Source organism: Dasypus novemcinctus, chromosome 19, assembly GCF_030445035.2.
Source record: "Dasypus novemcinctus isolate mDasNov1 chromosome 19, mDasNov1.1.hap2, whole genome shotgun sequence".
NCBI lineage: Eukaryota > Metazoa > Chordata > Mammalia > Cingulata > Dasypodidae > Dasypus > Dasypus novemcinctus.
In genome coordinates this window covers 84,439,204-84,583,382 of record NC_080691.1, presented here as the reverse complement: position 1 = coordinate 84,583,382, position 144,179 = coordinate 84,439,204, and the positions used below count along the sequence as shown (strand labels likewise).

Here is a 144,179-nt window from a genome sequence, read left to right as displayed (position 1 = left end):
AGTCATTTTGTTTATCGCATGGCACGGTAAGCATTAATTCTCATCCTCACCAGCTGGGGGCTGGCTTGGGTAAGTTGTTCTAAGAAGCGGTGTGACTTTGGGTCTTCTCGGGTCGCTTGCCTCAGCAGAAGGTGTGGGCCAGCTGAGGGGGCTCTGATGCAACTGTCTCCGTTCTGGGGCTGAGGCTGAAGGGACAGCAGCCACCCTGGGGGAGTTTCCTCCTGTTGGATCACTTGAGGACTAGAGGGAAGCCAATTGCACAGGCGCGTTTCAAGGTTTCTCCCAGAACATTTACTCACATCCCATTGGCTGGAGCAAGTCACATGGCCCAACAGGAAGGAGAAAATAACTATAGCCTCCCCAATGTCCATAAATGAAAAGCTGATCTTCAAATTTATATGGAACCGTAAGGGGCCTGAATAGCTAAACCTATTTTGAAAATTAAGGACAAAGTTGGGGGAAGCAGACTTGGCGCAGTAGTTAGGGCGTCTGTCTACCACTTGGGAGGTCCGCGGTTCAAACCCCGGGCCTCCTTGACCCGTGTGCAGCTGGCCCATGCGCAGTGCTGATGTGCGCAAGGAGTGCCCTGCCACGCAGGGGTGTCCCCCACGTAGGGGAGCCCCACACGCAAGGAGTGCGCCCGTAAGGAGAGCCGCCCAGCACGAAAGAAAGTGCAGCCTGCCCAGGAATGGCTCCACCCACACTTCCTGTGCCGCTGACGAGGACAGAAGCGGACAAAGAAACAAGACGCAGCAAATAGACACAGAGAACAGACAACCGGAGGAGGGGGGGAATTAAATAAATAAATAAATCTTTAAACAAACAAACAAACAAAAACACCCCGGGCCTCCTTGACCCGTGTGGAGCTGGCCCATGCACAATACTGCATGCAAAGAGTGCCCTGCCACGCAAGGGTGTCCCCCGCGTAGGGGAGGCCCACACGTAAGGAGCATGCCCCATAAGGAGAGCCACCCAGCGCGAACGAAAGTGCAGCCTGCCCAGGAATGGCGCCGCACACACGGAGAGCTGACACAGCAAGATGATGCAACATAAAGAAACAGATTCCTGGTGCCACTGACAAAACAGAAGTGGACACAGAACAGCACACAGCAAATGGACAGAGAGAGCAGACAACTGGGGGCAGTGGAGGCAGGGGAAGGGGAGAGAAATAAAAATCTAAGAAAAAGCTAAATCAGGTTTATTAAAAAAATAAAAGGATGAAGTTGGAGGACTTACACTTCCCAATTTGAAATTATACTAGAAAACTACAGTAATCAAAACAGTATTACTGTAGCTGACATAAAGTTAGACAAATAGATAAATGGAATGGATTTGAAAGTTCAGAAATAGGACTTCCGGCAAGATGGTGGCTGAGTGAGCTTGCCTTGCCGTCTCTCCTGGGAAGAGGCAGCTGGGCGCCGCTGGAGGTTCTCCAGGACCAGGCTTTTTCGGGATTTTTGCAGGGCAGGAAGTGTCTGGACATCAATTTGGTGGGAAGGTAATGGAGAGGATTGGTCTATAAGATATAATTTGGGTTCTATTGCCCGGAGGTGAGACCTGCACACGGGTTGCTCCCTCCTTGGGGATGGGTGGAGCCGCGGAACCCACACTGCGGCCGCGCTTTTTGGTGGCTCTGTGGTGCAGGGGAATTCAAGAGTACTGGGCGGGCTGTTGGGGGGTTGATGGGACGGGACGCCTTTGCGGATCAATTTGGGGAGACAGACGGTGTTTTGTTGTGAAGCGGGGGAATTTTTGATTGCGGACACAAATAATAACGCTTCCGCCTGGAGCCCCGCCCCCACAGGCCTGGCTGCCGATCTGCAACGGAATTAGATAGCTGAACTGACGAAATATCCACATAAATAAACCCTAGTGAGTAAGTGAATTGCAGGGTTCAGACATAATATAGAGTTTGCGGATCTGACTTCCCCCATAGGGCTGGCACCCAGCTGCGGGGATCCTGAGGGCTGTGTTACACTGTGGGGCTCCCAGGCTTCCTGTTGACCAGATTTGAGGTGGCCAGGTCTGAGTCCCCTAAACTCTGGTGGCCCACTCCCCAGACTCACACCTCTTGAGTCTTCAATATCTCAGACTTTCCACCCCTGAATCCATCACGCCCTGAGGTCCATCTGAGGTCCTTGAATGCCCTAACTTCAATGTTTGCATTTTTTCTTAACTGTTTCATTTTGTTTTGTTTCTATTTTCATTTTATCTTATTTTTTACTTTTTTTAATGTCCTGATTGCTAATATTGCATTATCCCCTAGTCTTTTCTCCCAGCGTTTCCCCAAAGTCTTTTTTTTTATTGAGTTATTTCGGGTTTTTTGTTGTTGTTGTTGTTGTTGTTGGTGTTGTTGTAGTTGGTGTTGCAATTGTGGTTCGTGTATATCTGTTTTTTTCTTTCCCCTACCTGTTCCCCACCCTTTGCCCACCCCCCTTTTTCTTTTTTCCTTTCTTCTCTTCTTTCTTTTTTTTTTTCTCTTCATTTTTTGTTTTTTCTTTTTCTGTTTTCACTCTCCCTCTTGTTCCTCATTTTCTACTTATTTTATTTTAACTCAATTATACAATAGGTGCTGCAGGGAACACCTCACATTTGCTGGGTTTTCTCATCCTCCACTGCCTCATTTCTGTGTGAACTGATTTAGGCTACCTACACTATCCCCTACATCTTGATATCCACCATCATCTACTGTCTCTCTTATATTCCACCTCCCATCTCCCTTTCTTTGATCCACAAAGTATCTAACTCTTAATTCCTAATACCCTTGCTTTGTTTTCTGTCTGTTATCCACTCTTGAAACTATTACCTTTCTTTTCTCTTTCCCTCTCTCACGAAAGCAATAGCTTTTTAGCTCATACCATATTCCTCCCATATTCAGTCAGGTACCTCATAATAGGTACTCTACCTACTGCTATAACTCTACACAATTTTACACGAATCTAACCTCCATCCTCCCAGATCTCATATTCTTGCTTTGTTAACATATATCACCAATACTACTTTACACTTTTACCTTGCTTACACAATTACCTTTCCCCGGCACTAATACTTTCCTTTAAAGTGAACTTAACCAGCAACAAGAAATTAGAATAAGAAGAACAAAGTGACAAAGAGAAGATATAACACTTACGCAAAAACAACAGCTAATTAATCTCCAAGAGTAGACAAAGAAGCTAAGGAACTGATTAAACCCGTCAAGATAAAATGACCAGACAGCAACAAAAACCTATAAACCAAACCAGCAATCAGGAAAACATGGCTGAATCCAATCAACAAACTAAAAATCAGGAAGGGGAACAGAACTTCGCTCAAGCAATGAAAGATTTCAGAATATTTATCACCGACAAATTTGATGAAGTAATGAAAGAGGTTAACAACATGAAGACAACACTCAGAGGGGAAATTGCAGACATACACAAAAAGATAACAGATAGATGGGAATGAACACCACAGTTCAACAAATCAAAAATACACTTGCAGCAAATATCAGCAGACTAGAAGAGGCAGAGCAGAGAATTAGTGGTGTGGAAGACAGTACATCAGAAATCAAACAGATAGTAGAAGGGGTCGATAAAAAGATAGGAAAAATCCAGCTAGGACTTAGGGACCTGAATGACAATGCAAAACGCTCAAACATACGTTCTATAGGCATTCCAGAAGGAGAAGAGAAGGGAAAGGGGTCAGAAGGAGTGTTGCAGGAAATAATGGCTGAAAACTTCCCAAATCTACTGAAAGAGACAGATGTACATATCCAAGAAGCCCAGCGCAGTCCACTAGTCATAAACCCCAACAGACCCACCCCAAGACACATACTTGTCAAATTATCCAATGCTCAAGACAAAGAGAAAATCCTAAAAGCAGCAAGAGAAAAGAAAACCATCACATACAAGGGAAGCTCCATAAGATTAAGTGCTGATTTCCAACCAAGAATACTCTATCCAGCTAAACTAGCATTCAAACATGATGGAGAGTTCAAAATATTCAGGATAAAGAGAAACTGAAAGAGTATACCAACAAGAAACCTCCCCTTCAAGAAATTCTAAAGGGAGTTCTGCAGGAAGAAAGGAAAAAACAGGACAGGCAGAGTTGGAGGAGAGTATAAGAGCAACAAAAAAAGACAAAAATAGAAGGGGAAAAAAATACAAACAAAATATGACAAACACAAATCCAATCAAAATATGGTTAACACAAATAATTCCTTGAAAGTAATAACACTGAATGTCAACGGATTAAACTCACCTATCAAAAGATTCAGACTGGGTCATTGGATAAGGAAATATGACCCATCCGTATGCTGTCTACAAGAGACACATCTTAGACCCAGAGACACATGGAGATTGAAAGTGAATGGCTGGAAAACAATCATACAAGCAAACAGTAACCAAAAAAAGGCAGGAGTAGCTATATTAATATCAGACAAAATAGACTTTAAAGGTGAAACAATTGTGAGAGACAAAGAAGGACACTACATTTTAGTGAAAGGGAAAATCTGTCAAGAAGATCGAACAATCATAAATATTTATGCTCCTAACAAGGGTGCCTCTAAATATGTGAGGAAAATGCTGGATAAACTAAGTGAAACAATAGATGCATCTACAATTATAGTGGGGGATTTTAATACACCACTATCTACCTTGGACAGAACATCACAAAAGAGAATCACTAAAGAAACAAAACATTTGAACAGTATATTAGAGGAGCTGGATCTAATAGACATATATAGATCATTACACCCAAACACAGCAGGATATACATTTTTCTCAAGTGCACATGGATCATTCTCCAAGACAGACCATATGCTAGGCCACAAAGAAATCTTAATGAATTCAGAAAGATTGAAATCATACAAAACAATATCTCTGACCACAGTGGAGTGAAGCTGGAAATTTGCAAGGGACAGAGGCCCAGGTTTCACACCAAGATGTGGAAATTAAACAGCACAATCTTAGAAAAACAGTGGGTCAAAGAGGAAATCTCAAAAGAAATCAATGACTACCTTGAAACAAATGATAATGATAGCACAACATACCAAAATTTATGGGATGCAGCGAAAGCAGTACTGAGAGGGAAATTTATAGCCATAAATTCATATATCAAAAAATAAGAAAGAGCAAAAATTGAAGAACTAACTGCACATTTGAAGGAATTAGAAAAACAACAACGAAGTAACCCAACAGGAAGAAGAAGGAAGGAAATAACAAAGATAAGAGCAGAACTAAATGAAATAGAAAATAAGAAAGCACTTGAAAAGATAAACAAGACCAAGAGCTGGTTTTTTGAGAAGATCAACAAAATTGACAAACCTTTAGCGAGACTAACAAAGAAAAAAAGAGAGAAGATGCAAATACACAAAATAAGAAATGAGAAAGGCGATATCACCACCGACCCCACAGAAATAAAGACTATCATAAGAGGATACTTTGAAAAACTATATTCCAACAAAAATGACAATTTAGAGGAAATGGAGCAATTCCTAGAAACACATAAGCAACCCATATTGACGAAAGAAGAAAGTGATGATCTTAACAAACCAATCACAAGCAAAGAGATAGAATCAGTCATTAAAAATCTCCCAACTAAGAAGAGCCCAGGGCCAGACGGCTTCACAGGTGAATTCTACAAAACATTCCGGAAAGAACTAACACCAATCCTGCGGAAACTATTCCAAAAAATTGAAACAGAAGGAACATTGCTGAACTCCTTCTATGACACCAACATTACCCTAGTACCAAAGCCAAACAAAGACACCACAAGAAAGGAAAATTACAGACCAATTTCTCTAATGAACCTAGACGCAAAAATACTTAACAAAATACTTGCTAATCGTATCCAACAACACATTAAACGAATTATACACCACGATCAAGTGGGATTTATTCCAGGTATGCAACGATGGTTCAACATAAGAAAATCAATCAACGTGATACACCTATATAAACAGATTGAAGGAAAAAAATCACATGATTATATCTATAGATGCAGAAAAAGCATTTGACAAGATACAGCACCCTTTCTTGATAAAAACACTCCAAAAGATTGGAATACAAGGAAATTTTTTGAACATGATAAAGAGTGTACACGAAAAACCTAAAGCCAACATTGTTTACAATGGAGAAATCCTAAAATCCTTCCCTCTAAACTCAGGAACAAGACAAGGATGCCCATTGTCTCCGCTCCTATTTAACATTGTCTTAGAAGTACTTGCTCGAGCACTGAGGCAAGAACCAGATATAAAAGGCATTCAAATCGGAAAGGAAGAAGCCAAAATTTCACTATTTGCAGATGACATGATCCTATACATAGAAAACCCTGAGAGATCTACAACAAAGCTTCTAGAACTGATAAATGAGTTTAGTAAAGTCGCAGGTTATAAGATCAATGCGCAAAAATCAGTAGCATTTCTGTACACCAATAATGAGCAAGATCAGGAGAAAATCAAGAAACAAATACCATTCACAATAGTAAATTAAAAAATCAAATACTTAGGAATAAATTTAACTAAAGAGGTAAAAAACTTATACACCGAGAACTATACAAGACTGTTCAAGGAAATCAAAGAAGACCTAAATAAATGGAAGAATATTCCTTGTTCATGGATAGGAAGACTGAATATTATTAAGATGTCTATCCTACCAAAATTGATCTACACATTCAATGCAATCCCAATAAAAATCAACACAGCCTTCTTTAAGGAATTAGAGAAACTAACTATGAAATTTATTTGGAAAGGAAAGAGACCCCGAATAGCCAAAGACATACTGAAAAAGAAAAACGAAATTGGAGGAATCACACTACCTGACTTCAAAACATACTACAAAGCTACAGTAGTGAAAACAGCATGGTATTGGCATAAGGAGAGACACACAGACCAATGGAATCGAATTGAAAGCTCAGATATAGAACCTCACATATATAGCCATATAATATTCGATAAAGCCATCAAACCCTCTCAACTGGGAGAGAGTGGCCTATTCAACAAATGGTGCCTGGAGAACTGGATAGCCATATGTAGAAGAATGAAAGGATTACCACCTCACACCTTATACAAAGATCAACTCAAGATGGATCAAAGACCTAAATATAAGAGCCAAGACCATAAAAACCTTGGAAAGCAGTGTAGGGAAACATCTGCAGGACCTTGTAATAGGAAATGGATTCATGAATATCACACCAAAAGCACGAGCAGCAAAATAACTAATAGATAAATGGGACTTGCTCAAAATTTAATCCTTCTGCACCTCAAAGGAGTTTGTCAAGAAAGTAAAAAGGGAGCCAACACAGTGGGAGAAAATATTTGGCAACCATATATCTGATAAGAAACTTATGGGAAACAGACTTTGGCCCAGTGGTTAGGGCGTCCGTCTACCATATGGGAGGTCCGCGGTTCAAACCACGGGCCTCCTTGACCCGTGTGGAGCTGGCCATGTGCAGTGCTGATGCGCGCAAGGAGTGCCTTGCCACGCAAGGGTGTCCCCCGCGTGGGGGAGCCCCACGCGCAAGGAGTGCGCCCGTGAGGAAAGCCGCCCAGTGTGAAAAGAAAGTGCAGCCTGCCCAGGAATGGCGCCGCCCACACTTCCGGTGCCGCTGACGACAACAGAAGCGGACAAAGAAACAAGACGCAGCAAATAGACACCAAGAACAGACAACCAGGGGGAGGGGGGGGGATTAAATAAATAAATAAATCTTTAAAAAAAAAAAAAAGAAACTTATAACTTGCATTTATAAAGAACTCACATATCTTGAAAATAAAGATACACAACCCATTTAAAAAATGGGAAAAAGATTTAAACAGACACTTCTCCAAAGAAGAAATACAAATGGCTAAAAAGCACATGAAAAAATACTCCAAATCTCTAGCTACCAGGGAAATGCAAATCAAAACTACAATGAGATACCATCTTACTCCCATAAGATTGGCAGCCATGAAAAAAACAGAAGAATACAAATGCTGGAGAGGATGTGAAGGAAGGGGAACACTCATCCACTGCTGGTGGGAATGCAGAAGGATCCAACCGTTCTGGAGGACAGTTTGGCGGTTTCTCAAAAAACTAACCATAGATTTGCCATATGACCCAGCAATACCACTGCTGGGTATATACCCCGCAGAACTGAAAACAAGGACACAAACCGATATATGTACACCAATGTTCATAGCAGCATTGTTCACTATCGCCAAAAGTTGGAATCAACCCAAATGCCCATCAACAGATGAGTGGATCAACAAAATGTGGTATATACACACAATGGAATACTACTCAGCTGTAAGAACAAATACACTACAAACACACATGATAACATGGATGAATCTTGAGAACCTTATGTTGAGTGAAGCAACCCAGGCATTGAAGGACAAATACTACATGAACTCAATGATATGAAATAAGAAAGCTGCCTCAGAGAGCTAGAGACTGAACGATAGGCTTACAGGAAATCGGGGGGTGGAGGAAGGATGTGAGCCGACGTCTGCAGGGATGGAATTTATGATGAGCTGGCGGTAAGTTTGAACACAAAGAAGAGATAAAATGGGGTAAAGGTTGCCTTTGGATGGGGCTTTGCGGGTTTGAGGGGGCCTGGGGATGGGCGGATGGGTAATATTGCCCAAAAAGTGGGGGGCGGGAAGGGTAGCATACGAACATAGGAGAGTGTCAGGTGTTGGTCGAGAGTAAAATGCTGAGAAAATCATATCAAAATATAATTAAGAGGGTTACCTGTTTAGGATGCTCGGAGGGGATGGTCGGATGCGGGACGGGCTCCTGGGGAATGTCTGAATGCTCATTTTGCCAGAGTGGGTGGTACCATTGGGTAGAGACCCAAGTAATGAGAGTGGGGGTGGACCCACATCCTGGGGAGGACTAATGCCATTAGATAGAGGGAACTGTATCTCTTGAGAGAAAGGGTGGCTCCCAGGGCATTGGGGTAATTGAGCAAGTTAGGCCCTGAACAATGTTGCAAGTGTCTCTGGACGGGGCTCCTCGGGAAACGGAGGCTGGCTGTCACTGTGGGCACCAAGGGGATTGGAAAATGGATGTTAAATATGTGGAACCAAAGTAAATGTGGGGTAAGAGAGGAGATTCACAAGAGTACACAAGAATGGATATAAAACATGTAATATTACACCATAAACATATAGGGGACGACAGACTAATAAAGTAAACCATAATGTAAAACATAGGATAACTAAAAATTTAGAAAACTGTATATCCTAAAGTATGGAACACAATGTAAGCACAAATGTCACCTTGTTTGAAAGCTATTGTCTCAGAGTCTATACATCACTTTAAGTAAATATGATATGAATAAGTTATAGGAATATCGTTGTGGAAGGGAAAAGGTTTAATGGTAGATGTGGGGGAGTACTGTATATTGTATATATGAATTACTGTGGTCTAGGGCTCTTGTGAAGAGAAGTTCAATAAATAGGGGGAAAAAAAAAGATGCAGAATTTTTCCAAGTCAACACGTATTCTATATCTAACCTTTAAACCCATCGCTATATGCCATTTTACTAGTAAGGGACCCTGACATTACACTGGACTTCAATTTTCAGGAAGTTTTGGATCACAGAGTGGTTCAACAATGACAGCAGAGGAATACTGGTATAAGATACTATTGACAGGTGATATATGGCTGACAGCGAGCTGTAAAGGGCATATGCCCAGGGTGCATGGTAATGTTTGGATATACTCATAGTGGCAACAATTAAAAACTACAGCTGGGGGAGTACTGAGTTCCTGGCCGGAGGTGCTCTGTCGTGGTCCCCAGGGGAACAGCGGCAGTCCCCCAGGTGCAACGGTAAGGACCAGGAAGGAATGAGGTTCCAACAGTGAGAGCATGATACTAATGACTATGCTTGTGAGCCTATAAGCCTCAAATAAGAACAAGGCCTAGAGCAGCACTGTGCCTGGGAATTTCCTCCTGACAGCCTTCATGTTACTCAAATGTGGCCAGTCTCAAAGCCAAACTCAGCATGTAGATGCAGTGCATTTCCCCCAGCGTGGGACATGACACCTGGGGATGAGCCTCCCTGGCACCGAGGGATCACTACCAAATATCAGCTGAAGATGAAACTAGAAAATGACCTTGAATTAAAGGTTCAATGCGGATCAGCAGAATATCCCTGTCTACATATAATAACATGACTTTAAAATGCTGTTTGACCTAATGTAAGGAGGAAATGGAAAGCAGAAATGAGTTTATATGGCTACGAGTCTCTAAAAAAGAGTCTGGAGGCTGTCAGAAGGATTGCCTTTATGCACAACTGAGCAGAGTCTAAGAGACACATAAAGTAGATACAATCCCCAGGTATTGGTTCCTTTGAGGGCTAAAGAGACCCACGGGTTCTATGGTCATGGCAGACAGGGTTCACTGCCATGTCAGATGGCCCTTCTTTGGAGCTGGTGTTTCTGCGTGATGGAACTGGACTCAGATGGGATCTCTTTTCATAAGACTTTCATCCTACTTTACTGGAATTGTAGTTGGTGTTGGGGTTTAAGATATATTTAGGGGATTTGAATCCCTGGACTGACAATATGATAGCCAGGCCCTGAGCATCAACAGACTCCAGCTCCTACAATCTGATTTATTGGACTCACCTCACTCAGCTAAGATGGAGTTGAAGAAGGACAACCACCACACCATGGAGCCTAGAGTGCCTACAACTGAAAGCAGGAGGATTGCATCCAGTATCCATGTGGAATCTGAGCCTCCTCCTGACATAGAGGTGCAACGGACACAACCAATCCAAGGCCCACAGAGAAAAGGTGGCATTGGAGTGGGAAAAGTGGACATGGTGGCTGATGGATATGGGGAGTGGCAGGAAGAGATGAGATGTGGAGGCGCCTTTGGGATTTGGAGTTGCCCTGGATGGTGCTTCAGGGGCAATCACCGGACATTGTAAATCCTCCCAGGGCCCACTGGATGGAATGTGGGAGAGTATGGGCCATGATGTAGACCATTGACCATGAGGTGCAGAGATGCCCAGAGATGTACTTGCCGGGTGCAATGGATGTGTCATGATGAGGGGAGTGAGTGTTGCTGGGGGGGGAGTGGTAGGGTGGGGATGGGGGGGCTGAATGGGACCTCATATATATATATATATATATATTTTAATGTAACATTTTTACAAAATCAATTAAAAATAAATAAATAAATAAATAAATAAATAAATAAATAAATAAATAAAAGAAAGTTCAGAAATAGATCCACACATCTATGGCCAATTCACTTTCACTAAGGCTGCTAACTACTTGCAATAGAGAAACAATGGTCTCTTTAACAAATGGTATTGGGAAATCTGGATATCCACATGCAAAAAGAATGTTAGACCCCTATCTCACACCATATACAAAGGTAACTCAAAATAGCTCATGAACTTAAATATGAGTTAAACTGTAAATCTTATAAGATCCACTGGGGCAAACCCTCATGACTTGGAATTCAGCAGTGGATCCCTAGATATATTGAAAGCAGGAGCAACAAAATAATAATTTCCACTTAATCAAAATTTAAAACTTTGTGCATCAAAAGACATTATCAAGAAAGTGAAAAGACAACCTATAGATTGTGAGAAAATATGCAAACCATATTTTGGATAAATTAGGCTTAGCAACCAGAATATATAAATACCTTTTATGCTGCAACAACAAAAACAACCAATCACATTAAAAATGGACCAAGGACTTGAATAGACATTTCTCCAAAGAACATACATAAATGCCTGATAAACATGAAAAGATACTCAACACCTTTAGCTGTTAGGGAACTGCAAATCCAAACCACAATGATTTCACACACTCACAAAACTGGATATTATAAATAAAAAAAGAACAAGGGTTGCAGAGGAGGTGGAGAATTTGAAACTCCAGTGCATTGTTGGCGGGAATGTAAAATCGTGCAGCCACTGTGAAAAGCGATATGGTGGTCCCTCAAAAAGTTAAATACAGAATTACCGTAAGACCCAGCAATTCCACTTCTAGGTATATACCCAAAAAATATGAAAATAACATCTCAACAGATACCTGTACACTAATGATCATAGCATCATTATTCACAGTAGCCAAAAGGTGGAAACAAGCCAAATGTCTCAAAAAATGAATGGACAAATGTGGTACATACATACAATGGAATATTATTTGGCCACAAGAAAGAATGAAGTCCTGAGAAATGCTGCAACATGGAAGAATCTTAAAAACGTTATGTTTAGGGAAATAAGCCAGGTACAGAGGGGTAGATATTATATGTTGCTTGTAAGAGATGTGTAGTAATAACAGATTTGCAGAGACAGAAATGTAGACAAGAGGTTTATAAGGGATGGGGAGAAGGGGATGTGTTTAGTGGGTATAGAGTGTAAATAAAAATCATGAAAAAGATGAATCCATGAAGCAGAAAAAACGATAAAGAGAATCATTGGTGGCAGAAGGAGAAGCTGAGATAAGGAGGGACACTGGTTGCCTGTTAAGGAGGGGACAGAAATAATGAGTCATTATCATGTGTGCTAAATTCTCTTCTAGCTCTTCTTGAGGTCTGATTTTTTTGAACAGAGGTCCGTTACCCTTAAGGCTGCTTGTTAGCTGCTGGACTTTTTTTCTGTTTTCCCTCCTTCCTTACCTTCCTTATTTTCCCTTGGTGTCCTGACCAGTATCTCCTGTGAACTGGGATGCCGTACGCACTTGACTAAATGAAATCCCCTAAGCCTATTTATGATCCTTAGAATCCGAAAGAATTTAATAATGAAATCACCAAGCAGGAAGAAAGGAAGGAGGGAGGGAGGGAGAGAGGAAAGGAGGTGGGAAAGAGGAAGGCTTCACAGAGGGAGGCAAGTAAAAAGGAAGGAAGAGAAAAAGCAAGAGACAAGCTAGCATATGCATTCTTATTAAGTGACGGCAAACTTCCTGCCTCCAATTGCTGTCCTTTCTCAGGATGTGTTTTCCTCCCCTTCCCCACTGCTTTATATCCTGTACACCTTTCTCTCTCAACCCCCAACTGAAATGCTTTCCTCCATTTCTCCTTTACTTATTTCCAGAATGGTGATGTACAGATGCTCATCAGGCTACTCAATACTTATGAAAATTTGACCTTAAGCAAATTACTACATAAGGCACATAATAAAATTTTAGGTTTGAAATATTAATATAACTGAATAAAACTACCATCCACCAGAAACTCCATAACCAATTTAAGGAGCTACGTGTAAACCAAATAATTATTTCCAGCATATATGGCAGATAAATGGTTAAGATTTAGAAACAAAAAATATCTTTCATTTCTAAGAACTATCACAAACAGTTGGGAAATCATAATTATATAATTATATATAATTAATTGCTAAAATTAGTTTAATGGAGGATATAAAATTCTCAGTGGAATTTAAAAAATAACTTTCATTGATGATATCAAAGCAGACTAAAAGAGTAGAATGATGGAGAATATTCTTAGAAAGGAGGTACCCGGTATTTACCATATCAGTTCTTATCAAATATGTCAATAGTTGTAATTGAATTTCATTAAATCTCCAATTTAGGTTTTTCTGATACTACTTCTAAAATTTACATAGTAGAAATAGTTCCCCCAAATAGCCAAAATTTTCTCCAAAACAGGGTGGAAGATTCTTCTCTTCTCACCCAAATAATTTCTTGTAGATTTAAACACGAAGGATGAAACTAGAACACTTTCAGATGAAATTCCAGGCAGGTGTTTTTTTTATGTCAGTGTAAGGAGCATTTTGTTATATAAGAACAAAACAGTAAGATACAAAGGAAAAGACTGACAAATTTCAATTCTATTAAAATTGAAAGTTAGAATAATTGGCCATGATAAACCATGATCTGGGAGAAAATATTCGCTGCACTAAAGTGAAAAAGATGAGTGCCCTGAGTATGCAGAAAAATTGTAAGAACCAACACAAATGCAAATGAATGAAAAGTAAGGAAATGACCAAAAATTATTTCATAGAAGACTAAAGGTTATGTATGAAAAATGCTCAACCTCATTGGCAATTAGTAAAGAACAGTATAAAATCACATGGCAATCCTGTTTCACACACACTAGATAGGCAAATATAAATAAACTTTAAAATTCCAATGTGCTCCATCTTTTTTTTTTTCACATCCAAATGTTTATTTAGTTTATCACCTCCACAACACACTGGTTTTTCTTATGTAAAATAAAAAAGAAAACATTTGGAAATGACCTGAAAGTTCAGGACATATATATGTAACAAATATAAAACCCAAATAAGACCAACACGTCAATAAGAAATATTTGAAGTTTTCCTAATATATCTACTTAATTTATGTTCATGGTTCATGAAATGTTTCTTATTTTCTACTGTAACTTTGGGCTTTGTGGCACGTATGTAATAAGCCAAAAAGTTTTTAAGCTCTGAACACAAAATAATTTTTTATGAATGTGTTGTGCTTCATGTTTTATTTACCTTGCTCAGGATAAACAGGAAGTGTGGCCGTGTCCAGATTCATCACAGGGCTGATACTCAGGAAGCTTTGATCATCATTTTTCGGTTGTGCAGAATGAAAAAATGGACACAGTAGCTATGTAGCAGAAGTGTTGGTGATGTAAATATATGGGGTCTCTCTAGCGTCACAAAAGGAAGTGTTTCCAAGATCCACATCGAGGAAACCCCCTCCTCGGTGTAAGGAATCAAAGGTGTAGCGCTGGCGGAATAGAAATCTCCATTTCCTAAGCCCACAGTCCACAAGCCACGTTCTGAAGAGAGGAGAATGTCCTCCTGTCGATGAGCAGACCCTATGCGAACACCATGATGCCATTCTTCGCTTGTTCCCATGTCTGCCTCCCAGTAATAGTGGCCAGAGGTGAACACAGGGTGCCCAGGACCCAATTTAGAAGAATGTCCCAGCACACTCTTCTGGAGTCTGTTCTAAACATCTACACAGGGAAACGGACTTGGCCCAGTGGTTAGGGCGTCCGCCTACCACATGGGAGGTCCGTGGTTCAAACCCCGGGCCTCCTTGACCTGTGTGGAGCTGGCCCATGCGCAGTGCTGATGCGAGCAAGGAGTGCCCTGCCACGCAGGGGTGTCCCCTGCATAGGGGAGCCCCACACACAAGGAGTGCGCCCGTAAGGAGAGCCGCCCAGCGCGAAAGAAAGTGCAGCCTGCCCAGGAATGGCACCACACACAGAGAGCTGACACAGCAAGATGACACAACAAAAAAGAAACAGATACCTGGTGTCGCTGATAAAGATAGAAGCGGTCACAGAAGAACACACAGCGAATGGACACAGAGCAGACAACTGGGGGGAGGGGGACAGAAGGGGAGACAAATAAATAAAAAATAAATCTTAAAAAACACACACACACACACACCTACATAGAATGTTCCACAGGTCATCAGAAATGATGAGGAATAGATTCACCGTGTCGATATCCAAAGTCATACCCACTTGAAACTTCGGCATCCTTGGATTCATCTGTAGACTCTCTCTCAGCTTTTTTGATCAGGTTCTCTCTCTCCAGTTCTTTGATCTTGGAACCTAGATTCCCTAGCTAACCCTTGGGCCTGATACCATTCTTCTGAGAGACCAGAATAGAAGGGCCCAATAAGCCTTCCCCATAGGGGTTCTTCTTCAGTGAACTGATGCAGTACATCTCAGCACATGGGTTTTTCAAGGTAATCCATGCAGATGGGACATGTACTTGCTCCTTTAACATGTTCAACTAGGGAAGCTGACGTGGCCCAACTGATAGAGGGTCTGCCTACTATACAGAGGGTCCAGGGTTCGATCCCCGGGGCCTCTTGACCCATGTGGTGAACTGGCCCACTTGCAGTGCTGCCACACACAAGGAGTGCCCTGCCATGCAGGGGCACCCCTGCAAAGGGATGCCGCATGCGCAAGGAGTGCGCCCCGCAAGGAGAGCCGCCCCACGTGAAAAAAGCACAGCCTGCCCAAGAGTGGCGCCGCACACAAGGAGAGCTGACGCAGCAAGATGACACAACAAAAAAGAGATGCGGCTTCCCAGTACTGCCAGATAATGCAAGTGGACACAGAAGAACACACAATGAATGGACACAGAGTAGACAATGGGTGGGTGGGGGAAGGGGAGAGAAATAAATTAAAAATAAAGTGTTAGACCGTGGTCAGGGTCTCTCCTGTCCATGGGTTCTCTTCTGGTTTCTGAAGGCTACACTGGTATCCCAGTTCTGATGTGAAATGCAAAAACATCTGATCTTTTATTGGACAGTTTCTCTTCTCTCTCCTTGTTCACACCCTGCTATACCTCTTTTATTTCAAACTTTATTTCAGATGCAAAAAGTAACAGACAAAAGGCAGCTCAATACGTTTTGGAAGCATTACTCCAAAATTCATTACTCCAGACATTTCTGTCTAAGCACTTTTATCTCATCTGATTCTAAAAATAAGTTCAATTGTTCCTCAAGTGTTGAGGAAGATACACAGATGAGCACAGATTTGTTAAATGATATGATCAAGGTCTCCTTGTTAATGAAGAAAAGAGAAAAAAATGCTTAATCATATTAATATCTCTATGGCAGTTTGAGATTATTTATGAATTCCAAAAAGATATTGTTTGTAAACTGGCCTGTTCCTCTGGGCTTGATCCCCTTTGATTGTATTAGATTCAGCTGAGATGTCTTTGACTAAATGATGTTAAGATTAGGGTTTTGGGGAAGTGGACTTGGCCCAGTGGTTAGGGCGTCTGCCTACCACACGGGAGGTCCATGGTTCAAACCCAGGGCCTCCTTGACCCGTGTGGAGCTGGCCCATGCGCAGTGCTGATGCACACAAGGAGTGCTGTGCCATGCAGGGTGTCCCCCATGTAGGGGGGCCCCACGCACAATGAGTGTGCCCCATATGAGCCGCCCAGTGCGAAAGAAAGTGCAGCCTGCCCAGGAGTGGTGACTGCACACACGGAGAGCTGACGCAGCAAGATGATGCAACAAAAAGAAACACAGATTCCCAGTGCCACCGACAAGGATAGAAGCGGTCACAGAAGAACGCACAGTGAATGGACGCAGAGAACAGTCAGCTGGGGCGGGGAAGGGGAGAGAAATAAATAATCTTTAAAAAAAAAAAGATTAGGGATTTGATTTGACAACATCACTAGAGTGCAACTCAGCATTGAGTCCCTGCCCCCTTGGTAGGCTGATAAAACAGACCTCAAACAGAAGTACACACAGGAGAAGAACATAGAGGAATAGGGACAGCTTCATAGACACAGCAGAAAAGAGATGAGCCCCCAGCTGAGCCCAGAGAGAAATGAGCTCTGGGGAGAGAAACAAGCCTTAGGCCAGCCTACAGCTGAGAGATAGGAAGAAGCTGGGACCAAAGAGCCTTAAGAGGAAGAGGAGGGAAGCGGACGTGGTTCAACTGACAGAGCATCCATCTACTGTATGAAGGGTACGGGGTTCCATCCCCAGGGCCTCCTGAGCCGTGTGGTGAGCTGACCCATGTGCAGTGCTGCTACGCGCAAGGAGTGCCATGCCCTGCAGGGGTGCTCCTGCATAGGGGTGCCCCACGCACAAGGGGTGCGCCCCGCAAGGAGAGCCGCCCAGGAGTGGTGCCACACACATGGAGAGCGGACACAGCAAGGTGACGCAACAGAAAGGAGATGCAGTTTCCCAGTGCCGCCGGATAATGCAAGTGGACACAGAAGAACACACAGTGAATGGACACAGAGAGCAGACAACGGGGGTGGGGGTGGGGAGAGAAATAAATAAAATAACTCTTTAAGAAAAAAAGGAAGAGGAAGGCTGAACCCTCGCAGAGGCCAGCAGCCATCTTGCTTCAACATGTGGCAACAGACTTTGGTGAGGGAAGTAACATCCTTTATGGCCTGTGACTGCAAGCTTCTACCCCAAATAAATACCATTTGTAAAAGCCAACAGATTCTGGTGCCTTGCATCAGCACCCCCTTCTGGCTGATACAGCTATATTTTCCCCGTGTATCACCATATTCTTAACACCTTGTAGTAGAACATTCTTGTATTTATATTATTAACCACAATCCTCATCTAGTGCAAAAATCACTGTTATGCATTCCCTATATTACCCTCCAACCAACATCAGTCCCTAGAGTTAGCCGTCTTCCAGCCAACATTAACTCCCTGGACTACCCATTGCAGCCACAAGCACATCCATAAGTAAACTTTGCTCATTACACTCATTATAATGTGCTACCACCAACTCCGTTCATTACCACATACTTACAATTGACTTTTTTAAACGTTCTACATACATCCAGAATTAGCTCCCCCTTCTCAACCCACGATCTGTCTCCCATCAACTTGCACTCCATGGTCCAACTCCGTAAGTCTTCTCATCTTATTTCGTTCATATGAGTGAGACCATACAATATATGTTCTTTTGTGCCTGGCTTATTTCACTCAGCGTAATATCCCCAAAGTTCCTCCAGGTTCCATGTGCTTTCCTAATTTCTTCTCACAACTCAGTAGTATCCCCTTGTATATATATACCACATTTTGTTTATCCATTCATTGGTTGATGGACATTTAGGTTTCCATCTTTTAGCAATTGTGAATAATGCTGCTATGAACATCTGTGTGCAAATATCTGCTTCCTTGCTTTCGGCTCTTCTGAAAATATTCCTAATAGATTGCAAGATCATACAGCAGTTCTATATTTAGCTTCCTGAGGACCCATCAAACCATCTTCCACGGAGGCTGCACCGTTTTATATTCCCACCAACAGTGAAGGAGTGCTTCTATTTCTGCACATCTTTTCAAGCACTTGTTTTTTTTTTAATAATGGCCATTCTGTATGGTGTGAAGTGCTATCTCATTGTAGTTTTGATCTGCATTTCTTTAATAGTGATTTGTGCATCCTTTCATGTGCCTTTTGGCCATTTGTGTTTCCTCTTTGGAAAAATGTCTATCCAAGTCTTTCGCCCATTTTTAAATTGGATTGCTTGTCATTTTATTCTTACAATGTGTGTCTTCTTTATATAACATGCAAATTAAATGCTTGTCAGGTATGTGGTTTCTGAAGAATTTTTCCCCATTGACTTGGCTGTCTTTTCACCTTAACAAAATTGTTTGAAACACCAAAGTGATTAATCTTGAGGAAGTCTCATTTATCTATTTTTTCTTTCATTGCCCATGCTGTGGGTGTAAGGTCCAAGAAACTACCACCTGTACAAGATCTTGAAGATGGTTCCCTACATTTCCTTCTAGGAGTTTCATGGCTCTAGTTTTTTATTTATGTCCTGGATCCATTTTGAGTTAGTTTTTGTATAAGGTGTGAGATAGGGGTCCTATTTCTTCCTTTAAATATGTTTATCCAGTTTCCCCAGCACCTTTTGTTGAATAGGCTGTTCTGACACAGCTGAGTAGGCTTGACCGCCTTGTCAGAGTTCCCGTGACCATAGATGTGAAAGTCTATTTCTGAACTCTCAGTTCCTTTGGTCACTGTCTATATGCCAGTACCATTTTGTTTTTACCACTGTAGCTAGATAATATGCTTTCTATTTTTTTAATATTTATTTTTTATTTCTCTCCCCTTCACCGCACCCCCCCCCCCAGTTGTTTGCTCTGTGTCATTCATTGTGTGTTCTTGTGTCCACTTGTGTTCTTGTTGGCGGCACCGGGAATTTGTCTCTTTTTGTTGTTGTTGTTGTTGTGTCATCTTCTTGCGTCAGCTCTCCCTGTGTGCGGCGCCACTCCTGGGCAGGCTGCACTTTTTTCGTGCAGGGCGGCTCTCCTTATGGGCGCACTCCTTGCGCGTGGGGCTCCCCTTCGCGGGGGACACCCCTGCATGGCAGGGCACTCCTTGTGCACATCAGCACTGCGCATGGGCCAGCTCCACAAGGGTCAAGGAGGCCCGGGGTTTGAACCGTGGACCTCCCATGTGGTAGGCAGACGCTCTATCAGTGGAGCCAAATCCACTTCCCGATAATATGCTTTAAAGCTGGGAAGTAAGAGTCCTCCAACTTCATTCTTTTAAAAGATATTTTTGGTTAATTGGGGGCACTTACCCTTCCAGATAAATTTGATAATTGGATGTTCCAAGTCTACAAAGAAGGCTATTGGAATTTTTATTGGGATTCCATTAAATGTGTATATCAGTTTGGGTAGATTTGATATCTTAATGATATTTAGTCTTTCAACCCATGAACACAAAACATCCTTCCACTTATTTAGATCATCTTTGGTTTCTTTTAGCAATGTTTTAGTTTTCTAAATACAGGTCCTTTATGTCCTTGGTTAAGATTATTCCTAAATATTTGATTCTTTTAGTCGCTATTTTAAGTGGAATTTTTTTCTGATGGATTCCTCAGATTGCTCATTAGTAGTGTATAGAAATGCTATTTATTTGTTTTTATTTATGTTTTTGTTTTTTTGCTATTGACTTTTGCATATTAATCTTAATTTCTGGCACTTTGGTGAAATTATCTATTAGTTCTAGTAGTTTTGTTGTGGATTTTTCAGGATTTTCTAAGTATAGAATCATACTGTTAGGCCTCGATGCAGGGCCTCTATGGATAACCAGAGATGGCATGAAGAAAACTTCAACACGAGAATTAGGCAAACTCACATTTATTACATCTGCAGAGGTGAGGAGCCAAGGCCAGTCCACAGTGACCCAGACCCGGCTCCCCGTGCTGCAGTTCCACTCTCGTTTAGATACCCAAGTTACTCCTTAGCATTTGCTTTGGTTATGCATTAGAGCTCATCGACATGGAGGAACACACATGGCTGGTTATAATTGTATGATGAGTATGTTCAGGAAATCACACTTGCACAGACATTGCATGATCAAGAAAGGGGCAGATAACTGCGCCCCTGGGTGGGAATTTTACCATGTTAATTAAGCAAGTTGAAGAGAGGACAGCAAGGGGCTGCTTCTGTGCAGGTCCAGCCAACTGGTTGAAGCTGGTTTTCATACTTCATTGCTTCAACAGGATATTCTTGACCACCAAAAGCGGAATTTGGTCCAAAGAAAGGGTTGCATTTTATTACCTTCTGATTTACATACAATTCATGCAACAGGGAGAGAAACAAGTTACTTTCAGGTATTCGGTCATCCTACATCCATCAATACCATCAGTAATAGCGATGATTTTACATCTTCCTTTCTTATTTGGGTAAAATTTTTCTTTTTCTTGCCTAATTGCTCTAGATAAAACTTCTAGCACAATATTGCATAACAGTGGAGAGAGTGGGTATTTTTGTCTTGTTCCAGATCTCAGTGAAATAGCTTTCAATCTTTCTCCATTGAGTGCAGTGTAACTGGGTTTTTCATGTATGCACTTTATCATGTTGAGAAAATTTCCTTCTATTCCTATCTTTTGGAATGTTTTTAATTAAGAAAAGATGTTCCATTTTGTCAGATACCTATTCTTCATCTGTTGAGATGATCATGTGATTTTTCATTTTTTTTTATTTATTTTTTCTTCTTCAGTTTGTTAATGTGGTGTATTATACTGATTGATTTTCTAGTGTTGAACCACCCTTGCATACCTGGTGTAAAGCCCATTTGATTATGATGTATATAATACTTTTAAAAATGTGTTTTTGAATTCTAAGGTAAGCAAGTATTTTGTTGAGGATTTTGCATCTATATTGTGTATTTTGAGATTATTTTATGAATCCCCAAAAGAAAAAGATTGTTTGTAAACTGATCTAATCCTCTGGGTGTGATACCCTTTGATTGCATTAACTTCAGCTAAGTGGCCTGTGATTAGATTACTTGATAAGATTGCTTTGGGCTTTTGATTGGACTACATCAGTGGACCTGACTCAGGCTCAGTCCCCACCTTCTTACTGGGTCTGATATAAACAGACACTCCCTGAGACAGACACAGGAAGGGAGAGCTCTTTCGTTTTTCATCCTGCCTTGTGACAGTAAGAGAAAGCTCAAACAGCTGAGGCGGGGTGGGTGGATGGGGGAAGATAAGCCATTCGCCTGATAGCTTACAGCTGAGAGTGGGAAGAGAGCCCCACACTGAGACTGACGTAGGCGGTTGGGAAAGAGACAAGCCCTATGCCAGGAGAGAAGACTACAGGGTCGCTTAACACAAAGCCTGAAGAGCCTGGGCCCGTGGAGCTCCAGAGGAGAGGGTGAGCCCAGAGGGGAGGGCAGAGACCAGCCCGAGATCGCCGCCATCTTGCTTCAACACGGGGCAACTGGTGTCAGTGAGAAATCACCTCTTGTGGCGCCTTGAGTTGGACTTTATAAAAAAGATTTATTTATTTATTTCTACCCCCTTCCCCCCCACCTTGGCTGTCTGTTCTCTGTGTCTATTTGCTGTGTCTTCTTTGTCCGCTTCTGTTGTTGTCAGTGGCACGGGAATCTGTGTCTCTTTTCTTGTTGCGTCATCTTGCTGTGTCAGCTCTCCGTGTGTGCGGCACCATTCCTGGGCAGCCTGCACTTTCTTTCGCGCTGGGCGGCTCTCCTTACAGGGCACACTTCTTGTACGTGGGGCTCCCTTATGCGGGGGACACCCCTGTGTGGCAGGGCTCTCCTTGCACGCATCAGCATCTGCACATGGGCCAGCTCCGCACGGGTCAGGGAGGCCCGGGGTTTGAACCGCGGACCTCCCATGTGGTAGACGGACGCCCTAACCACTGGGCCAAGTCTGCCACCAGAGTTGGACTTTTTTATAGCCTTGAAACTGTAAGCTTTTACACCCCAAATAAATCCCCTTTATAAAAGTCAACAGATTTCTGGTACTTTGCATCAGCACACCTTTGGCAGACCAATAGAATTCATTAGGGAAATTGGTCTGCAATTTTATTTTTTCGTAATATCTTTATTTGACTTTGATATTAGGATGATGTTGGCTTCATAGAATGTGTTTGGGAGCATTCTTTCCTGTTCAGATTTTTGGAAAACTTTGTTTTAAGATTGGTATTAAATCTTGAAATAATTGGTAGACTTTAGCTGTGAAGCCATATGGTCCTGGACTTTTCATTTTGGGGAGGATTTGGTGACTGTTTCAATTTCTTTACTTTTCGTTTCTTCTTGGTGAATGCCCCTTTTATTAATATATATTTACTTTATTCATCTCTTATAACAGCTTTGCATTTAATATCTATCTTATCCAATATTAGTATTTCTACCTCAGCTCTTTTTAAATTACTATTTGTGTGGAATATCTTTTTCCAACAGTTCACTTGCAGCCAGATTGTGTCCTTGCATCTAAGGTGAGTCTCTTGTAGACAACAAATAGACGGCTCAAGTTTTTTAATCCATTCTATCAGTCTATGGCTTTTTTTTTTTTAAAGGAGGTACTGGGGATTGAACCCAGGACCTCGAACATAGGAAACAGGTGCTCAACCACTTGAGCTCTTCTGCTCCCAATCTATGTTTTTTCATGGGGAGTTCAGTCTGTTAACACTCAGCGTTACTACTGTAAAGGCATTACTTTATCCATTTTATCCCTTGGCTTTTGTAGCAGTTTGATATGGTTATGAATTCCAAAAATAGATATTGGATTATGTTTATAATCTCATCTGTACCTGGGCATGATTGAGTTATGATTAGGGCTTTGATTGGGCCACATCATTAGGGCATTGAGTCCCTGCCCTTTGGTGGGTGGGGACTCACAGATGAAATACGTGGCAAAGGACAGAGTTGAGGGTTTCTGATGTTGGAGTTTTGATGTTGGAGTTTGATGCCGAAGACTTAAGCTGGAGCCCCAGGAAGTCAGCACGCAGAGAAGCAAACCCTGGGAAGAGAGGAACTGAGCCAGGAGAAGAACACAGAGGAATAGAAACGACTCCTTAGACACGGCAGAAACACCAGGGAGAGAGGCAGAGCCATTTACCTGATAGTCTACAGCTGAGCTTGTGGAGAAAAGAGAGTGGCTGAGCCCAGAGGAACCCAGGGAGCCTGAGCCCTCACAGATGTCAGCAGCCAACTTGCTCCAACACATGGAAATAGACTTTGGTGAGGGAAGGAACTTATGCTTATGGCCTGGTGTCTGTAAGCTCCTACCCCAAATAAATACCCTTTATAAAAGCCAACCAATTTCTGGTATTTTGCATCAGCACCCCTTTGACTTACTAATACAGCTTTCTATTGTTATATTTTCCTCTTGTCTATCTTTGGACCTATCACTTTCTCTTCCTATCTGCCTCTCCACACTCTTCTCCAGCCCTCTCACCCTTGTCTTTTCCTTTCAGGCTGTAACACTCCCTTTAATATCACTTGTAAAAATCTGGTCTCTTGGTAAAAACTTTTTCTGTTTTTATTTGTGAAGACTTTAAACTCTCCTTCATTTCTGAAGGATAGATTTGCTGGATAAAGAATTCTTGGCTGGCAGTTTTTCTCTTTCAGTACCTTAAATAAATCGTACCATTTTCTTCTTGCCTCCATGGTTTCTGATGAGAGATCAGCTCTTAGCCTTATGTAATATATGTATTTCTTGTAATATATTGTATTTCTCCTGCTGCTCTTAGAATCCTCTATCTTTGGCATTTGGCATTCTGACTAGTAGATGTCTCAGTAGGTCTATTTGTATTTATACTGTTTGGGGTACATTGTCCTTCTTGAATATTGATATTCATGTCTTTCATAAGTGTTGGAAAATTTCTGGTATTTCCTCAAATATTCTTTCTACTTCTTCTCCATTCTATATTCCTTTTGTGACACCTATAATCCATATGTTTGTGCCTTTTGTGTTGCCATTTAGTTCCCTGTTCAATTTTTTCCACTCTTTTTTCTGTCCTATCTTTTCAAGTTTAGATGTTCTGTCCTTGATTTCACTCATTCACTCTTCTGCCATAAATCTGTTGTGATATGCCTTTAATGTATTTTTATATTCATTGTCATTTTTAAACTTTATTTTGTACATTCAATAATTGAAAATATAAGCAATAATTAAAAAGAAGCATGATTGAATAAAAACATACTTGTCTCAATTAAATGTCCTGGATTCATATACATTTTAAAAAAAATTGTACAATATGATACACAATATATTTGGTTCATAGAAAAGCAACCATACGGTATTTGTCCCTTTGTATATGGCTTGCTTCACTCAACATCCATTGTGTCTCTAATTCCCATAATCTGTTACTTTTTTGCAGGTTCTTAAAGTGTTCCTTCTGTTCACAGTGTCATCTTAATAGCCTTTATCTCTTTAGTCATGTTTCCTTCTTCTCCTTACCTTGACTAAGGAGCTTTGTGTGAGCATCATTGATCAGTTGCCTTAAATCCGTGTCTCATCTGGATTCTTGGTTTGTTCCTGTGGCTAGGCCGTATCTTCCTTTTTCTCAGTATGGCTTTTATCCTTTGTTGCTCCCTAGGCATCTGTTCATGTCGGGGCTTTTACCTGTTGATCAGTTTCTCTTGCTTGCCTGCTGGTTCTATTTCACTGCTCTTCTTTGATTTTTGTTTTTGTTTTTTCCTAAGACGTTAGGACTACCCTGTTTAAACGATCACAGCAGGTGCAGGGAGCCGCTGACGGGGCACTGAGCAGCTCTGCAGTGCTTGGGACAGAAACAGGAGACAAGCCTTCGCTCCCTTCAGCTCCCCAGCGGGCCAGCAGGTGGTGCTCCTCAGCAGGCCCTCCACAGGGATGAGCCCCTAAGCGCCACGAGCTCTTCCGAACCAGCGACTCCATTCATGGCGGGGACGCTAGCCAAAGAGAGACCACACCAGCCTCTGCACACTCCCTCTTCCCGGGGAGGAACGTCTCCTTTCCCCTCCATTGCCCACTCAGCCGCAGGCTCTACCAAGGCTCTTTGTCCTGGGGTGGGGGACAGGTGGTGTTCCCAGCCGTGGAGGCAGCAGCTCAGGTTTTCCCTTTGACCTCTTCGTCTGTCCTTCCCCAGTGCCTTCCGGATGACATGTGAGGCATTTTCCTGGTCTGCAGGTCCCACAGCACGTCCCTCACTAGACTTCTTGCCTTCTCCCCTACTTTGCAAAGAGCTGTGCCCTGCCCGAGCTATTCCAACCCCTTCTGTGTGGCCAATCTTGAGGAATAAATAAATCCATATGCACAAATTGAGGTATGTTCAATTCATATACTTTATTGGCACTTTCTTATAAATTTGAAGTTGCCTTCAATACACAACCCAGTAATTTTTCTCCAATATTTAGTCAATTTCTTATGTGCCAGAACTTGGACACTACATCAAGAAAGAGTAAAGCAGTATTGTCTGTATGAGTAGAAAAACCCTGAAACAACCCAAATCCAAAAGCATTTGAATGGCTGAACAAATTGGATGGCCCAAAGCATCAGATACCAGCATGAGTGAAATCTATCAAGGAAAAGAAACCACAGAGACTCCTCTGCTGTGTATAATTCCATTAAGATCCTTTCATACAATGTTCAGGAGAGGAAACATTCAAGGAAAACACAGGTTAGTGATAAATAACAGATGTTCAGTGTTCTAATTTGCCAAAGAGCTGCCGCTGCCAAGGACAAGAGATCTGTTGGCTTTTATAAAGGGTATTTATTTGGGATAAATGCTGACAGTCCCAAGGCCACCCAGGGCACCGGAAGAGGAGCTCTCTCACCAGCGGCGGCTGCTGTTGCTCCCAGCATGTGGCTCCATGGCAAAGCACGACGGCTGGTGATCTCTGCTGAGGTCTCAATCTACCGTCCTCCCCTGGAGCTCAGCTGTGGGCAGCCGGGCGTCGGGCTTGTCCCTTTCCTGGCCTCCTTCATCTGTCTGGGCCAGCTCTGGCTTCTCTCTCCCTGGACCTCAGCTCTTTGAATCTCTTGGGGACTTCTGTTTCCCTGAGGTCCTCTCTCACACGTGGCAAGATCACTACAATATGTCACGTCCCTTTCCTCTGTGTGTCAGCCTCTCTGTGTCTCCATTTATATCAGACCCAGCAAGAGGGCAGAGACCCAAGCTGGCTCATGCCTCACTTAGTCCAATCGCGAGCCCTGCAGTGAGCTTGTCAAGTAATCTAACCAAAGGTCCCACAACTCAATTTAATGCAATCAAAAGGCATCACACCCAGAGGAATAGCTTACTTTACAAACATAATCTTTCTCTTTTGGGGATTCATAAAATAATCTCACACTGCCCCAGTCGGGGTAGAAAGATGAAGTGCAAAATTGTGTGTAACGGTCTCCCCTGGGGGTAGGAGGATATGAGGTCAGGGTGGAGGACACGACGAAAGTAACAGCTGCCCAACATCTATTACTGTGGGTACCCAGTCCATAGAATTTTATTCAAATTTCATATAAAAAACATAAAACATTTTGTGTGTTCTTAAGTATGATATACTTTATTACAAAAATTTAAAGTTATTAAACTATAAAATTGAGTTATTAAAGGTTGAAAAACTACAAGTTGCAATTATTTATTTTACCATGTTTTCTGATCCTCTCCCTGGTTCCATTTTAACAATCTTAATTCAATGGGGTTTTCAAATCATTATACTCATTTGAACAAGATGTGAGTAGCAAAAAAATTTGGGAACAAGCCCAGTGTCTATGTAGGGAGAACTGATTACATAAACTTTTAGCATCATATAGAAGTTTATAAATATTAAGGAAGTCACCTACCAATATGAAAAGAGCTGCAGGATTTATATTTAATCGAACAATAAAGCAAAGCTTTTTTATGTGTAAATCATATTAACTGTTTATCAGAGGGAAGAAAACTATGTAGCCAAAATTGCCTCTTTTTACTTTAAGAAATGCTGATCAGATTTATAAAAAAACGACGAAAATTGGTATCTAGCCAGGCTTAGAGTAAGTGGTCAAGAGTCTACAGGACAAGCAAGGAGAAAACTTTGAGGTAAGCTTTTGAAGTAAGCTCTAAATCTCAGTTTGATTTTTTTGAAACTTGGACTTCATTATGAATTAATAAAATAATTTATATTACTCATATTTCTTTTTAAATAGTTTTAAAATCAAATATGTAACATATTTATTGATTGATTTTTTGAAGATTTATTTTTTATTTACTTCTCTCCCCTTCTGTGCCCCCCCACCCCTGTTGTCTGCTCTCTGTGTCCATCCACTGTGTGTTCTTCTGTGTCTGCTTGCACTCTTGTCAATGGCACTGGGAATCTGTGTCTCTTTTTGTTGCATCATCTTGCTGTGTCAGCTCTCAGTGTGTGCGGCGCCACTCCTGGCAGGCTGTGCTTTTTTCTTGCAGGATGACTCTCCTTATGGGGAGCACTCCTTGCACGTGGGGCTCCCCCACGTGGCGGACACCCCTGCATGGCACGACACTCTTTGAGCACATCAGCACTGCGCTGGGCCAGCTCATCACACAGGTCAGGAGGCCCTGGGTTTGAACCCTGGACCTCCCTCGTGGTAGGCAAACACCCTATCCATTGGGCCAAATCCGCTTCCCTGTGATATTTAACTCTCACTCTCTCTTCTATGTGTTAATCCTCTAAAGGCTAATTTTGGCAAAACATACAGTACCTTTTGCAAATCATAAGAATGAATTTTTCACTTGCCTGTAAATAACATGATATAACATTAGAGCTTGGCCTACCACCCCATGTGAAACTGGAGAGTATTTTCTGAAATGGGCAGCATATTAAATGCATTAGGACCTTCAGCCCAATCTGTAATGTATGAAGAGTTTTCAGGTCCAACCCAAAGTTATGTAGGCTTTTATTTAATTTTTTCTGATATCAGCCTAAGTGGGAGTTCATGTGACTTAGGAGTATCATATTTTCAAAAAATTTTACGGGACACACTAAAAACACTGATGTGAAATAACTCCCCTTCCCTGTAAAATGTCCACCTGAGAATTGCAGTCAACATTTCTACCCTGCGGCGGCTCTGAGCGTCTGTGCCCAGGGCAGGGCCGTGGGGCAGCCTCCCCGCAGATGCCAGCTCTGGAGGAGCTCAGGCTCCCGCCCAGGCCCGTCCCTGCTCTGGACAACAGGGTCGCTCCCCTGGCCAGTGAGCCTGGAATCCCCTGTGCACCCCTGGGCCCGCGTCCAGGAGGAAGGCGCGCACCTGCGTACAAAGGCCAGGGTGATCTTCTGGGAGACCAGAAGCCCAATTCACACCTCCACGTGGGTGCCTGCCCGCCTGCCACTCAGGCCTCGGCGCAGGGAGCGATGTCCAATCATGGGTCTCGGGGGCGGTGCTGGGGAGACTGTCCAACCAGGGCGCTGGGGGCAGGCAGGCGCCCTGCCCAATCAGGGACGACCAGGAGCGCTGGCCACTCAGCAGCGCCGGGGGCGGGCGACGCCGGCCAGTTCCCCCGCGCGGTCTCTGTGCTTGCCTGCGTGTGCCACGGAGCTCGCCCCGAGCACGCCCCGAGCACGCCCCGAGCACGCTGCGGGAACGCCCTGAGCTCGTCCCGAGCACGCCCCGAGCACGCCCCGAGCACGCCCCGAGCATGCTGCGGGAACCCCCCCCGAGCACGCCCCGAGCACGCCCCGAGCACGCTGCGGGAACGCCCTGAGCTCGTCCCGAGCACGCCCCGAGCACGCCCCGAGCAGGCCCCGAGCAGGCCCCGAGCACGCCCCGAGCACGCCCGGAACAGGCCCCGAGCAGGCCCGAGCACGCCCCGAGCAGGCCCGAGCACGCCCCGAGCACGCTGCGGGAACGCCCTGAGTTGGTCCCGAACTCCTCCCGAGCTTGCCCGGAGCAGGCCCCGAGCACGCCCCGAGCACGCTGCGGGAACGCCCTGAGTTCGTCCCGAACTCCTCCCGAGCTCGCCCGGAGCAGGCCCGGAGCAGGCCCGGAGCAGGCCCCGAGCACGCCCCGAGCACGCCCGGAACAGGCCCCGAGCACGCCCCGAGCACGCCCGGAACAGGCCCCGAGCACGCCCCAAGCACGCCCGGAACGCCCTGAGTTCGTCCCGAGCACGCCCCGAGCACGCCCCAAGCACGCTGCGGGAACGCCCTGAGCTCGTCCCCAGCTTCCGGAGCACACCCCTAGCGCGCCCCGAGCTTGCCCCGCACGCCCCGCTGGCTCAGGGACGTCGGCGAGGTGGCTGGGGGCAGCCTTGCCGCGTGCTGGGCCTCCTCCACGCTCTTCTCCAGGTCCCCTGCCCCCAGGCTTGGGCTCAGCCCCTCGGGCTGTCGCTGGGTGAGGAGAAGCGACGGGAGAGGACACCCTGCAGCCCCTGCCTGGGAGGGGAAGGGGCTGAGGCGAGAGCGGGCAGCGCGGGCACCGGGGCTCCCAGGGCGGTGGGCCGGGCGCCACGCCCTTGCCCACGTAAGCGCTGGAGCTTCCCATTTTCCGGGCTTGGGTTTCAGTAAGCGTATTTATTTATTATCTCTTTATTTATATTCCCCTTGCCTGCTGTGTCCATTCGCTGTGCGTTCTTCTGTGTCTGCTCATTAGGTGGCTCTGGGAACCCATCCTGGGACCTTCCAGAGTAGGAGAGAGGTGATCTCTTCAGTCAACTTGTCGGAATCCTCCACCTGAAGGGTATCGGGAATGAAAGGCAAAGCGAGATTGGGATCAGCGGGTCTGAGAGCACAGACTCATCAGACGAGTTTATGCTCTCAGGGGCTTCCTTTTATACCCCGTCAGTCCGCTAAAACAGGCAATTATTCCTGGTTGTCACCATTACATCAACCCATTCCAGTAAAAGTAGACACACGTCTACTGAACAGGACCTACATGATTGCACCTCTAGGTGCAACATCACTGTGTTCTTTAACCGCTCTACAAACATGCCTCGCTTGTTGCTCACTTGGCCTCGTTTCACCTGCACACACGCATCTCCTCGCTGGCCTTGGGACCTGCACGTGAAGCCATGGGGACAGTATGTCTCAGGGGTCAAGGAAGTAACCTGCTTAATGGAAACAATGTGCCTTTGTTTCCCACATCAGCTCAGGCCCCTGCTTCCTTGCGTCTCATATTGTCTCTTCTCTGTGCCTCTTTTTCTTGTGTCATCTTGCTGCATCAGCTCTCCCTGTGGGTGGCACCAGTCCTGCGGGGCGGGGTGGGGGCGCCCCTGTGCAGGGCAGCACTCCTTGCTTTGCCGCAGCACTCTGCGAGGGGCCGGCTCTCCACACGGGCCCGGAGGCCCTGGGTTTGAACCCTGGACCTCCTATATGGCATGGTAGGTGGACGCTCTGTCCTTTGAGCCACATCCGCTTCCCCCTTTTCTTTTATTCCCCCTTCTCTTTAGTAATATTTGAACGTTTCTCATGTGTGGCCTTTCACTTTTTGTGCTGACTCGTGTTATTCCGGGGTTTATCCTGAGAATGCTGCTGGGAAAAGTGTCTCAAATTCTCTTCCATTAGAACTGCAGGAAAAAACAAACATGCAGTTACATACATTAAAGTAAGGTGGATGAAGAGATGAATTATTAGTTTCATACAGAGAGCAGTTACTTTCCATATCTGGGAGTCAGAGATAAAAGCAAATTGTATAAAATATGACCTGTAAAGCCGAGAAGTGTTCAGTTCTGATCATATGATTTTCAGAAATAACATCTTTCACCAGTTTATTAAAGTCATAAAATGTCTTAGAATTTTCTTCCCATTTTATTTATTTTTTTTTGAGCTTTATATTTTTTTGTCTTTATTTTTTTAATGTTACATTCAAAAATCCATGTTTTATACTTGAGCGTAGGGTAATGATTCGCTGGATCCTTTTCAAACACTTTGCTTGAGGGTCTTTGTCTCATTATAATGATCGTGATGGGGAGAGGATGCTGTATCACCTGGAGGGAGAAGCAGAGGCCTGAGAGTGATCTTGCAAAGGAGGTCAGCTAAATTTCAGGGCGCCTTTTTGGGGACCTGCCGCTGGGACGTCTCTAGCAGCTGAGAGCAATGACAGGAGGAACCATTTATGCTGATAGAAGCCACAGAGCTTTGAAAGAGGAGCGCCACATGCAGGCCTGCCTGCGGCATCTGTGTCCTCGCTGAGGTTGTCATTGTAGATTGATTGTTGTGTGTGTGAATATTTGTTTGGTTTGGGCTCCTTCAGAACTGCTAGAGTGCAATTTGTGAAAATTAAGAAAATCTGTGAAGGTCAGAATTCGCAAAAAACTGAGTTTCCTCTGCTGGAGACAAGAGTTTATTAATCTGAGAATCAGTGCGGGTGAGAACCTTAAACTAATCCTAGTTTCATCCTTGGTGGGAACTGAGAACCTAAAAGGAGAGACCTTCTGGGCAGAGGAGGGCGTGGGTCTCCCAGCTTTAACCTCTCCCCCCTCAGCTCCTTAGGCTTCCCTCGCTCGTGACTGAGGAGTGAGCCGACCCGAGGCTCCACGTGTCAGCAGGGCGGGTGGCCCCTGCACGCGGGGATGTGCTTTCCTTACCAAGTGCGGGCGAAGCAGGCTGCTCATCTGAACCGGTTCACGTGTTTGCATTTCTTTCCCTTTGTTTCCTTTATAGACTATTGCTGCCATGTAACTACAGTTTGCCTAAGCAGTTAAGAGTTCTATTCCATGATCTCCATTGAGTACTTAAGAGTTTTGTTGTCTTAGTTGAAAATAGTGGATTGAGTGATAAATTTTTTCTTTAAAGACTTATTTATTTATTCTCCTCCCCCGCCCATTGTTTTTGGGCTGGCTACCTCCTGTCTGTGTCCATTTGCTCTGTTCTTCTGTATCTGCTTGTACTCTCTTTAGGCGGCCCTAGGAACCGATCCTGGGACCTTCCCGAGTGGGAGAGAGGCAATCACTCTCTTGCGCCACCTCAGCTCCCTGGTCTGCTGCATCTCTTATTGTCTCTCCTCTGTCTCTTTTTGTTGAGTCATCTTGCTGTGCCAGCTCTCCACTTGGGTCAGTTCACTGTGCAGCCCACCTCCCTTCACCAGGAGGTCCTGGGACCCTGAACCTCCCAAATGGGAGATGGGAGCCCAATCACTTGTGTCATATCCACGTCCCTATGTTAAGTTTTAATAATAATATGAATAACCATGTATTCACCACCCATATACACAGACTTTGGGCAGTTGGTTTTGTCTCCCCCGTGACTCCCCCTGATCATGTCCCTCCTGTTCCAGAGGTGACACAACCCTGATTATTTTTCTTCTCTATAACTTTACCGTCTATTTTTTTTATTTCCAAGAAGTGTTTTTGTTGAATTTTGCTACCTTTTGACTTTGACTAAATGAATATTACCACTAGTATGCCATTTATATCACACTGCAAGGTTTTTCGGTGGTCTCTTTGCCTAAGTATATTTCACACATTCAGGTGTGTAAGGGAATGGGTCGCCCAAGTAAATCACCATCCCACTATTTATGGGGCCCGAGTTGTTTCCAGGTCATTCTTCCGTCTTGTCGGCTAGGGTCCTGCAGTCATTCTTTAGGTTTCCATGTGCAAGCGTGTCTTAAACTTTCTACACTTTCAGAAACAGTTGTGGGGTTGTCAGTTATGGGAAAGTGTAAACTTACAAGGACATGCTGTGGTGTGGATGAAGGAACCTGCCGGCCTTTCGTGAGTGGAGGTTCATGCATTCCCCATCGCGGCCAACACCTGGAAAAACTGACACCAGTTTCTGTCTATCTACTGTGTGAAAAAGGATCTCTTTGTGCTTATACATTTCTTTGTACTGGTTACCCTGAGGTGGAGCATTTTTCTTATTTGGTCTTCCATCATCTGCGAAATCATTTTTAGACATTTCTTCACCTTCATTTGCATTTTGAATTTTTTAATACTTTGTTTGTAGTAACAAATACATAGCACAAAATTTTGCCTTTCAATCACATTCAAGTGTATAATTCAGTAGTAGTAATAATCTGCACAGTGTTGTGCTACCATCACCAGAATCCATTACTCTTTTTGTTCATCACTTTAAATAGAAACTCCTGGGAAGCAGATGTAGCTCAAGCGATTGGGCTCCTGCCTATCACATGGGAGGTCCTGGGTTTGGTTCCTGGTGCCTCCTGGAGAAGGTGGGCTGACACAACAAGCCAGGCAGCTGAGGTGGCTCAGGTGACTGAGCGCCTTTCTTCCACGCGGGAGGTCCTGGGTTTGGTTCCCAGTGACCGCAAAAACCGGGGGGTGGGGATAAATAAAACCTTTAAAAAAGAAAAAAGATTCTTTTATTGATCTGTTTTCTTTATATACTCCGGGCACTAATCCTTTCTGTTGTTGTTGTTAAGATTTATTTTATTTTATTTATCCCCCCCCTTTGCAGCTTGCTCGCTGTCTACTCTGTGTCCATTCGCTGCACGTTCTTCTGTGTCTGCTTGTCTCCCTTTGTTGTGTCATCTTGCTGCACAGCTCTCCATGGGCGCGGGCCAGCCTTCCTTCACAAGGAGGCCCTGGGATGCGAACCCAGGGCCTCCCATATGGCAGACGGGAGCTCAACTGATTGATCCACAGCCGCTTCCCACTAATCCTTTTTAATTTGTGAGTATTGCTAATGCATTCTCCCAGATTGTGGCTTATCTTTTCTTTCTCTTTATTTTACACTGGTGAAAGGACTCTAATTTTAATAGAGTTGATTTTGTCAATCTCTTCCTTTGTAGCTTAGATTTTTTCCTTCCATAAGACAACTCTCCCTTACTCTAAAGTCATAAAAAGATTTCCTTGTCACTTCTTGTGAATGCACTGTAGTTCCCGTCTTCCTTGTTTTACTGAATTGATTAGTGTACATGAAAGTTGAGAGGAAGATTTGCTTTTCCCCTGGAGATTCCCATTTGCTACTGTCCTGTGTGTTAAATCAGCCATCGTTTCTAGCCCTCTCCTGCAGTGCTTGCTCAGGCATAGACTCGCCAGCCAAAAATAAGTGGTACATTTCAGGAATTTCTCTTCTTTGCCACTGACCTATTTGTCTGTCCCTCCACTGAAATGATACTGTACTATTGATTTAAGTGCTTTGCTCTGTTTTAAGGAAAATCCTTCCACCTTGATGTATAGAAAATACTTGTTCTTAGATAATTTGTCTTTCGTATGGTTTTAGAAGTAGTTTAGCTTAAGTTCAAAACTCAGAATAACAACAAACAAGACAAACCCCAAAACAAGCCCAGTTGTCCCTTTAATGGCATTTTATTAAAACTCTAGATCTATTTGGAAGAGCTGCATCTCAGTGACATGCTGTTTCCTTTCTAGGAACCACCATCTTTCCTTTTATTCTACTTGATGTCATTCAATAAAGTTTTATATTTTTTCCAATGTGATCATTTTATTGCCTTCATTGGAGGAAAATTCGTAGTAAATTGAAAAGTTATAATAAAACTTAGTATTAATACTGGGAAAAAATTTTGGTGGAAAATCCCCAACTTAGTGTTAACAGTCTATGTTATTTAATAAGAATTTGCTTTTATCAGCTTGTCGCTACTCATTAAAAGTACACTGAGGGAAACAGCCTTGGCCCAGTGGTTAGGGCGTCCGTCTACCATATGGGAGGTCCGCGGTTCAAACCCCGGGCCTCCTTGACCCGTGTGGAGCTGGCCATGCGCAGTGCTGATGTGAGCAAGGAGTGCCGTGCCATGCAGGGGTGTCCCCCGCATAGGGGAGCCCCACGGGCAAGGAGAGCACCCCATAAGGAGAGCTGCCCAGCGCGAAAGAAAGTGCAGCCTGCCCAGGAATGGCGCCGCACACACGGAGAGCTGACACAGCAGGATGAAGCAACAAAAAGAAACACAGATTCCCGTGCCGCTGACAAGAATGCAAGCAGACTCAGAAGAGCACACGGTGAATGGACAGAGAGCGTAGACCGGGGTGGGAGGGGAGAGAAATAAAAATAAATAAATCTTTAAAAAAACGTGAAGGTGATGGAAATCCTTGATTTGTACCTAATTTTACTGGGAAGGGGATGCACTTTGTGTCATTCACCCGTTCTTTGTGAGTGCTGCTCTTCAGTATGCCCTTTGTCGGTCTGTGCTCACGATTCCCACCTAGTCCTTAACTGGTAAGTGTTCTGTGGATGCATGCCGGCTACTATAAACTATTTCTTTTTCCCATATGTTTCCCTTAATATGGTATTGTGACAAATTGCATTAATTTCATAGAATTATATTGTAAAATATGACATGGAGAAAATCCTAAAACGACCGCACAGTAACCAGAACATTCTAAAGCAAGCATCTGTGCAGAGACAACCAGGCGAGGATTTGGAAGAAGAGGAGTCCCCAGCAAGGCTCCCCTCGCTCCCGATGGAGCCAATATCCTGAATTTAAGCTGATAATTTCTCTGCTGTTCTTCATAATTTAACACCTGTGTATACATCCCTCAGGCAGTATAATTTATTTTTTCATTTTTTATTTAGTATGCGCCTGGTATCATACTGGATGTCAGATTCCTTTCTCAGGTCTATCATTCTTCCACAGAACAGTAATTCCTTCACTGCTTTTGCTCTTTAGTGTTCCCTGTGAGGCTGTACAGTTGTCATTTATTGATTCTACTGTCAATGACCATTTGGGTGGTTTCAGAGTTTTATTATGACCAGTTCTTCTAAAAACCTTATTACATGGATTTCTGCTGCATTTGGATGTCTTATCTTTATTTACTTCTCAAAACCACTCATATTGAAGAACTGTTCCTCACCCCAAGAATTTATTTTCCATGTGTGACCTTCTTTTTCAGGGTTTCCCTTTGAGGGGTGGGTTAACTCACCTCTCACCCAAAACGGTTTCAGATGTTTAGACTAATGATGTCTCATGCACCAAGATAATAAGGAAATGCTCAGGAGTTGGGACTTTCTGGGCAGAGCAGGGCAGGCACACGTTGGCATATAAGTGGCCTGAGAAAAGCAGAGCAAGTACTGGGTTGGGATTTAAAAAAAAATTTAGGAGCTACTGGGGACTGAACCCAGGACCTTCTACATGGAAGCAGGCGCTCAACCACCTGAGCGCCACCTGCTCCCCAGCATGGGCGTCTAGTGTGTTGGACGGGTTTTGTAGTTTGACTTTCTTGCCTGCAAAGTCCTGCCTCCAGGTGCCTTAAGTCCTCTTTTCTCAGGTGCCTGATGGTGGAGAAAGCAGGGAAGAGGGATGATGACACAGACGCTAAGACTGAAACATCAGAAGTGGAGTCAGTCTTGGAGCGGGTGTAGCTCAGTGGTTAAGTGCCTGCCTGCTGTGCATGTACGAGACCCCAGGTTCAATCCCTGGTACCTCCTGAGGGGGTAAAAACCAGGAAATTATAAACTGCAGTAACTTTTTTTTTTTAAAAAAAGGGAAGAGGAGCCAGTGTACCTCAGGGGCTGAGCGCTGGCTTCCCACATAAGAGGTCCCATGTTCAGTCCTGGCCCCTGGTACCTGAAAAAATAAAAAATAGAAAAATAAAAAATTGCAATACACATTTTTCTGTGATTTTTCTTTCATTTAAAAAAGTTATTGAAGTATATCTTTCACACATGAACATACATAATAAGTGTAGAGTAAAAGTTGTGAACTTACAAAACAATCATGCGTAACATCTTACAGGACTCCTATACATCGCCCCCCACAAATACCTTGTATTGTTGTGAAACGTTTGTAAGAAGTTATGCAAGAGCATTTCCAAGTATTACTACTAACTAGTTTGTACCTTACATTCGGTTTATTTCCTCCCCCAACCCACCCTATTTTTTCCCCCACAAATCATGAAATTTATCTAAAATGCAGAGTTGGTGGAATTTGGTATAATCACTGAGTTAGTTGCACATTCATCACTTCAGTCAATATTAGAGCATTTTCCAAAAAAAGGGAGAAACAAAAAAGAAACCACTCTTGTACTCATATGTTAGTGCTATTGGTTATAAATCCTGTGATGTGCTTTCACCATTTCACACCATTTCTATTCATTTTCAAATATTCACAAACAACTTTTTACCAGTTCTGCACAGATTGAACCTCTGCTTTGCATTCTCTAACCCCGTTCTATTCTCTGGTGACTTAAAGTCTGTCTAGTAACTCCATGAGTTTCCTCATTATATTTAGCTCATAATAGCAAAATCATATAATATTTGTCTTTTTTTATTTTACTTTATTATGTACATTTAATAATTGAAAATATAAACAGATAAAAAGGAAACACATTTGGATAAAAACATACATTTCTCAATTAAATGTACTGGATACCTATAAATTTTTAAAAATCATACAACATGTTACAACATGTTACTTGGTTCATAGTAACACAATCATACAGTATTTGTTCTTTTGTGTTGCTGGCTTCACTCAACTTAATGTCCTCTCTGTTGTCATAGGCTTCACAACTTCATTTTTTCTTACAGCTGAATAATATTCCTTTGTGTGTACATACCACAATTTGTTTATTCATCAGTTGATGGACATCTTTTGGCAATTGTGAATAACGCCATCGGTGTGCAGATGTCTGTCCATGGCACTGCTTTCAGTTTTTCTGGGTATGTACCTAGTAACGGTATTTCCAGGTCACGGGGTAGATCTACCTCTCAATTCCTTAGGCACCGCCAAGGAGACTTCCACAGTGGCTGTTCCATTCTGGGTTCCCACCAGCGTGAATAAGGGTTCCTATCTCTCCACATCCTCTCCAGCACTTGTAGCTTACTGTTTTGTTAACAGTGGCCAATCTAGTATGTGTGAAATGATATAATTGTAGCTTTGATTTGCATTTCCCTAATAGCTAGTGATGTTGAACATTTTTTCATGTGTTTTTTCACCATTTGTATTTCTTTAGAAAAATGCTTATTCAGTTTTTCTCCATTTTTTAATCAGGTCATTTGTCTTTTTATTGTTGAATTGTAGTATCTCTTTATATATCATGGATATTAGACTATTGTTGGATGAGTGATTTCCAAATGTTTTCTTCCTTTGAGTAGGCTGCCTTTTTACCCTCTTCACGAAGTCCTTTGAGGTACAGAAGTGTTTTAATTTTGAGGAGGTCCCATTAATCTACTTTTTCTTTTGCTGCTTGTGCTTTGGATATAAGGTTTAAGAGACCCCACCTACTACAGGGTCTTGTAGATGTTTCCCTGTGTTATCTTCTAGGAGTTTCGTCATTCTGACTTTTATGTTTAGGACTTTGATTCCTGTTGAGTTGATTCTTGTATAGGGAGTGAGATAGGGGTTCTTTCATTCATTTGGTTATAGATATTTGAGCTCTCAATTAGATTCCATTGATCAATGTGTCTATCTTTATGCCAACTTAATTAGTTGTCTCAAATCCTGCACCTCTTCTGGGGCTTCGATATACTCCTTTTCTTGGGCTAGGTCTTCCATTTTCTTACTGTGGCTTATAATTTTTTGCTGATGTCTAGGCATCTGATTAGGATGGCAGTTCACCCAGATGTTTCTCTCTTTTACAGGGATTTAGTGGCAGGGGGCTGTTTGTTACTGCTGCTCTTTGATTCTTGGTTCAGCCTTGACTGTTAGGCTAGTCCCTGTGAGTTGCTCAACACTGGACTCTGGGCCCAGCATGGGTTGCAGACCCACTTCTAGGGCCTTGGGAGGAGGGCATAAAGGCCAGAAAAAGCCTCTCATGAACTTTTAATTTCCTCACGTGCACTTCCCTGATCTGCCAGGACCCTTTATAGGAAATGTTCCCATCACAGCTGGCCAATAAATTCGTCCAAAGTGTAAGGCTGTAGCTTGCCTGGCTGCCAGGGAGTTTCCCTTAATGTACAGCATCGAAACATTAGCTTTCTCTTGCATGTTCCTAGAGTATTTTGGTTATTTTTCAGTCACTTGTGTATTGTGTACATAAGACCGTCCTTAGGTTCAGCGATTTTCTAGAAGGACTCACAGATGTCAGAAAAGTTGTTCATCTTACAGTTAGGGCCTATTACAGACAAAGGAGAAAGAATAAGATCACCTGACATAAAAGGCACCTAGGGTCGAGTCCAGCAGAGAGCAGGAAAAAGCTTGTGGACTTGGATGGACAATGTTTAATTCTTCCAGCACCGATGTCTGACAACCAGGAAGGCTCACCCGTATTCTCTGGTTACTGATTGGATGGTGTCAGTTGTTTATGTTGGGGTCTCAAGCGAATGCACTGTACTGTTAAGGTGATGGTAATCCACTGTTAGACACCATTAGTTTTCATCAGGTTAGAGCAGAGGCCAAATCGAAACACCAAAGAATGAGACAGGAGGATCAGTGACCCTTCCCTTCAGTAGGTCTCGTATGATAGGTCGTACTTCCTGTGGGTCTTGTTTCTATCTCTACTGTATTTCATAAGTTTTTTTACCAGAAGGGGAAGCTCCACAGGGTTCTGTTTTTACAAGCTGGCTGTAAGTGCCAGAGACAATTTTATTCCAGTTGATTATTTGTTGCACCAAAGGGTCCTTGCCCACGATGGTATTACTATATTTCAGGCAAAAGAGTCCTATAGCCAGGGAGAATTTAGGCCAGGTAAGTTTTTGAGGAACTGACAAACTTTTACAGAGTGTACGCTGCACTATTTTACATTCCCACCAGCGATATTTGAGGGTTCCAGTGTCTCCCCATTCTCACCAACACTTTTTGTATCTTTGATTCTAGTCATCTGACTGAGTGGGTGTTAAGCGGTATCTATTGTGGTTTTGATTTATATTTCCTTGAGGACGAATGATGTTGAGCCTCTTTGCATGTGATTATGGCCCATTTTATTTCTTCTTTAGAGAAATGACTTCAGACTTTTTGCCTATTTTTTGGGTATCTTTTTATTCCTGACTTGTAAGAATTCTTTGTATATTCTGAACACAAGGCCTTTGACAGATATAAGATCCAGAAATATTTTCTCCTATTGTGTGGGTTTTCTTTCCCAGTTTCTTTCTTTAAAAAAAAAAAAAAATATATATATATATATATATATATATATATATATGAGATGTTGTTAGCTTACAAAACTATCGTGCATAATGTGCAGAATTCCCAGAAATCACCCCTTCACCAACACCCTGCAACAACAAATGCCGCAGGTTATGAAAGAACATCACCAGGCTGTTACCACTACGGGCCATAGCTTACATTTAGTATATTTCCCCCACACATCCCCCCATTATTAACAACATGTATTAGTATTACACACTTGTTATAATTCATGAGAGAACACGCTCATATTTGCAGTGGTAACTGCACTCCATCTTCTCCCCTATGGTTCACTGAGTTTTGCAGCCCCCTGCCTTGCACACTCGGTGGCTCTCACTTTCATTAGAGTTGTGCACTCATTGCCTCAGTTGTTCAATGGTTTTCTTAGCCTAAAGGAATAAATCCGATACCCCCCTATTATTGGCCCTTAGCATTGATACAGCACCTTCTTTGACAGTAATGAAAGGAACATTACAATATTGTTAACTGTAGTCATGGAGTTACGTTAATTGCATTTTTTCCTGTGCATCCCCATATAACCACCTTGAGACAGTGACACAGATTTGCTCTAGTTCATAGAAGGACCTTCTTGTATTTGTACTACTAACCACAGTCCTCATCTCCCTCCAAGTTCATTGTTATTTGGGCCTAGATTAATCTCTAGCTTTCTTTCAATAGAAATTTACATCCCTGAACTACTTCTTTCAGCCATAGTCCTATTTATAAGCCAGCTGTGTTAGTTATACTCACTATAATGTTTTATTGCCAACTCTATCCATTTCTATCCTTTAACAGTCAAGCTCATTAAAAATTCTACATACATTAAGTATCAGTAAACCCTCTCAGCCCTCATTCTCTCTCCTAATAACCTATATTCTAGGTTTTTTTTTTAAAGATTTATTTATTCATTTCTCTCCCCTTCTCCCCCCTGCCTCCCCCACCTCCCCCGCCACCCTAGTTGTCTGTTCGCTGGGTCTATTTGCTGCATTGTCTTCTTTTGTCCGCTTCTGTTGTTGTCAGCAGCACGGGAATCTGTGTTTCTTTGTTGCGTCACCTTGCTGTGTCAGCTCTCCATGTGAGCAGCGCCATTCCTGAGCAGGCTGCACTTTCTTTCGTGCTGGGCGGCTCTCCTTACGGGGTGCACTCCTTGTGCGTGGGGCTCCCCTACGTGGGGGACACCCCTGCGTGGCAGGGCACTCCTTGCGCGCATCAGCACTGCGCGTGGGCCAGCTCCACACGGGTCAAGGAGGCCCGGGGTTTGAACCGCGGACCTCCCGTGTGGTGGGCGGACGCCCTAACCACTGGGCCAAAGTCTGCTTCCCGATATGCTAGGTTTTAACTCCATGTGTTTATTCTTCATATTTAGTTCCTATTAGTGAGACCATTCAGTATTTGTCCTTTTTGTTCTGGCTTATTTCACGCAGCATAGTATCTCCAGTGTTCATCCATGTTATCACGTGTCCCAATTTCATTTCTTCTTAGAGCAGCACAGTACTCCATCGTCTGTCTACACCGCATTCATCAGCTGATGGGCACTTACATCGTTTCCGTCTTTTGGCAAGTGTGAATAACGCCGCTGTGAACATTGGTGTGCAGATGTCTGTTAGCGCCACTGTTTTCAGTTCTTGTGGATATATTCCTAGTAGAGGGACTGCCAGATCATACAGCTGTTCTATATTTAGCTTCCGAACTCTTCCACAGGGGCTGCACCATTTTGTCCCCACCAACAGTGAAAGAGTGTTCCTGTTTCTCTGCCTTCCCTCCAGCACTTGTTTTAAAAAATAATGGTCATTCTATGAGGTGTGAGATATCTCATTGTAGTTTTGAATTGCGTTTCCCTAACAGCTCTAGTGATATGGAACATCTTTTCATGTGCTTTTGTGTCATTTGTATTTCCTCTTTGGAGAAATGTCTAAGTCTTTTGCCCATTTTTTAATTGGGTTGTTTGCCCTTCTGTTGTTGAGTTGTATGATCTCTTTATATAGCATGAAAATCAAACCCTTAAGGGATATGTGGTTTCCAAATACTTTCTCCCATTGAGCTGGTGGCCTTTTCACCTTCTAGACAAAGTCCTTTGAAGCACACAAGTGTTTGTTTGAGGAGGTCCCGTTTATCCATTTTGCCTTTCATTGCTTGTGCTTTCATTGTAAGGTTTAAGAAGCCACCCCCCTGCTCTTGCCTTTTTCCCCCTCTTGTCTTCAGACCCCTGCTCTCACCTCCCCCCCCACCCCGCCATGAACCTGCAGGTAGACCTGGGGATGTATGACCTCTAACGGGGAATTGTAGTCTATGAATTGGCCCTCTTTATCGCTCCTCAGTCCCTTCCTCTCTACTTGGGGCCCATGATCTGTTCTTTTCTCCCGTTTCTCTTCTCACCATTCCTTAATAAATTACTGGCCTAACTTACTTGGCTTGCTCTTAATTCATTTCTTGCAGCGTAGCCAAGAACCTAGTGGAAATCTGGTTACATATTTGGCAAGTTAGCCAGGAGATGCTGAATAATGGGCACAGCCCCTGGCTGCCAGCTCACTCGTCAAGGAGTCGCTTCTCAGGAACCAGGAAGAATCTGCCTACTGCTGGTCTACGTGGACAAGGTAGAGCAAGAACGCTGAATTCCAATTAAACAGTGTAAAAGAGGACAGACAGATCTGAGGCTCAGAAGCCTCATGTCATATCTCCTTAAAGAAATGAGGAAGTATACCTCAAGCTTCCATTAGTTTAAACTTGGTTGTGCCTATAAAAGATCTGAATAGGAAACAAGATTCAGATCAGTTACTAAACCTGTCCTGGGAAAGAAGAACCCTCATGTGCGATCGATCAAGATCAAAAAGTTCCTAGAAATGCTAAGGGTATAAAATTCTGTCTTTAAAAAAAAAAAAAAAAAAGCCATCATTTATCACACCAGGTCTTTTTAAAATTTATTTATTTTATTTATTTCTCACCACCCTCTTGTTTTTCACTTGCTGAGTTTGTTTGCCAAGGAGGCACTGGGAACCGAATCCAGGACCTCTGATGTGGGAGAGAGATGTCTTAATTGCTTGAGCCACCTCTGCACCCTGCTTGGTTGTGTATCTCATTCTGTTTTTCCTCCCCACATCTCTTGTTGTGTCATCTTGTTGGGTCAGTTCACCGTGCCTGCCTGTTGCATCAGCTCACTATCTACTTTAGGAGGCACTGGGATCTGAACTAGCGACCTCCCATGTGGTAGGTGGGAGCCCAGTTGCCTGAGCCACATCTGCTTCCCTACCACCAGGTCTTGAAGATGTTTCCTTACATTTTTCTTCTAGGAGTTTTATGGTTCTAGCTTCTGTCTTTAGGTCTTTGATCTATTTTGAGCTATTAAAAAAACTTTTTTAAAATTTTTATTGATTTATATTAATAAAGCATACAATTTATCCAAAGTGTACAATCATTGGTATTTAGTATAATCACATAATTGTGCATTCAGCACTTCAATCATTACTAGAGCATTTTCATTAGCCATCTTTTACATGAAGTGTGAGATAGGGGTCCTCTTTCTTATCCAGTTCTCTCAACACCATTTTTTGAATAGTCTGTTCTGACCCAGCTGGGTGTGCTTGACAGCCTTCTCAAAAAACACTTGCCCATAGATGTGAGCATCTATTTCTGAACCATCAGTTTGGTTCCATTGGTCTATATGTCTGTCTCTATGCCACAACCATGGTTTTTTGTTTTGTCTTGTTTTTTTTTTTTTAACCACTGTAGTTAGGTAATAAGATGTAAAGTAGGGCAGTGAGAGTTCTCCAACTTTGTTCTTCCTTTTAAAATGTTTCTGGCTATTTGGGGTGTGTGGGTTTTTTCATTTTCTTGATGGTGTCCTTTGAAGCACAAGGGTTTTTAATTTTGATGAAGTCTCAATTATCTTTGATTTTTTTTTTGCTTTTGTTATCTTATCTTGGAATCTCTTGCCAAATATGTCATTAACATATACCCCTAGGTTTTTTTTTTCCCCTAAGAGTTTTATAATTTTGGCACATACATTTAGGTCTTTCATCCATTTTGAGTTAATATTTGTATATGGTGTGAGGTAAGGGTACAACATCATCCTTTTGCAGGTAGATAACTAGTTATCACTATTTTTTGAGAAGACTAGTCTTTCCCCATTGAATGGGCTTTGCACATTTGTGGAAAATCACTTGAGCAGAAACACTAATTTAATTTTGGCTTCTTTATTTCATTTTATTTCTATTTCTCCCCATCCCCTCATTGTTTGCACTTCTTTGTCTGTCTGCCTTGTTTCTTTTTTAAGGAGGCACCGAGAACTGAACCCAGGACCTTAGATGTGGGAGGGAGCTGCCTAATAGCTTGAGCCACCTCCGTTGCCTGCTTTGTTTTGTCTGTTTTTTCTTCTCGTGTCTCTTGTTGCGTCAGCTTGCCAGGCCTGCCCAACAGCTCACTGTCTTATTGGTCCTCTTTAGGAGGCATTGGGAACGTCTGCTCCCTGCTTTGTCTTGTCTCTTATTGTTTCCTTCTTGGGTATTTTGTTGCATCATCTTGGCTTTTCTTTTTCTTTTTTATCTTATTCTTGTGTCATCTTGCATCAGCTTGCCATGCCTGCCTGTCACACCAGCTTGCTGTTTTCTTTAGGAGGCACCAGGACTGGAACCACAGCCCTCCCATGCGCTAGGCGGGAGCTCCGTCACTTGAGCCACATCCGCTTCCTTTTATTTTATTCCATTTTACACTTAGTATCCTTTTGCCAGTAGTACATTCTCTTTAACCACTGCTTTATAGTAAGTGTTACAATTGGGAACTGTGCATCCTCCAACTTGGTTTTGTTAAAGATTACTTTGGCTGTTCTGGGCCCCTTGCAATTTCATGTGAATTTTAGAATCAGCTGATCAATTGCTACAAAGAAGTTAACTGTAATTTTGATAGGATTGTTAAATGTGTAGATAAGTTTGAAAGTGTTGCCATCTTAACAATATTGTCTTCCAAATCATAAACATGGGATGTTTTCCTTTATTTAGACTTCTTTAATGTCTTTCAACAGTGTTTTGTAGCTTTCAGAGCATAAATGTTACAATTCTTCTGTTAAATTTCCCCCTAATTATCTTATTCTTTTTGATGCTGTTGTAAATGGAATTACATTCTTATATTCATTTTTGGGTTATATTCATTTTGGGTTGTATTCATTCTTATATTCATTCCAGATGAATATAAATACAGTTGAATTTTATATGTTGATCTTCTGTCCTTCAGCCTTGCTGGACTTGCTCGTGGCTTCTAATACACGTGTGCAGATCCCTGAGCGGTGTCTGTATATGCATGATCATGTCATCTGTGAACAGAGAAGGTTTAATTCTTCCTTTCCAATCTGGATGACTTTTCCTTTCTTTTTCTTACCTAACTGCCCCGGCTAGAACCTCTCGTACCGTTTGAATAGAAGTGGCAAGCCTGGATACCCTGCCCCCCTGACCTGAGGGGGAAGCATCCAGGCTTTCACTATAAAGTATGATGGTAGCCACGTTTCATAGATACTTCTTATCAGGTTAAGGAAATTCCTTTTTATTGCTAGTTTGTTGGGTGTTTGTATCTTGAAATGGGGTTGGATTTTGTCTTACTTTCCTGCCTGTACTGAGATGCTTATGTGATTTTGTTTTTAAGATGCTACACAGGTGGTTTCTCAGAAGGAACGACCATGTGACCCGAGAATCCCACTGTTAGGTATGTACCCCAGAGAACTGAAAGCAGAGACTCTAACAGATATTTGCACTGATGTTTACAGCATTATTCACAATTGCCAAAAGATAGAAACAACCCAAGTTTCTATCAGTCAATGAATGGACAAATAAAATGTGGCATATACATACAGCGGAACATTATTCAGCCTCAAAAAGGAATGAAATACTGATACTTGTAACAACATGGATGAACCATGAAGATATGTTGAGTGAAATAAGCCAGACACAAACAGCACATGTATGATCTTACTGATTTGAAACAATTAGCATAAGCAAACTCATAGAGTCAGTATCCAGAGTATAGGTTATCACAAGAGGGGGTGGGCACAGGGAATGGGAAGTTAAGGCCTGAAATACACAGGGTTCCTCTTTAGAGTGATGGGAATGTTTTGGTAATAGATGGTGGTGACGGTAGCATAACATTGTGAACGTAATTAAGAGCACTGAAAGATATATATGTACATGTGATTAAAATGGGCAATGTTAGCTTGTATATATGGTAACAGAATAAAATTAAAAAAAAAATAATCCAAGGAACTGAACCTTAAGTTAAACCTAAAATTGGATTTTAATTAATAGTCATGGGCGGTGGACTTGGCCTAGTGGTTCGGGCGTCCGCTTACCACATGGGAGGTCCACGGTTCAAACCCCGGGACTCCTTGACCCGTGTGGAGCTGGCCCATGTGCAGTGCTGATGCACGCAAGGAGTGCCCTGCCACGCAGGGGTGTCCCCTGCGTAGGGGAGCCCCACGCGCAAGGAGTGCGCCCCGTAAGGAGAGCCGCCCAGCGTGAAAGGAAAGTGCAGCCTGCCCAGGAATGGCGCCGCCCACACGGAGAGCTGACACAGCAAGATGACGCAACAAAAAGAGACACAGATTACCGTGCTGCTGACAACAGAAGTGGACAAAGAAGACACAGCAAATAGACACAGAGAACAGACAAATGGGGACGGGGGGTGTGGGGGGGAATAAATAAATAAATCTTTAAAAAAAAATAGTCCATGTTCTGCGGCAAGTGAGGTCAAATTCTTTTGCACGAGATGGGAAGCTCTATGTTTTATGGCCAACTCTTCATCCAGGCAGAAGCCCTGAGCCGGGGCTCTGGAGGTGGAAGTGGGGATAATGGCATAGTTCTGTGGCACCCACTTGTGGAGCTGGGCACTTGATGGACGTGGGACAAGTAACCTGGCATCTTATCAGCTTGCTTCTGCTAGTGTGGAACCACCACTTGCTCACTTCCAGGCCAAGGGCAGTTGGAGCCCCAGTATTTTCAGGGGTACCTGCCCACGTTAGATCCTCCAGTCCCTTAGGAGGGGGCTGGGTCCAAGAAGCGAGCTGCTGTCTCACGCCTTCCCAAGCCTGCCCTAATCGAGATCCTGACCTCAGCAACAGGGAACGGGGCAGGGGGAGAAAGCCTGATGCGCTGCTTCTCCTGGGCAGAATGCCACTGCTGGAGTGCGGGGAAGAGGGCTGCGAGCTGTTGGCTGCAGGAGTACGGAGTACGGGATATGGAAGGGGAGAGGGCGAGTGCAGGCCTTGTTCAAACGTCACTGACTTTCTCTTGTCTTGCCGAAATGTCATAGTTTTCTTGAATAGATGTTTCTTCATTTGCTCTAGGCCCTTAGACCATTTCTAGAGACTTTAAGTGGTGGTTTTTCCCCAGAGAAGCAGTTCTGCAAAGCTCATGCCGGAAGTTGATTGTTGTGTTCTTCACTGCATGTTCTTTTTCGTTTGTCCTTTGTCAGACTGTTCCCGACCGTCTCCTTCCATACGCTAAGTGTTGATTTTGTATTGCTGTTGAGAATTACAAAGGGGCTTTCCTCAGCTCTTCAGATGACTACAATTAAGTTATATTAATAGGTTTTGTGTTATGAAATACACATTTAGAAAAACGCAAGACTTTGTATAGTTGATGGAAATACACACTTGTGTATAAAAATAAACATGTGAGGTGAAACCCAGCCCTAAATATTGAATATGCTTTCACACCAAATAACTTCTTTGGAAATGATTCCCACTACCAAATCCCCTTGCTCCCCAGTTTTAACCAATATCTTGATTTAGATGAAGGTAATTTACTCTCTTCCTCATAGTTTTATTCCATGTGTTTGTATCTCTAAGTATACTTAAATTTTCCATATGTTGTGTTCTTCTGTATTCACTTTTAGTAATATACCACTACTGTTATTAGTTCTACTGCTAGTGCTTAAGTGGGTGTGGGGAATTTTTTGCTCTTACACCCAAGGCATCTCCATCTCAGTATGACCCCAGGTGAAGTCATCGTCCCCAAGAGCCTACTTGACCATGACCTTCCACATCCCAGTTGGTGGGATTCCATCATGGCGGTCATTACTGTGGGAAGAATGTGCCGTCATTCTAGACTCATTTCCTGCCTTGCCCCAACTTGAATGCTTTGGAAATTCATAGATCTCACTTCCAGGTATCCCAGGAGGTGAGCCCTGCATGCAAGTCCCATGAAGTCCAGGGTGGCGCCAAGACCACCTTCTCACCTGGTGAGAGCTGTTACCTCCTCGGACAACTCCTGACTTCTCACCTGGTGAGAGGTGTTACCTCCTCGGACAACTCCTGGCTTCTCACCTGGTGAGAGGTGTTACCTCCTCGGACAACTCCTGGCTTCTCACCTGGTGAGAGCTGTTACCTCCTCGTACAACTCCTGGCTTCTCACCTGGTGAGAGCTGTTACCTCCTCGTACAACTCCTGGCTTCTCACCTGGTGAGAGCTGTTACCTCCTCGGACAACTCCTGGCTTCTCACCTGGTGAGAGCTGTTACCTCCTCGGACAACTCCTGGCTTCTCACCTGGTGAGAGCTGTTACCTCCTCGGACAACTCCTGGCTTCTCACCTGGTGAGAGCTGTTACCTCCTCATACAACTCCTGGCTTCTCACCTGGTGAGAGCTGTTACCTCCTCATACAACTCCTGGCTTCTCACTTGGTGAGAGCTGTTACCTCCTCGTACAACTCCTGGCTTCTCACTTGGTGAGAGCTGTTACCTCCTTGGACAACTCCTGGCTTCTCACCTGGTGAGAGCTGTTACCTCCTTGGACAACTCCTGGCTTCTCACCTGGTGAGAGCTGTTACCTCCTTGGACAACTCCTGGCTTCTCCGTCTGCTCCCTTTAGTCTATTTTTGGTACAAATGAGGGATGTTTAGAGCTACATGATTAGAGCACTCCTGCCTCATGGAGAGCCTGACGGGGTTCTCCAGTCAGGCAGTCGAGGCAATCCTTACAGTGGCTGGCTAGCTCCCCTCAACTACACTGCTTAACGCCCCCCACTCTACACTCACACAGGCCCCTGCTTGCGGCTCGAAAGGCCCACCCCTGCTTAGGACTGAAACGCTGGCTGATGTCCCCACCTGGAACCAAATTTTTCCTTTTCTCTTCATTTCTTTCTTTATGCTAAACTGCATCTGTCACAATTCATTTAAATTGGGTCTCTTCTTTATTTTAAAGATTTACTTTTTATTTATTTCTATCTCCCATTGCTTTGCACCGTCTGCTCTCTGTATCGTTTCATTGTGTGTTCTGTGTCTGTTCCATCTTTTCTGTTTTTTAGGAGGCACTGGGAACTGAACCTGGGACATACCATGTGGGAGGGAGGCACCCAATCACTTGAGCCACCTCTGCTCCCTGCTTGTATCCCTCATTTCCTCATTGCATCATCTCCTTGCATCATCTTGTGTCAGCTGTCTTGATCATTGTCTTTAGGAGGCAACAGGACCTGAACCTGGGACCTCTGTAGGGTAGGTGGGTGCCCAATTGCTTGAGCCACATCTGCTTTCCTAAACTGGGTCTCTTATTTTTTTTTTTTAATTTTATTTTTCATTTTGTCTTTATTTTTTAAATTACATTAAAAAAATATGAGGTCCCCATATATCCCCCACCTCCCTCACCCTACTCCTCTCCCCATAACTGCCTCCTCCATCATCATGAGACATTCATTGCACTTGGTGAATACATCTCTGAGCACCGCTGCACCTCATGGTCAGTGGTCCACACCATAGCCCACACTCTCCCACAGTCCACCCAGTGGGCCATGGGAGGACATACAATGTCCGGTAACTGTCCCTGCAGCACCACCCAGGACAACTCCAAGTCCCGAAAATGCCTCCCCATCTCATCTCTTCCTCCCATTCCCCACACCCAGCAGCCACCATGGCCACTTTCTCCACACCAATGCCACACTTTCTTCGATTACTATGGGTCTCTTATAAAGCCTTGTCTTGTTCCTAAGAGAAAACTATTCTGAAATTTTACTATTAAAAAGTGTTTTGGTGTAAGGATTTCTGGAAAGGATATTCTGATTGGCCGCTCTACTCACTGATGCCGACATTTTCTTTTGTGAGATTAGGTGAGTTTGCAGCCCTAGGCTGCATGTGAGGCTCATTGGTTCCCTTTGACTCATGAATTTTATATGTTTACATAAATGCACATAACACAGTTATACAGCAGTGTAGTTGTTTATATAGTTATGCATACGTATATAGTTATAATCATGTGTGTATATGTATACATAACCAGTTTATTACTTATCTCAAAGTATTATTTCAAATAATTATTTTACTTTTTCCTTTACTCTGCCCTGCAATTATATTCATGTTTGTGTTTAAATATATGTATACACACAGACATACATATATGAATGGCTGCAGAGCAGAATAAACAAAAACAGTATATACCCACAAGTAATACAATTGATTCTCATTGTTCATGGATACTGTATTAGCAAATTAACCTACTTGCTAAAAATCTTCGCAATGCTTTTGCAATCATTTGCAGACATACTTCTACAGAGTGGTGAAAAATCCCCAGCTGAGTGCATACAGCGTTGTCTTAGTATTTGCCAATTCAGTGTTTGTGGGACTTTATAGACATAACTACCATGAATTTAAAAATGTGACCCTATGTAAATATACGTGTACAGTATATGTGTGCCTGTGTGTGTATATATGCACATGCATACAGAGTGTCTAACCTGCCTCATCCCTTAAATGTGCTGTTTTCCCATGGCAATTATCTTTATTTTTTTCCTCCAAAAATTAAAATCCTTGTTCAGAATTTTTCTGTTTTGTTTAGCACTGTAGCTCTTGTTTCTGTATTGACTAAGCCCTATGTAATTATACCCTAAACAAATGGCACTAAATGCAGGAGCCTGTCTTGTTCAAGACACAGGCCTTCTCCAGATCAAGGCACAGGGACATCTGCATGGAAGAGCTTGTTTTCTGTGTCTGCTCCCTTCATGCCCAGGGAGAATCCAGCCAGTCTTCTCAGCATCTGGGGAAACACCATCCTCCTAACAACAGAACTGTAAGGTCTGTGCGACAGGAGTGCAGAAGCGAAGTGCTTAGGAGTCCACCTGGACTGCGGTGATAACTCTGTTGGTATGCTCCCTCTGTGACCTGGGTGTAGTACTGTCTCCTTTGAAGAGCTGGAAGAGATGTGTGAATGGATGTGTAGAGTTATTTGCAGTCTCTCACACAGTGAGTGCTCCTTTTAAAAACGAGTATGTCAGAGTATTGCAGCAGTGTAGTGGATGGATTCAGGCTAAGGAGCTTTGTCACAGACAGCGCTGTGCACACGCTGTGCCCGAGTCACTAAGGCTGACCTCTCACCTCAGCTCACACCCGCACCACCAGGAGGGCGCTCCTGTTCCGCTGCTGCTCTGCTGACCCATGAATCCTGGCCTCGGGATCTCAGAACAGCCGTCTTCCTCCGTTCCCTACGCGTGGAAATCAGTGGGGTGACAGTGGTTTTCCAGAGACCAGTGTTTAGGGGAAGCAGGCAGCTCAGGAGTGTCTGTGGCCAGGGTGTGGGCTCTCAGCTTCGTGTCCACCAGGAGGCGTGGGAATGCGGGCATTCCAGAGGGAAGGCGGTAGAGCGCCCTGTGGAGAGCCACGTCCTCCCGATCCGAGGAAGAGGACTGCACGTTCTCTGGTAGGAAAGCACTGCAGCACTCCCTGGGCAGTTTTAGATCATGGGCAGTTTTCCTGTTTTAGGCTGCAGTGAATTCATTTGCAGAGTGAGACTCGGCCCCTTCCCCAAGGCCTAGAGTACCGTTTCCGGCTGAAAGGGCTGCTGGCAGCGTGTCGTGCGCGTGTGTGCACACGCCAGCCTGCTGGGAGCGGCACTGAGGCTCCAGCACGCAGGGATCGTGGCAGCTCCGTGGTCTCAGGTCTGCTCCCGCGGCTGCGCGCTCACCTGAGTCGCTTCCTGTCGCCATGAAATGGGCGGGAGAGGAGAAACTGAATCAGGGGTGCTCACACCAAGAAGCTAAAGGTAGGACTCCCCCAGGAGAATGTCTTCACCAGCCCATTGCCTGTCAGCTTGGCTACTCAGCACAGCGAGGCAGCTGGCTCTCGTTCCCAGCGGGGTTTCCAAAGGCCTCTTTTTTTTTTAAAGATTTATTTTATTTGTTTTTCTCCCCTTCGCCACTGTTGTCTGCTCCCTGTGTCCACTTGTTGTGTGTTTTTCTGCATCTGCTTGCATTAGCCAGCAGCACTGGGAAACTGTGTCTCTTTTCTGTTGTGTCATCTTCCTGCGTCAGTTATCCACGTGAGCAGCGCCACTCCTGGGCGCCTGCGCTTTTTTCACGCGGGGCGGCTCTCCTTCCAGGGTGCGCTCCTCACGCGTGGGGCGCTCCTCACGCGTGGGGCGCCCCTGCGTGGGCGGCACTCCTTGTGTGCAGCAGCGCTGCGCGTGAGCCAGCTCACCACAGGCCAGGAGGCCCTGGGGACCGCACCCTGGACCTCCACGTGGCAGATGGACGCTCTATCAGTTGAGCCACGTCCGCTTCCCTCCAAAGGCCTCGTGACCTTTGACTTTTGGTTAAGGGAAGTAAAGAAAGAGCTATCAGTACCTGAATGTATTTTTATTCATTAAAACCTTATCTAGGTTTTACCACATACCCCAAGATCATCCTCAGGTTGGATGTTTCACTGAAAGGACTTGCAGAAATCAGAAATGCTCTTACTATTCAATTATGCTTTATTACATTGAAATTAATAAATATATATATTAAAGCGACTAAAGATAAAAGCTTCATAGGTAGAGTCCAGGAGAAAGCAGGTGTCAGCGTCCGCTCGCCTCTCCCAGTGGGTCACACTGAGCCACCCAGAGCCATGTCTGACGACACGTATGACGCACTGCCACCCAGGGAAGCCCAGTCGAGCAAGCTTTCTGTTGGGGTTTAGGCACATAGGCCCGGGGCCCCCATGGGACAGACCTTACCTACTCAGTGTCCAATCCCTTCAGAGATCAAACTCATGGTGCATGGCCCTGGGCCCCAGCCAAACAAAAACATGCATCTGCTGTAAATTACATTGCCAGAATAGACCCAAGGCCCAAGGTACACAAAGACACTCTTAAACAGATTGTTCCCAGGGCTTAGAGGTTACCTCGTAGGAGCAGGTCGGGGCCAGTCCTGAAGACTTGGAATGTGCAGAGCTGGACAACCCAGGCCTGCTAAGTTAATTCTTCACTATACATCTTCAAGTGGAAATATTTATTGCATTTGTAGAGCATTTCTTTCTGGACTCTGCTGAAAGATCTAAGACATGAGGCTGTCAGAGGGGAAATGAAGAGATGTTACTGGTGCTGTTAAATCTACGAGGAGGTAAGCATGACAGAGGAGAGTCAGAGGTCTCCTGACCAAGCTGTAGGGCAGATGTCGGATGACTGAACTTGTCTTGACTTCTGTGGCTGAGTGCGGTGCCCCAGGGCTGTTGTTCTCACTCATCCTGCGCACATCTTGGGTGTTTCAGGACTCAGTGGTCTTGGAGGACGTGGCTGTGGACTTCACCCTGGAGGAGTGGGCTCTGCTGGATGCTGCCCAGAGGAGCCTCTACAGAGATGTGATGCTGGAAATTTCCAGGATGCTGGTTCAGTCGGTATGGATGACATAATGCCTTCACTTAATAATTTAGAGAATGAGTGTTTCTTGCCTGTCAGCCTTGATTCAAGATTTGGAATGTGGAAAGGTAATAATACATTGGTAAAAAGACAAGATACAGTCACAGCTGTCATGGACCTAGAATCTAATAATTTCTCTGTAACAATGAAAATCTGTGTATTGAGCTACATTTTCCCCTCTCTTTTGGTAAAGAGACTTGATGTTGCTAATTGTGTCATTACTATAGCCATCAGGACTCATTTCAGAGCACAGAGAAGTTTCTCTTCTTTGATCTTGAGGACATTTTACTGTGTTTATTAAATTACTTACTATTTTGACCACTTGTGCTTGTTACCAATGAAATCTAAACAACTAACTCGTCGACATCTTTTATTTGTTCACAGGTGCCGTTTTACTTATAATATTTGTTCACTTGGTTTTGTTTCAGATGATAAGAGTCAATTTAAAGCCAACGGGTCAGTTTCTCAGCAGGATACGTATGGGGGACAAATATCCAAGGAACAGAAAATGGCAAAGTCTACAAGAAATGATTCTCGGGCCTACCATTTAGGAAAAAATTGGGAAGGCCGTATCATTGAAGATCAGCCCAGAGACCAGGAAATACCTAGGAGGTGAGCTGCACGCACAAGAGAAAGCAGTATCCCAGGATAGAACCTCAGTATGTCATGAAATTTAAACAGAAACATAAGTCTAACTTCAGGTTTCTTTATTCATAATTCTAACAAAATTTTAAAAAAGCTTTTAAAAAATGTGACTTACATGCTGACTGTTGGGAACATAGCTCAGTTAGAAATCAATTACAAGGAAACCCCATATATACGAAATGATGCTTTAACGCATATGAGTCAGCCCTCAGCTTACTCACTTTACTCCACTTTCAAACAATTCAGACAGAAAACTTTCACTGAAATGTAATTAAAAACAATTCTAGGGAAGCAGACTTGGCCCAGTGGTTAGGTGTCTGTCTACCACATGGGAGGTCCGTATTTCAAACGCTGGGCCTCCTTGATGATGTGAAGCTGGCCCATGTGCAATGCTGATGCGTGCAAGGAGTGTCGTGCCATGCAGGGGTGTCCCCGCATAGGGGAGCCCCACACGCAAGGAGTGCGCCCATAAGGAGAGCCGCCCAGCTCGAAAGAAAGTGCAGCCTGCCCAGGAATGGCACCACACACACAGAGGGCTGACACAATAAGATGACGCAACAAAAGAAACACAGATTACCGAGCCGCTGACAACAACAGAAGTGGACAAAGAACATGCAGCAAATAGACACAGAGAACAGACAACTGGGGTGGGAGAGAGAAATAAATAAATCTTAAAAAAAAGTTAATTCTAATACTTTACATACCAGATCACTAATAATGTGTTTAACTTCAATAGAAATCACATGGTGGAGAGACTCTGTAAAGTTATGAAGTTAATCAATATAGAAAAACCTTCAGCCAGATTCCAACTCTTAAGCTGTTTACGAAAACTACTATACTAAAACCGTATGAATGCACTGAGAGCAGTAAAGTCGTCATGCATTATACATCCCTTAAGAGGCACATCAGATCTCCTACTGGGCAGAAACCACATCTACGTCAGAAACGGGAGCATGGCTGCAGTCCACCGTACTAAAAACACACAGAGAACTCAGTGGAAAGAAATCCTGTGAATATAAATTACATGGGAAAACCTTCCCTTGTTCCTATTCCCTCATTCAGCATATAAGGAATCACAATGCAGAGAAAACCTGTGAATGCAGGCAATGAGGGAAAGCCTTTAAAGCTATCAGTGTAAACAATGTGGGAAAACGTTCAGTTATTCCTGCACCTTTCAAAGACATGAAGACTCGTGTTAGAGAAAAACCCTATGAATGTCAGCCATGTGGAAAAGCCTTCAGTTGGCCCACGGCCTTTCAAGAACAGTGAGGATACACACTGGAGAGAAAGTATATAAATGTGAAGAATGTGGAAAGCTTTCAGTTCTCCCACAGCCTTTCAAGGTCATGTGAGAACTCACACTGGAGAGAAAACCTATGAATGTAAGCGATGCGGGAAAGCCTTCAGTTGGTGCTCATCCTTACTAGAACCCGTAAGGAAGCACGCTGGGGAGAAACCCAGTGAGCGTAAGCAGTGTGGGAGCCTTCACGGGGCGCTCGTCCTGTCGAAACCACGGGAGAACACACTGGATAGAAACCCTACAGACACAGCACTATGCAGAACCCTTCAGTGGTCAGTCCGTCCCTGTGCAACCATGGGAACACACACGACACACACACTAGCGAGGAATGTGAGCAATGCGGGAAATCCTCAATGCTGACTCATATATGAGGTTCTGAAACATTCACACCAGGAACTGGTGTGCTCTTTGGTCTCATCGTTAGGGTGGGCCCTTAGGTAATACATACCCAGTCCTTTCCTCTGCAAATAAACACTTAAGTGGGAATTCTGGAACTACCCTTTCCACTATAGCAGTAGGTGCTGTTTTTTCCTTTTGTTTCAGTTAGTGAAAAAAATTCTGTCCATTTTGATGTCTTTTGGATCACAGGTGATTTGAAATGTACATTTAATAAGACAGTAAGTTTTTATATAGTTAAAAGTTTTCTCTTTAAGGGATCACTAGAACAATGAAACTGGTAATTTTGCAGTTTTCTTACTGTCCTATGTGGCAGATGCTTGATGTCACTTACCCATTATGTATAGTCCACCTTCTTAAAGATCCTTCCCCTCCTCCCCCCTTCTTTTGGCCCCAAATCATATTCCACTGTTCTTGCCAATAAATAGCAGTTTTCTCTTTTAAGGAGGTACTGGGACTTGAACCCAGGACCTTGTACATGGGAAACAGGTGTTCAACCACTGAGCTATATCCAGTCTCCAATAGGAATTGTTTTTCTTGTTTGTTTTTAGGAGGTACCAGAGGTCAATCCTGGGACATCAGACTTGGGAAGCTTGACCACTTGAGGTACACTGACTCCCCCAGAATTTTTTAAGTAGGCAAAGTCCTTCAAAGAGTAATCTAATGTGAGTTATTTTCATTCTTTATCCTTCCTTCTGGGTGGGAATCAGGCACTAGCTTCGGATTAAGAATACATTTACGATATGGTGAAGAAATCCAAAGGTGGTTGTGTTGGCCTGTGTCACGTCAATGTGGGTAAGACTGGTGACTGTATTTCCCAAATGCCCTTCCTTGTTTCATGTTATACTTTGTGAGCTGGGAACTTGCATGGGCTTTGGAATGCAGAAATGAAAAAGCGACTACTCCGTTTTTGGAGCCACCATACAAAGAGACAGATGCATATGGGCTTTGTGGACACTGGCTTCCAGCATGTATTGATTCCTGGTCCCATAATCAAGAGTATCTGAAAAGCAAATACTAGTTGCTCGACTTCCATTTTCTCAGAAGTGTATGCTTCTTCCAGACATCTCCACAAGCTCCCCTACCATGGATATAGTTCATGGTCAGACATTCCTAGTCTGGATCTTCCTGCAAGCCTACATGTCCACCAGGACACTGATTCACACCGTCTTGGTGATATTTTCTGATGCTATGACTGCCTTCTTTTCTAGAATGTATTTGCATAAAGTCTAATTTGTTAGATTTGCATGTTCTTGATTCTATAGTTATAGTAAAAGCTATAGGTGCAGACCCGTCCCCCTCCCCCTGCCAAAAAAGAATACATGGGGCTTTTTTGCCTTTAGCGCATTGTTGAATGACTGCACAAAACCCCATCCTCGTATATCAGGCACATGATGGGGATGTGTTGTTCAGAGGCTGAGTGCGTTCCCTCACTATTTTTGCTCAGTTATATCTTTGACTAAAATGAATGTACATTTCTTTTGCCAAATGAAATTTTCTTCAGATGTTTCCTAGAACTATTCTATGAATTGTATTTTAAAGTAAGTTGTATATTACAAATATTCTCTTTACTTTTCTTTCCCTATGAGGATATACGAAAATACCCAGTTGCAATTGTGGATTATCAAGTCAGCTTTTTTATTTTGTTCATTTTAGACAGTATTTGTTCTGAGCCAAGAGTACCAGATATATACAAATTGTGAGTTTCAATTTTGTGAATCCCAAAAAGCAGGTAACTTTCTTTTGTACATTTAATAATTGAAAATATGAACAATAACTAAAAAGAAAACATAGAATAAAAACACATCCCATTTAAATGTACTGGATACCTATAAATTTTTTTTGTGTGTGAATCATATAGTAAGCTACACAATATATTTGGTTCATAGTAACAAAATCATAGTTTTTGTGTCTGGCTTGCGTCACTCAACATAATGTTCTCCAGGTTCATCCATGTTGTCATGTGCCTCACTTCATTTCTTCTTACAACTGCATAATATTCCACTTATCCACTCATCTGTTGATGGACGTCTGGGTTGTTTCCAACTTTTGGCAATCGTGAATAATGCCGCTATGAACATCGGTGTGCAGATGTCTGTTTGTGTCACTGCTCTCAGTTCTTCTGGGTATAGACCCAGTAGTGGTATTACAGGGTCACATGGCAAGTCTATGTTCAACTTCTTTAGGAAATGCAAAGTCCTCCACAGTGGATGTACCATTCTACATTCCCACCAACAGGAATAAGTGTTCTTATCTGTCCACATCCTCTCCAACACTTGTATTGCTCTGTCTTTTTAATAGTGGCCATTCTGATAGGTATGAAATGATATCTCATTGTAGTTTTGATTTGCATTTCCCTAATGATTTGCATTTCCAAGCCTGTCTCTCCTGTTTTTTTCTTTCAGGTTCTAGAGCTTCCTTTAATATTTTCTGCAAAGATGGATTCTTTTTTGCAAACTGTCTTTGCTTGTGAATATTTCACACTCTCTTTCATATTTGAAGGACAGTTTTGCTGGATAAAGAATGCGCAGCTGGCAGTTGTTCTCTCTCAGTATCCTAATTGTAACATATCCTAATTGTATCATACCACTGTCTTGTGGCCTCCATGGTTTCTGAAATCTGCACTAAGCCTTTTTTTTTTTTAAGATTTATTTCTCTCTCCTTCCTCCTCCCACCCCAGTTGTCTGTTCTCTCTATTTGTTGTGTCTTGTTTCTTTTTTTTTTTTAAAGATTTATTTATTTATTTAATTTCCCCCCCTCCCCTGGTTGTCTGTTCTTGGTGTCTATTTGTTGCGTCTTGTTTCTTTGTCTGCTTTTGTTTCTTTGTCCGCTTCTGTTGTCGTCAGCGGCACAGGAAGTGTGGGCGGTGCCATTCCTGGGCAGGCTGCACTTTCTTTTCACGCTGGGCGGCTTTCCTCACGGGCTCACTCCTTGCTCGTGGGGGACCCCCCACGCGGGGGACACCCTTGCGTGGCACAGCACTCCTTGTGCGCATCAGCACTGCGCATGGCCAGCTCCACACGGGTCGAGGAGGCCCGGGGTTTGAACCACGGACCTCCCATATGGTAGACGGACGCCCTAACCACTGGGCCAAAGTCCGTTTCCTGTCTTGTTTCTTTGTCCACTTCTGTTGTTGTCAGCGGCACGGGAATCTGTGCCTCTTTTTGTTGCGTCATCTTGTTGTGTCAACTCTCCGTGTGGGTGGCACCATTCCTGGGCAGGCTGCACTTTCTTTCGCGCTGGGCGGCTCTCCTTACGGGGTGCACTTCTTGCGCGTGGGGCTCCCCTACGCTCGGGACACCCCTGCGTGGCACGGTACTCCTTGCGCGCATCAGCACTGCACATGGACCAGCTCCACACGGGTCAAAGAGACCCGGGCTTTGAACCGCGGACCTCCCATGTGGTAGACGGACGGCCTAACCACTGGGCCAAGTCTGTTTCCCTGCATTAAGTCTTACTAGATGCCCCTTGTATGTTATGGTTTGCTTCTCCCTTGCTGCTGTGAGAATTTTCTCTTTATCTTAGACCTACTCTACTCAGAATGTCAAATGTCAGTTCAGTTTACTCTGATTGGGGTATGGTGTGCTTCTGGGACATGTAAGTTCATTTTTTTTGTGAGGGCTGGCAAATTTTCAGCTATTATTTCCTCCCATACTCTTTCTTCCCATTTTCCTTCTCTTCTCCTTCTGGAACTCCCATATATGATGTCCTGTTTTGTGTTCTCATTGAACTCTCTGAGCCCCTGCTCAATTTTTTCCGTTCTTTTCTCTCTCCAATTTTTCCTGTTCTGTCTTCAGTACCACTTATTCTTTCTTTTGAGTCTCTTCTTGTATTCCTCAAATGTGCTTTTCATCTCACCTATTGTGTCTTGCATTTCCATGAGCTCTGTTACTTTTCTGTTCAGGATTTCAAATTCTTCTTTGTGCTCAACCACTGTCTTTTTTTTTTTTTTTTAAGATTTTTCATTATCTCCCCTTCCCCCATCCCCTGTTGTCTGCTCTGTCCATTCGCTGTGTGTTCTTCTGTGTCTATCTGCATTTTTGTCAGCAGCATTGGGAATCTGTGTCTCCCTTTGATGCATCATTCTACATGTGTGCGGTGCCACTCCTGGGCAGGCTGCACTTTTATCACGCATGGCAACTCTCCCTGTGGGGCGCACTTCTTGCGCATGGGTCTCCCCTACGTGGGGGACACCCCTGTGTGGCACGGCACTCCTTGTGCCTATCAGCACTGTGCATGGGCCAGCTCACCACAAGGGCCAGAAGACCCTGGGTTTGCACCCTGGACCTCCCATATGGTAGGCGGACGCTCTATCAGTTCAGCCCCATCCACTTCCCCCAATGTCTTCTTAATGTCAGTTATCTCTTTAGCCATATTGTTTTCAACTCATTAATTTGATTTTGGAAAGTTTTGGAATTTGTTCTCTCAAATTCTGCATCTCTTCTGGGCTTTGATATATTCCTTTTCTTGGACCGTGTCTTTTCTTTCCTTATTATGGCTCTTCATGTTTTTGCTGATGCCTAGGCATCTGATGCAGTTTACTCACATGCCCAGTTTCTTTCTCTCGTAGGGATTTGGTGGCAGAAGCAGTGTGTTACCACTGCGCTTCGATTCTTGGCTCGACCTGGATTGCTAGGATTGTCCTGCTGGTTGCTCAGAGCTGGGCACTGGACCCAGTAACTGGTTGTGGAGTTGAGGCTGTAGAGGCCAGAGAAAGCCTCTCCTACTTATTTGTAAGTTTCTCGCGTGTGCTTCCTTGGTCTGGCAGCAGGTGGCGCTCTTTGGCAGCCTCGGTTCAATGCCGGGGAGGCGTGTATTTGCTGCAACACAGATGGGATCCATGTGATAGAGGATCCTGCCTGGAGGTAGAAGCCTTGTCATTCAAATTTTCTCTGAGACAGTTCTCCCGCCTTCTCTGGCAGCCCCCTCCCTTGTCCCAGGTTGGAAATATTTCCACTCCCGAGTCCCTGTTAGAAGAGGAGGAAATTGGGAGGCTCGTATATCTTTAGCCCCTCGCAGCTTCCAGGGGAAACAATGGCGTACCCCACCCAGCCTGAAGGGCTCCTGGGATACAGCAGAGCAAACCTGTGGGTCAGAAGCAGGGTCAGCCGTGGGCTTGTCCCTCCCTCCCCTTTCCTGCGGTGTTGGGTCCCTGGAGCCCTTGGTGGTCCCAGGCCCAGAGGCCCGAGAGCTCTAAGTGTCTGTAGCGTGGGATGGTGCCAGCCGCAGCAGCCGCTGGTTTCAACTCACAGCTCTGTGCTCGCGATTTCCCTTCTTGGTCCCTCTCTCCTCTGGGCGGTGTTCAGCCTTTGCCTGGTGTCCTAGACCCTAGATCTTTTCCTAGGCTGTTCCAGCCTGCCCTCTGGCTATTCTCTGGAGGAGAGTCCCGCGTCTTTCTAGTCGGTCATCTTCCCCGAAGTCCCCCAAGATTACGTTTTGAACGAGCTGTTCCTCTGGGTGCAGTTCCCTTTGACTGCATTAAATTCAGGTGAAGGGACCTGGATTTGGTAGGAGCACCTCAGGGCTTCTGACTGGACGAAGTCAGTGAGGCACGTGTCTGCTAAGATGGCCCCCTTGCTGGGTCTGATGTAAAGGAGGCAGCGACAGAATGCCGAGAAAAGGGAGCTGCCGTGTTTGATTCTGCCGTGTGAGAAAAGACTCCAGTTTTGCACACAGCTAATGTCCAAGGGAGGAGGCCGGAAGAGACAAGCCTGACGCCAGATGTGCCCACAGCTGCAGATGCGGAGACCTCAGCAGAGATGAGCCGCCTCTCGCTTCAGCACATGGGAATACCACGAGGAAAGGCAGCAGCCGACTGTGGTGAGAAAGCATCCCTGATGGAGCTTTCACTTGGGTATTTCATAGCCTCAGAATTGTCAGCTCTTACCTCAAGTAAATCCCCTTCATAGAAGCCAACCCATTCCTGGGACTTTGCGTTGGGAGCCCTTTGGCAAAGTGAAACACAGGTGGATCTACATTCAGGTAACGCTGACTTTTTACTTCTATATGTTTACAACTTTTGCATTAAAAGTATTCATTTATAACAGTAAAAATCTCGAAAATATTTATTTCAATGCCATTTAACTAAACTCCACCAAGTCACAACTTCACTCCATGAAAGTCATGCATGCTGATATATACAGGAAAATGGATGAGTTATTGCTCTGGATCGGATACTTACAGTAGACCATCTTAATAGTTCTTCTCTAGAAGGAAGAAAGAGTGGGGTGGAGTGACAACAGCAGTCAGTCTCATTAGTGGGAAGAGAGGACTGTTTGGATCTTTTTGTGGTTTGGACATTGTTCCTCTTAACAGTCTTCTAGAGAGGTGATTACAGAGTGCCCCGTTTTTCCTTGTCTTGAACCATCACGGTCACCAAATACCTGTTTGGCAAAACTGTGTGACATTGTTTCTGCTCAACAGGAGAAGCCTTGCACCCGCAGCGAGTTGCGTCTTTCTCATTCATTATCTAGACACTGAAATGTTTCGTAGCACGTGTCAGTAGAGGTTTATGTGGTTTCTGGAAAGCAACTTCATTAAAATATATAAATGTGGTTACTTACCAAACTTTGTAAGGTAAAAGCTTTCATCATCTCCTTTTATCAACTGATGTCTTTACATTTCAGTAAATTGTCTGTGATCACAGACCTAGCAAGGGGCAAGGACAGAACAAGGAATCATATTAAGTGTGTCTCACACACTTACATGACCATATACGATACTAATTGTTTATATCCCTCATAGATCAAGCACTTCATCTAAAGTTGTTCACTATTACGACTAAAACTAACAAGGCCTTCTAAACCCCTGGATATTAGAAGTATGAAAATAACGAGTCCCTGCATTCTTTCCTTAAAAAAAAAAAATTCTCTCACTCCCCTTGTTCTTATGCGTACTGCTCTGTCTGCTCATCCTTTTTTTTTTTTTGATTTTATTGATTTTGTAAAAATATTACATTAAAAAATATGAGGTCCCATTCGACCCCACCACCCCCACCGCACCCCTCCCCCCCCCAGCAACACTCACTCCCATCATCATGACACATCCATTGCATTTGGTAAGTACATCTCTGGGTATCTGGCACCTCACGGTCATTGGTCCACATCATGGCCCACACTCTCCCCCATTCCATCTAGTGGGCCCTGGGAGGATTTACAATGTCCGGTGATTGCCCCTGAAGCACCATCATCCTCTTTAGAAGGCACCAGGAACTGGATCTGATACCTTCCATGTAGGAGGGAGGCGCCCAGCTGCTCGAGCCACTTCTTCTCCCTGCTTGTTGCGTCTCTCATTGTTTCCTCGCTGTCCCAGTTCGCTGTCTTGCTTGTCTTCTTGGAGGCTCAGGGAACTGAATCTGGGACCTCCCACGGTGGCCAAGTTTTGGATTATAGAGACGTAAGGTTTGCAGGACGTAAACTGACACACAGTGGTAATGGGGACGGCAGCCAGTGTTTCTACTTCTCTGTGGAGGGCGGCAGCTGTGGTGAATGAGGAAGGAATCTTTTCATTTATCCTTCCACCATCTGGTACACCTTAAATATAAATGTTCCTGGAGCTGCTCAGGTGTTTCAGTGTGCTGGAGAGCGGGACAGACGCAGCTGTGCATTCCTGAAGTCTAGCAGTCATCATTCCCAGAGAAATGTACTGACGGGCTTCAGCTGGGTCTTGGATTTTAAAGGCTTTAGGGCTTGTGGCCTGCAGGCATGAGCTTGGACATGGGCCTCACAGATCAGTGGCTCCCCCTTTCTTTGGAGCCTGGTGGGGGTGATTTTAAAGCCTTTTTGACAGCCTTTGATGGCAGTAGGCTACATCTGGCGTTGAGGTTTTGCTGTGCTCCAGACGGATGGAGAGTCTGTGCTGCAGAAAACCGGAGCCGCCCTCCTGCTGCAGGAAGGTCACGGCGTCAGCGCAGCTCTCCATCCGCAGCCTCTGCCGACGAGCAGGGCGCTGTCCACGCAGGTCCACTATGACTCCAGTAGGAACGCGGAGAAGAGCTGTGGAGGTAAGGGAGGAATTACCCACGGAGCAACTGAGGAGAGCTCGCAGGGTAAAACGTGGGCAGAAACACTTCCCCTCACAGGCCCCTGCTGTCCTGTGAACGGTGTGCGTCCAGGGTGGGCCCTTGGCTGGCATCCGGGATCCCCAGCGTTCCAGCACTGCTTAGAGGGGCTCAGTTTGCCTCACCGGCTTGAGCGCACAGCGTGCTTTTGGAGAGCTTCCCGGAGCCTGAACTTTGGCAGGCAGAGGTTCCCTAGAGCAGACCCCGGAACAGATGGCCCTGGGCGCGGAGTCTCCAGTGAGCGTCCCAGCTGGCGACATCTCACAGATTTGTCGCCGAGTCTGCTGGGGAGTTAAGCGCCTCGTGTGGGACTGCACTTGGAGAGAACCCTCGGAAGCCTGTGCCTCGTGCCTCCCCTCTGCTGAGTCTGCCGATTACCTTTCCACCATAGTGAAGCTTTGCTGAAAGACGGCTGAGGCCCCTGAGCTCTAGGGAACCACTGAACCCGCAGTGGTCGCAGCGACCTCCAGCAGTTGGCGTTACAAGTTGGACTGGTTAGCACAGTCCCAGCTCAATGAAATGTGGCAAAAGCGCTGTTTCAGGAAAGGAAGGAAGACGGGGTGGGAAACGACAACCTGCTGGAGCCCAGGTGGCCGTGGAGTCACCCCTAAGAGGAAATGGCACACGAGCTACCGCCTGCTGTGAGAGGTGACAGGTACCTGTGGAGTGTGAAAACGGCCACTCCAACCTCAGGACGTTGGCCTGCAGGACCCACTGCCCCCGGTGAGGGGAAATCGTGCGCTGGGTCCTCTCCTCCATCGCCCGAGAAGGGCCTCAGCTTGCCCAGGGTGAACTCGGGGTCGGCCACGGACGCTGAAAGTTTGTGTGGCTCTTGCCTCCGAGTCGGGGACGCAAAAAGTCAAGCAGTTCCCAGGGCTGGAGCGAGATTTTTGATGAATCAGAGGGTACAAAAGAGGGTCAGGAAACTCCCGTCCTGCAGCCGAGCTGTTGTTCCTGCAGCCCCACTCCAGACTCGCCCTGGGCTCGCCCCAAGCCAGAGCATCAGCACCTTCCTAGAAAGGCTGAACTTGCCGAGAGGAAGGAAAACAAGTAAATTTAAAAACAATCGCTTTGTATTTCATGGCACTTGCATCTGGGCATCTGGTAAGAATGCATGAACTACTAAGTGTCGATCAAGGAAGCTGCATACAAGGCTTGTTGGGTCACAACCAGCTGTAGATGGATTAAACACTTTAAACGTTCCAAATAAAGCAGGCCTCCATCACTGAGGGCTTGTACCGTAATTTGCACCTCAGAGAACAGGAGGACAACACGGAAAGATGAAGTTCCACTTCTGGGGTGTGAAGCAGCAGTTTTGAGTTGCAACCAGTCTTTACAGAAATCAGATGTCTGCCCCTCAGAGGCTGATTTATCTTGGAGTGGGTCGGTTTGGAGTCTAGAATGACTTTTTGTTTTCTTTCTTTTTTTTTAAGGCAAAAGTCTTGCTTCGCTACTTGAACTCAGAGACCCCTTTCAGCCTTGCAGCATCTCCACAGATGCTGGCAGAAGAGCTGCTGGCAGGTTGGGAATTCTGAATTCAGTTCCTCTTGCCTGGATCTGGCTCAGGACCAAACCCTGACGCTGTCGGCTCTGACTTTGGCTCTAGAATGGCTGCAGATTCCTAAACTATGAAACACGGGTGCTGGCTGACCCATCTCACTCACATACAAATGCCCAGGGGTGAGAGCTTTGATCTGTGTTGACTGGACTTGAGCTGCTGGCACGTTCTGTATTTCTGTTATTTCTGTTGGAGAAACTGGTTGCAGCCGAAAGCTGTGAGTTAAGGAAAGGTTTTTCACGGGGGCGGTGGCCACTCCACCTGCTGCCCTCAGGCTGGCTGTCGGGGATGGCTCACTGTTGTTGACGTGTGTGGACTGAACTACTTCTCTCCTGCTGCTTCCTGGTACACACACCTCTAGTAAGGTAGTCTGGCTGTTAAATACAGCTCTTCCCAGAAAGAGTCGTCTCTTCTAGGCTGCCTGCTGGATAAGTGATCAGGATAAAAGAGATGAGAGGCCGTGTAAACCCATTTGGAAAATTCAAAGTTTCAGCCTCACCAATTTCTGAACGTGTGTCTGCTTAAGATGAAACGCAAAACATAATCTTTTTCTGAGAAAATGCTGCTGTTCCTCTTGCATAAAGCCCTTCCCAGGGAAGGCCTGAAAGATGGCAGGGTTAAAATGTAAGTTACGGAGGACACTGAGGACAGGGATGTCTGAACGGCTTCGGGAAGTGCTGTCTCGAGTAGGGGCTAAAAGTTCTTGAGAAGACCGAAGACCACTGAAACAGAATGCCGAGGGGTAGGAGAGAAGGGGTGGAAGCACGTAGAGGACTGAATGCTGGTTTTGTCTTGTTCACAGTAAACGCCTATACTGTGGTTGGTGAGTTGGAAAAGGACGTTGGACCCTAACCAGTGGTGGCTTAGTTTGTCCACAGGCTTAAAAGGCCACACTCTGTTTGATGGGACAGAACACGAAGGTGAAATATGTCCTTTCCATATAATGGCCAAGACGTGATATCGGCAGCTCCACGATGGGGGCGGTTGAGTCAACCTTTGGAGAGGAATGTAGGGAAATAGACGCGGGTGGCTGGTAATTTTGACAAGGCACTAGTTCCCACATTGAAAGGACTCCAGGAGAGGGTATGCATGTACTGATGGGTCAGTCCTTGCAGGACCAGAACGGCAGGGCGACGAGATCCTCCTAATATTTGGGCAGTAGCTGGTTCGGTGTACATGCCTGTGAGGAGCTGGTGGGAAGCTGAGGATTTAAGATCTTGTGTACACCCTGGCCTGATTGGCATTGGAAGTACAGGGGGAGTTAGAGGAGAGGTATTCCCACAGGCATGATGAGGGGAGTAGTATTTAATTGGGGCGCCATCTCTCTGGGATGTATGGAAGGTTAAATAAGAGGCCAAAAGTAGCCAGCTACAATTTTGAGGAGGGCACAGAGTACTGGCACACCCATGGGACCTGGAAAGCGGGACAGCTTACTGAGGGTGGCTTTTAGGGGAAGATACAGGTTCATCTTGAAGAGGCAATGTTTTTGGCCCCAAATGGGCCTAAAGAGAGTGAGCTTAGCAGTGTGCTGGATTGCTTACCTTGCAGTTTTACAAAGACCACACAACATCAAGGCATCCTGCGTAAGGCACACAGCTAATTCAGGAAGCTAGCAATTGGGAGGGTCGTCCTGGAAGAAGCCGGGGCAAGCTCGTTAGAGGAGCGCGGCGCTTATAGGGGAAGTGCCACCTCAGCAGCAGTAACCCAGGGAAGCTTACGGTTACCATCCTGGTCTCAGGGGACAGCTTCTGCATCGTGATGGGTGTGGTTCTGTGCAATAGCGAGCAATCTGGAGGACCGACGTGCATCTCTGTGCCCAGGAACTAGATTTCCAGGTCTCTGGGGTTATCTGGGGCACCGTGAACAAGAGCTCAGCCCTCTTGGGCAATGCTTGTGCAGTATAACCATCCCTCTTGTTTATCGGAGGCACACCAGAGTGCCACTGTGACTGAGGCAGTAAGTAATCTTTTAGACAACCTAAGGTCTTTTGCAGGCAACTAACAACCCAAACTTGGATGCCAATTCAAGTATGATCTGAGTAGAATTTGAGTGGATGCTGTAAACTAGAGGCAACCTCAGCTAGGGTCAATTTGGCCGTAATTATCAGGCCCTGTGGTGAGTCTGCCATGTCGGCCCTCCAGGGTGGCCATCGAGTAAAACCTCAGTGCCCTAAGGTGAGGTCTCGTGAAGTCTGCTGAGGTGCTAGATGAATGATATCGGGCAGGAGAAAATGGAGGAATGGTTTTAGGCATTTCCAAAGGTAAAAAACCCAGTAATTTGGGGAACAGCTGTGATCGGCCTTCATAGCACTTGAATGTTGGGCCATGGCTTAAAGACAAGCCCAAACACTCAAACTATTATCAGCCAGCGTAAGGACAAATACCTGCATTTGATACCTTTGGTTTATGGCCCAGTAGTCCCACTTGTAGGAATTTGGGCCAAGGGGAGTGGGGTGGTCTTGGTGAGAGAGGGCCTCCGGTGAAGAGGTGCAGGCTCCTTTCTCCCACCTAGTTTCACGCAGGGACTGGAGATTCTGCCTTGGTCACTGACAGTGCTGGAGCTCCAGTCACCCTCGTCCCAGGTCACGAGGCCGTGACACCATGCCACGAGAATCAAGCTGAGAGGATTCAGCCTCCTGCTGGCGCACTGACGGAATGATGAGCTCTTAGAGTGGGAGTGAGACTCAGAAACATCTTGTCCCCACTACCAGTTCCAAGGGCTCTGGCACAGAGACTTTGCCTGGGATGGGACTCTCTTCCTAAAGATCTCAATTCATTTGCCACTGAGCTTGGTAAAGTTAAACTATAAGGGTGTTTTGAAAAGAACAGGGCTGGCAATTAGTGGAATTTAGCATCTGGGTTTGGTCAGGGAAAGACAAGAGAGCCCTCCAAAACCCACATCACCCCAGGGTGACAGACAACACAACACTAGAAGCTGAACACTTTTGGGATGGGTACAGACTTCACTGAAATGATCCAGACAAGCAGTCAATGGCAAATATGCAAAGAATTATAACAAGCCTCAGAATGGTGGGAACAGTATCCAGAGTTGTTACTTATAGTATCAATTTCCAGAAAAATACGAGATGGAAATATAATATGACCCATACAACAGAAACTTTCTGCATGTGGGACCAGAGGTTGAATTTAACTGAAAAAGGTGTCTAAGTAGCCACAAAAATGTTCAAAGAACTAAACGAAGGAAACCATGATTTTAAAAGTAAAGGAATGTATGAGAATGTTTCTCAAATATAGAAAATCAAGAGAGAGAAGTTGTACAAAAGATATTCTAGGATTGAAAAGTACAATGGCTGAAATGGCAAAAAAACTATAGCCTCATTGCTACAGGGGTCAAGGTTGACTGGAAGTGGTAGAAGAAAGAATTAGCAAACTTTAAGATAGATCAGGAGGGACTATGCAATCGAAAGAACAAAGGAAGAATGATGAAAAATAACTATTACCTGGGACACTAAGGGAGAGAAAAGTAGAAAAAAATACTTGGAAAAATAATACCTACAAACACCCAAATTTAATAATTTTAAAACCCATTAACCTATATACTCAGAAGCTCAATGAGCTCCAAATAGGATAAATGCAAAGAGACCCACAAACATGGCAGTAAAAGTTCTGAAAGACTGTGACAGTTTGCAGATTCATGCCTGTGGGTGTGAGGCCCTTTTACTGGAGCTGATAGGAATGGAGACGCACACACAGGAAAAGGGAGTTCTGCCATTCTGACCTGGCCGCATGAGAGAGAGGACTTCAGGTTTGTCTACAGCTGCAGGAAAGGCAGAGGGACTGAGAGGGAGGCTGGGAAAGGGACAAGCCCTGGGCCTGGCTGCCCACAGCTGAGCTCTGGGAGACAGAAGATGCTGGAGGGGAAGGCAGCCACCTTGCTCTTCCACATGGCAACACGCCAGATCAACAGTAACCGACTTTGGTAAAAACGTCTCTCAGACGGTGCCTTGATTTGGACATTTCAGAACCTCAGAACGTAAGCTTTTACCCAAATAAATATCCCATTATAAAAGTCAACCCATTTCTGGTACTTTCCATCAGCAGCCCAGGGGCAAACTAAGACAAAGGAGAAAATCTTGGAAACAGCAAGAGAAAAAGGACTTGTTACAAGGGCAGTAAGAACAGCCGACTACTATACTGAAAAAAATGAAGGCCAGAGGCAGTGGAATAATAAGTACTCACGGACAAAATCTGTCAACCAAGGATCCCATATATCTAGCAAAGCTTTTTTTTTTTCCCAAAAAGGAAGGCAAAATAAACATTCTCTGAAAAAAAAATCAGAGAACTTGTTGCTATCAGACCCACATTACAAGAAATAAGGAAGTTCATCAGGCTGAAAGTTACCTCATGGTCACTTAAATCCACACACATGGGAAAAAAACCAGAGCAACAGTGAAGGTACTTATAAAACCTAATATAAATGTACATTTTCTCCTTTGTTCTCTGAAGAGCAATTTTAGGACATGTATATAATTTATTGTTGGGCCTGTAACATATAAAATGTAATTTCTTTTTTCAAAGTATACAGTCGGTATTTGGTATAGTCACATAGTAGTGCATTCATCACTTAATCATTATTAGAGCACTTTCATAATTTCTAAAATGTAATTCATTTTTAATATATTTGCCAATAATACCACAAAGAAGTTGGGTAGGAGCAAAGGTGTACTGGGCTAATAAAATGACAACAGAAGGTAAGGTATAACAATACTGAGGACACAAGAGAGATGTTGGTTGAACAGTAGTACTGTGACTGCACTAAATGCCCCTGAATTGTACGCTTTAAAATGGTTAATTGTAATGTGAATTCCACCTCAGTTTTTTAAGAGCCATATAGATTATTAGACCGTCTGGATTTGAAGGTAGGTTCCTACACTACTAGACACAATAAATGAAACGTATCTTTTGGGAATATTCATTTTACTTCTGGTAAATGCCTGTGCCACAGTTGGCCACTCCATTCAGATTAGAGGCTTACATGGCACTGCCAACCTCAGAAGATTCAATAGTTCATTTAGTGAAGCAGACTTGGCCCAATGGATAGGACGTCCACCTACCACATGGGAGGTCTGCAGTTCAAACCTCAGCCCTCCTTGACCTATGTGGACTGGGACCATGTGCAGTGCTGACACATGCAAGGAGTCCCATGCCATGCAGGGGTGTCCCCCGCATAGGGGAGCCCCATGTGCAAGGAGTGTGCCCGTAAGTAGAGCCGCCCAGTATGAAAGAAAATGCAGCATGCCCAAGAATGGTGCTGCACACACAGAGAGCTGACACAAGATGACCCAACAAAAAGAAACCCAGATTCCCGGTGCCACTGATAAGGATAGAAGCAGTGCCACTGATAAGGATAGAAGCAGTCACGGAGGAGCACACAGCGAATGGACACAGAGAGCAGACCGAGGGGAGGGGGGAATAAATGAAAAATAAATCTTAAAAAAAAAAAGTTCATTTAAAGAAAGGCAGGACAAATGAACCCAATTCCAACGAATACTCTATAGGTATTCCCTGAGCAACTTTAGTCTGACTAAAGCAGGGACTGAGAAAGGGTACAGAAGCCCCTGTCAGCCCAAAAGTTGGTCAGGCACCAGAATAGTCATCACCTTCTGTTAACCGGAAACCATTTATTGTGACACCAAAATCAGATAAGGCCATTTTATGATTGGGATGGAGAAGGACGACACAAAGCCACACCCCCGTCAGGTCTGAAAAGTTTGTCCAAACCAAAAGTGACATCAATTGCCTCCAAAAATCTGGCTTATAGGATTAACTTCTGCTTCTTCCAAATTGTACGGTTAGATAGATTTCATTTTTCAAACTGTGTAGGTAAGCACGACTGTTTCCTCACCATAGAACTACCCCCTGAAGTGCATCTCATCTGCAGTAAAGCCCTGCTCCCTTGAACACTCTGCTTGACACCAGCTCAAGCCTCACAAGGCTTTTCTAACGCCGCAGTAGTGGGATGCCATTTTCTCATGGTGTAAGGCCTCCAACACCGAAGAGCCAGAGGACCCAATGTTACTCAATAGGTGTGTTCTTTATGGCTATGGTCAAAGAGCACTGATAGGAGGATTTTAAGTTATTGTGAATAAAAGGGTTATATGGGAAAAATATTAAGTATATAACGAAAAAAATTCAATTGAAAGAACCCAGTAATAAAGCTGTAGAGTATTATGAAAAATTTTCAAAATTACAAAGATGGTTTGACAGCTCATATTCAAAATGGGGTGTTTTAACTTGTTTTCTTAATAAATAAAACTGTACCATTTTAAAGTATTCAACTGATTTGAAAACACCTTTAATAGGACTTTCATAAGAACATGTACAGATACCTGTGTAACAGAAACCTCCCAGAATTTCCCCCACGTATCCACATGGTGCTTACTTCTCTCATACAGGAGTCCAGAAACAAACACAGCCTAAGTGTGGCCCTTCAACAATGCAGGTAGCAGAGTGTCTTGTGTTCCTCGAGTCGGAAAACCAGGTTTATTTTAGGAACAAGACAGTACCTACAGCTCTTAGGTCTGCAGAGAAAACATTGGAAACAACTAAAGGCAAAGACATTAGCTATACAATAACCAGAAATACTGGCCTGGGTATCGACTCACTGCTGAGAAAATATTTAAAGGATGTGTGTATGTACTGTGTGTATGTACAGTCTCCATAGTATCCATGATGGAGGAGCCTATGGGGTTGTGTGTGGAAGCTGCTGTCTCTAATACACATTTGGAAAAGTTCAGTATCTCTGATAGTTTACCAAGAAAGAAATTTCAACAACAGGAATGTTTCACATCATAATCATCACTACACAAGGAACGTAATAGAAATAGGGACTCAAACACTGATAACACCATTGAATCATACATTTGAATGTGGGTAAAAAGGAAAATTTTAGGTTGTATATAAACTATGTGAATATTCTTTAAAAACCATAAAATCATGTAACACAGAGTGAACAATAATGTAAATTAAAGTATAGTTAACAGTATAATCATAAGGTTTAACCAATTCTAACAAAAGGATCACATTAATGCAAAGTGTTAATAGCAGGGAAAGCTGCATGTGTAAGGGCAATATATTGGAACTCTTATTTTCTGTATATTTTTCTGAAAACCTACAACTTTAATTTTTAAAAATCCTTGTATACTAAAAAAAGAACTTTTAATCTAAAATTAAACCAGATAGTATATGAGTGGTGGTGGTGGTGGTGGACACTTCAGCCCTGAGTACAAAACATATTATAATGGAAACATGACAAATTCCATATAGCTGTACAATTAGTTGAAGTCTCGCACTATAAAATATATGTAGTATACATGGAGGAGCACATAGAAGGGGAATTATTTTCAATGTTTATATTAACTAGAAATTAATTTGATAGGTACCTAAATTAAGGATGAGGCACTTATAAAAGCAACACTATATTTATATCTATTTGGAGTTTTCATTTGCACAATGAGGGAACTGTTATACCTGAAGATTTTCCCACATTGTGTACATTCAAAATGTTACTCTCCAGTGTGTTTTCTGGCATGTACAAGGTTCTAAGAGTGAATGAAAGCTTTCCCACCTTCCTTGTATTCATAGTGTTTCTCTTAAGTGGCTTTTCACATGCAGTCGAAGGGATGCATCATGCCTAAAAGCCTTCCCACACTGCTTACAATCAAAGGGCTTCTCTCCAGTGTGCAGTCTCATATGTCCTTGCAGGGAGGCCCACCAAGTGAAGGCCTTCCCGCACTGTTTACATTCAAAGGGCTTCTCTCCAGTGTGCAGTCTCATATGTCCTTGCAGGGAGGCCCACCAACTGAAGGCCTTCCCGCATTGCTTACATTCAAAGGGCTTCTCTCCAGTGTGCAGTCTCATATGTCCTCGCAGGGAGGACCACCAACTGAAGGTCTTCCCGCACTGCTTACACTCATAGGGCATCTCTCCACTGTGTGTTTTCACATGTAACTGAAGGGCTGAGGAACAACTGTAAACTTTCCCACATTCCTCACATTCATAGGGTTTCACTTCTCTGTGCTTTCTCATGTGTTTTTGAAGACATTGGCGAAAACTGAAGGTTTTCTCACACTGCTTACACTCATAGGGCTTCTCTCCACTGTGAATTCTTAAATGTTCTTGAAGGGTGGGCTCATGACTGAAGGCTTTCCCACAATGTTTACACTCATAAGCTTTCTCTCCAGTATGTGTTCTCACATGCATTTGAAGGGATGAGGAAAAACTGAAAGCTTTCCCACATTCCTTACATTCATACGGTTTCAGTACACTGTGTGTTTTCACATGTCTTTGAAAGTACATGGGAGAGCAAAATGCTTTGCCACACTGCTTACATTCATAAGGTTTCTCTCCTGTATACATTCTCCTGTGCTTTCGAAGGGATGCGGGGTAACCGAAGGCTTTCCCACACTGCCTACATTCATAGGGGTTATCTTCAGTGTGTGTTCTCATATGCTGTCGAAGGGTTTTGGAACAACTTAAGGCTTTCCCACAATGTTGACACACATAGGGTTTCTCTCCAGTATGACTTCTCACATGGTGTGTAAGGTGTGAGTAATAAAGGAAGGCTTCCCCACATACGTCACATGTATGGGTTTTTTGTCCTTTGTGACCTCTCACGTGCACCTTAAAGGATAAGGGGCAAATGAAAGCTTTTCCACATTTCTGACATTCAAAAGGATTTTTACTACTGAGAGTTCTCACATGTTTCTTAGATGTTCTCCCACAGTCCTGGCATTTATAGTTTTTCTCTGCAAAGTGGCTTTTTACATGAGTGCTCAGACAGGAGGGATCACTACAAGCTCGTTGACATTCCTCACATTGATATGGTTTGTGTCCAGTGTGAGATCTTTGCTTATTCTTAAGGAAAGAATGATCTTCAAAGGCTTTTCCACATTTCCTGCATTCATAGGGTTCAACTTCTGTAGGACAACTCTTAGGCACAGTAAGATTTGCAATCTGGCTCAAGGATTCTCCACATTGATTACCTTCTTTACTTTTGTAAAGGCTCTCCATCAAATAACTTCTGTTCAAAACAGAATAGCACACTATTAAGGGTCAATGATTATAAGTTACGTACTTATTAACAATTTATTGTCATAAATTACTACTGTGACTATGTATTTGTTATTTTCAGTGAATACGTACATTTTCTGCAGTGTCTACATTATTTCAAAGTGGACAAACTTAAAGCTCAGGCTGAGGAATTAAATATAGCCATTACTTTCCCAGTGTTCTTACATATAGGGTTTTATGAGACTTGTTTCCAACTAATTGTTTTTTAGACACTCATTATCTTCATTGTATTTATGACAACATTGTCCACTGAAAATTCTCCAAACATATAATTGTTTAGGCTTATACTTTTTCTTGAATTTCAAGATGGTCTTATGCTCTATTGAGATATTCATTCCTCCCGCATGAGTGCCACTTACCTCAAAGGCGTCTCCAGGATCTGATGAGATTCAAAGTTATAAAATTTCCAGTATTCCCCAAAAACGGAGGACCAGGAATCATTTCTTATGAATCTTACTATTTTCTCTTCATTGGATACTTTATTCCCCAAAATATCCTGCTGAGGACCTGATTCACTGGTTTTAACTTGAGTGCAACAATCTGCAACAATTGGTAACACAAGTCAATTTCTTGGGAGAAAAACTGGTGGCATGAAGGAAAGAAAAGAGAATGTATGTGGATTTATTTTCATACACTGAACCAAAGTTGTAAACAGACTTCATAAGGATGAATGAAGATGGGAGCAAAGGAAGACTCTGAACATGTGGCGATTTGGGACTTCAGCAATAATAGAGGAAATGGGTCAAAATGGCAGCCTGGTAATAACTAAGAACTATCCTAAAAAGACGGAGAATGTATTTCTTGACTTTTTCTTTTAAGGAGGTGTCACAAATTGAACCCAGGACCTTGTACATGGGACAAGGCACTCAACCACTGAGCTACATCCACTCCCCAATGAAAGTTGTTTTTCCCATTCATTTTTAGGATGTACCAGGGATCGAACCTGGGATTTTATTACAGTAACAAAAGCAAAGGAGAAACAAAATGGGCGACATGCACATGCCCAAATGCTACTTTTATAAAAAGAAATATAGATGGTATTTCTCTGAAAATAAAGTGAAAGGATGGATGCAAAGCCAAAAACCTAAAATAAATGACATACTTGACCCTTCCCAAACCACTTATTTTTCTAATTGCTATTTCTCTATATAATTCCTTTATTCAAAACTCTTCCTCACGAAGTTCACTGGTGCCTTGAATGTGTCCTCCCACCATGGTCCCCAGCTCCTTTTTGGAGATCAATGGGTGTGTGCAGCCACCACCCTCCTCGTAGAGAAAAGCACATCATGAGGATGGTGGGGAAGTATAACCCATATTTCCATGAGATGGACTAAACTTTAACCTTTAGGGCTGCTGAAGATGGGTATTTAATTGCAGCAAAATTACTGTGTCGTGTGTTTTATTCACAGTGTCATACAGGATTGAGAACCACAAAGCATCAGTTCTCAAAAGTGAGACCATTATGCCCACACTGATAAAACCATTATGATGCCCATATCTGTAAAATGTAGGGAGCCTCAAGACTTTTAAACAGAAATATAAAGTCAGTTGAATAAATAAAAGTTTGTTTTCATGAAAATGCTAAGTGACTCCAGGTGTATTTAGGGCTTGGACAGTATCTTCCAACATATTCCCATCCCTCAACCCAATTTAAAAAAAGACCATGAATAAGATGCACGGGTCCCCTAAAAGAATAACTGAAGGAAGGAAGCCATCCTTACCTACTGAGGCAAGGTTCCTGAAGGTTTCCAACATCACATCTCTGTAGAGGTTCCTCTGAGCACGATTCAGCAAAGCCCACTCTTCCGGGGTGAAGTTCACAACCACTTCCTCAAAAACCACTGCGTCCTACAACATCCCACACACTCTGTTTTAGCAATGCATCACCGCCCCCAGTGTGTGCAAGAGAATGGGAGAGCTGATAGCCGGGGAAATGGACTCAATTCATAGCAATCCTGAACCACACGGACCTTATGCTCTCTGAGGAGATACAGACAGGTAAGCACATAAAATACAACATACTCAACTTCAGAAATACGAAGCAGAGACAATAACAACTGACACATACTTACAGAATGAAAAATAATTATTTTCACCAAGGGCACATTGAGGGGCAGAGTTAACGCTGAGAAATAAATCATCATTCAGGTAACGCTGGACATTGATATTTGGCTTGCTTCAAATAAATCCGCTCTCTTTCAGCTCAAGATGTAGATTTTCCCTGCTGCTTGATTCCAACAAGTCCCACCTTGAAGGGAATACAGTCTAGAAGCCTGGTCGTTCCCCTCAGACCCAGCACCAGCAGAGACGGAGTCTCATACCAGGACAACGTGGATTCTCTGGGTAGAGGTAGGCCAGGCCCTTGCACCGGGCATCCAGCCAGCAGAGCCTTTCAAGTAAATAACTAAACGTGGAATTAGAGGAAAGTGCTGCCATGATGAAAGTCACTGAAGGATCCGATGGTACTAAAATCAAAAAGGTGATTTTTAAGAGAGAAAAACCATAGCAAATTAATATGCAGGGACACCAAACCCATAAAAGGGCATACAATTATAATTTAAAAATCAGAGACTATCTCACCAAATATATATATTTCCCAAAACCTAAAGAAAACAATCCCAACTACTCAGCTACAAAGAAGGGTTTGCAACTTCTACTGGAGTTAGAGAGCTGGGAGAAAGAAGTCAACTCCATAAGGCAAAAAGATAATACTATCTCAAAGAAACTAAAAAGGAAGGGATTAAAAAATGTGAAAGCAAACAATATGAAAAATAACCCTGGGCAGCGGACTTGGCCCAGTGGTTTAGGGCGTCCGTCTACCACATGGGAGGTCCACGGTTCAAACCCTGGGCCTCCTTGACCCGTGTAGAGCTGGCCCATACACAGCGCTGATGTGCTCAAGGAGTGCCAAGCCATGCAGGGGTGTCCCCAGCGTAGGGGAGCCCCACGAGCAAGGAGTGCACCCCATAAAGAGCGCCGCCCAGAGCAAAAGAAAGTGCAGCCTGCCCAGGAATGGCGTCGCCCACATGGAGAAGTGATACAACAAGATGATGCAACAAAAAGAAACAGATTCCCATGCCACTGACAACAACAGAAGCGGACAAAGAGACGCAGCAAATAGACACAGAGAACAGACAACTGGGGTGGGGGAGGGAAGGGGAGGGAAATAAATAAATAAATCTTTAAAAAAATAAATAAACCTGGAAAGTCCATGATGGCTGAATGTATAACCTACTGGTTATTTATTATTTATGAATTTTATTTATGAATTTCAAAAAAAATAAAGTTATTATGTTTGTAAACTTGTCTGTTCCTCTGGGTGTGACACCCTTTGGCTGTATTAAATTCAAAGATTTTAAGTTGACTTAAATCAATTTATGGCCTTTGATTGGACCCGTAGGACATGATTCAGGGCTGAGTGTCTGACCCCTTAGTGGGCTATACAATCAGACAATCAATCAAGAAGACACAGAAGATGACACAGAGGGCAGACGAGTTGAGGGGGAGGAAGGGGAGAGAAATAACTTAAAAAAATAGTAAATCTAAAAAAATAAAAACTGAAAAAATACATAAATATTCGCAGTAATATACAACTTCCCAGTTTAAAAGAAAAGATACTGCACTGGATTAAAAATGAAATAGGGCTATGTCTGTTACTAAAACAAAAGACAAAACTTGAGGGTCAAAAAGGAATATCATGGAAAAGACAGGTATAAAGTACAGAATATGGATTTACCTATGTTATACAAAACACATGACATTTTTTTGGAAGGCAGTACCTTCATTTATGGGAAACAGACACTCAAACACTGAGGTACACCCACTCCTCCATATGAATTTTTAAAACAAAGTATTATTAGGGATAAAAACAATCGTGATACTACAATACCAGTTTTATAAAGACACGATAATATGATGACTACAAAATTATCTCCACTAGTAAGAAAGTCTTAATATGCATAATGTAACAGAACCACGGGGAGAAAAAGATGAACTTGCCTTCAAATTGGGAGATATCACCACAACCACTCAATAATTAATATATCTTTGAACTAAATAAACTCTGACATATAGAACCATAACAGGGAAGCGGACTTGGCCCAGTGGTTTAGGGCATCCGTCTACCACATGGGAGGTCCGCGGTTCAAACCCCGGGCCTCCTTGACCCGCATGGAGCTGGCCCATGTGCAGCGCTGACGCGCGCAAGCAGTGCCCTGCCACACAGGGGTGTTCCCTGCGTAGGGGAGCCCCAAGTGCAAGGAGTGCGCCCCGTAAGGAGAGCTGTCCAGCACGAACGAAAGTGCAGCCTGCCCAAGAATGGCACCACACACACGGAGAGCTGACACAACAAGATGATGCAACAAAAAGAAACACAGATTCACGTGCCGCTGACAACAGAAGCAGACAAATAAAGAACACACAGCAAATAGACACACAGAACAGACAGCTGGGGCAGGGGGAAAGGGGAGAGAATTTTTTAAAAAAAATCTTTAAAATAAATAAATAAATAAAAATAGAACCATAACAAGTATAAAGAAACCTTTGAAAAATTCAGAATGCTCATTTTTCTTCACCAGCACTTTAAAAAAATTAGACTCTGTACTGTGTCATAAAGGCTCAAATACTGGTCTTTGATATACCACCATCTCAGATCACGATGCAACTAAAACGGAAATTCAGCAAAACTATTAATCCTTGGGGGAAAAAACTATCATTTATAAATTTTAATACACATATTTATAAATAAAATTAAAATCAGAAAAACTCAAGCTTTACTTAAGGAACACTATGGCAGTTTGAGATTATTTTATGAATCGAAAAAGAAAAAGATTATGTAGTCAACTAATCTATTCCTCTGGGTGTGATACCCTTTGTATTAGATTCAACTGAGATGTCTTGGATTAAATTCCCTGTTAAGGTTAGGGTTTTGACTGGACTGCATCAGTAAGGCATGACTCAGATTGAGTCCCCACCTCTTTGGTGGCTTGTATAAATGGACACTCACTCAAGAAGACACAGGGCCTTGAACAAAAAGGGTGAAATGGTTGCATAAGCAACCCTTTGATAGACTAGTACAAACACCTGGTATTTCACTGTTCAGTTAAAACATTAAAATCTGTGTGTTAACGCTAAAATGATCATTTAGAGAAATATATGATCTAGTATACTGATACAAATAAGTACCAATGAGATGAACATCCAACTGGAGCCTGAAATGGAGGAAATGCATAGAAGTCAAAAACAGGAAGTAGATAAAATGAAGGGCAAAATAAATGATAGACAAAGCAAACTCATAAATCAAGCCTCAAGATATTCAGAAGGATGCAGATCATACAAAGTATGTTATCCAACCACAATGGAATTAAATGAGAAAACAAAAGCAAAAAGAACATTGGGAAATCCACAACTATCTAAAAAATTAAATGACACACTCCTAAATGGGTGAAAAAAGAAATCACCAGGGGAAATTAGAACATACATGGAGAGGAATGAAAACAGACATGAAACTTATGTATCTAAAACCATTTTATTAACTAAGAGCCAATATTAAAAGTGAAAAAGATCTCAAATCAATAACCTAATCTTTGACCTTAGGTAACTAGAAAAAGAGCAAACTCAAACCAAAGCGGGAAGGAAACAAGTTATAAAGATTAGAGTAGAAAAAACAAAATTGAGACTACAAAGGTAACAGGAAAATCAATGAAACAATACACTTCAAAAACTTACAAACCTTTAGCTAGACTGGTTAAAGGAAAAAGAGCGTGAAGTCACAATTTTCTCAAAATCAATACTGAAAGAGGAGGGGGATTGTGGGAAGATGGCAGAGTAGGCAGGTTTTGCACTTAGTCCTTCCACCAGGAAGAGCAACATTAAACAGGCAGAAACTGTCTGAAACAACTATCTTGAAACTCCAGAGGCCAGAAGAACACCGTATACCATCCAGGAGAACAGAGGAAGAAGAGGCTGATAAATTACAGTAAAACGATCTCTCCCAGCTCCCATCCCCACTCTCATGGCAGGCTGCCCTGGGTCCATCCAGTGGCTAGCTCACTGGGGACAGAAAGGGATATAAAATCCTCTTCCCCTAGACCAGGGGATAGGCACTGCTAATCACTGATCGTGCCTTTTGATTAGTGACTTTGGATCCCTAGGGGCCTGACTCGAAGGGTGGCCACTGTTTCAACCCACCCCAAGAAAAGGCTGAAGTGGAGAGACTTAAAGAGGCTATGCTTCCTCAGAGACGCAGCGGACAGTTAGTTGAAGTGCTGTATTTGCTGGGTAGGCCAAGAAAGCTCAGTTTGGGGAGCCATGGAAGAAGCTCTTGGGGCCCTTCTGATCCCCAGGTCGCTTTGGAGCTGATCTACACCCCTCTATGGATCTCTGGCCCTGTTCTGGCTGGGAAAGACCGACTTGGAAAAGTCCTCTCTAGTGTGCCCCTCCTCCCAGAATTTGCCCTCCAGGCAAAAGCAGCTTGAGACAATGGAAGAAGTGTAAGAAACAATACAGGAGACAATCTGGGTGAAAGTCTTGCTGGCTTCAAACACGAGGGAGATGAAGATCAGTCTCCTGGGGAACAAAGGGGGCAACTCCAAAACAACTAACAAGCAAAAGCCCAAGACAAGACAGGGAAAACCCTGCACACTGGGTTCGCTGTAGGTAGTCCTTCCTGATTGGAGGGCTGAAGCTCAAGAAAATCTCTGCTTTATTACCAGCGGGTTACAAAATCAAGAGAGAGACATTTCAGGAAATAAACCCTAGAGCTATCATTTAAAAATATTAAAATGTACGGTGTGCAACAAAGGAGTACAAGACAAAGATAGAGGAAATTATGGCCTACCCAAAGGAAGAGGATAAAAATACAGAAAACACCAAAGAATGTGGACATACTGAATAATGAAAGAGAAGAAATGACTATGAACCTTGAAAGATCAAAGAAACACTATGAATAAATGTTTGCCAAGAAATTAGCTAAATTAGATGAAGTGGGTAAATTCCTAGATAGACACAGAAGTGAGTAAATTCCTAGAAAGACACAAACTATCAATCAACTTAAGAAGAAATGGAGTTATCAGATAGATGTAAAACAAATTTAAAAATTGAATTAGCAATTACAAAGCTCCCCACAAAAGAAAACAAAGGACCAGATGACTTCATTGCTGACTTCTACCAACTATTTAAAGAAAAATGAACACCAATCCTTCACATCTTCCAGAAAACAAGAGTAAGGAATACTTGCCAACTCATTCTATGAGGCCATTATTACCCTGACCCCAAACCCAAATACAACACAAGAAAACCAGTATTTCTTAAAATTACAGATGCAAAAAAAAAAAAAAAGCCTCAACGAGTGCTAATACAGCAAATCCAGCAATATGTAGACAGAATTATACATCATGAACAAGTGGAACTTATCTGAGCAATATAACATTGATTTAATGTTTCAAAATAATCAGTGTAATACATCATATTAACAGAATAAGTGACAAAAGCATGATAATTTCAATAAATGAAGAAAAATCATTTAACAAAATCTAATACCCTTCCATAACATGCAACAAACCTGGAATAGAACAGAATTTCCTCAGCCTGAGAAAGGGCATGTACACAGCTTACATCATATTTAATAGCAAAAACCTGAATGTGCTCCCTCTAAAATCAGGAACAGGATAGGATATTCATTTTGGAAACTTCTATTCAACAATGTACTGGAGGTTCTAGCCAAGGTAACTAAGCAAGGGGTTTGGAAAAGCGTCTGGATGGGAAGGGAAAAGTAAAATTCTATTTGCAGATGACATGCTCCTCTCTCTCTCTCTATATATATGTAAACCTCAAGAAACCACTAAATTATTTTAACAAACAACTTCACCAAGGCTGTACATCAACAGATTAAAATACAAAAATCACATATGACAACTGGATAGCCACATGTAAAGGAATGGCACTGATCCTTTATTCATATCATACACAGAAATTCCATCAAGTTCAGAGACTTGATGGAAGAGCAAAATCACAAAACTTCTGGAAGAAAATGTAGCAATATATTTTGTGACCTTGGGTTACCTGGAGAAAATTGCTCCTATGCTTATGCTTCTCTGGTGGTTCCTTCGGCTCCCCATAACTGAAACACCTTCATAACTGTAATCACCACTGAGGCTCAGGTTACTTACAGCAGGGGATTCCTCAAAATTTAAATAAGGGTCCACTATCCACCCTTAAGGGAGTTACCAGATATAAAATAAAGGGTAAACAGGGATAGCGCATCATAATCATTACAACTCCTGCCTTGCCTAAATTCTCTATGGGCACAGTCTCCTTGTCCTAAAATATCCCTCATTGAGAAGGATCCAATGAGTAATTAACTGGGATAAAATTAAGTCTCTCGTACTTAAAGCCAGCTTGGAACAGTAAGATCCCACAGACTCTACTTCCCTGGTTAAAATAGTTAATATGGTACAAGAGGAATTGAAACAAGTCTCACAGGAATTAAGACCCATCATAAAAGACATTCTGAAGTGTCTGAAAGGTCACTAATCCTACTATCTTGCCCTTCAATAGCCCAGTCTGGCCATGCTCAAATCTAATAAACAAGAATGACAAGCAAAAATGAATTGCCATGACTGTTACGTGCCCAGGACCTTCAAATAAGGACCTCATATCCAAATCTATTAAAATTACTCAGTCCATCCATTCAGCAACTGAAACATATTTTGTTATTATAGATTGGCTAATATGTTCTATCCAGTTCCTATTTCTATGCCCGATTTAGCCACCTTCTGCCTTTACCTTTGGACAGAACACAATATCCCTTTACTTACCACCCATGAGGTATCTCAACAGCCCTGACATCACACAAAATCATCACAGGCAAGAGCAAGACCTTTAGCTGTAGCCAATTTTCTATAGCATATGATGAAATCCTCCCACGAGGGCATTTCAAAGGATACACTTATACCGATATACAACCACATGTCACAGAACTTACTACTCGGGAATGAACCAGTGCACCTGTAAGATGCAAAGCTCCAGCACTCCAGTAAAGTTTCTGCCATCATTTTAATGGCCAGCCTAAAGACAATTCACCCTAGCAGTATCCACTACTCTAAAGCAAGCCCAACACTTATTGGGTCCATTTACGGTTGGGAGGCATGTACACCTCATTTACAAATGTTACTCTAGTTCACTGATGCTATCACTCACAAATCAACTCATTCTGAATGGGCCAACAAAAGGCTTTAGAATTGGCCAAAAACACAATAACAGGTACTCTTATCAGTGTCTGCCCTTCCCTATACAGGCTTTAGCAGCCTCTTCTCATGCTCTGGCAGTGTCTAAGCCAAATGGTAGATGTAAATTTATATGGTCCATGAGTACCTAGTACAGGAAACAGCCATGCTGGTGGTGCTACACACCATTAGAGCAGCCAGCGATGGCCACAAAATGGGCCCTTTGGCGATGAGGTTCTCATGGACCCTAAGCAAATGACTTTCCTCAACCAGTTGCCCAGGAAGACTTAAGTCATGGAAGCAGAACTCTGCAAGCTGGCAAAACCAGAGTCCTTGATACTGAAAAGAAAATAGTACCTACAAAATGGAGCCAAGCTGGGCCATCTGGAGTATCCCACCTACAGGTGCAAGTGGCCTTCTCTGTCTTTCATACACAAGCAGTTGCAATGGCAACAGAGGAAGTTAGCTATCTCCTTGGCCCAGGAAAAGACTTCCCCTCTCCTCTGTCATGGCTAACACAGTGAAACAATATACTTTATGGGGGGGAACACCCCCTGGCAGGAGTCTAAGAGGCGCAACCTCCCCACACTCTGGGGGTAGGGGGAACAGCCCTGCAGTCATCTCTTCAAGGGCTATTCCTTAGGCTCTAACCATGGGAGACACTTACGCAGGCAGAGGAACTGCCCATCCCCCCAGCTACCAGTGAAGTCATAAAACAAGGCCTCACCAAGACACTCCCCATGTCCTCCAGAGTTCCAGATGGTGACCAAGGCACTCGCTTCACTTCTCAAAGCACACAGTAACGGACGCTTGTACAAGGTATTCGATCTAACCTTCACCTCGCTTGCTGTGGCGGGTTGAATTCTCTAAAGAAATCAGGTCTTAAACCCTGGAACCTGGAAATGCGTTTATGTGATTATGTTGAGCAGCATGAAATGAGAATATCCCAGATTATTTGGATGGGACCTAAATGTAACCAGAAATGTCCTTATAAAAGGGGCAGAGGAAGATCAGACCATGGACCAGAAGAGAAGGCAATGTGACCACAGAGGCAGAGATTAGAGTAACAAGGACACAAGCTAAAGAATGGCAGAAGCCAACAGAAGCTAGAAGAGGCGAGAAACAGATTCTCCTCTTACCTCACAAAATGAGTACATTTGCCAAACTCAGGCTACAGGCCTCACAAAATCCCTTACTGACCTACCTAAACAAACCTTGCTAGTATTACACAACACCACACGGTCTTTTAAATGGTCTCCCTCCTGTCCAAAGCCTTAGCTGGTTCAACTCCCAGCACGTAGGGTCCATTACTTAGTCCTGACCACTGGGCTTAAGAAGCAGAGGCCTCCCCATACCACATGCTTCCTGCAGCATGGCCCTTCCCAAGGGGCCCCACTAGGCCATTATCATATCCCACCGCAGGACTTCCTCCTAAAACCACCTCTACTCTAAGTACCCTGGGTGCCAACATTTCTTCATGGGCACCCACCCCTAAGCCTCCTCCCATCTCTCTCAACACAAATATGCTACTTTCCTGCCAACTACACACATTTTGCTCAGGGATATGGAGTCACAAGCACTGCCATAGATACACATTCAACAAACTTGCAGCATCAACATCAACCAGGAAACGTGCACACGTGATAAAACTGGGAGAAAAACAAGGAGGTTTTCTTATTATTATTTTTTAAAGATTTATTTTATTTATTCCTCTCCCCTTCCCCCCATTGTTTCCTGTGTCCATTTGCTGTATGTTCTTCTGCGTCCACTTACATTATCTTGCAGCACTGGGCAACTGTGTCTCTTTTTTGTTGCATCATCTTGAATGCATCAGCTCTCTGTGTGTGCAACACCACTCCTGGGCGGGCTGCGCTTTTTTCACGCAGGGGAGCTCTCCTTGTGGGGTGCACTCCTTGCATGTGGTGCGCCACTGCGCATAGGCCAGCTCACCACACGCGTCAGGAAGCCCTGGGGATTGACACTGGACGCTCCATATAGTAGAAGGACGCTCTATCAATTCAGCCTCGTCTGCTTCCCAGAGGTCTTCTTGTAATTCAGGATAATGGGTTCATCTGAAGAGAGAAGAGCCTTTGGAAACTGTTTCAAGTAGGTGACCGGTGAGAATGCTCCTCAGTCTCGGTGTCATTTCAAGAATGTTCATTTTATAAAATTTCAGTTAACTGTGCAATTATGCACTATGTAGATTTTTTAAATAAAATGTTATTGTTGGGAAGCGGACTTGGTTCAATGGATAGAACATCCACCTACCACATGGGAGGTCCCCGGTTCAAATCCAGAACCTCCCTGACCCGTGTGGAGCTGGCCCACGCACAGTGCTGATGTGCGCAAGGAGGGCCCTGCCACACAGGGGTGTCCCCTGCGTAGGGGAGCCCCACACACAAGGAATGTGCCCAGTAAGGAGAGCCACCCAGCGCAAAAGAAAGTCCAGCCTGCCTAGGACTGGCACCGCACACACGAAGAACTGATACAGCAAGATGATGCAACAGAGATACAGATTCCAAGGCCACTGACAAGAGTAGTAGCAGACACAGAAGAGCACACAGAGAATGCACAGAGAGAGCAGACAACTGGGGTGGGTGGGGAGAGAAATAATAAATAAATAAATAATGATCCCATTATCTTAAAAAAACTGTTATTGTTAATCTAACAAATTTTATGACAATATCACAATAAAGGGTAATTAGGTCAAATCAATCGAACATCTGCAGAAAAAACACTTTATATTCTTTGAACATCCATCTATACCCAAAACTCTTCTATTTAGGGATGTTGGGAACCTGTTGATGTGGACTACATTGTGCCCCCCAGTTTGAACATGTACTTGGTCTTGGTCCTCATCCTGGTGGCTGTGGCCCCATTATAAACAAGATCTCTTCAAGATGTTACTTCTGTTAAGGTGTGGCTCAAGTGGATCAGCTTTGGTTTTAATCTGAACTACTAGAGTCCTTTATAAGAAGAGTGAAAGTCAGACAAAGAAGGAAGTGATGGAGAGCCAAAAGCTGGAAGTCAACAGAACCCAGAAAAGAAAGACGACACTGCCACGGGAATTGTCATGGGATGGAAAAGCCAACAAACCCAAGGATCACCAGTAAACAGCACCAGAACACAACAGTCTTCAGGGAGAAAGTATCACCTGTATATCTCAGTTTTGGACTTCTGGCCTCAAAACCCTGAGCCAATAAATTTCTGTTGCTGACGCTATCCCATTGGGTGGTATTTGTTTTAGCAGCTCAGAAACTAAAACATCTGTACAGCCGGATAAAGGACAGGCTGAAAAGGAAGGCTATTAGAAAACATACAAATGATGAAAACTGCAACCCTTTCTCAATAAAATTAGTTAAAAACTAGAATTAGCAATACCTTAACTCCTTGTCAGGATTATACCAGAGAGCCCACCTGGAGAGGGGAAAAATGAAGAACAAGAGAAAAAACCTGGCCTTTATTCACAGCTCTAATGATTGTGTATGTAAACTCCCATGAAATCATGAAGATAATTAAAAAATCAGATTTCTAATAATTTTCCAGAATGCACTCAATATGAAAATAAATCTCAGTGCATTCTGAATTACTAAAAAACCAGCAATTGAAAAGTAAATTTTTAGAAGAAAAATGGTAACATGAATTGCTATTACAATTAGTTTTCTTTAAGTCCTAAAATATGTCTAATAAAGGAGATACATGACCATGAAGGAAAATTTGTAAAATGTTCTTGAATGATATGAAAGTAAAACGAAAGAATGGAAAAATGGCGGATGTTCTTAGGAAGGAAACAATGCCACCACGATGTCATGTCTTCAAAACAATTAATTTTAATAAAATTCCAGTAAATCAACAACTAGGTTTATTTTTTTCCTTTGATTTTGTAGTCACTGGCTGCAGGCCTCAGCTCCCAATACCAGGTGACTCACTGCTTCACGCCACCACTGATCATTTAAACGAGACAAACACCCTCCATCCCACTGCCGAAATAAGTATACCACAGAATCACTACTTTCACGTTATGCTCCACGATAAAAAGAAGAAGGAAATTCTTGGGCACGTATTGCTTTAAGTAGCAGGAATATTCTAGTCCCTTTCAGGTACCAGATAGCAATTAATAATTATCCTTGCGATGACAAACTTTGCAAATCAAGTCATCAGAATTGAACTTCTTAGTCTTACAGGTGACATTTTACAGAATTGACATTCAACTCTGATGCCCAGATAGTAACAGCAAATGCAACAGAATCATTTACCACCCAAACTGCATCCTGCTGAGAGTAATGTTACAAAGAAAGCTGCATCTGGAAGAAACAAAAGCTAACCCAACTGTGGAGGAGAAAATAGTTTTAGGAATATCTTGCAAGAAGGGGCGTTCGAACTGGATAAAATGGCCAGCGCGCCAAGCAGCAAGGAACATTGACATTCATACCCTAAACCTGACACGCAGGTCCCTCCCTTGCTCCCCATTGATTGGGTTCTTCAGGGCTGACAGCCTATCTGAAGGTCTAAGTTCATGGTTCCCGCTCTGAGTCCCCCGCTCCCCAACTCTACACCCCAGCAGGCTGGTAGGCTGCGCTCTGCGTTCACTATGGGTCCCGCCCCCCGCACTCACCATTGGCCCCCCTCGTTTTGGCGCCACTGTTGAAATTCCAGGCGCGCCAAAGCCACGAGCACCGCTACCCTCCCTCCCTGAACAGCAGAGCCAGCACCGGGTTCCCTTCCTGAAAATTAAACTTGACCCTTTCCTACACTCAACACTGTTACAAAGAATTGTTTGAATTCCTGTCTTCATCTCCCTCTGTTTACGGTGTGAAACCGCATGCATTTTCCCCGCCACCCTCATGGTAAGGAGAATATTTCTGAGCCTCGCCCTAGCGGAATTCTCACGCTGAGCCCCTGAAAAACAGGGGTCAGCACCAAGACAGACAGGAGGACACACCAAGAGAGGAAAAAAGGCAACAAAGAATCATTCTTGCACATTCCCTGAGACCGACCTAAGGCACAAAGACGAGAAGAAAGGCTCGTCCTGCGCCGGACACGGGCGCGGCTGGTCTGAGGTCAGCCCTGTGCTCGGAGGCCACCGAGACCCGTCTCTTCACCGCGCTGGGCCGGGCTTCTCCCCTGCCGCCGGCCACTGCCCTTGGCCTCGCCCACAACTCCTGGCTAGGCTGCATTTCGGGAGCACGCCAGGTGAGTTAGGCCACGAACTTATTTATGGAGGGAGGGAAGAGAAATGGGAGAGAACCACAGAAAACAAGAGCGGGGCCCAGGCAGAGAGTCAAGGGTGAAAAGGGAAGAAGGGGCTGACTTACAAGCGACAATTCCCCGTGATAGGTTATAAACCCCGAGGTCACTCGCGCGGACACATGGCGGAGGGAAAACGGCGAGGGGGACGCAGGGGCAGAACAGGTCGAGGCAGGAGAGGAGGGCGGGAGCGCGCGGCCCCGCGCCTGCCTTTAAGCTGCTCCTCCTTCACCCCCTGCCGGGCGGGGGCGGGTTCCCGCTTTGGCAGTTTCACTGATTACCCCACCAATCAGCCCCAATGATACCGAGCCTCGGGAACACCCGGGGCTGTTCCTGGCTCCCAGGAAGAAGTCTTTGTTCTGGATACCAGAATCCGGGGGGTGGGGGTCTCCCAGCAGCCACCCTGGGGGTTACTGATGACTCTTTGCCCGGTTCCAGGTCAGTCTATTAATTCCGTACCTTACTAGCCTGCTTCACCGCCAGCCTCAGCAAACCCCACCAAGCGGAACCTGCCCCTCGTCAGCCAGCGCCTCAGGGACCCCGCGGGCCACAGCGAGACCCGGCTCCTCCCAGGGCCACCGTGCGGCCCCCTCGCCTCGAGTTTCTGCCTCCCTCGCCCCATCGAGAAAACCCGCTTTCGGGGGGCTATTGCCACCCCTGGGGAGTTCTGAGGCTCTGTAACCCTATCTAGGGCCTCTCCCACCTCAGCCCCGCTTCGCGTCCACGAACCAGGCTCAGGCCCGGCCCCTGCCCCGGCGTCCGCCGAGGCGCTGAGCCCGAGCCTCAGGCCGGAGACGCGGAGACAACCGCGGGGGAGGCCCGGGCCCCGCCGCACGGCCGCCGCCAGCCACCCCGCCCGGGCCCAGCGCCCGACCCGCGCACTCACCATCTCCTACCTGCCCGACTCTCCGCGGCGTCCCCCCGGCAGGCCCCGCGGCGTCCCCCCGGCAGCCCCCGCGGCGTCCCCCCGGCAGCCCCCGCGGCGTCCTCCCGGCAGCCCCCGCGGCGTCCCCCCGGCAGGCCCCGCGGCACGCGCAGTTGAGAGCGTAGTAGGGGCGTGGCAGACGGGCGAGAGCCCCGGCCAGGGACGGGGAAACGTCCGCGCGCGCCGCTGTCGCCCCGCCCCCAGAGCCCCTGATTGGACATCGGTTCCTGCTCCCGCGTTTGAGTGGCTGTCGGGGAAGGGCGGACCCGCCCCGCCCACTCCGGTCCCCAAGCGGAGCCTGCGGTCTGGCCCCGCGGCGCCGGGTCTCCCCGCTGCCTCCCGCCCCCACTCCCGCGGACTGCCCGCGCTGGCGCGGCCGGGGAGGCTGAGCCCACGGCCCTGCCCTGGGCGCGCAACTCTCCCTGCTGCGGCCGCAGGGTGGATGACTACGCTTCTCAGGGGCCCAGGTACAGGAGGTGTGGAGCGTGTCTCCAGGGAATTTTGAAATGCAGAAAACCCTGTGACATCCCTAAGGCAACTGAATTCCTATTTTCACTTATATAAGAAAAAAAACGTAAAAAGCCTGTATAAATTTGGGTTAAACCTGAAAAAAATCTTAGTACACGTAATAGTTTGGGCCAAAACACCCGATGCATTTAACATGACAGCTCATGTCAGAAAACACCCTGTAGTCAGACATCAAGTGGAAGTACGTCTCGTACGACTTATTTTCTTAACAGAATTGAAAAAAATCACTTCTTACGGTTCGACAAAAGAATTTATACACGTTCATAAAAAAGTGTTGGGAACCAAATAGTAGAATGGTTTCTTACGTTAGAAAAGTGAGGTCCAATTAAAAACTCGTTTGATAAAATTTAAAATGTGGTTAATATGATTTCTTGGTTATTTGTGAATTAGTAACAGGTTTCAAAAAAAATCACCCGGATACTTAATCTGCCTTAAGACTTGCTGCCAACGTGTCCTCTAACACGTGTGGCCACTTGCCCAGCCATTTCCTCTAACTTCCCCCCCTCCCCCCCCTAATCAATTTTACTAGTTTTCTCGAGCATCTGGCAGAAAAAGGAGCCATTTCCAAAACTTTTTTCTTTCTTCCCTTTGTTATACAAAGGTAGCATGGTTTACATGTTGCAATATACTTTCCTTTTTTCTTCACTTAAAAAATAAATCCATAGCTCTTTTCATAGACATAAGCGGCATCCTAACTTTTTGGAAAGTTTCATAAATGATATAACTTTACATACCCAGTTCTCTCTAGGTATACACTGGGCTTTCATCCAATCTTTTGCTACCAAATCTTTTTTTTTTTTTTTATTCATTTTTTAAAAAAAATATTACATTCAAAAAATATGAAGTCCTATTCAACCCCACCGCCCCCACCCCCCACTCCCCCCACAGCAACACTCTCTCCCATCATCATGACACATCCATTGCACCTGGTAAGTACATCTCTGGGCATCGCTGCACCCCATAGTCAATGGTCCACATCATAGCCCACACTCTCCCACGTTCCATCCAGTGGGCCCTTGGGGGATCTACAATGTCCCATAGTTGTCCATGAAGCACCACCCAGGACAACTCCAAGTCCCAAAAACGCCTCCACATCTCATCTCTTCCTCCCATTCCCCGCACCCAGCAGCCACCATGGCCACCCTTCCCACACCAATGCCACATTTTCTCTGTGGACATTGGATTGGTTGTGTCCATTGCACATCTATGTCAAGTGGGGGCTTAGATTCCATGTGGATACTGGATGCAATTCTCCTGCTTTCAGTTGTGGGCACTCTAGGCTCCATGGTGTGGTGGTTGACCTTCTTCAACTCCATGTTAGCTGAGTGGGGTAAGTCCAATAAATCAGAGTGTAGGAGCTGAAGTCTGTTGAGGCTCAGGGCCTGGCTATCATATTGTCAGTCCAGAGATTCAAATCCCCTAAATATATCTTAAACCCCAACACCAACTACAATTCCAGTAAAGTAGCATGAAAGTCTTGTGAAAAGAGATCCCATCTGAGTCCAGTTCCATCACGCAGAAACACCAGCTCCAAAGAAGGGCCATCTGTCATGGCAGTGAACCCCATCTGCCATGACCATAGAACCCGTGGGTCTCTTTATCCCTCAAAAGAACCAATACCTGGGGTTGTATCTACTTTATCTGTCTCTGAGACTCTGCTCAGGTGTGCATAAGGGCAATCCTTCTGACAACCTCCAGACTCTTTTTTAGAGACTCGTAGCCACATTAAACTCATTTCTCCTTTCCATTTCCCCCTTACATTAGGTCAAACAGCATTTTAAAGTCATGTTATTATTGCTACCAAATCTTGCTGCCATCAGTAAAAGGTAAATTTCAAAGGACCTAGTAAAAAAGATTTGAAAAACACTTCTTAACTAAGACAAATAAAAACTAGGGAAGTGGTCATATAACATGGTAAGATAAATATTTGAAAAATGCATATTGTTCATGGTTAATTTTTTTTGTGAAACACACTGTACTCAGAAAAGGCTGCAGTAACTCTTCCATGTATATGTTAAATAATAAAATTGTATAAAATTCCATGGCCTGGGCACCTGCATTCATGAGTTGACCTGAGGCAAATGTTACTTTGCTGCTGAGGCCTCCCCTAACCTGATTATTCTTGTGGGTTTTTTTTTTCTTCATTTCTAAAGAAGTTTTAGATTACATAAAAGTTATACCAAAATTATAGGGGATTACCATATACCCGACCCCTTCCCCTTCCCACAATTTCCCCCATTAACACCACCTTTCACTAGTGTGGTATATTTCTTACAATTGATGAACATATATTGAAACATTGCTATTAACCATGGACTATAGTTTACATTATAGTTTACACTTCTTAAAAATTTTTATTAAATTCCTTTTTTCTAAAGATACATAGACCACAAAAAAATGTTACATTAAAAAATATAAGAGGTTCCCCCATACCCCAACCCCCACCCCACCCCACTCCTCCCATATCAACTACCTCTTTCATCATTGTAGCACATTCACTGTATTTGGTGAATATATTTTGGAGCACTTCTGCATCACATAGATTATACTTCACATTGTTGTTTACACTCTCACCCAGTACATTCAGTGGGTCATGGCAAGAGTGTAAACTATATAAATGATATTGCAGGAGAGATGGTGGATATTAAATAGTTTACACTTTGCACCATGTAATTCTATAGGTTTTGACAAAATGTATGATGGCTTGTATCTGTCATTGCAATGTCATTCAGAACATTTCCAATGTCCCCCAAACACCCCATTTTACACCTATTCTCCCCTCTACCTTCCCTCAGAACCTCCCATGGCTACTGTCTATCAACGATACAAGTTCTTCCATTGCTAGAATAAGTCTACTTTAGTCCATAGTTGCATTCCCCCTATGTATGTTCATTCCTCAATATTTAAGACTTTAGGATGGTGATGCCCATATTGCACTCAACTGAGGAGTTTAGATCCCATTGGGCAGATGGATGTAACAGTTTTGCTTGCAGTTGTAGATACTCTGTTTTTTTTTTGGATGGGCATTGTCCACCATTATCATTGTTACTTGTCCTGGAGTTTACCACTTATTACTTATCACTAATTAGTGATCTGTTTAATCACTCTTTCAGATTTTCAATAAATCAATAATCCTGGTATGACACAGAAAAGGCTTCTCTGTGGTTTCTTTACCTCATTATTTGTCACACATGCTAGTTCACCCAATATATTCATCCATCCCAACGGTTGGTTCAAGTTTAATTTTTCTGCTTGTGGACAATGCTGCTACCGTCATTTTCCTTTGTCTCCAAGTACAAATGCATTGCAAATTTTCTACACATTGGAGAAAACTGATGGATTATTAATTACAGATAAACTCAAATTTGTTAGGAAATGAAAAGGGACTGTAGGAAATGACACTTCCAAATTGTGCATATATCTTTTTTTACTTGATTGATTCCCAACACATGGAATTATGTATTCTGGTGGTGAATGGACTCTTCTTCATTATGACAACAGTTGAATTCGTCAATCTTTTCCTTTGGAGCTTACTCTTTTTTGTCTTTATAATAAGAAAACTCTTCCTTCTCTGAAGAGATAAAAACTGCTCTATTATTATTAGTGCTTCTGCAAATGTTCTCTTGCCTTTCACGGTTAACTGAATAATTCATGATTGTACATGGAGCTGAGAAAAGATGCATTATCCCTTTAGACAACCATTTGTCACTGACTATATGTACCAGAAACTGCATTCCTTTTCTAGGACTGCCATAGCAAACCACCACAAATTGGGTGGCTTAAAACAACAGAAACTTATTATCTTATACTTCTAGTTGCAAGAGGGCCAAAATCAAGAAAATTCACTGTAACATTTCTTATATGTTTTGTTTATCTGGGAATGTCTTAATCTCTATATATAATTTTTGAAAGAGTCTTGGGGATATAAAACTCTGCATTGGCAATTGTTTCCTTTCAGCACTTGCAATATTTTGTCCCATTGCCCTCTTGCCTCCATTGTTTGTGATGAAAAATGGACTCCTTTGCACAAAACATCTTGCTTCTCTCTTGCAGCTTTCACAACTGTCCTTGCCCCTGGCATTTGATGGTCAAAAAGTCTCTGTGATTTTATCCTGTTTAGGGTTCACTGGGATTCTTGAATGTGTATATTCATGTCTCTCCTTAAATTTAGCAAGCTTCTGCCATTATTTCTTTGAATATTCTTTCTGCTCCTTTTTCATTTTCTTCTCCTTTTGAGAATCCCATAACACCTATATTGCTATGTTTCATGGTATCCTACAGGTCTTTTAGGCTCTGTTCACCTCTTTCATTCTTTTTTTTTTTTCTGCTCATCAGCCTGAATAATTCAAATGTCTTGTCTTTGAGTTCACTAATTCTTTCTTCCACCATCTCCAATCTGCCCTTGAAACCCCCAAGGGTATGTTTTCATTTCAGTTATTGTGTTCTTTAATTCCAGTATTTGTTTGGTTCCTTTAAAGCTTTCTATCTCCATTTTGAGGCTTTCATATTGTTTACTTGCTTTCCTGATTTCCTTTAGTTCTTTCTCCATGATTTCCTTTATCTCCTTGAGCATATGGAAGATCATTTTTTAAAAGTCTAGCAGACTTGGCCCAATGGATAGGCCATCTGTCTACCACATGGGAGGTCCGAGGTTCAAGCCCCGGGCCTCCTTGACCCATGTGGAGCTGGCCCATGCGCAGTGCTGGTACGTGTAAGGAGTGCCCTGCCACACAGGGGTGTCCCCCGCATAGGGGAGCCCCATGCGCAGGGAGTGTGCCCCGTGCCGAGAGATACCCAGCGTGAAGGAGGGTGCAGTCTGCCCAGAAATGGTGCCCCACATATGGAGAGCTGACACAGCAGGATGATGCAACAGAGGGAAATGCAGATTCCCATGCCACTGACAACAAAGGAGGAGGCAAAGAACATGCATCAAATGGACACAGAGAACAGACGACTGGGGGGGGGGGGATAGAGAAATAAATAAAACAAATCTTTAAAAAAAATAAAAATAAAAAAAAATAAAAGTCTTTATCCACTATGTCCAAAACCTGGTCTGATTCTTTGAGGATTTCTGGATTTTTACCTTGTTCCTTTGGTTGGGCCATTATTTCCCATTTGTTTTTCTTGTACTCTCTTGTTGCATACTGGTTACACACTGTTCATTTAAAAGTTTTAAAGTGTTACTTGTGGGGTTTAGACCCTGGGCTGTTCTTTAAGTTTTATACCCAGCAAGTGCTATGACAGTGATTGCTTTGTGGGCCAGGAGCTATCAAAAAGCAACCAACCAATGGGGGAAAAAAACCTTCACAGTCTTTGCAAATTAGGTCTGTGTTGGCTAGTGTTCTCCTTCAGAGTTTAGCCCTCCCATCAAGATCAGCCAAAGACAAAAGTGCAGTGCAGGATCCTCTCCTTCTATTTTGAGCCCACCTCTTGTCCTGGGTTTATGGCCACTCATGGCACTCCTATTTCCAGGAATTCCAATGCTCCCTCTACTACCCATTGAATTGACTCACCACTCTCCTTCTGGGTGCTCTATTTTTTGTCTTACAGCAGGTAACCCTTCACCCCAGGCTGCTTTGACTTGTTTCCTATACTACTTTAGCTGTCCACAAGCTATTTCTGCCTGTACGGCAAGTTCTGGCAGGGTGTGCCTGAGGTGAGTTTCCTAGTTCAAGCTCAGGCTGACACCTCCTACATAAGCACATTCAGGCACCCCACTATATGCACAGGGGTTACTCTGCTCCCTCCAGAGCAGCACCAGGGACTCACAATGGGAGAATGGCCTGGCAGGCACACGTTGAGGGAGTGGTGTGGGTCCAGCAAGACTACCATGAGCTTCTCCTACCATCTTTAAAATGGCATTATCTTGGTTTGGGGCTAGCCCAGTTACTGCAATCCTTTAGCTGTTTTCCATAGTTTTCAGGAAGATGGTTCTGTTCTTGCTAGTTGCTCAAAGGTGCTGTAGGGGAATGGCATACTGGAGTATCTTATGCCACCATCTCTGTTAACAAGAAATCTTTTTTTGTTAATTGGATTGTCAAGCCATGAAATTCTTCAATGGATAAGGTGTTATTTCTCTTTTCCTATCTTGGTTGGCATTCACTTTACCTTTCCTGCCAAAATATATCTCAAAAACTGACTTGAAAATCAAAATTAGGTATTTTTCCAGTTAAAAAGTGCATTTATTCCTAATATATCTCCAGGCATCAAGAGCTAACCCTGCCATGAATCCACCGAAGTACTGCCATACTGGGAAATGGACTGAAATCAATATTCCATCTTTCCTGATCTTTGTCAGAGTCACTCTGATGAGAGACCTGCCATGGGGGTTTAGGTCTCCAGGGATAATTGTCAGATTAGAGCTAATATCCAACATTGTCAAGAGAATCTTGTTCTCTGATAATAAAGTGCCACAACCTGCCCTTATACACAGCAGAATCCCATTCCCTTTGAGACCAAGGGACCAGATCACACTGCAACATTTCCCATCATCACAGGTGGCCTACAGAGGGCAGCTTTACTAAGATGCAGAGCACAAGTCCCTGGTGCATGGCTAGATGTCTTGGTGAATGTGGTGCTCTCTGGGCCCTCCTGGGTGGTCAGGAGGCAGCTGAGCAGGTTACATATAGAAAATATGTTCATCCATTTTTATCCTCCTAAACCTTCGGATTCCTTCCCTCAAGTATGCTAGCAGTTCCAGTCTTTCAGTCTCATTGACAGGAGGCCACGCTGAGTCTAAGCTTCAATAAGCCAATATAGCAAAGTGTTCATGCCACTACCAGGAGTGCAGATAATCCCTTAAACCCCAAACCCAAAGCAAGTTCATTCATGGGCAATAGAGCCCAACAAACTTCATGCTTCCTTCTTATCCTTACAATACACTCTCCCACATGTCTGGACTCCTACCAATATAACTAGGCCTACAACTTTTCCTAGAGCCTGGTTTACACATCACCATAGGCTATGTTAGGTGCAAACTTTTAAGGTGGGATTTCTTTTACCTTTTATTTTTGTGGTAATTGTAGATTCATATACAGTTGAAAGAATACGGAGAGATCCTGTATACGGTTCAGCCAGTTTTCTCCATGCGTAAACAATATCGCAACCATGAAATTGGCACTGATCATTTAGGACTTCTTTAGCCCAAGTGTATGTTCCAGTTGTTGGCTTCTTCTCCACACTCCCTTTCGAGTCATTGGCCATCTCTTGCATACTTATCAATAAATAACTTGTGGAAAAGCATTAGCATAATACTTCTCCAATGCGGGCGCATCTTCTCCCAAACAAAGCAAAGGCTCTCTTTTCAAATACATGGACAATTTTTCTCAACCTAGGTCCATTCTGTGCCTCAACTGGTACCTGTAACCAAGCTGCTTGCAACTCCAATGCTATCTCCAACTACAGCATAGGAGATCATACTGCCTTGTAGACTTGTTGAAATTGGCACTGTGACTACAGTTTTATTCAAGTAAAAGATCATGAGCAGCAGATGTGGATCAAGCAATTGGGCTCCCATCTACCATATGGCTGGCCCCGGGTTTAATTCCCGGATCCTCCAGGGGAAGGCAAGCTGGCTTGCGCCACTGCAGAGAGTGGTGAGGAGACAGCGAGTGCATACGAGGTGGGGGGGGGGAATAAATAAAGTAAAATAAGTAAATGTTAAAAAAGAAAAAGAAAGGAACATAAAAATAAGGAGCCAAAAGAAGACACACTTAGGGCAAGGTCTTGGAGGGTCTCAGATGCAAACTTTCTGTGTTCTCCCCACATGGCGGCAGAATGCATCACCCTCCCAGCACAGAGATCCAGCTTCTCAACTGTGGAAGTTCAACTGGGCTCCAAGTAGCCTATGGTTACATGGGGTCCCGTTACATAGGCGTGAATGACAGGCTCAATGTCCACATGGATGAACTCCATCTGCAGTGCCCTCGCCTCCCAGAGGCTGGGGAGTGGGGTTAATTGCAGTTGCAAACTTTTGTGCTATGTCTGAGATAATGAGTAGAAACAAGGATGGATCCATGGAAGAATAATTATTCCCTTGAGTGGCATCTGCCTGGGTTGCAAGCATTTAAGATTGGAGGGGATTCCTGCATGGAGAGGCTGGGGGAGGCGGGGTGGAGAGGGAAGGACGGGAATACGCCATCTCAGGAAGCAAAAAGATGAAGGAGTTGTTTGCATTCTTGGCTTCAGTCGTATCTGCCCAAAAGGTCCGTGTCTCGTGCCCCGGGTTCCTTCTCATTCCCAGGAAGTGCCCATGGCTCAGGATAAGGAGCTTGGCCAAGGCAAGCAGTAAATTGGTGCCGTCCATCACCAAACTGTAAACTCAGATCCTGGGCGTGGTCCTCAGCCACGGAGGTCCTGCCCTTCTGGAGCGGAGGACCTGCTTTCAGCAGCCACCCTGTAGGCTTGTGCTCCTCACTGTAGGCTTGTGCTCCTCACTGTAGGCTTGTGTTCCTCACTGTAGGCTTGTGCTCCTCACTGTAGGCTTGTGTTCCACCCTGTAGGCTTGTGCTCCTCACTGTAGGTTTGTGCTCCTCACTGTAGGCTCGTGCTCCTCACTGTAGGCTCGTGTTCCTCACTGTAGGCTCGTGTTCCACCCTGTAGGCTCGTGTTCCTCACTGTAGGCTCGTGTTCCACCCTGTAGGCTCGTGCTCCACACTGTAGGCTCGTGCTCCTCACTGTAGGCTCGTGCTCCTCACTGTAGGCTCGTGCTCCTCACTGTAGGCTCGTGCTCCTCACTGTAGGCTCGTGCTCCTCACTGTAGGCTCGTGTTCCTCACTGTAGGCTCGTGCTCCTCACTGTAGGCTCGTGTTCCTCACTGTAGGCTCGTGTTCCACCCTGTAGGCTCGTGTTCCTCACTGTAGGCTCGTGTTCCTCACTGTAGGCTCGTGTTCCTCACTGTAGGCTCGTGTTCCTCACTGTAGGCTCGTGCTCCTCACTGTAGGCTCGTGCTCCACACTGTAGGCTCGTGTTCCTCACTGTAGGCTCGTGTTCCTCACTGTAGGCTCGTGTTCCTCACTGTAGGCTCGTGTTCCTCACTGTAGGCTCGTGTTCCTCACTGTAGGCTCGTGTTCCACCCTGTAGGCTTGTGTTCCTCACTGTAGGCTTGTGTTCCTCACTGTAGGCTTGTGCTCCTCACTGTAGGCTTGTGTTCCACCCTGTAGGCTTGTGCTCCTCACTGTAGGCTTGTGTTCCTCACTGTAGGCTTGTGTTCCTCACTGTAGGCTTGTGTTCCACCCTGTAGGCTTGTGTTCCACCCTGTAGGCTTGTGTTCCTCACTGTAGGCTTGTGTTCCTCATTGTAGGCTTGTGTTCCGAGGTGTGTGGTCATATCCTTCAAGAGCTTCCTTTCCACGGGTGGGCTCACTAACAAACAGTAACAGTCAAATTAAACCAAATCAAACCGAAACCTTTCCAGTTCACACTTTCATCATAGGATGTAGATGCCACAGCCTCCTTTTCCTCCAGTGTACTTCATGGCATCCCAGGGATTCTTCAGCCAACAGTGACCCCACAGCCACAGATTAATTCATCCCTCATAGCCCTGCAGAACTGAGGTGAACTGAGCACTTACTGCATATTTTTTAAAACTCAGTATCGGAATTCTATCCACCCTTTGAGGAATTCCTCCTGCTGTGAAAAACGTGCCATGGTCAATGAATGAGCCTGTTTGTTTACAACAGGATAATTCTTTCTAAATTTTGGATACAAAAGGACTGGCAAAAATAAATGGTCTAGTCCATTTTGAGGACATCAACTTGAAAATGATACGATATTTATTTTTGAAGGGAGGAGTGTATTCCTGCAGTCAGTTGCTGCTGGTAACTACTTTCCAGCAGGAAAGAAATGATACAACCTGAGTAATTTGAGGAGAGCTTAATGAAGAGACTATTTGAAAAGTTGCATGCAGATTTTAGTGACTCCAGCAAAGGACAGTGCCGTACTCTGAGGCTTACAGCAAGAGCCGTTGTCCAACCTGGATGGGAAAGGGCAAGCGGAGGGAGCAGGCACGAGGGTCCAGCAAAAGACAGGGCCTCCTGATGGAAGCTGTGGCCTACAGGTGAAGGGTGCAGGTGGCCCATGGTAGATCCCAGAATTTGGTTCCTATTGTTGCTGAAACAAACATAGTAGTTTAAAACAAAATAGATTTAATTTATACTTCTGGAGGTCAGAAGTTTGAAATAGGTCTGTAGCAGTTTGATACGGTTATGAATTCCAACAATAGATACTGGATCATGTTTGCAATCTGGTCTGTACCTGGGTGTGATGGAGTTATGATTAGGGCTTTGATTGGGCCAAGTCATTAGGGTGTTGAGTCTCTACCCCTTAGTGGAGATGGGGACTCACAGATAAAAGGCATGGCAAAGGTGAGAGCTGAGGGTTTTTGATGTTGGAGTTTGATGCTGAAGCCCTAAGCTGGAGCCCTGGGAAGTAAGCTCACAGAGGAAAGAGAAGCAAGCCCCAGGAAGATAGGAACCCTGCGCCCAGAAAGAAGCAAGCCCTAAGAAGACAGGAATCCTGAACCCAGAAAGAAGCAAGACCCTGGAATGGAGGAACCCAGGAAGCCTGAACCCTTGCAGATGTTGGCAGCCATCTTGCTCCAACATGTGAAAATAGTCTTTGATGAGGGAAGTAAATTATGCTTTATGGCCTGGTATTTGTAAGCTCCTACCACAAATAAATACCCTTTATAAAAACTAACCAGTTTCTGGTGTTTTGCATCAGCACTCCTTTGGCTGACAAATACATGGTCTCACTGGGCTAAATTTAAGTTATCAGCAGGATTGGTTCCTTCTGGAGAACTTAGGGGAGACTTTGGTCAGAAGGAGAGACACCCAAAGAGATGTCAACCCATTCTAAGACAGGTGTCGGGGTCGGCAACTCACACAACACTGGATGGAACAACATTTTACTCACACAGAGAAGAGACAGAGCAGGGTCAGCTTCACTAGTGGGTATGGGCTTCCCATAGCAGGCAGGTCAATGTCTGCTGCAGGGTGCAGCAGGGTTCTAGGTGCAGCGTCCCTCTCTCGCATTTGTGTGCCATCATGGAGGAACCCTGCTCCCTCCTCACCAGGGACAGATATGCCACCGGGCTGTGAGCTGGATGTCATAAAACATGCTCACCAGAGTCAGACTGTCGCCAGTGAATGCTCAAGAAGATACCGGCAGTCTCCTTAACTACTAGGAGATTGTCCTATATCCTGCCAGATCGACACACCTGGTCCCAAGAGCAGGATGGATTTGTGGGTCCTGGGGAAACCCAGCATGTTCCAAGGCTGAGCTAGGACTGGCCCTACCTTAGGAGAGCTGGCTTCTTCAGCTTCTAGTGGTTGCCTGCCTTCCTGGGCTCAAGGCCCCCTTCCATCTCTAAAACCAGAAATGGCTTGTCAGTTGTTTCTTTCACATCACCCTGACACACTTCGGCCACCCTCTTCCACATTTAAGGACCCTCATCATTATCCTGGCCCACCCAGATGTTCCAGAAAAATCTCCCTATCTTAAGGTCAGCTGATTAGCGACATGAATTCCATCTCCATCTGTAATTCCCCCTGGCCACACAACATAACATACCCACGTATTCCAGGGATTGGGACACAGATGTCCTTGGGATATATTCTGCCTACAACGATCATCAAGGAAGGAGCATGGGAAACAAATAGAATAGATCACTTTCTATCACTGTGTCAGATGGCCTCCATATCACTGCATTTTGGCTGGACCTAGGTGGGCTGTTTGTCTCAGATCACATGAAAGGTGAGCAGTTCCTCTGGGACTTGAGAGAGGAAATGGTCAGGACTGTTATCTGTCAGGCTTTACAGAGAGGATACCTGTCCTGGAGTGATTCTAACCATTTTCAGAATGGACTGTCCTCTCCAACATCAGAGACTCCCTAATCAGTGGTACTGTTGTTTAAAGGGACACTGGTACACTAATAAGGCTAAGTCTACCAGCATGGACTACTACAACGATGTGGAATACAATTACAATACGGAGCATGCGGATCACAACCCCACGGTGGGATTTACCAACAGTGGGAAGAGTTCATTCTTGACATTTTCCAAAGGACTCTCATTTTTTCACAGCAAGAAGACTTGAAATTCCTAGTTTAGGAAAGCGGACTTGGCCCAATGGATAGGGCGTCTGCCTACCACATAGGAGGTTTGCAGTTCAAACCCCCGGCCTCCTTGACCCATGTGCCATGCGCAGGGCTGATGTGCACAAGGAGTGCTGTGCCACGCCGGGGTGTCCCTGTGTAGGGGAGCCCCACGTGCAAGGAGTGCGCCCTGTAAGGAGAGTTGCCCAGTGTGAAAGAAAGTGTAGCCTGCCCAAGAATGGCACCACACACACGGAGAGCTGACACAACAAGATGACGCAACAAAAAGAAACACAGATTCCCAGTGCCGCTGATAAGGATAGAAGCAGTCACAGGAGAACACACAGCAAATGGACACAGAGAGCAGACAGTTGGGGGGAGGAGGGGGAGAGAAATTTTTTAAAAAGTCTTAAAAAAGAAAAAAGAAAAATGAAATTCCTAGTTTAACCATCTTCTATAGGCAGTTAACCCTTCTAAATACCCAGATGTTTTCCTTGGGAACTTGGGGCTTTTGGCTCCAATGCTCTTTTTTTCCCTTTCTTTTAACCTGACTGTAACATTTGGAGGGGTTCCCACTGTTAGGCTGTTTTTAATGAGGTGCATGCTTAGACCTGTGTCCTTCATGACCTGCTTCTCACACAAACACAAATGGGTCTCTGGGGAATGCCAAGTTTGAAGTGCCTCGCCCAGTGGGTGCTGGTCCCTATTACTGTGTGATCCCCAAACTCTCCTGCTTATTTGGCTTCACGGTCTTCACTGAAAAGCCAGAACAAGCTAAAGAGTTCAGGTGAAAAGGATTTATGTTCTTTCTGGAGTTACAATTGTAGTCATGTTCTCTGGAACAAGAGTAGCTTTAAGTTCACTGTGTTTTTTCCAAAATTTTCATCAAATAGAAGATACCACTAGTTGGAGATATTTTTATAATGCAGGGTCAATGTCATATCGTAACTGCATAATGTAATGAAAGCATTTTTTCCATTGTAATGAGTTTTCAGGTCCTTCCCATGATGTCTTTGGATGACTATATGAAAGGGCCTGTTCTTTGAACTCCTCCTGTGTTAAAAATCTATGAATCAATTTCCATACATTTATCTGGCTTTTTAATTTTGTACTACCTTATGCAATAGTTATGGCTATCCCAGCTTACAGATGAAAAACTGAAGCTCAGAGGAGTAGATTCAAGTAATGCAAGATCATAGACCCAATTCATAGGCTGGCCTCAACTTCAATATTCATTTCAATGAAGACACACTGAGTGCATTGAAGAAATTTGGTCCTCAAGCATCAGACAGTGTTTTGTGTCTCAATTAATATGTATGAATATAATATCCCTATTTGCATGTATTGATATATACCATTTTAGTTTACCATGCATTTATTGTATTATCTCATTTGATTGTCACAAAAATTGTAATGGACACCAAAGATTGTGTAATGGTTGATTTTATGTATTAACCTGGCTAGGTTCTGGTGTCTGTTGTTTGGTCAAGCAAGCATGGGCCTGATTGTTACTGGGAGGGTATTTCGTGGATTTAAATCATTAGTCAGCTGATTGCATCTATAACTGATGACATCTACAGCAACAAGAGAAACCTCACCCAATCAGTTGAAGGCCATAAAGGGAGAACTGATTTTAGCACTAAGATAAGAGTTTTTCTCTCTATTTTAGCCAGCCAGCTTCTCCTGGGGAATTTATCAGAAACTTCATTGAGTTTCCAACTCCAGGCCTCCCCTTTGGCATTCGGACTTGCCAATCCCCACAGTCACGTGAGTCAATTCCCATAATCAATCTCATAGTTACGTGTATATGTATCCTGTCAGTTCTGTTTCTCTGGAGAACCCTGACTTATATAGATGGTATAGCTCTTTTTTACACTTGAGACCAAGGGACATGTGATTATTCAATCAGTGTATGAACTAGAACATTCAAAGCTATGCTTCGGTCTTGTGTTTTGCCCTCCTAGCCGAGTCATTTTCCATTAGGAATGATGCACCTCCTTTCAGTTCCATGCCTATCTAAGGAACATCCACTTAACAATGGTGCTGGTGAACTGGTTACCTTGGAAAAGAAATTATATAGAACATTATAATATTTAGGACAAAGCGAACATTACATATGGACTGAACTGTCTACCAAAAGTAGGAGAGTTTGTCCCCAGATTGCTGACAGTTAAGATTTTACCATCTGGGAGAAGAGGCTAGAGTGAGCTATTTTTTTCCCCTCTTCACTTCCACCCTCCTCCCCGCCCCCGTCTGTTCTCTGTGTCTATTTGCTCTGTGTTCTGTAATAAGCAGATAGGATCCTGATAGGATCCTGAATACAGGAGACCTTCAATTCAACACACTGATTTCTTAGACCTTTTGGTTGAAAGCAAAATACCTATTAAAATGGGGCTAGAGAATTTGTTATATTAGATATAACGTCTCCACATTTACGTTTCAGGTTTCAATTCTACCTGCATCTTCCCTTTTGTGTACAATTTTAGTAGTCATTCCTGCCATCTGCCCTTCACTCAGAGGTAGGGATTTTTTGCTTTCGCATAAGAAAACATGGAATTTAGTTTCATTTGGACACAGTTTGCCTTGGTATGTGGATTAAAGAGATTTTTGTCAGTTGTCAACAAAATCAGTATTTCTTGCCTGTGTAAAAACAGCATTATCAACTTCCTGCTGCGGCACATGCACATATTTCCTGACAAAACTTCTCTCCTACTTTTAGGCTTGGACTCCCAGCTCAGTGGGCTGGAGCTGTTCACGTGGATTCAGGAGAACCCCTCACAGAGGAGCCTACCTGCTGGCTTGCTAGCACCACTTGACTTGTGGAGAGAATCCAACCAGACAGAATCAAACCTCCAGTTACCCCTCGCTTGTCCCTTCTCCCAAGGACTCAGGTCAGGCGCCCTCCAGTAGTCACCCCTTAACCATTCCACAGGCAAATACACTCAATGAGTCCATTGTAATCATCAACAAAACCTTTAACACACCCGCCAGCCCATTCAGGCTTTCTTCTGGACCTTCTGTCAAATCTAGCCACCTTGTTTCAACCACAGCTGGTAAAATCTTGAATGAATTCATGGGGGAAAATGACAGCATGAAAGAATGATTATGTGACCTGCCCAGATGCTGAAAAAAAGATGCGGCTAGCGTCTCATTTCTTTTTATTTGCAAGAATTATGTATATGTCCATAGGGATATCGGTTGCTGAGAGAACTGATGGGAAGGCAAAACTTCAAGGAACAATGGCCAAAGGACGTCCATATTACAAAACAAGAAAGAGGAGAGAACAACTGGTAAGGATGCTCCACCAAACTCAAGAGGAAACAGATGCCACCATTTGGGGATAGAAAATCAGTTTTAGACTGGAGTGGTAAGGGCCCCTGAATAGCCAAAAATATCTTTAAAAAGAAATAAAGGTGGAGGACTCTCTTTCCCACCTTTACCTAGCTACGATGGAATAAAAAAAAATGGTACCGGCACAAAGATATACATGTTGACCAATGGAATCTGAGAGTTGAGAAACAGACCCTCATGTCCATGGTCAAGTGACCGTTGACAAGGCTGTCAAGCACACCCAGCTGGGTCAGAACAGTCTATTCAACAAATGGTGCTGGGAGAACTGCATATTCATAACTAAAAGAAAGGAAAAGGATCCCTATTTCACACTTTATACAAAAAGTAACTCAAAATGGATCAAGGACCTAAATATAAAAACTATAAAACCATAAAACTAGAAGAAAATATAGGGAACCAGCTACAAGATCTTGTGGTAGGTGGTGGTTTCTTAAACCTTACACCTGTTCAGAACCAGCTCAGCAATAGGTTTGCTCAAAGGCAAGGCGATGCAGAACTTACAGAAATAAAGGACAAAGAGAAACATGAGAGAGGAACCAAGGATGGAACCAGGGGACTCACAGCTTCTGGAACTGAGAGCCTCGGCCCTAGTTTCCACCTCGTATTTATTGGAAACTACAGAGCAGCTGTTTGCTATCAGAACTGTGACATCATCTACAATAAGAGGGAACAACTGCAACATCTACAAGAAGGCAACATCTACACTAGAACAGGTGCAACATTTACAATAAGGAACAGGTAAGCCATTTTCCCACAACATACACTTAAAGCACAAGCAATGGAAGAAAAAAAATGAATGAGACCACCTCAAAATTAAACAGTTTTGTGCTTCAAATAACTTTGTTAAGAAGGTGAAAAGGCAGTCTACTCAATATAAGAAAACTTTTGGAAACCATATACAATAAGGGTTTGATTTCTATGTTATATAAAGAGATAGCACAACTCAATGATAAAAAGACAAGCAACCCAATTAAAAAATGGTTAAAAGACATGAATAGATATTTATCTAAAGAGGAAACACAAATTGCTAAAAGCACACAAAAAGATGCTCAACACCACTAGCTTTTGGGGAAATGCAGATCAAAACCACAATGAGATATTTTGTACCTCAGAAGGGTCAGTATAAAAAAAAAAACACTACAAGTGCTGGGGAGGATGGGGAGAAACAGGAACACTCCTCCACTGTCGGTGGGACTGTAAAACGGTGTAGCTTCTGTGGAAGATGGTTTGGCGATTGCTCAGCAAGCTAAACACAGAACCGCCTTATGATCCAGCAATCCCACTGCTAGGAATATATTCAGAACTGAAAGCAAGGATGCAAACAGAGACTTGCACACCAATATTCATAAGGCATTAGTCACAATTGCTAAAAGATGGAAACAACCTGAGTGCCCATCAGCCGGTGAATGGATAAACAAGACGTGGTCTGTACATACAGCAGAAGACTATTCAGCTGTAGGAAGAAACGGACTTTGATGCAGACGACACCATGGATGAACCTGGAGGATACCTGTTGAATGAAATTAGCCAGGCACAAAAGGATGATTGTTCTATGCTTTCACTGCTATGAACTGAATACGATGAGTGAACTTATGGAGTTAAACTGCAGAGTATAAGTTAGTAGGAGACAGAATATGGTTGAGAAGGGGTAGTTGATGCGGCAGGTCGATTGTGAATATGTGGAAATGGACAGTTGATGGTGACACGTTATGAGTATAACTTACACTGCTGATGTGTAAAGGTGACTGTGGGCAGAAGGGGCAGTCTAGGGAGGTTAGTATTGAGAGACAACTAGAAGTTAATGTAGGGACTGTATAATGTAGAGATTTGGTGGTAGATGAGGATTGTGGTTAACAATACAAATATAAGAGCACGCCTCTCTTTCAAGATGTTTAGAATATGGTCATAAATGAGAAAAATTAAACTATTATAACTTACAGCCTGTAGTTGAGTAATATTGTAATATTTTTGTAGCAAACACAAAGATGATACTTTATCGATGCTAAAAGTCACAGATGAATACAGGATTTAGATTTATGAGACGGGAATATGGAGAAGCGTCTGTGGCTCACTCAGATGAGCTCCCGGCTACCCTATGGGAGGTGCTGGGCTCCTGTCCCGGGGCCTCCTTGTGAGGGCAGGCTTGCCGCACACAGTGGCCCGGAGATGCTGCGGAGCATCGACTCAGCAAGGTGACCCAACAAGAAGGGAGGCAGGAGAGAACACAGAAGAGCCCGCAGCAGATGGACACAGAGAAGAGACAGCAAACAAGCGACAAGGGGGAAGGGACATAAAATAAAAGCAGACACAGAAGAACGCACAGCAAATGGACACAGAGCGCAGAGAGTGTGCAGAAAGCCGCAAGGGGTGGGGGGGAATAAAAAAATAAACATGTCAATAAAAAAAAAAGACATGTGAGGGAAACGGACTTTGGCCCAGTGGTTAGGGCGTCCGTCTACCATATGGGAGGTCCGCGGTTCAAGCCCCGGGCCTCCTTGACCCGTGTGGAGCTGGCCATGCGCAGCGCTGATGCGCGCAAGGAGTGCAGTGCCACGCAAGGGTGTCCCCGCATGGGGGAGCCCCACGCGCAAGGAGTGCGCCCGTGAGGAGAGCCGCCCAGCATGAAAAAGAAAGAGCAGCCTGCCCAGGAATGGCGCCGCCCACACTTCCCGTGCCGCTGACGACAACAGAAGCGGACAAAGAAACAAGACGCAGCAAATAGACACCAAGAACAGACAACCGGGGGAGGGGGGGAATTAAATAAATAAATAAATCTTTAAAAAAAAAAAAAAAAAAGACATGTGAATATGATCATATTTTCCATATTCTTTATTACTAAGGAGATCTTGGTGATATCATTTAACCAATGTGTTCATTTATTCATCTTTTTCAACATTGGGGGGAAAAAAGTGTACAAGTTAATTTCTTTTTAGAATTTAAATAAGATAAATGTCCCTGCACGGGATTTTTTTACCAGGATTTGGAAAGTAACTCTTTCCTAATTTGTTAAGCTGCCCATTGCCTATTTTTTTTTTAAAGGAGGTACGTGGGAAGCAGACACTCAAACCACTGAGATACACCTATTCCCATTATTTTTTTGAAGTTGAAATAAATCTTACTAATTTTGAATTTTTTTTTTTTTTTTAAAAAGAACGCATCCAACCATCGAGGGGCCAGCAGATACCTGACCTGGGGTCCAGGGCCATGGGCCCAGCCATCAGTTTGGAGATGGCCGCACCAAGGCAGCGGAGGCACCTGCAGCTCTACATGATCCGTGGGAGCCCGGGGTTCAGCTCCTCTGTGACCTCCTACGCAGGTCACTCTCCACCACCAGTGGACATCTTAGGGTGTCAGAGTAAGCTGTGTGGAGAGGCCTTCCAGAGCCTGAGGGGGGCGCACAGGGGAATTCACCTTGACTAGGTCCCCAAAGGGCCAGGTATCTCTGGGCCACTGGACCTGGTAGGAGTGTTCTGTGTTGGGAGTGAGAGGTGGCCAAAGGCGTGGAAGCAGGAGCACAGATCAAGAGGAGCAGGTGCTACAACTGGGGAGACCTAGACAGCCCAGCCAAGGCTGCCGACTCGCCCAGGAGGGCCACTTCTGCCAGAGCTCGGCCAGATGGTGGCCCCTGGCTCCCAGGGAAAGCCAGCCAGCTTGTGGGAGGAAGGAGAGGCCCACGGCCCTGCCCTGGCCTCAGAGCCGGGAACTGAGCCCCAGTAGGTGGGGGCTATCGTTCTGCGGTCAGGAAGCTTCCAGCAGCAGGCATCAACCAGCAGGGTGCAGAAGGAGGGCTGTGGTGGGGAGGGGACCGTGGGCACGGCGGCGGCTCTCAGGCTGGCCACAGCATCACCCTCTTCCCTGTGGGCTGGGGAAGGAGTGACGCGAAGCTTGTCTAACCAAGCTCTCTCCAAAGGCAAACTAAACCGTCCGGAGAAATACCCCCAGAACAGGCTTTATCTGTGTCCACCCCCAGAATCTCCAGCTTTTAGAAACTGGCCTGGATAGGGGAGCTCTTTTTCTTTTGAAGAAGGATATATAATAATATTTTCCATGTTAGAGTGGAAAGATGAAGCATGAGCAGATTGATGACCCCAACCCAGAAGCCTCTGAGGCAGGTTAGTCCAGGGACAGGAAGGCTTGGGTCACAGCTGAAGACCCAGCAGGCACCACGGCTGGCAGACCCCATGGCTGGGAGACACTGCCCAGGAACCTGCCCTGTGCAGCGTCCTTACATCCTGTTACACAACATGAGCAACGCCGAGAAGCCAGACCCCAGAGCCTTCGCCAGCCCCTCTGCATTCTGTGGGAGGGGCCTCTTAGGAGGAGGGCTGGGTTTTCCCGTGTCCGGTCTCTTGTGACAGGGTGCTGGGGACTGTGCCAACCACCTGGTCGTGAGGACAGGCAAAGGGGAGGCTGGTGAGCAGCTGCAGGCCGGCTGCTCCTCAGCGCTCTCACCCCATTGTGAGCCAGGATTTATCTGCTCTCGGAGTGCTGCACCTTGGGTCTCACTGGCTCCAGATGCAACTCACTAGCTGCATCTGCATGACGTATCTCGCACATAATAACTTTTTCTTCCTTAATGTAAATATTCTGGTTTTGTATTTGTTTTAGTTTATTTTAATCCAAAGCCTGCATTCCTACAAGTTCTTTCCGGTACGTAATTGCAGGGATAAGCAGGCAGGAGCTCCGTGTCTGCAAAGCAGGAATACTTTTTGATGTTGCTTTAGCACCACCAAGAACGATTTAGAGTGTACAGCCCATTGAACTACCCCATTTTTGCCAGTTAGAGCTGGATTCTCCACCACAGAGCCCCCTTGAAATTTGTCCACCCCAAGGCATTTCATGGGAGACTAGGTTTTAACTGGGAGGCCCCACGACTTGATCTCCTCCTACTGGGAGACTGGAACATGGTCTAACAGGAAGAGACGCAGAAGTCAGGAGGAGCCGGACCCGGCTAAAGGCGAGAAAGAAGCCAGGGTTAGGGGAGAGTCCTTTATGTAAGTAATAAGCGTTTCCTCTTCCAAACCTCTTAGTCCTGGGGCCCAGGACTTGACACACTAAATCCCTCCGTCACTGGCGTAGTCCAGGGCTACTGTGCACAGCAGTGTGTGTGTGTCCAGGGATGTACGTATGAAGCAAAGACTAAAATCCTCAACCTTCCACGGTTCTGGACTTTCCCTGCTTGGCTTCCACACAGACCACGAGCAAAGGCTTCTCTGGAGAGCCCGGGGCTGGGTCCGCCCTGCTGCAGGCATGCTCCTGGGGCCGGGCAGCTGCAGGAGCTTCTGAGGCTGTAAGTCTCTCCACACACAAGCTCTGCTGCTCCCAGCACGGCTCCTGCCTTGGACATGGCCTTCAGGTTCCCACAGGGTGTGGGTAGACTCACAGCTGCGCATCTTTACAGAGGGGGCGTTATTTCCAGCAGGGGTGATGTCCTTGGTTTCTCTGCTTTTCCTCAGTTTACCACACATGTAGAGTGTGTAATGTTTGGAAACTCCCTCGTGATGCTCTCTCTGCTTGTTCTTTCTTCTAAAGCCTCTCCTCTCTGCCTGCCTTGAATCCCATGAGATCGGCATTTCTGCCTCTTTTCCATGTGGCACTAGAACCAACCATGGAAATACTGCCTCAGAAAAAGTCTGTCCAGTCACGTCCACCTCATCCAATCCCAAAAACAAACTCACCTGTTTCTCCAGTGTTCAGAACGATACACCAAAGAGTAGAGATTGGGTAAATTACACAACCAAGGTAGATGTGTCTATTTCTGACACCATTACTGAAGACTTGCATCTATGACATGTCATAAAACACAATGACTGACAAAGAGCAAAGAAGGAAGGAAGCAAATACTGTTGCTGTGAATAAAAGCATTGTTAACTTGGGAAACCAGAGAGAAAACAATTGGAAAACCAATAGAAATGAAGGAGTCAAAGTGCTGGTTATCTATGTATCTATCTATACATATTTCACAAATTACATGCATACTAAATACATACTTTTAGGTTAAAGTTTCCATTTACTAGCATATGTTATATTCTTTTGTATTTATATATACATCATGGAATAGAGTGAACACCACGTGTAGTATCAGGAGACAACTACATTTCTTTCCTGATGAAATGACAGAGGTGTGCTGTCACCTCCATCAACGTATACTCAACTTTGACAGATCGATGACTCCACAGTGCAAACATGCAGTTCTCTCAATATAAACACAGCCATAAAATTTACAATCAAATTTGCATCACCAACTTTTCTGCTATATAATACATAGTTGTAAAGAACATCAATGAAAAAAGTGCCAAGTGTAGCCTGGGAATGATTGCAAATAAGTAATGAGGAGACTGTCTCAATAGAGGCACAGTCATAATTACTGAGCAAAAGTAATGAAAATGGTTGGCTGCCATCATCTGGAGAGACCAGTGGTTCTCCACTGGGGGCTGTTTTGCTGCAAAGAGGACACTGGGCAATGTCTGAGAACCTTTTTGGTTGTCAAGAGTCAGAGAAGGGGTGCCACAGCGTCACTGAGCTAGGGATGCTGGGAAGTTTCCTCCAGTGCACAAGGACGCCCGCCCCCCACACAATTAGATTAGAAAAAGTTTTTTTAAAAAATTTAAAATTGCCATAAACGAAAATAAAAAAATAAACACTGGAAAATATTTCAATGATATAGAGAAAAGGTTAATATTAATATTTTAACATCTTATTAGCAAAACAACTGCTCTAATATAAACTTGACGAGCTGTTTAGAGAACGTCACCAGTGCTTAAGATATGAAAAGAGGGCACATCTCAAAGTTACTCAAGGAAAAAGTTTAAAATGTGATCCTTTTTTTACTTAAATGTGAAAATACATACCTAACACCCAACCCTGGGGAGGCTGGGTGGAGGGGTCACTCGGTTCAGTGTGTCTGAAGGACTCCTTTAATGTATTTCAAAGCTGTACTACTGTGTTAAGCCCTTGGCCAAGCAACTGCCCTCGAAGGAATTTATCCTAGTCCGACCAATTTGTAGTGGCACATGTAATAAGCCTGTTTTTCACACCATGATAATTTCAGCCTTCATAGTTTCCATCAAGAGTATTGGCAAAATAGGTCTATCAATATATTTTTCCTTGAGGACACTGAATGATCCACGTACATTATTGGGTGGAAATTCATTCCACATGGATAAAATGTTTGCTGAGAAAAGCAGTTATATATAAACATGCATGGGAAGTGGACCTGGCCCAGTGGTTAGGGCGTCCGCCTATCACATGGGAGATCCACGGTTCACACCCCGGGCCTCCTTGACCCGTGTGGAGCTGGCCCATGCGCAGTACTGATTCCTGCAAGAACTGCCGTGCCATGCAGGGATGTCCCCTGCGTAGGGGAGCCCCACGCCCAAGGAGTGCGCCCCGTAAGGAGAGCCACCGAGCACGAAAGAAAATGCAGCCTGCCCAAGAATGATGCCGCACACACGGAGAGGTGACACAACAAGATTACACAACAAAAAAAAAGAAACACAGATTCCCGGTGCCGCTGATAAGGACAGAAGCGGTCAAAGAACACACAGCGAATGGACACAGAGAGCAGAAAACTGGGGGGCAGGGGAAGAGAAATAAACAAACAAACATGCATATGTACAGGTACTTGTGCCTGTTTCTTGGGGGCTAGGTGGTAAGCTGTACCAAGACGTGCCTAGTGAGCCACATTCTTAAAAGCCACTAACCTCAGAGGCAGACGGCAAAGCTCTTCCGACCAGGCCTGAAGCTGATAGTGATTTGGGCCCTTGTCTGCCTTGGGCATGTGGGTGACATACAAGACAAAGTGCAAACCCCAACTGTCGCCAAGAGCAGAGTCTCTCTCGCATGACTCCTACAATCCCCCTGCCCTCACCACTGCATGCACTTTAAAGTGTAGAAAATCAGACTTTCTTCTCCATAATATGGCGAATTACTGACGGTAAAAGGAGAGGTAACAAGGGAGAGATGCCAAGTGGGCACACACACTGGATCCTCTCAACAGGAGGCGGCAGAGAGGAAGGCTGAGCCACTAGGATGATGCTGAAAAGGCTGGGGCCCCAGCCACAAATGACTCCAACCCTGCCACCCTGGGTCAAACATGCAACTTTTGGGGGGCAGGGAGGGAGGTAATTGTGACTATTTAACCATCACAAAATATCTACTATGACCAGGGACATCCCATGGGAGTATTTCCATCTCAGTTTGATCTCTATTGAGGCCCTGTGCATACGGGTGGAATTTTATGAACTTAGAAATACCCATTCCTGGTATAAATCCAGCCCCTCTTGTGCTTTCCACACACATCTCCTCCTCCCCAAGTCCCATGATTTTGCTCCTCCCACTTTCTTTTTCATTCAACTTTTCCTTCTCAATCATTCCTGTGCTCTCATTTCTTCCATAAAAAGTGTCTTCTACCCTATACCCCTTTCCTGCTATTGCAGGTTTGTCTGCCACTCGTGGTAGAACAGAATTAAGTAAATACAGGGGCAAGTACAAGTAGATGAGGGTCTTAGAGCTGCCGTAAAGGTTTTTCCACTTGTGCTATTTATACAGATGCTGTTGAACTTCGCGCTCCACAAACACGTTCAAGTCTTACTCCACATTCCTGTGGGTGTGACCCCATTTATAAGTAGGACCTCTGAAGAAATTAGTAGTTAAGATGTGGACTTATGGTGGCGGACTTGGCCCAGTGGTTAGGGCGTCCATCTACCACATGGGAGGTTCGTGGTTCAAACCCCAGGCCTCCTTGGCCCATGTAGAGCTGGCCCACGTGCAGTGCTGATTCGCGCAAGGAGTGCCCTGCCACACAGGAGTGTCCCCCGTGTAGGGGATCCCCACACGCAAGGAGTGTGCCCCGTAAGGAGAGCCGCCCAGTGCGAAAGAAAGTGCAGCCTGCCCAGGAATGGTGACGCACACATGGAGAGCTGACACGGCAAGATGACGCAACAAAGAGAAACACAGATTCCCGGGCTGCTGACAACAACAGAAGCAGACACAACGAATAGACACAGAGAACAGACAGCCGGGGCGTGGAGGGCGGGGGAAGGAGAGAAAAATAAAGATGTGGACTTATTTGTGAATAGGATCTTCAGAAACACAACTTAATCAGGGTAGGTTTAATTAGCGTGACTTCAGGTGTTAGAAACAGGAAATTCGAACATAGCAAGAAACAGAGAAAGTCACAAAAGGAAATCGAGAGACAAATCATAATACGAGAGGCAGAGATGCAAGCCACAGAACCCAAGGATTGTGGCCAGTCAGCACCAGGATGCTACAGACTCTGGGAAAAAGCATGGCCTGTTAAGACCTTTATTTCAGATTTCTAGCTCCCTAAATCCTAAGGCAATTAACTCCTGTTGCTTTAGCCAAGGAGTGTGTGGTGTTCACCGCAGTCCCAGTGTGAGCCCAAGACTGGCCTGAGCAGCTGCCCCAGCAGGAGGAGCAGCAGTCAGTGTGGAGATCAGGCTTAGGGTATACCTTAATGACATCCGAGGAACAGACATCCAATATTCTATTGGAGCAGATTTGGCTCAACTGATAGAGCATCCGCCTACCACACAGGAGAACCAGGATTCAAACCCAGGCCTCCTGACCCCTGTGGTGAACTGGCCCATGAGCAGTGCTGATGTGTGCAAGAAGTGCCATGCCACACAGGGGTGTCCCTTGCACAGGGGAAACATGCAAGGAGTTAGCCCCGTAAGGAGAGACGCCCCACACAAAAAAAGCGCAGCCTGCCCAGGAGTGGACTGCACACATGGAGAGCTGACACAGCAAAATGACGCAACAAAGAGAGACACAGATTCCTGTGCCGCTGACAAGAATGCAAGCGGACACAGAAGAACACACAGCGAAAGGACACAGAGAGCAGACAATGGGGGGAGGAGGAAGGGGGAAAGAAAAAATAAATCCTAAAAACTTCTACGGGGCTTGGTTTCCTTCAGTTTCCTTCTCATTCATAATGGGACTAAAGTTATTTTCTCCCTGGACTTCACTAAATTGTGCTGCTCAGATGTGTGACTGCTGAATTAATATGCCAAGGGTTTTCTGGGGGAAGGGCGAGTGGGAGGATATGGTTTCCCCACTGCTCCCGGGAGTGCAAGAGGATGAGACATGGTTTTTCCAGATAAGAAAATCCACCAACATCCTCCACCATCCTTGGTGGAGGGCAGGAATCAACATGACAGACGCTCTTTGCCTCCGAGGGTCTTCCCCATCTACAGTAAACCATCCTGTGATTAGAGCCCCCAGTTCCCTAGGTGGATTTGCAATGGATGAATGTGTACCTCTGTTTCCATTTAATCTTAGTTCCTCAACAGCCCTCTACTTGACACCTGTTTAAATGAATCTTAGTGTTACTTAACCTGTCTTAATATCTCAATCATTAGCCACACGAAACACATACAGATTTCCCGTGTTTCCACGCTTCACATACAGGATATTGTCTGGTCACTCTTCCTTCGTGAAAGCAGCAGGATCCTTTGAGGGATGAATGACAGGGATCTCTTCCTGGGGAAATTAGGGAGGGCAAAGTCATTGATCTTGCAGGTCACAAAAGGCAGGGTTGTGAAAGGCAAAACCAGTATCAGCTCTAGGAAAGTGGACTTGGCCCAGTGGTTAGGGCGTCCGTCTACCACATGGGAGGCCTGCAGTTCAAACCCCGGGCCTCCTTGACCCGTGTGGAGCTGGCCCATGTGCAGTGATGATGCACACAAGGAGTGCCCTGCCACGCAGGGGTGTCCCCCGCGTAGGGGAGCCCCACGCGCAAGGAGTGCACCCCGTAAGGAGAGCCGCCCAGGGCGAAAGCACAGCCTATGCCGCACACATGGAGAGCTGACACAACAAGATAACACAACAAAAAGAAACACAGATTCCCATGCCGCTGATAACAACAGAAGTGGACAAAAAGAAGAATACACAGCAGAGAACAGATAACTGGGGTGGGGAGAGAGGGGAAAGAAATAAAATAAATCTTAAAAAACAAAACAAACATCAGCTCCAGACAGTTTCAAAAACGGTTCTGCGCTCTGCGTCCAAGTGACTGACCATGGCGGTGGACTTGGCCCAGTGGTTATGGTGTCCGTCTACCACATGGGAGGTCCATGGTTCAAACCCTGGGCCTCCTAGACCCGTGTGGAGCTGGTCCACGCGCAGTGCTAATGCGCACAAGGAGTGCCCTGCCACGCAGGGGTGCCCCCTGCATAGGGGAGCCCCACGCGCAAGGAGTCCACCCGGTAAGTAAAGCCACCCAGCGCGAAAGAAAGTGCAGCCTGCCCAAGAGTGGTGCCGCACACATGGAAAGCTGACACAAGATGACACAACAAAGAGACACAGATTCCCGTGCCGCTGACGACAACAGAAGCGGACAGAGACGACGCAGTGAATGGACACAGAGAATAGACAACCGGGATTGGGGGGGTGGCGGGGAAGGGGAGAGAAATAAAAAAATAAAAATAAATCTTAAAAAAAAAAAAAGACTGACCACACTGGTATTGCTGAAAGGAATACTTTATAAATGGCAGGCTGAAGACTTGGCATATTTCATTTATTATTTCTCATAAAAACCAAAACATATCCTAGTTATCAACAGTTTAACGTAATTTCCATTTCAATACTGTATTAACACATCATATTAAAGCCCTCAAGATATCACACTGAGAGCCATGATTTATTTACAAGTATTCTCATGGAAATGTGACAAAATGTTCATGCTGTTTTGGTGAGCAAAATTTTGCACAATCATCTCTGCATATTTCTGATTCTGATGATGTTCCAGGATTGCTGAGTGCTAATCAGAGGCTGTAAACATAACTAAGGATCTGGTAAAATCTGGACAGTACCTTTTAGAATACTTGGAGCAATATTCAGCTCCACCAACCATGTATAGGAGGGTACTGATTCCACAAGTTTGTGGGACTATGTATTACCATTCCTTGTAATGTAAAATTGGAAATGTGTGTGATATCATCAGATGATTTAAACACTGCTTTCCTTGAGGAACTGTGGGGTAACTTGTGTTTTATTACTCAGTTGCATTAGGCTCTGCGAGTCTGCACATGGCAATTGCCCTTTTGAATGAGATTGCTGATGTTCTGGCATTTTGATCAATAAGACATTAAGGGAAATACTTTTGTTTATACAAAGGTTGAAAGTATTTTTCCAGTCTACATTTTATCTTTTAATTTATAAAAAACTTATAACATTTTTACCTTTTTCTCCTACTAAATCTAATCCTCTTTTAACATTTATTTTAGAATTTTTATATGACTCCCCTACAATATAACTTACAGGAATATTTATCCATATTAATCTTTTTGGATTAGGAGAAGGGGAATAGCACAAAATAATTTAAAATTTTAATTTTCAATTAAAGAATTAAAAACTTTGAAATGAGCGACTCCACAAATCGAACAGCAAAAATTTATTGTGGCACTTCATTATATCACTGGATATCTATTTATATTTCATCTTATTAATGCATCAATGAATTTTAAGTTGAACACATATTTACAGAAACTAGACACTTATTACCAAGTGTAACAGAAATACATTGCTTTTTATAAAGAGTATTTATTTGGGAGTAAACGCTTACACTTACGAGGCCCTGACAGTCCAACTCAAGGTACCATAAAAGGTATTTTCTCACCCACCCCCAATGTCTGTTGCCATGTGCTGACACAAAATAGCAGGCGCTATCTGTGATATTCAGCCGTCCTCTTTCCTCTGAAAGACTCAGCAGGCCCAGCTTCCTCCTCTTTTGCCGGGCTCAGCTGCTCTTCCTAAGGTCAGCTGCAAACGATCAGGCGAATGGCTTATCTCTCATTCCCCTTCCTGGGGCCACAGGATCCACAAGAATGGGGCTCCCTTCCTCTTTTCTTGTCTATCTGCTTTTGTTCATCTACTTCTGTGCTCTTGTTTGAGGAAGGACCACTTCTATAGCCCACCAAGGGGGTGGGGAGTCAACCTGACACCCTAACAATGTGGTTGAATTAAAGCCCTAACCTTGATTTAGTCAAGAAAACACAGTAAAGCCTCTAAATTCAAATCAATCAAAGGATATCATGCCCATAGAAACAGAATAGTTCACAAACATCGATAATATCTCTTTTTGGAATTCACAAATCCTATCAAACTGCCACACCTAGTTTCTTCATATCCAGCAAAGGGTGCAACCTCCATGTACTCTATGCTTTTATGTTTATCAACAAAAGAACTGAAATACTTTTCATATATGTCCTGGACATTTCATGAACATTAAACCTAGATATACGTTTTCCTTCTGTGGCAATACTGTTCCCCAATGATGTATTCACATGAATGTAAATTCACATGTATATTATTTAGCAGCAAATGTGGCAACTGAAATCCTTCATTAGCAGCAATTGGTTTGATGTCTTCCTTTGGTTTCATAAGTAAACAATGCAAACATCTGCAGTGAAAATAAAGACGATCTAATGGAGCGCTACGCTTTCTGCCGGGGACTCCATGGTTAAAACCACATTGCACCTGCTTGTTCTGCTCTTTCCTTTTTCTCCTCGTCATAACTGGCATGCCTCTTATGGCTTGGTTCTCATATCTACCCAGCTCCCAAGCATCTTCTATGAGGATAAGGCTGAGCTGCCTCAAGTGTCCAAAATTAAAGACGGATTTTTACCAGAGGAAGGTGACTAAGAAAATCTGTGGCATTCTACCCAAGATTTCATTCATAAACAAGGAAAGAACAGCTACCTGGAGGGAGTGGAAAAAGAGCAAAACTCAATTCTGTTTCACATTGGTAAGTCTGAAACAAATTCAGTGCGTTCTTCAATGAATTGTTAAGTTCATAATGAGAAGAACTGGAGAATGCACCTGGCTGTCAGGGAGTCTGGATGTCAATTCCAGCTCCAGCCGCACTGTGGCAGAGTAACGCAGGCAAGTTATAAGACCAAGTTTCTTGACTTATGAAATGAAGATGCTGTTGTCACCCATATTGTGGGGCTGTGATGAGGATTCAATTAAATGAGCCAATCCCAGGAAAGAACTACTATTGGAGAAACAATGTGCTCACCCAAAAAGAAAAAAAAAAATCACATAAAAATGAGAATGGAGATGATGAGAGGATAAAAGAGGACCACTAAGGACAAAAGCCTGAGGCAGTGGCCTGATAGGTACCACAGAGCTTGCCAGAAGACCCAAGGATCTGTGTGTGCCTGAGCACCAAAGGTGGCCCATGATGGGAAAAGATGATGCTGAAGAGGGAACTAAAGTGAGCCCTGTAACGTTGTTCTTCACTGGTTGACTGTTCTTGACAGGAGCCAGAAAAATGTGCTGTAACCAAAGCCCACTAGGTTCACATGTATCCCTAGATTTCCTGATGGCCCAGCAGAACTGAGTAAGGGTTTCTTCACTTCCACCTTCCAAAAACTCGTGCACCAGCTGGTTCATAAATGCGGTTATGACTGAAAAGGGTACTCTAGGATATAGCAATGGAAAGGTAGAGAATAACCTAGCGACTGAATAACACAGTGAACCCCATGGTGGATGAGAATTGTGGTTAATAGTACAAATGAAGGAAGGTCCTGTGAACTAGAGCACATGTACATCACTATTGCAGGTGGTGGAAATGTGGAGAAGCATGGGGAAAATGTAGTTAATGTAACCTATAGACTAGAGTTAACAGGAATATTGTGCTATTCTTGCATCAGTGTCAAAGATGTACTGTATTAATGATAGCGGGAATATGGAAAAAGTATGCCATATGCATACTATGGACCATAGTTAGTGATGATATTCTCATGGTATTATTTCGTAACCTGTAAGAAATGTTCCACAATGGTATAGTGTTTTGGTGAAGAGTTGTTGTACGGGAATTCCACACGTGTGTGACTGTTTTGTTAGTTCACAACTACTGTAATAAAATATATAGATAAATGTGTGTGTGTGTGTGTGTGTATATATATAAACACCTCATGCACCTTCTTCTCATGAACTCTAACCCAGAACTATAAACAGAAGGGAGACTGTAATACATAGTTTACAACCTTACTCACGTTGAAAACACATTTCAGTAAAACCATCTGTACCCTACCTTTCATCTTCATTACACAATGCATTCAGTCCAATTTCCTACCAAGATCAAGGTCAATGAGAAAAGATCGAAATACCAACATAAATCAGAAGAGACTATTTTCTTTCAATGTCTTTGCACACTTACTGCTTTGAGAAACATAGGGTGTGATATACATTAACAACAAATGTGGAAGATACACAGTTGGAGAAGTTCAGTATCTGCAATAGTTAACCAAGAAAGAAACTTCAACAACAGGAAAGTTTCACATCATAATCATCACTACACAAGGAACATAATAGAAAGAGGGATTCAAACACTGATTATAACACCACTGAATCACACATTTGAATGTGGGTAAAAGGGAAAATATTAGGTTGTATAAATGCTGTATGAATATCTTTAAAAACCATAAATATACAACACAAAGAGTGAACACTAATGTAAATTAAAAATATAGTTAACAGTGGACAGCAGCTGTGGCTAATCACTTGGGCTCCCGTCTACCATACGGGTTCGCGTCCCAGGGCCTCCTTGTGAAGACCAGCCAGCCCGTGCGCCACGGAGAGCTGCGCAACAAAGACGCAACAAAGGGAGACAAGCAGACATGGGGGGGGACCCACAGTGAATAGACACAGAGAAGAGAGAGCAAAAGAATGGAATAAGCTGCAAGGGGGGAGTAATAAAACCTTTACTATATGTATATATATAGTCAACAGTATAATCATAAAATTTAGCCAATTCTAACAAAAGTATCTCATTAATGCAAAGTGTTAATAGTAGGGAAAGCTGCATGTGTAAGGGGAGTATATGGGAACTTTTATTTTCTGCATGTTATTTTTAAAACCTGCAACTTTAACTTTTTAAAATCCTTTTATACTGAAAAAAGAACTTTTCATCCAAAGTTAAACCAGATTGTGTATGGGTGGTGGTGACGGACCCTTCACCCCTGGGTACAAAACATATTATAATGGAAACATGACAAATTTTATATACCTATACAATTAAAGTCTCACGCTACAAAATATATGTAGTATACATGAAAAAGCACATAGAAGGGCAATTACTTTTAATGTTTATATTAACTAGAAATTAATATATTAGGTATCTAAATTAAGGATGAGGCACTTATAAAGGCAACACCACATTTATAACTATTTGGAGTTTTCAATTACACAGTAAGGGAAGTGTACATTCAAAATGTTTCTCACTTGTGTGTTTTCTCACATGTACAAGGTTTTAACGGTGAATGAAAGCAATCGCACCTTCCTTGCATTCATAGGGCTTCTCTTCAGTGACTTCTCACATGCACTCGAAGGGATGCAGCATACCTGAACGGCTTCCCACACTGCTTACACTCATAGGGCTTCTCTTTGCTGTGCATACTTAAATGTGCCTGAAAGGAGGAGTGACAACTGAAGGCCTTCCCGCATTGCTTACATTCATAGGGCTTCTCTCCAGTGTGCAGTCTCATATGTCCTGCAAAGGAGGACAACCAACTGAAGGCCTTCCCGCACTGCTTACACTCATAGGGCTTCTCCCCAGTGTGTGTTCTCACATGTCCCCGAAGGGATGAGGAACAACTGTAAGCTTTCCCACATTCCTTGCATTCATAGGGTTTTACTCCTCTGTGCCTTCTCGTGTGTTTTTGAAGATACCGGAGACAACTAAAGGCTTTCTCACACTGCTTACACTCATAGGGCTTCTCTCCACTGTGCATTCTTAAATGTTCTTGAAGGGTGAAGCGACGACTGAAGGCTTTCCCACAATGTTTACACTCATAAGGTTTCTCTCCAGTGTGTGTTCTCACATGCATTTGAAGGGATGAGGGAAAACTGAAAGCTTTCCCACATTCCTTACATTCATACGGTTTCAGTACACTGTGTGTTTTCACATGTCTTTGAAAGTACTTGGGACAATCAAATGCTTTGCCACACTGCTTACATTCATAAGGTTTCTCTCCTGTAGGCATTCTGTGCTTCTGAAGGGATGAGGAATATCTGAAGGCTTTCCCACACTGCCTACATTCTTGGGGCTTATAGTCACTGTGTGTTCTCATATGCTTTCGAAGGGAGGAGTAACAACTTAAGACTCTCCCACAATGTTGACACACACAGGGCTTCTCTCTAGTATGACTTCTCACATGGCGTGTAAGATTTGAGTAATAAAGGAAGGCTTCCCCACATACATCACATGTATGGATTTTCTGCCCTTCGTGACCTCTCACATGCATCTTAAAGGATAAGGGGCAAATGAAAGCTTTTCCACATTTCTGACATTCAAAAGGATTTTTACTACTGAGAGTTTTCACATGTTTCTTAGATGTTCTCCCACAGTCCTGGCATTGATAATCTTTGTCTGCAAAGAGGCTTTTTACATGAGTGCTTGGACAGGAGGGACAACCAGAAGCTCGTCGACGTTCCTCACATTGATATGGTTTGTGTCCAGTGTGAGATCTTTGCTTATTCTTAAGGAAAGAATGATCTTTGAAGGCTTTTCCACATTTCCTGCATTCACAGGGTTCAACTCCTGTAGGACAACTCTTATGCACAGTAAGATTTGCAATCTGGCTCAAGGATTCTCCACATTGATTACCTTCTTTACTTTTGTAAAGGCTCTCCACCAAATAACTTCTGTTCAAAACAGGATAGCACACTATTAAGGGTCAATGATTATAAGTTACGTACTTATTAACAATTTATTGTCATAAATTACTACCGTGTCTGTGTATTTGTTATTTTCAGTAAGTACATACATTTTCTGCACTGTCTATGTTATTACAAAGTGGACCAAACTTAAAGCTCACACTGAGGGATCAAATATAGCCATTACTTTCCCAGTGTTCTTATTACATATAGGGTTTTATGAGACTTTTTTCCAACTAAATTGTTTTTTAGACACTCAATATCTTCATTGTATTTATGAAAATATTGTCCTGAAATTTTCCGAAATATACTTGTTTAGGTTTATACTTTTTCTTGAATTTCAAGATGGTCTTATGCTCTATTGAGATATTCATTCCTTCCGCACGAGTGCCACTTACCTCAAAGGCGTCTCCAGGATCTGGTGAGATTCAAGGTTATAAAATTTCCAGTATTCCCCAAAAACGGAGGACCAGGAATCATTTCTTATGAATCTCACTATTTTCTCTTCACTGGATATTTTATTCCCCAAAATATCCTGCTGAGGACCTGATCCACTGGTTTTAACTTGAGTGCAACAATCTGCAACAATTGGTAACACAAGTCAATTTCTTGGGAGAAAAACTGGTGGCATGAAGGAAAGAAAAGAGAATGTATGTGGATTTAATTCCATACACTAATCCAAAAATGTAAACAGACTTTATAAGAATGAACGAACATGGGAGCAAAGGAAGACTATGAAGATGTGGCTATCTGGGACTTCGGCAATAATAAAGGAAATGTGTCAAAATGGTAGCCTGGTAATAACTAAGAACTACTTCCAAAAAGATGGAGACTGTATTTCTTCAAATTATTTTTTTTTAGAAGGTGCAGGAATTGAACCCAGGATCTTGTACATAGGACGAGTCACTCAACCACTGAGCTACATCCGCTCCCTAATGAAATTTGGTTTTTTTGTTCATTTGTTCTTAGGATGTACCAGGAATCGAACCTGGGATCTTGTACATGGGAAGCAGGTGCTCAACCACTTAAGCTACATCCAATCCCTGAGATGGTTTTTGATATAAACAGAATACAGTAACAAAAGCAAAGTAGGAACAAATTGGGCAACATGCACATACTCAAATGCTACCTTTATGAGAAGAAATAAAAGTGGTATTTCAATGAAAATAAAGTGAAAGGACAGATGCAAAGTCAAAAAGCTAAAGTGAATGACACACCTGACCCTTCCCAAACAACCACTTAATTTTCTAATTGCTATTTCTCTATATAATTCCTTTATTCAAAACTGCCCCTCACAAGGTTCTCTGGTGCCTCAGATGTGTCCTCCCACCATGGTCCCCAGCTCCTTTTTGGAGATCAATGGGTGTGTGCAGCCACCACCCTCCTCGTAGAGAAAAGCACATCATGAGGATGGTGGTGAAGTATAACCCATATTTCCATGAGATGGACTAATACTTTGACCTTTAGAGCGGCTGAAGAAGAGTATTTAACTGCTGCAAAATTACTGTGTCAAGTGTGTTTTACTCATAGTATAACACTTACAGGAGTGAGAACCAGAAAACATCGGTTCTCAAAAGTGAGGCCATTATGCCCATATTTATAAAACGTAGGGAGCCTCAAGACTTTTAAACAGAAATATAAAGTCAGTTGAATAAATAAAAGTTTGTTTTCATGAAAATGCTAAGTGACTCCAGGTGTATTTAGGGCTTGGACAGTATCTTCCAACATATTCCCATCCCTCAACCCAATTTAAAAAAAGACCATGAATAAGATGCACGGGTCCCCTAAAAGAATAACTGAAGGAAGGAAGCCATCCTTACCTACTGAGGCAAGGTTCCTGAAGGTTTCCAACATCACATCTCTGTAGAGGTTCCTCTGAGCACGATTCAGCAAAGCCCACTCTTCCGGGGTGAAGTTCACAACCACTTCCTCAAAAACCACTGCGTCCTACAACATCCCACACACTCTGTTTTAGCAATGCATCACCGCCCCCAGTGTGTGCAAGAGAATGGGAGAGCTGATAGCCGGGGAAATGGACTCAATTCATAGCAATCCTGAACCACACGGACCTTATGCTCTCTGAGGAGATACAGACAGGTAAGCACATAAAATACAACATACTCAACTTCAGAAATACGAAGCAGAGACAATAACAACTGACACATACTTACAGAATGAAAAATAATTATTTTCACCAAGGGCACATTGAGGGGCAGAGTTAACGCTGAGAAATAAATCATCATTCAGGTAACGCTGGACATTGATATTTGGCTTGCTTCAAATAAATCCGCTCTCTTTCAGCTCAAGATGTAGATTTTCCCTGCTGCTTGATTCCAACAAGTCCCACCTTGAAGGGAATACAGTCTAGAAGCCTGGTCGTTCCCCTCAGACCCAGCACCAGCAGAGACGGAGTCTCATACCAGGACAACGTGGATTCTCTGGGTAGAGGTAGGCCAGGCCCTTGCACCGGGCATCCAGCCAGCAGAGCCTTTCAAGTAAATAACTAAACGTGGAATTAGAGGAAAGTGCTGCCATGATGAAAGTCACTGAAGGATCCGATGGTACTAAAATCAAAAAGGTGATTTTTAAGAGAGAAAAACCATAGCAAATTAATATGCAGGGACACCAAACCCATAAAAGGGCATACAATTATAATTTAAAAATCAGAGACTATCTCACCAAATATATATATTTCCCAAAACCTAAAGAAAACAATCCCAACTACTCGGCTACAAAGAAGGGTTTGCAATTTCTACTGGAGTTAGAGAGCTGGGAGAAAGAAGTCAACTCCATAAGGCAAAAAGATAACACTATTTCAAAGAAACTAAAAAGGAAGGGATTAAAAAATGTGAAAGCAAACAATATGAAAAATAACCCTGGAAAGTCCATGATGGTTGAATGGCTAACCTACTGTAGTAGTTTGGTATTATTTATGAATTCCCAAAAAAAAGGATATTATGTTTGTAAACTGGTCTGTTCCTCTGGGTGTGATACCTTTTGGTTGTATTAAATTTAAAGATTTTAAGTTGACTTAAAAAAATTTGCGGCCTTTCATTGGATCAGTAGGACATGGCTCAGGGTTGACTGTCCAACCCCTTTGTGGGCTATACAATCAGACACTCAATCAAGAAGATGTTGGGAGCGGTCAATACGAGTATACACTGAGTTCAGCAATGCCGGCAACATGGTCACCAGAGCAGAGCCCACTTCCTTGTTCCTCTCCCTCCCTGCTCCTTTGTTCTCCGTTTCCCGCCACTGCCCAGACTGATAAGATAGTGCAAGGCATGAAACTGAAGTCTGCCTTCTATCTCAGCAACAGAAATAGCCAATCCCTAGCTTCCACCTCCACCCACCGCCCTTCCCCTTCCCAAGAGTATATATGCCTTGTTCCCGCAATAAAAATTCCGCAGCTTGATCAGAACACTGTTTTGCTGTCATTCTTCGTGTCTCTTGTCCCACCATTCCTCCTTAGCAGGTCTCCGAGCCCTCGTTAGTGTCCCGCGGGTCGGGACAATCACAAGAAGACACAGAAGAAGACACAAGAGCTCCATAGATATAAGAACTTTGTCAACTTTGATCCTGGAGCCCCAGAGAGAACTAAGCCATTTGCCTGATAGTTTGCAGGTGAAGAGACCAGAGCCCTGAGCAGCTGAGAATGCCCATAAGGAAAAGAGTGCTCCAGCCTATAGGTGAGAGAGGAATGAGCTGGGCCCCCAAAGCCTTAAGAGGAAGGCTTCATGCGCAGTGCTGATGCACGCAAGGAGTGCCCTGCCACGCAGGGGTGTCCCCCGCGTAGGGGAGCCCCACGCGCAAGGAGTGCGCCCGTAAGGAGAGCCGCCCAGCGTGAAAGAAAGTGCAGCCTGCCCAGGAATGGCGCTGCCCACACTTCCAGTGCCGCTGACGACCACAGAAGTTGACAAAGAATCAGGAGGCAGAGAACCGGGCGGGGGGGGGGGGGGGGGGTTATTAAATAAATAAATACATCTTAAAAAAAATACCCCTTTTAAAAAGTCAACAGATTACTGGTACTTTGAATCAGGACCCCTTGTAAAATGTGTATATATTCCTCTTTTAACATCTCTGGAAATATGACTTAACTTCACACTCAGTCAGGCCATTGTATTGTGTCATCACTTGTTGCAAATTTCTTTGGCTATATTTTAGTTGCATATAAAATAATGCTGCCTTTAGTGTTCTGCGACAAATGATGCCAAGGGAATCCATTCAGTGTTGTGGCAGTTATAGTGCAGCTAATATCTGAAAGTCTTCTGAAGATAATAAAGGTAACAAAATTGGAGAAAAACTATTTGACAACACTGAACCTTATGAAGTCAATTCTCCCCTAAATTTAACTATCTGTTCAATCCAAGCATAGCCAAAATAAACTTTTTAAGAGGTTATACTTGACTACCTTATGCCAAATGTTGTATATCTCTTTTTTTAAAAAAATTACCAAGTATGCATGTTAAATTTCCTAGTAGGACAAAAAAGGACATGAGAAATGGAAACAATACATCTTCTTGCCTAAAAACATCAAGAAACCAAAGAAGCAAAAAGAAAATCTAACTCAAATATAAGACTCAAAGAATGCAGAAAATTAAAATTCATAAATAGGGAAGCAGATTTGGCTCAACTGATGGAGCGTCTGCCTGCCATATAAGAGGTGCAGTATTCAAACCCAGGGCCTCCTGACCCGTGTGGTGAGCTGGCCCACTTGTGTGGAGTATGCCCTGTAAGGAGAGCCATCCTGTGTGAAAAATGTGCGGCCTGCCCAGGAATGGCGCCGAACACACGGAAACCTGACGCAGCAAGATGATGAAACAAAAAGAGATACAGATTCCTGGTGCAGTTGACAAGAGTACAAGCAGACACAGAAGAACGTGCAGCTAATGGACACAGAGCAGACAACTGGGAAGGTGGGAAGGGGAGAGTAATTAATAAAAATAAAAAATAAAAAATAAATATATAAGGCTGTGGGCCTCACAAAATCTCTTACTGACCTACCTAAACAAACCTTGCTAGTATTACACAACACCACACGGTCTTTTAAATGGTCTCCCTCCTGTCCAAAGCCTTAGCTGGTTCAACTCCCAGCACGTAGGATCCATTACTTAGTCCTGACCACTGGGCTTAAGAAGCAGAGGCCTCCCCATACCACATGCTTCCTGCAGCATGGCCCTTCCCAAGGGGCCCCACTAGGCCATTATCATATCCCACCGCAGGACTTCCTCCTAAAACCACCTCTACTCTATGTACCCCGGGAGCCAACATTTCATGGGCACCCACCCCTAAGCCTCCTCCCATCTCTCTCAAAACAAATATGCTACTTTCCTGCCAGCTACAAGCATTTTGATCAGGGACATGGAATCACAGGCACTGCCCTGGATACACACTCAACAAACTTGCAGCACTGATGTCAACCAGGAAAGGTGCACAGTGATAAAACTGTAAGAAAAGCAAGGAGGTCCTCTTATAATTCAGGATAATGCATCCATCTGAAGAGAGAAGAGGCCTTTGAAAATCCTTTCAAGTAGGGTGACTGGTGAGGATACTCCTCAGTCTGGATGGCATTTCAAGGATGTTCATTTTATAAATTTCAGTTGATTGTGCAATTATTTTATGTACTATGTAAATTTATACAATAAAATGTTACGGATCATCTAACAAATTTTACGACAATATCACATTAAAGGATAATGAAACACCTGCAGAAAAAACAATTTATACAGTTTGAACATACATCTATATCCAAAACTCTTCTATTTAGGGATAGTTTGGAGCCTGTTAATGTGGACTGAATTGTGTTCCCCAGTTTGAACATGTACTTGGTCTTGGTCCTCATCCTGGTGGTTGTGGCCAAATTATAAATAAGATTTCTTCAAGATGTTACTTCTGTTAAGGTGTGACTCAAGTGGATTAGCTTTAATCCAGACTAATGGAGCCCTTTACAAGAAGAGTGAAAGTCAGACAAAGAAGGAAGTTATGGAGAGCCAGAAGCTGGAAGTCAACAGAACCCAGAAAAGAAGGACGACACTGCCACGGGCATTGTCATGGGATGGAAAAGCCAACAAACCCCAAGGTTCACCAGCAACCACCACCAGAACGCCACTGTCTTCAGGGAGAAAGTATCACCTTCCTTATGTCTCAGTTTTGGACTTCTGGCCTCAAAACCCTGAGCCAATCAATTCCTGTTGTTGAAGCGATCCCATTGGGTGGTATTTGTTTTAGCAGCTCGGAAACTAAAACATCTGTACAGCCTGACAAAGGACAGGCTGAAAAGGAACGCTATTAGAAAACAAATGATGAAAACTGCAACCCTTTCTCAATAAAATTAGTTAAAGACTAGAATTAGCAATACCTTAACTCCTAGTCATGATTATACAGGAGAGCCCAACCGGAGGCACCAGAGGGGGAAAAATGAAGAACAACAACAGAAAAAAACTTGCCTTTATTCACAGATCTAATGAGTATGTATGTAAGCTCCCAGAAAACCATGAAGATAATCAAAGAATCAAATTTCTAATAATTTTCCAGAATGCACTCAATATAAAAACAAATCTCAGTGTATTCTGAATTACTAAAAAATCAGCCATTGAAAAGTAAATTTTTGGAAGAAAAATGGTAAAATGAATTGCTATTACAATTAGTTTTAAGTCCTAAAATATGTCTAATGAAGGAGATACAATGACCGTAGAAGAAAATTTGTAATTGTAATGTAATGTTCTTGAATGATATCAAAGTAAAATGAAGTAATGGAAAAATGGCAGATGTTCTTAGGAGGGAAACCCAATGTCACCATGATGTTATGTCTTCCAAACAGAATTAATTTTAATAAAATTCCAGTAAATCAACAACTAGGTTTGTTTTTCTTCTTTGGTTGGTTTGGGTTTGCTTGTTCGTTTTGTTTGAATTAAGAAAAAAGTTGTTATCTAAAAACTGAAAGGGAAGACAAATGTGTAAGAACAGCAGAGATTTTCTACAGAAAAAGATGGAGGAGGGAAGCAGACTTGGCCCAGTGGTTAGGGCATCCGCCTACCACATGGGAGGTCCACGGCTCAAACCCCGGGCCTCCTTGACCCATGTGCAGCTGGCCCATGCACAGTGCTGATGCGCCTGAGGAGTGCCGCGCCATGCAGGGGTGTCCCCTGTGCAGGGCAACCTTACGCACAAGGAGTGCGCCCCTTACGGAGAGCCGTCCAGTGTAAAAGAAAGCGCAGCCTGCCCAAGAATGGCGTCGCACGCACGGAGAGGTGACACAACAAGATGACGCAACAAAAAGAAACACAGATTTCCAGTGCCACTGATAAGGATAGAAGCGGTCACAAAAGAACACACAGCGAATGGACACAGAGAACAGACAACTGCAGGGTGGGAGACAGAAGAGGAGAAAAATAAATAAGAAATAAATCTTTAAAAAGAAATCAATAAATTCTAAAAAAGAAAAGAAAAGAAAAAGGGGAGGGACTTTCCCTAAAACAGATAAAGGATTTAAAATCTATGGTAATTAGGACATTATGGTATTAGCAGAGGGATGGACAAAAAGACCAAGGAAAAAGAACAGCTATTTCTGCATCAGGACAATCTGGTTTAGGTATGTGAACCTATGTGAGAGCAGGCACTGCTGGGCAGTGTAAGAAATGATGAATAGTTTAACATATGGGCAATGACAAATAGTGATCTTCAGGAAAATAATCTTCTTCCTAGCAAATCCATGTACACTCATCAAGCCACTGTAAATTTAACTGTCAAAGATAAAAGTGGAACACTTTCATAAGATACAGACAAAAGTTTTTATGACTTCAGGGTAGAAGAAAGTTTTGTTAGGTAAGGAAAAATAAGAGTAAGCTACAAAGGAGGAAGTTATAATCAACTGTGTTAAAAAAAAAAAAATGACCCATCAGGGAAGGGGCCATGGCTCAAGCAATGGAGCTCCTGTTTCCATATGGAGAACCCAGGTTCGACTGCCTGGTTAAAAAAAAAAAAAAAAGGCGTCCCAGACATGCACAGTGAGACGCAGGAGCCCACAAGGCACGGACAGGCGTAGCCCCCTGCGCAGCAAAGCAACACACCAAAAAGATGATGATACAACCAGATGTGGAGGGAAAAAAATCCATCAAATGGCAGAATAAAAAAAATCTTTTTCACAAATGAAGAATTAGCATCCAGGGTACATAAAGAAAATACAAGAAATCAGTAGGCACAAATGAAATAACGGTGAAAAAATGACTTTATTCTAAAGAAGATGAAATATCTCATTTGAGAAATGCTTAACCTCAATGGGAATGCGTAATATTCGGTATATAATCTCAAGGAGATCTTGTTTCACCGCACAAGATAAGAAAATTTAAAAGATGGATCATTCCAAGTGCGGACAGTCATATGGAATATATAAACCCGGGTATCTCAATGGCGGCAGAGACAAATCATACACCCCATCAGCATTTCCTTACTTAAGTTATCCATAATCTACAACCCACCAATTTTTCTCCTCTGGTATAAAATTTATGATTCATTTGCCTTTGGAGACAAAAACATCTACACTTGGAGACAAAAACAAGACATGACTGTAGCAAGCACGTTAACAAGAACAAAACCTGAAGCAACCCAAACCCCATAAGTACTGGATGAGTAAACTGGTGACCCGCAGGCTCAGACGTCAGCAGGTGTGAAACAGACTGAGGCAAAGAAACCACAGCAAAACCTTTTGCTGTAAGGTTAAGGGTAATTTTCATTTATGAACATTCAAAAGAGGCAAAATGAAACAAAACATTGTTTGGCTTCAAATAACAGATGGCAAAGCTATAAAGAACCACAGAAAGACTCAGGTAGCGGTCACCCTGGGAGTAGGAGGCAGATGAGATCAAGAACCAAAAGATACTACCAACTGCCCAAGTCCTATTTTTTCTTCCGGGTGGGGAGTCCCCGGGTGTTTATATCACAAACTTCACATTAAAAAAGCAAGTACTTTATTTCAGGGATTTTCTTAGCTCCCGCAGATCTTATCCCTCAACCCACTCAGATTTTCAACCAAGAAAATAAAACTCTTACACACTCAAATAACAGAATACAATTCCTAAATGTGTGGGCAAACTGGAGTTACATGGCAAGAGCCTATAAAGGAAACAAAAGGGAAGAAAAGTAAACATTTGAACCAGCTCAGACAAGCAGCCCGCTTCAGCCACAGTTCGCAAGGAAACCCCAGCCAGCTTAATCACATCTCCAACTTGGAGCTGGACTCTCACCGCTGAGATGGAGCCCCACGGGCCTCGATCCTAGGTGAGAAGGGAACCCAGAGCAGCTGCGGGATTTACCTGTGGGATGTTCCAACATACACCCCTTCTCCCCTCCCTACAGGTTAGAAACACTCCCTCCTCCAGGGTCTCAATTCCCACCACTGATCAAACTCAACCTAAAAGTAGGTTGAAGCCGCTGACCTAAATAAACCTCAAATTCATAAACCCTCTCAACAGCACACAAACCCAAGGACGTCTTCCTCAAAGTCCGATCTCCACTGACTTTCTCAGGTGGCCCGAATTACACTCTGCAGCAATTCTCTGCATGCCCAAACCAAACCGAAGGGCAACAACCCCAAGGCAACCAAACGACACCTTCACAAAGGAAACAAGCCCTCCCCAAGCACATCTGCAGGACGGTCTCCCCCTCCCAATGTCTGTGGCTGCTCTCAGCATGGACAGTGGCTTCTCTCAGCATGGACAGCGCCTTCTCTGACTATTCTGGGTGGTTGGAGGCCACCTGGAGGGGAAGGTGCCCCAGGACTTAAAAGCATCTTCATTTACTTTCCTTTGAGACTTAATTCTGGACTCAGCTTGCAGTCACTGACTTCAGGCCTCAGCTCCCAATACCAGGTGACTCACTGCTTCACGCCACCACTGATCATTTAAATGAGACAAACACCCTCCATCCCACTGCCGAAATAAGTATACCGCAGAATCACTTCTTTCACGCTATGCTCCACGATAAACACAGGAAGGAAACTCTTGGGCATGTATTGCTTTAAGTAACTGGAAAATTCTTGTCCCTTTCAGGTACCAAATGCAATTAATAATTAGCCTTGTGGCGACAAACTTTGCAAATCAAGTCATCAGAATTGAACTTCTTAGTCTTACAGGTGACATTTTACAGAATTTACACTGCAACAGGATTATTTACCACCCCAAACTGCACCCCACAGAGAGTAATGTTAGAAAGAAAGCTGCATCTGGAAGAAACAGCTGCAGAGGAGAAAATAATTTTATGAACTATCTTGCAAGAACGGGCATTGGACCTGGATAAAACAGCCAGTGCGCCAAACAGCAAGGAACACTGACATTTATACGCTAAAACTAATACCCAGGCCCCTCCCCTGTTTTGCATTGATTGGGTCCTTCAGGGGTGACGGCCTATCAGAATGTCTAAGCAAGTCCCCGGTTCCGGCGCCGAGTCCCGCTCCCGGGCTCTCTCCGCTCCAGGGGGCCGGGCAGGCCCGGCGCTTTCTTCTCCCGCACGCTTTTCGAATTTGGCGCCGCTTTCACTCCTTGTCCCGCCCCCAGCACGCACCGTAGGCCCTCCTCCCTTCGGCCACATCCTCGCTTCTCGCCATTGGCCCGCCTCATTTTGGTGCCACTTTTCAAATGCCTGGCGGGCCAAAGCAGCTGGCACTCCCACCCGACGTCCTCGAACAGGAGTCACCACGGTCTCCAAGACTCTTGAATTCCTGTCTTCATCGACCTCTCTTTACGGTACGGAACCGCCACCCTCCCGGAAGAGAGAACCTTCCTGAGCCTCGCCCCAGCGCCATTCTCAGGCTGAGCCCCAGGAGAACAGGGGTCAGCACCAAGACAGACAGGAGGACACACCATGAGGAAAAAAGGCGAGAAGGAAGCATTCTTGTACATTCGCTGAGACCCAAGGCCCAAAGAAGAGAGGAAATGCTCGTCCTGCGCCGGAGCCCGGCGAGGCTGGCGGCGGCGGTCAGCCTGGCGTTCAGAGGTCACCGAGGCTGGTTTCTTGACCCTGCCTGAGCCGGGCTTCTCTCCTCCCGCGGGCCGCTGCCCTTGGCCTCGCCGCCAGCCTCAGCAAACCCCACCAAGCGGAACCTGCCCCTCGTCAGCCAGCGCCTCAGGGACCCCGCGGGCCACAGCGAGACCCGGCTCCTCCCAGGGCCACCGTGCGGCCCCCTCGCCTCGAGTTTCTGCCTCCCTCGCCCCATCGAGAAAACCCGCTTTCGGGGGGCTATTGCCACCCCTGGGGAGTTCTGAGGCTCTGTAACCCTATCTAGGGCCTCTCCCACCTCAGCCCCGCTTCGCGTCCACGAACCAGGCTCAGGCCCGGCCCCTGCCCCGGCGTCCGCCGAGGCGCTGAGCCCGAGCCTCAGGCGGGAGAAGCGGAGACGAGCGCAAGCGCGGGAGTCCCGGGCCCCGCCGCACGGCCGCCGCCGGCCGCCGCCAGCCACCCCGGCCCGGGCCCAGCGCCAGCCCCGCGCACTCACCATCTCCGACCCGCTCAGCTCACCGCGGCGCCCTCCCGGCAGGCCCCGCGGCAGGGGCGAGGCAGACGCGCGTTCGCCGCGGCCAGGGGCGGGGAGACGTGCGCGCGGGCCGCCGTCGCCCCGCCCCCGCAGCCCCTGATTGGACATCGCTCCCCGCTCCCGCGCTTGAGTGACAGCGGGGCAGGGCGGCCCCGCCCACCGCGGTCCCCACGCGGAGGCGGAGGTCTGGCCCCGCAGTGCGGGTCTCCCCGCTGCCTCCCGCCCCCACTCCCGCGGGCTGCCCGCGCTGGCGCGGCCGGGGAGGCTGAGCCCACGGCCCTGGTGGTTGACGACACTTCTCAGGGGCCCAGTCTACAGGGAAGGGCGTTTACGGTACAGGAGGTGTGGAGAGTGTCTCCAGCGAATTTTGAAATGCAGAAAACCCTGTGACATCCCTAAGGCAACTGAATCCCTATTTTCACTGATATAAGAAAAAAACATGAAAAGCCTGCATAAATTTGCGTTGGACCTGGAAAAAAATCTTAGTACACTTAATAGATAGAGCCAAAACACCCGATGCAGTTAACATGACAGCTCTTCAGAAAACACCCTGTAGTCAGACATCAAGTGAAAGCACAACTTCTCATTCGACTTGTCATTTTATTAACAGAATTGAAAAAAATCACTTCTTACTGCTAGACCAGAGAATTTATACAGGTTCATAAAAAGTGTTGAGAATCAAATAGTAAAATGGTTTCTTGTGTTAGAAAAGTGACGTCCAATTAAAAATAACTGATTTGATTGATAAAATTTTAAAAATATATGGTTAATATGATTTTTTGGTTATTTGTGAATTAATAACAGGTTTCAAAGAAAATCACCCTGATACTTAAATCTCACTCAAGACTTGCTGCCAACATGTCCTCTAACACTTGTGATCACTTGCCCAGGCGTTTCCTCTCCCCGCCAACCCCAACCCCATCATTTTTATTTCTTTCTTATACACCTGGCAGAAAAATAAGCCTTTTCCAAAACTTTTTTCTTTCTTCCCATTGTTATACAAACGTACCATGGTTTCCATTTTGCAATATACTTTCCTTTTTTTTTCAGTTAAAAAATAAACCCATAGCTCTTTTCATAGAAACAAGTGGCTTCCTTAATTTTTGCTAAGTTTCATAAATGATATCTTTACATACCCAGTTCTCTCTAGTAGACACTGGGCTTTTATCCAGTCTTTTGCTACCAAATCTTGCTCCCATCAATAAAAGATGAATTTCGATGGACATAGTAAAAAAGTTTTGAAAAATACTTCTCTGAAATCAAAACTAGGGGAGTGGTCATATACCATGGTAAAATAAATATTTGAAGAATGCCTATTGTTCATGGTAAATTTTTTTGTGAAACACACTACTCAGAAAAGTCTGTATAAACTCTTACATGTTTAGGTTACATAATAAAATTGTATAAAACTCCATGGCCTGGGCACCTGCATTCATGGGTCAACCTGGGGCAAATGTCACTTCGCTGGGGAGCCCTCCCCTAACCTGTGATTATTCTTTTTTTTTTTTTTAATTTTTCTTCATTTCTAAAGAAGTTTTAGATTACATAAAAGTTACGTAAAAAATGTAGGGGAGAAGCAGATTTGGCCCAAAGGATAAGGTGTCCGCCTACCACATGGGAGGTCCAGGGTTCAAACCCAGGGCCTCCTGATCTGTGTGATGAGCTGGCCCTCGCGCAGTGCTGATGCACGCAAGGTGTCCCCCGCGTAGGGGAGCCCCACGTACAAGGAGTGCGCCCCGTAAGGAGAACCACACAGCGCAAAAAAATAAACAGTGCAGCCTGCCCAGGAGTGGCATCCCACACACGGAGAGCAGATGCAACAAGACGATGCAACAAAACAAGACGCAGATCCTGGGTGCTGCTGACAAGAGGACAAGCGGACACAGAAGAACACGCAGGTGTGGACACGGGAGCAGACAACGGGGGGGAGGGGGCGAGGAAGGGGAGAGAAATAAATAGAGGGGCGTCGCCTCCGGCGCCGGCTGCGCGCCAGGCAGGCTGCTCGGCCTCCGCGGCATCCTCTGGACGCGAGAAGCGGCAGCCGTCGAGAGCCCGCGTCGCAGCTCCGGCCGCTGAGGGGCCGGGCGAGCCGGGGCGCGGGGACCTGGGCCGGGCGAGCCGGGGCGCGGGGACCTGGCCCGGGCTCGGCGGGCGGCTCCGCGCGCGACTCGTGCGTACCTAGCAGCAGGTGAGCGGCGGCGGGAAGGAGACTTGGCGGAGACGCAACGAGCGCAGGGGTGAGGACCTGGTATACTGAAAAGGCACTCGAAGGAGAGAAATCTGAGGAAAGCTTGAAACCATCAAGTTAAAGAGGCCACCCAAGGCACCAAAACGATAAAGGAAAGAAAGTCCACCAGCATTCCTCCCTAAACCTGCGTTAGAAATAGTGGCAGGTCTGGGCTGAACAGTTGGACTGTGGCTGGACTCTAATGCCAGACATCTTCAGGCTATTCTCGATGTAGCTCTGAGGACAGATTCATGAGAAATGACTGCAGTGGCGGCCGTGGTCACCGCCTTTGCGTTCTCAGCAAGAACAGGGCGCCGGAATGCTGTCCCAGCCATCCAGAGCGCAGCCGCTCCAGGTGGGATCTCAGACCCACCCCGTAAACTGCAGGCCCTGAGCATGCAGGAAGATGTAGAAGAGCAGGTGGGAGGAACAACACAAGACCAACCTGAACGCCCCAAAAAGGAAGAAAATAAAGGCTCATAACCTATCAAGTGCCGAGTTTGTGCAAGTCTAAAGGCTTAGTGGTGCTGAGACGTTTGATCTGGTAGTAACTGTGGTAGCATTGCAGCAACATGTGTGTGTTAGATGATTTAGTAGTGATGTGGCTCACTTGAATTATAATCATTATGGCCATTATAGCTATTAAAAGGCAGGTTATTTCCAAATTGCACCGAAGAAAAAGGTAAAGAATGTATGATCACTTCAATACATACCGTTGTTTAGAAACCCAACAAAATCCAATGTTCTCTTTAGGATTAAATATTATCCAGAGGTATTTTTAATTCCATTTTTATGGCAATAGGTAGGCCATTTCTTGGGAAGTTTAAATCAAGCACCATTAAGTTAGGAATTTATTGCTATTTGTAGGAAATTAGGTACTTTGGTGAGAAGAAAGAACAGTCAAAATCACATGGATAGAGTATGTGTTTTTAATAAAAAATGAACCCAGATTTTCCCCCCAAGCCTTAAGATTTGGAAAGGTTCATGTTCTGACACATGAACACCTCTGGACTGTTTTTGTCTCATAATTTTGCTTCCAGTCTGTGCATACTGTGATTTTTCATGTAGAACCTTAAAATGAAACATTTGTGACAATTGTTTATATGGAACATGCTTATTAAATGAATTTTACTATCTTCAAAAAAAATAAATAGAAAAAATATTTTTTAAAAATGTAGGGGATTCCCATATACCCATCCCCTTCCCCCTCCCACACTTTCCCCCATTAACAACATTTTTCACTAGTGTGGTATATTTGTTACAATTGATGAACATATATTGAAACATTGCTATTACCCATGGACTGTAGTTTACATTATACTTTACAGTTTTTAAAATTTTTTATTGTTTTTTTAAAGATACATAGATCACAAAAATATTACATTAAAAAATATAAGAGGTTCCCCCAAATCCCACCCCTCACACCCCCACTTCTCCCACATCAACAACCTCTTTCATCACTGTGACACATTCACTGAATTTGGTGAATATATTTTGGAGCACTGCTATACCACATCGATTATAGTTTACATTGCAGTTTAAACTCTCCCGCAGTCCATTCAGTGGGTTATGGTAGGAGTATAAAGTATATAAATGAAATTGCAGGGTCAGATGCTGGACATTATATAGGTTACACTTTGCACCATATAATTTTATAGGTTTTGCTAAAATGTATGATGGCCTGTATCTGTCATTGCAATGTCATTCAGAACAATTCCAATGTTTCCAAAACATCCCATTTTACACCTATTCTCCCCTTTCCCTCCCTTCAGAACCTCTAGTGGCCACTGTCTTTATATCAATGATATAAGTTCTTCCATTGCTAGAATACTCAGTCTACTTTGTCCATAGTTGCATTCCCCCTTTATGTGTGTTCATTCCTCAGTTTTAAAGATTTTGGGATGGTGATGCCCATGCTGTACTCAACAGAGAGGGAGTCTAGATCTATCCCATGGGGCAGATGCATGTAACAGTCTTGCTTGCAGTTGTAGATACTCTATTTTGGGGGGATGGGCGTTGTCCATCATTATCATTTTATTAGTTGTCCCGGATTTTACCACCTATTACTTATCACGAATTAGTGTTCTGTTTTTTTAAATTATTTATTTATTTTTAAAAATTACATTAAAAAAATATGAGGTCCCATTCAACCCCACCGCCCCCACCCCCCACTCCCCCCACAGCAACACTCTCTCCCATCATCATGACACATCCATTGCACCTGGTAAGTTCATCTCTGAGCATCACTGCACCCTATAGTCAATGGTCCACATCATAGCCCACACTCTCCCACGTTCCATCCAGTGGGCCCTGGGGGGATCTACAATGTCCCGTAGTTGTCCATGAAGCACCACCCAGGACATCTCCTCGTCCCGAAAACGCCTCCACATCTCATCTCTTCCTCCCATTCCCCAAACCCAGCAGCCACCATGGCTACCCTTCCCACACCCATTCCACATTTTCTCTGTGGACATTGGATTGGTTGTGTCCATTGCACATCTATGTCAAGTGGGGGCTTAGATTCCACATGGATGCTGGATGCAATTCTCCTGCTTTCAGTTGTAGACACTCTAGGCTCCATGGTGTGGTGGCTGACCTTCTTCAATTCTATGTTAGCTGAGTGGGGTAAGTTCAATAAATCAAAGTGTAGGAGCTGAAGTCTGTTGAGGCTCTGGGCCTGGGTGTCATATTATCAGTCCAGAGATTCAAACCCCCTAAATATATCTAAAACCCCAGCACCAACTACAATTCCAATAAAGTAGCATGCAAGTCTTGTGAAAAGAGATTAGTGTTCTGTTTTGGTATCACTCTTTTGGATTGTCAAAAAATGAATAGTCCTGGAATGACACTGAAAAGGTTTCTCTGTGGTTTCTTTACCTCACTATGTGTCACGAATGCTAGTGTCACCCAATGTATTCATCCATCCCAACGGTTGATTCAAGTTTGATTTTTATGCTTATGGACAATACTGCTTCAGTTATTTTGCTTTGTCTTCAAGTACAAATGCATCGTAAATTTTCTACACATTGGAGAAAACTGATGGATTGTTAATTATGGATAAGTTCAAATATGTTAGGAAATGAAAAAGGACTGTAGGAAACGACACTCTCAAATTGTGCATATATCTTTATTTACTTCATATGATTCCCAATACTTGGAATTATCTCTATTGGTGAATGGACTCTTCTTCATTATAATAACAGTTGAATTGGTCAATCTTTTCTTTAGAGTTTACTCTTTTTTTGTCTTATAATAAGAAAATTCTTCCATCTCTGAAGAGATAATAACTGGTCTATCAGTGCTTCTGAAAATGTTCTACTTTTGGGAAACGGACTTGGCCCAGTGGTTAAGGCGTCCGTCTACCACATGGGAGGTCTGCGGTTCAAACCCCGGGCCTCCTTGACCCGTGTGCAGCTGGCCCACGAGCAGTGCTGATGCGCGCAAGGAGTGCCTTGCCACGCAGGGGTGTCCCCCGTGTAGGGGAGCCCCACGCGCAAGGAGTGCGCCCTTGAGGAGAGCTGCCCAGCGTGAAAAGAGGGTGCAGCCTGCCTTAGAACGGCGCCGCCCACACTTCCCGTGCCGCTGACGACAACAGAAGCGGATAAAGAAACAAGACACAGCGAATAGACACCGAGGGCAGACAACCGGGGGAGAGGGGGGGAAATTAAATAAATAAATAAATCTTAAAAAAAAAAAAGTTCTACTTTTGTCATTCACAGCTAAATGAATAACTCATTATTTTACGTGGACTTGAGAGAAGATGCTTTATTTCCCTTTAGATAAGTATTTGCACTGACCACATGTACCAAAAACTGTGTTCCTTTTCTAGGACTCCCATAACAAATCACTACAAATTGGGTGGCTTAAAATAACAGAAGCCTATTATGTTATAGTTTTGGTTGCAAGAGGGCAATAATCAAGAGAATTCACTTTAGCATTTCTTAGACGTTTTGTTTATCTTGGAATGTCTTAATCTCCATATATCATTTTTGAAAGAGTCTTGGAGATAGAAAATTCTAGATTGGCAATTGTTTCCCTTAAGCACTTGCAATATTTTGTCTCATTGCCTTCTTGCCTCCATTGTTTCTGATGGAAAAGGGACTCCTTTGCACAAAACATCTTGCTTCTCTCTTGCAGCTTTCACAAATGTCCTTGCCCTTGGCATTTACAGTCATCAAGTCTCTGTGATTTTATCCTATTTAGGGTCCACTGGGATTCTTGAATGTATATATTCATGTCTCTCCTTAATTTGAGGAAACTTCTGCCATTATGTCTTTGAATATTTTTTCTGCTACATACTCATTTTCTTCTCCTTTTGAGAATCCCATAATGCCTATATTGGTATGTTTCATGGTATCCCACAGGTCTCTTCGGCTCTGTCCACCTCTTTCATTCTTTTTTCTTACTGCTCATCAGCATGAATCAATTCAAATGTTTTGTCTTCGAGTTCACTAATTCTTTCTTCCACTATCTCCAATCTGCTCTTGAAACCCCCTCGGTGTAGTTTTCATTCCAGTTATTGTGTTAATTCCAATACTTGTTTGGTTCCTTGAAAGATTTCTATCTCTTTATTGAGGTTCTCACATTGTTTACTTGCTTTCCTGATATCCTTTAGTTCTTGCTCCATGATTTCCTTGATCTCCTTGAGCATATGGAAGATTATTTTTTAAAAGTCTTTATCCATTATGTCCAAAACCTGGTCTGATTCTTTGAGGATTTCTGGATTTTTATCTTGTTCCTTTGGTTGGGCCATCATTTCCTATTTCTTTTTCTTGTACTCTTCTGTTGAACACTGGTTACACACTGTTCATTTTTAAAGTTTCAAGTGTTACTTGTGGGGTTTAGGCCCTGGGCTGTTCTTTAAGTTTTATACCCAGCAAGTGCTATGACAGTGATTGCTTTGTGGGCCAGGAGCTAAAAAAAACCAACCAACCAATGGGGGAAAAAAACCCTTCACAGTCTTTGCAAATTAAGTCTGTACTGGCTGATGCTCTCCTTCAGAGTTTAGCTCTCCCATCAAGAAGATCAGTCAAAGGCAAATGTGCAGTGCAGTATCCTCTCTTTACACTCTGAGTCCACCTCTTGTCCTGGGTTTATGGCCACTCATGGCACTCCCGTTTCCAGGAATTCCAATGCCTCCTCTACTACCTATTGAGTTGACTCACCACCCTCCTTCTGGGTACTCTATTTTTTGTCTTATAGCAGGTAATCCTTCACCCCAGGCTGCTTTGACTTGTTTCCTGTACTACTTTAGCTGTCCACAAGCTACTTCTGCCTGTAGGGCAAGTTCTGGAAGGGGAGCCTGAGGTGAGTTTCATCATTTGGGCTTTCAGGCTGCCACCTCCCAGATAAGCACTGACATTCAGGCACCCCAGTATATGCGTAGGGGTTACTCTGCTCCCTGTGGAGCAGTGCCAGGGACTCACAATGGGAGCACAGCCTGGTGGGCACCATGCCGCACTGCAGAAGGAGTGGTGTGGGTCCAGCAAGATTACCATGAGCTTCTCCTACCATCTTTAAAATGGCATTGTCTTGGTTTGGCGCTAGCCCGGTTACTGCAATCCTTTGTCTGTTTTCCAGAGTTTTGAGGAAGATGGCTCTGTTTTTGCTAGTTGTTCAAAGGTTCTGTAGGGGAATGGCACACTGGAGTATCTTATGCCACCATCTCTGTTGACTAGAAATCTTTTTTGTTAATTGGAGTACCAATCCCTAAAATTTTTCAATGCATAATGTGTTACTTCTCGTTTCCTATCTTGGCTGGCATCCACTTTATCTTTCCTGTCAAGGTATATCGCAATAACTGACTTGAAAATAAAAATTAGGTATTTTTCCAGTTAATAAGTGCCTTTCTTCCTACTATATCTCCTGGACCTGAGGAGCTCACCATGCATGAATCCATTGAACTACTGGCATACTGGGAACTGGACTGAAATCAATATTCCATCTTCCCTGATCTTTGTCTGAGTCACTCTGATGAGAGAACGGCCATGGGGATTTAAGCCTCCAGGGATAATTGTCAGATTAGAGCTAATATCTAACATTGTCAAGAGAATCTTGTTCTCTGATAATAAAGTGCCACAACCTGCCCTTATACACAGCAGAATCCCATTCTCTTTGAGACCAAGGGA

General features: G+C 44.1%; 2 protein-coding genes and 1 long non-coding RNA gene across 6 annotated transcripts; all 3 read right to left on the bottom strand.

The window, feature by feature from the left end:
- Positions 1 to 30,141: 30,141 nt before the first annotated feature.
- On the bottom strand, positions 30,142 to 90,674 carry LOC139437003 (uncharacterized). Of its 2 annotated transcripts, none has more exons than XR_011646579.1 (3): positions 90,612 to 90,674; positions 37,006 to 37,068; positions 30,142 to 30,320 (listed from the first exon to the last, which is right to left on the bottom strand). It is a non-coding gene; the product is annotated as an uncharacterized lncRNA (long non-coding RNA). The 2 variants fall into 2 exon arrangements; XR_011646580.1 differs by lacking the exon at positions 90,612 to 90,674 and adding an exon at positions 63,099 to 63,174.
- LOC139436109 (zinc finger protein 77-like) lies at positions 72,436 to 90,697 on the bottom strand. Of its 2 annotated transcripts, XM_004467602.5 has the most exons (4): positions 90,602 to 90,697; positions 76,966 to 77,092; positions 75,604 to 75,784; positions 72,436 to 75,194 (listed from the first exon to the last, which is right to left on the bottom strand). In XM_004467602.5, the coding sequence occupies exons 1-4, from the start codon at positions 90,602 to 90,604 to the stop codon at positions 73,751 to 73,753; spliced, it is 1,755 nt and encodes a 584-aa protein (XP_004467659.2). In that variant the 5' UTR covers positions 90,605 to 90,697; the 3' UTR covers positions 72,436 to 73,750. The 2 variants fall into 2 exon arrangements, with proteins under 2 accessions (XP_004467659.2, XP_058138242.1); XM_058282259.2 differs by lacking the exons at positions 76,966 to 77,092; positions 90,602 to 90,697 and having other exon boundaries at positions 72,436 to 75,216; positions 75,604 to 75,669.
- A 28,317-nt stretch (positions 90,698 to 119,014) lies between these two features.
- LOC101413132 (zinc finger protein 77) lies at positions 119,015 to 135,841 on the bottom strand. Of its 2 annotated transcripts, none has more exons than XM_058282257.2 (4): positions 135,786 to 135,841; positions 126,118 to 126,244; positions 124,696 to 124,876; positions 119,015 to 124,285 (listed from the first exon to the last, which is right to left on the bottom strand). In XM_058282257.2, the coding sequence occupies exons 1-4, from the start codon at positions 135,786 to 135,788 to the stop codon at positions 122,944 to 122,946; spliced, it is 1,653 nt and encodes a 550-aa protein (XP_058138240.1). In that variant the 5' UTR covers positions 135,789 to 135,841; the 3' UTR covers positions 119,015 to 122,943. The 2 variants fall into 2 exon arrangements, with proteins under 2 accessions (XP_058138240.1, XP_004467661.1); XM_004467604.5 differs by lacking the exon at positions 135,786 to 135,841 and adding an exon at positions 126,469 to 126,641.
- Between the last annotated feature and the right edge of the window lie 8,338 nt (positions 135,842 to 144,179).

What these genes read in the sequence shown, in the direction of transcription:
- LOC139436109 (XM_004467602.5), bottom strand. An exon ending in CAGGAACCTTGCCTCAGTAG is followed by an intron (nt 75,785 to 76,965) that starts GTAAGGATGGCT and finishes CAATTGTTGCAG; the next exon opens with ATTGTTGCACTCAAGTTAAA. An exon ending in ATCCTGGAGACGCCTTTGAG is followed by an intron (nt 75,195 to 75,603) that starts GTAAGTGGCACT and finishes TGTTTTGAACAG; the next exon opens with AAGTTATTTGATGGAGAGCC.
- LOC101413132 (XM_004467604.5), bottom strand. Translation starts at nt 126,540, where the DNA reads ATGATGATTTATTTCTCAGCGTTAACTCTGCCCCTCAATGTGCCCTTG. An exon ending in AAATAATTATTTTTCATTCT is followed by an intron (nt 126,245 to 126,468) that starts GTAAGTATGTGT and finishes GGGATGTTGTAG; the next exon opens with GACGCAGTGGTTTTTGAGGA. An exon ending in CAGGAACCTTGCCTCAGTAG is followed by an intron (nt 124,877 to 126,117) that starts GTAAGGATGGCT and finishes CAATTGTTGCAG; the next exon opens with ATTGTTGCACTCAAGTTAAA.